The sequence below is a fragment of the Zea mays genome, chromosome 4, assembly GCF_902167145.1.
Source record: "Zea mays cultivar B73 chromosome 4, Zm-B73-REFERENCE-NAM-5.0, whole genome shotgun sequence".
Lineage (NCBI taxonomy): Eukaryota > Viridiplantae > Streptophyta > Magnoliopsida > Poales > Poaceae > Zea > Zea mays.
The window spans coordinates 33,714,933-33,859,111 of NC_050099.1; the positions used below are offsets into that span (position 1 = coordinate 33,714,933).

Below are 144,179 nucleotides of genomic sequence, written 5' to 3' on the forward strand. Positions count from 1 at the left end.
TGTGGCTCAATAGAGGAAACAAAAGAGTAATGTTCACAAAAATGAGCAACCCGAGATCTAGTAGTTACCCCCTTATGAATGTCGCCGAGGATGGTGTCGACGGGGTGATCTCGTTGGATTGCTTGGTGGACTCTTGGGTGTGGCGGCCTTTGCTCTTCATCTTCATTATCTTCCTTATTTGCATCTCCCCCTTGATCATGGCCATCATCTTGAGGTGGCTCATTTGATTGATCTTCTTCTTCATCAACTTGAGCTTCATCCTCATTTTGAGTTGGTGGAGATGCTTGCATGGAGGAGGATGGTTGATCTTGTGCAATTGGAGGCTCTTCGGATTCCTTAGGACACACATCCCCAATGGACATGTTTCTTAGCGCGATGCATGGAGCCTCTTCTTCACCTATCTCATCAAGATCAACTTGCTCTATTTGAGAGCCATTAGTCTCATCAAACACAACGTCACATGAGACTTCAACTAGTCCAGTGGACTTGTTAAAGACCCTATATGCCCTTGTGTTTGAGTCATAACCAAGTAAAAAGCCTTCTACAGTCTTAGGAGCAAATTTAGATTTTCTACCTCTTTTAACAAGTATAAAGCATTTGCTACCAAAGACTCTAAAATATGAAATGTTGGGCTTTTTACCGGTTAGGAGTTCATATGATGTCTTCTTGAGGATTCGGTGAAGATATAACCGGTTGATGGCGTAGCAAGCGGTGTTGACCGCCTCCGCCCAAAACCGATCCGAAGTCTTGTATTCATCAAGCATGGTTCTCGCCATGTCCAAAAGAGTTCTATTCTTCCTCTCCACTACACCATTTTGTTGAGGTGTGTAGGGAGAAGAGAACTCATGCTTGATGCCCTCCTCCTCAAGAAGGCCTTCAATTTGAGAGTTCTTGAACTCCGTCCCGTTGTCGCTTCTTATTTTCTTGATCCTTAAGCCGAACTCATTTTGAGCCCGTCTCAGGAATCCCTTTAAGGTCTCTTGGGTTTGAGATTTTTCCTGTAAAAAGAATACCCAAGTGAAGCGAGAATAATCATCCACAATAACAAGACAGTACTTACTCCCGCCGATGCTTATGTAAGCGATCGGGCCGAATAGATCCATGTGCAGGAGCTCTAGTGGCCTGTCGGTCGTCATTATGTTCTTATGCGGATGATGAGAGCCAACTTGCTTTCCTGCTTGGCATGCGCTACAAATCCTGTCTTTCTCAAAATGAACATTGGTTAGTCCTAAAATGTGCTCTCCCTTTAGAAGCTTATGAAGATTCTTCATTCCAACATGGGCTAGTCGGCGGTGCCAGAGCCAACCCATGTTAGTCTTAGCAATTAAGCAAGTGTCGAGTTCAGCTCTATCAAAATCTACCAAGTATAGCTGACCCTCTAACACTCCCTTAAATGCTATTGAATCATCACTTCTTCTAAAGACAGTGACACCTATATCAGTGAATAGACAGTTGTAGCCCATTTGACATAATTGAGAAACAGAAAGCAAGTTGTAATCTAAAGAATCAACACGAAAAACATTTGAAATAGAGTGGTCAGGAGATATAGTAATTTTACCCAAACCTTTGACCAAACCTTGATTTCCATCCCCGAATGTGATCGCTCTTTGGGGATCTTGGTTTTTCTCATATGAGGAGAACATCTTCTTCTCCCCTGTCATGTGGTTTGTGCACCCGCTGTCGAGTATCCAACTTGAGCCCCCGGATGCATAAGCCTACAAAACAAGTTTAGTTCTTGATTTTAGGTACCCAAATGGTTTTGGGTCCTTTGGCATTAGACACAAGAACTTTGGGTACCCAAACACAAGTCTTGGAGCCCTTGTGCTTGCCCCCAACATATTTGGCAACTACCTTGCCGGATTTGTTAGTCAAAACATAAGATGCATCAAAAGTTTTGAATGAAATGTTATGATCATTTGATGCATTAGGAGTTCTCTTTCTAGGCAACTTAGCATGGGTTGGTTGCCTAGAGCTAGATGTCTCACCCTTATACATAAAAGCATGATTAGGGCCAGAGTGAGACTTCCTAGAATAAATTCTCCTAATTTTGCTCTCAGGATAACCGGCAGGGTACAAAATGTAACCCTCGTTATCCTGAGGCATGGGAGCCTTGCCCTTAACAAAGTTGGACAATCTCTTAGGAGGGGCACTAATTTTGACATTGTCTCCCCTTTGGAAGCCAATGCCATCCTTAATGCCCGGGCGTCTCCCATTATAAAGCATGCTACGAGCAAATTTAAATTTTTCATTTTCCAAGTTGTGCTCGGCAATTTTAGCATCTAGTTTTGCTATATGATCATTTTGTTGTTTAATTAAAGCCATATGATCATGAATAGCATTAATATCAATATTTCTACATCTAGTACAAATAGTGACATGCTCAATGGTAGATGTAGATGGTTTGCAAGAATTAAGTTCTACAATCTTAGCACGAAGTATATCATTCTTATCTCTAAGATCGGCAATTGTAACTTTGCAAACATCAAAATCTTTAGCCTTAGCAATCAAATTTTCATTCTCTAATCTAAGGCTAGCAAGAGATACATTCAATTCATCAATCTTAGCAGGCAAATCAACATTATCATTTCTAAGATTGGGAATTGAAACATCACAAACATGTGAATCAACCTTAGCATTCAAACTAGCATTTTCATTCCTAAGGTTGTCAATAATCTCATGGCAAGTGCTTAGCTCACTAGACAATTTTTCACATTTTTCAACTTGTAGAGCGTAAGCATTTTTAACCTTAACATGTTTTTTATTTTCCTTGATTAGGAAGTCCTCTTGGGAGTCCAAGAGTTCATCCTTCTCATGGATGGCACTAATTAGTTCATTTAATTTCTCCTTTTGTTCCATGTTAAGGTTGGCAAAAAGAGTACGCAAATTATCTTCCTCACCACTAGCATTATCATCACTAGAAGACTCATATTTAGTGGAGGAGTTGGATTTAACCTTTTTCTTTTTGCCGTCCTTTGCCATGAGGCACTTGTGGCCGACGTTGGGGAAGAGGAGTCCCTTGGTGACGGCGATGTTGGCGGCGTCCTCGTCGTCGGAGGAGTCGCTAGAGCTTTCGTCGGAGTCCCACTCCCGACAAACATGGGCATCGCCGCCCTTCTTCTTGTAGTATCTCTTCTTTTCTCTCTTCTTGCCCTTCTTGTCGTTATCCCTGTCACTGTCACTTGATAATGGACATTTAGCAATAAAGTGACCGGGCTTACCACACTTGTAGCAAACCTTCTTGGAGCGGAACTTGTAGTCCTTCCCCCTCCTTTGCTTGAGGATTTGGCGGAAGCTCTTGATGACGAGCGCCATTTCCTCATTGTCGAGCTTGGAGGCGTCTATTGGTTGTCTACTTGGTGTAGACTCCTCCTTCTTCTCCTCCGTTGCCTTGAATGCAACGGGTTGGGCTTCGGATGGGTCGCCAAGCTCGTTGATTTTCCTCGAGCCTTCTATCATGCACTCAAAACTTATAAAATGCCCGATAACTTCCTCGGGGGTCATTTTAGTATATCTAGGATTACCACGAATCAATTGAACTTGAGTGGGATTAAGAAAAATGAGAGATCTTAAAATAACATTTACCACTTCGTGGTCATCCCACTTCTTGCTCCCGAGGTTGCGCACTTGGTTCACCAAAGTCTTGAGCCGGTTGTACATGTGTTGTGGCTCCTCCCCTTTGCGAAGCCGGAACCGACCGAGCTCCCCCTCGATCGTTTCCCGCTTGGTGATCTTGGTGAGCTCATCTCCTTCGTGCGCGGTTTTGAGCACATCCCAAATCTCCTTAGCGCTCTTCAACCCTTGTACTTTGTTATACTCCTCTCTACTTAGAGAGGCGAGGAGTATTGTCGTTGCTTGTGAGTTGAAGTGCTCGATTTGGGCCACCTCATCCTCATCATAGTTCTCATCCCCTCCCGACGGTACCTGTGCACCAAACTCAACAACATCCCATATACTTTTGTGGAGCGAGGTTAGATGAAATCGCATTAAATCGCTCCACCTAGCATAATCTTCACCATCAAAAGTTGGTGGTTTGCCTAATGGGACGGAAAGTAAAGGTGTATGCTTTGAAATGCGAGAGTAGCGTAGGGGGATCTTACTATACTTCTTGCGCTCTTGGCGCTTAGAAGTGACGGATGCCGCGTCGGAGCCGGAGGTGGATGGTGATGAAGTGTCGGTCTCGTAGTAGACCACCTTCCTCATCCTCTTGTGCTTGTCGCCTTTCCGATGCGACTTGTGAGAAGAAGATTTTTCCTTCTTCTCTTTGTGATGTGAGGAAGAAGATCTTTTCTCCTTCCGTTTGGAGGAGTCCTTCTTCTTCTCCTTCCTCTTGGTGCGGGACTCTTCCGATGAAGTGCTCCCTTGGCTTGTAGTGGGCTTGTCGCCGGTCTCCATCTCCCTCTTGGCGTGATCTCCCGACATCACTTCGAGCGGTTAGGCTCTAATGAAGCACCGGGCTTTGATACCAATTGAAAGTCGCCTAGAGGGGGGGTGAATAGGGCGAAACTGAAATTTACAAATATAAACACAACTACAAGCCGGGTTAGCGTTAGTAATAAAGAAATGAGTCCGCGAGAGAGGGTGGAAAACAAATCGCAACCAAATGGAGAGTGTGACACGCGGATTTGTTTTACCGAGGTTCGGTTCTTGCAAACCTACTCCCCGTTGAGGAGGCCACAAAGGCCGGGTCTCTTTCAACCCTTCCCTCTCTCAAACGATCCACGGATCGAGTGAGCTTTCTTTTCTCAATCACTTGGAACACAAAGTTCCTACAAGGATCACCACAAGATTGGTGTCTCTTGCCTCAATTACAAGTGAGTTTGATTGCGATGAAAGAATCAAGAAAGCACGATTGAAAAAGGCCAAGCGACAAGAGCGACAAATAACACACGGATCACTTTCTCTCTCAAGCCACTAATCACTAATGATCTCTTTTCTCAATTGTGAAACTTGGAGAGATGGAGGCTTTGAATGTGTCTTGGAATGGATTGCTAGCTCTTGTATTGAATGTTGAAGGTTGGAATGCTTGGATGAAGTGAATGGAGGTGGTTGGGGTTGTATTTATAGCCACCAACCACTTCCTAGCCGTTGGGCCATTCTGCTGAGCGCGGACGGTCCGCGAGCCAGGTCCGGACGGTCCGCCCCTGTAGATCAACGGCTGAAAATGCAACGGTCAGCAGTAACGGCTATATCAACGGCTATATTGCATTTAATGCGTCGTCAGATGTCAGACAGAGCCAGTCGCGGACGGTCCGGTCGTGCACCCCGGACGGTCCGCGAGGCCCCCTATAATTCATTTCTCCGAACCCGTCACCTTCGGGTTTTTCGGTTTCTTACCGACCGGACGGTCCGCGCCTGAGGCCGGACAGTCCGCGCGAGGGCTCGGACGGTCTTTGCTTTTCCTTCGGACAGTCCGTAGTGGAAACTTGTGTTTTTGCATTGGTTCTGTCCGAGGGTCATTCTTGTGTCGCGGACGGTCCGCCGCAAGGGCCCAGACGGTCCGCGCTTGGCCTGTTTTTCCAAAAAGCTTCTCCTGTCCGGAATAATCTAGAGCAAACTAGTTAGTTTATCAATTTGTGTTGGGCAATTCAACCACCAAAATAATTTAGGAACTAGGTGTAAGCCTAATTCCCTTTCACAATTCACGTACACAACAGTTACATAACTGGACATCATCACACAGTGCTCAAATAATAACATAAAAGAAGGTATAATAGTCGATTACATCATGATGTCCGGGACATCCACATAGTTTTTAACAATTATCAAAGTGCGGAAAAGAAACGTAGATACACATGGCCTACACAGGCAGCCGACTGGGGGCTTGCCACTAACCCACGCCTAGAACTCATCGTACTCTTGGAACTCCTGGCAGTCCTCCTCCACGGCTTCATCCTCTCCTGAGCAGTGGTTGCAATGTGGACAACCTGTGGGGTTGGTGTGTAAAGCAAGAGTGAGTACACATCAACATACTTAGCAATATGTCCCGTTTGGCTGTAGTGGACTAGCTTTATGTGTAGTTAAGTCAAGCAATTGCTTTTAGTTGGTCAGATTATTATTACTAGTAGAAAGCCAGATTTTAACATTAACCCAAATTATTAACCCAAAGTACCCTTTCCAAACGGAAAGAATACCACTTACCATTACCATAAGCATAATCATAACCATCATCTTCATCACCACCTGTAAACCAAACATCTCTGATCAAGTATCTCTAATCAATGGAGCTCCCTTGGCCGCTCATAACCGCGAGCACGGCTGATATATCAGTTTCATAACACTCTGCAGAGGTTGCGCACTTTACCCACGACTGAATTAAAAAGATTGTCGCGCGGCGAAACGTGTGACACAACACTTAAATTGAATTAAGACATAAACGACTCGTCGCGCGACGGAGCGCGCAACGGGACATTTACATTAATTATAAAAATAACATCAAGCGTCGCGCGACGGCATACGTCATCTAATCTGAATTCAGAACGAAACGTCGTGCAACTAGACGCGCGATGCCACACATTAAATAATCTAAAATTAAGACGAATCGTCGCGCGAAGAAGCGCGCGACACAGCTCATTAATAAAGATGAATTTTAAAATGAATCGTCGCGCGACGAAGCGCGCGACGCAGTACATCGACTAAACTAAATTTAAAATGGATTAACTGAAAGTTGGACGTCGCGCAACTACGGTCGCGCGCGCGGGGGGCACGCGAGGCCGCACGGGGACGAGCAGCCACGCCGGGGGAAAGGGCACGGGGAGCGGGCGTGGGGCCGCGGGGCGCGGGCGAGGCCGTGGGGCACGAGCGTGCCACCTGGGGCGCGGGTCGCAGCCGCCAGGGGCGCGCGCGGGGGGGGGGGGGGGGGGGGGGGGGGGGGGGGAAGGGCCGAGCCGCCGGGGACGTGGGGCGCGCGGAGCCGCTGGCCACGAGGGTGAGCAGGGGCCGTTGGGGGGCACGCGACGGGGAAACAGGGGGCACGCAGGGAAGAAGAAAGGGGAGGGGGAGGAGAAGAGAGAGAGAGGGAGAGGGGAGCTCACCTCGGGGTCCAAATCCAGCGATCACTGTCTCCAAAACCTAGGGCACCACGGGGGGGAGAGAGAGAGAGGTGGAGGAGAGGAAGTTGGGAAGAAGGAGCGAAACGGGAAGAGAAAAGAGAGTAACGCCTGAATTTGGTGAGTAAGAAGAAGAAAATTTTCTACCCCCAAATTCAGGGCGTTACAAACCTATTCCCCTTAAAAGAATCTCGCTCCCGAGATTCAAGGTTGGCCAGCAAAGAGTTCTGGATATTTAGCCATCAGATCATCCTCACGCTCCCAGGTTGCTTCTTCCTCAGAGTGGTGACTCTATCTGACTTTGCACATTCTGATAGTTTTCCTCCGAGTGACTCTATCTGCAGTCTCAAGAATCTACGCTGGCTTCTCTATGTAGGTTAAGTCTTCTTGGACTTCAAGATCTTCCACTGGCAACTGCTCCTCTAGCACACGCAGACACTTCTTCAACTGAGACACATGAAAGACATCATGCACCGCTGACAAACCTTCTGGCAGACTGAGCTGATAGGCCACTTCTCCACGCTTTTTGCGAGAATCTGATACGGACCAACATAGCGGGGTGCTAGCTTGCCTTTGACTCCGAATCTTCTGACTCCTCTGATAGGCGATACTTTCAAGTAGACAAAATCTCCGACTTCAAAACTAAGCTCTCTTCTTCTTGTGTCTGCATAGCTTCGCTGCCTGGATTGTGCTATCTTTAGATTCTCCCGAACCATCTTGATGTTCTCTTCAGCTTCGAGCAGAATGTCTGGCCCAAACACTTGCTTTTCTCCAGGCTGATCCCATTGCAATGGAGTTCTACAACTCCTTCCATAAAGCGCCTGAAATGGTAACATCTTCAAGCTAGCCTGGTAACTGTTGTTATAGGAGAATTCTGCATATGGTAATCTCTTGTCCCATCCGGACTGATCTTGCAACGCACAGGCTCTCAACATGACTTCGAGGATTTGATTGGTTCTTTCAGTCTGACCGTCTGTCTGCGGATGATAAGCTGAACTGAAATTCAGATGTGTACCCAAGGCTTCATACAACTGCTACCAGAAATGAGAGGTGAACTGCGTTCCTTTGTCTGACACTATCTTCTTTGGCACACCGTGAAGACAAACGATCTAGGACATGTACAACTCCGCCAACACTTTACTGCTGTAGTTAGTCTTGATAGGTATGAAGTGGGCTGACTTGGTTAAGCGGTCCACCACTACCCAAATGGAATTATAGCCGGCTCAAGTGCGAGGCAATCCAACTATGAAGTCCATCCCGATTTCATCCCATTTCCACTGAGGAATTCACAATGGTTGCAACAATCCAGCTGGCTTCTGATGCTCTGCCTTGATCCATCGACAACTATCACACATAGCCACGTGCTCTGCGATCTCCCTTTTCATTCCGTACCACCAGAACTTTTTATTCAGATCCTGATACATCTTCTCACTTCCAGGGTGTATAGAATAAGCTGACTCATGAGCTTCCTTGAGGATCAACTCCAGAATGGACTGGACATTGGGAACACACAAACGGTCCTTGAACCATACCACACCTTCTGCATCCTCCCGAAAATCTTTGCCTCTTCCTTCTAGAATCAGCTGTCGGATTTCACTGATCTTCTCATCGTTCTTCTGTGCTTCTTTGATTTCCCGCTCTAAAGTGGGCTCTAACTCAACTGTTACTCCTCGCATGCTGTTCAGGAATCCGAGGCTCAACCTATCAAACTCTTTGGCCAACTCATAAGGCATCGGATGAGCGACCATCATATTGACTTGACTTTTCCTGCTCAAAGCATCTGCTAATATGTTCGCTTTGCCTGGATGGTAGTGAATCTCCAATTCATAGTCCTTGATCAACTCTAACCATCTTCGTTGCCTCATATTCAACTTCGACTGAGTGAATATGTACTTCAGACTCTTGTGGTATGTGTAAACATCGCACTTCTGCCCATACAGATAGTGTCTCCATGTCTTCAGTGCATGAACCACTGCTGCCAACTCTAGGTCATGGATTGGGTAATTCTTCTCATGAACCTTCAGCTGTCGGGACGAGTAGGCCACAACTCTTCCCTCTTGCATCAACACGCATCCCAAACCAGTGTAACAAGCATCGGAATACACTGAGAAGGGCTTGTGCACATTAGGCAAGACTAAGACAGGCGCTGTAGTCAGCTTCTCTTTCAGCGCTTCAAAGGCTTCTTGACATTTCTGGGTCCACTTAAACTCCACTTTGTTGCCTTGCAAAGCTATCACCGGTTTCGCAATCTTTGAAAACCCTTCAATGAATCGCCGATAATATCCGGCCATTCCAATGAAGCTCTTGATTCCTCGGGCATCTGTTGGCGCTTTACAGTTCAGAATATCTGCCACTTTCTTCGGATCCACAGCCAATCCGTCTTTGTTGATTATGTGACCCAAGAATAGGACTTCATTGATCCAGAACTCGCACTTACTCAACTTTGCATACAACTAGTGCTTTCGCAATCTCTGCAATACCATCTTCAAATGATTCACAGGTTCTTCCTCACTTTGAGAATATATAAGAATATCATCAATAAATACCACCACAAACTTGTCAAGATAATCCATAAATACATTGTTCATTAGATTCATGAAGAAGGCTGGTGCATTCATTAGGCCAAAGGACATAACAGTGAACTCATACAACCCATACTTGGTAATGAATGCCGTTTTCGGAATGTCCGAGGGTCGGATCCTGAGCTGGTGATAACCTAACCTCAGATCTATCTTTGAAAACACGCCGGCTCCTCTCAACTGGTCGAACAAATATTCTATTCTGGGCAAGGGGTACTTGTTCTTGATTGTGACCTCATTCAGAGCTCAATAATCGATGCACATCCTTCTAGTGCCATCTTTCTTCTCCACGAATAGGACAGGGGCGGCCCAAGGCGAGGTGCTTGGCCTTATATAACCTTTCTCTGACAGCTCATCGATCTGCTTCTTGAGTTCAACCAACTCTGGTCTAGATACTCTGTAAGCTCTTTTAGAAATGGGGGCGGTGCCAGGAAGAAGCTCTATGGCAAACTCGACTTTTCGCTCAGGTGGCATGCCTGGTAAGTCTTTCGGAAACACATCTGGGAATTCGGACACAACCTTGATAATCTCGAGTGAATCTGGCTCCTTGCTATTGATAGCCATCTAATAACCACTCACTTTCCTTGGCTCAGGTGAGACTAACTCAGCTACTACTTCTTCTCCTAGTGGGGACACCAACTTAATTGTCCTCTTATCACAACTGATAATTGCTTGATACTTATCTAGCCAATTCATCCCTAGGATGACATCTATTCCCTGAGTACCCATTACTATGAGATTAGCGGGAAATACTATCCCCCTTATTTCCACACTTACATTGAAGCAAATGCTATCGGCTCGAATTCTACCACCGGCTGAGTCAATTTGAATGGGTGTTGACATGGTAGTTATTGGAAGATTATGTGCTTCTACCCATGATGCAGTAATAAATGAATGCATTGCTCTAGTATAAAATAACACTTCTGCAATATGGGAGTCGACTGGAAACATACCTACTATCATGCCGGGTGTTTCCTGAACTGCTTCAGCCTCCAAATGATTCAGTCTCCCATAGTTGTAGCGTGGCTGGGGGCGGTTGCCTGCTCCAAGCTGAGACACATTCTGCTTTGCTGGGGCACTAGGGTCTGACTGCTGCTGGGCTGCCTTCTTCGGACATTGCATCACCCAATGGCCTTGCTCTCCACAATGGAAACATGCTCTGCTTCCACCTTGAACTGGGGCTGCTTGACTATTCTGTTGGGTTGCTAGGGCAGGGAGATGAGGTGCCTGCTGATTCTGCCTCTGGAACTGACCTCTTGAAAGGGAAATGTGTCCTTGGGCAATTTCTATAATGTTTTGGTGATTAAGTGCCCAACATGTTTAATTAAGTTCTTATGTGCCAAATAAAGCGAGAAGTGCAAATCAATGCAAAAGGTATGTTTCTAGAATTGGTGATTTGGTTTTATGTACTAACATGATTATCCAAGTGCTAGAAACAGTGACCAAAGAAGAAAAGGAAAAGACTTGGCTCTATGAAGCCAACTCCAGCTCGGCTTGACACACCGGACAGTGTCCGGTGCGCCAGGCTGGTCCGCGGCAAACTCGTCGCTCTTGGGAAACAGAAAAGGAGACATGGCTATAATTCACCGGACTGTCCGGTGGTGCACCGGACTATCCGGTGAGCCAACGGTCGGCCGCGCAATCCGCGGGCGACACGTGGCAGCTCCAACGGTCGACAGGGGCACCGGACTGTCCGGTGCGCCAATGGGCCCGGAGCTGCAACAGCCGTCTGTGCCCGATTTGGAAGGCAATCGTGCACCGGACAGCTACAGTGACTGTTCGGTGGTGCACCGGACTGTCCGGTGCGCCACCCGACAGAAGGCAAGTTTGGCCTTCCAAGTTGGCCTCCAATGGCTCCTAGCTGCCTTGGGGCTATAAAAGGGACCCCTAGGCGCATGGAGGAGTCACCCAAGCATTCACTAAGCATCCTAAGACTCCAATTCCACGCATTCGATTCTTTGTGTTAGCGATTTGAGCTCCATTTAAGTTGTGAACTCCATGTGTTGTGTTTCGAGCTCAAGTCGTGACTTGTGTGCGTGGTTGTGCTGCGTATTTGAGTCTTGTGTGTGTTGCTCTTCCCAACCTTACTTTTGTGCGTTCTTTGTGATCAATATTGTAAGGGCGAGAGGCTCCAAGTTGTGGAGATTCCTCGCAAACGGGAAAATACTCTAAGGAAAATACCGTGGTATTCAAGCTGATCATCGGATCACTTGAAAGGGGTTGAGTGCAACCCTCATCCATTGGGACGCCACAACGTGGAAGTAGGCAAGTGTTACTTGGTTGAACCACGGGATAAAATCGCGTGTCTCTTGTGATTGCTTTCTCTATGATTGTTTTGTCTACAAGAACTCGCTTCTAAACTACTTAGTCGCACTAACACTTCTATAACTAAGTTTTGTGGCTATTTAGTGTTGAATTTTACAGGATCACCTATTCACCCCCCTAGGTGCTCTCAATTGGTATCATAGCCATACTCTTCACGTAAGGGACTAACCGCCCGAAGAGATGGATCCTAAGGGAAAGGGGATGGTGGTCAACGACAAGGAGAAGGAGTCCATCTTCAACGAGCCAAGAGATGACAAGCCCACTGACTCTAGCTCGAGTCACAAGAAGAAGGACGGGAAGAAGAAGAGGCGCATCAATAAGATCATCTACTATGACAGCGATGCATCTTCTTCTTCACCAAGAGACGACGATGACGATTCTTTGTCAAAGAAAAAGACGGTTAATCAAAACTATTCCTTTGATTATTCCCGCATGCCGTACAATTCGAATGCACATTTACTTTCTATTCCTCTAGGAAAAACTCCACACTTTGATGGAGAGGACTACTCATTTTGGAGTCATAAAATGCGTAGTCTTCTATTTTCTCTCCATCCTAGCATTTGGGAAATAGTGGAAAATGGAATGCATTTCGATAGTACGGATAACCCTGTGATTATTAATGAGCAAATCCATAAGAATGCCCAAGCTACTACTGTGTTGTTAGCATCTCTTTGCAGGGACGAGTATAATAAAGTAAGTGGCTTGGACAACGCCAAGCAAATCTGGGACACCCTCAAGATCTCACATGAGGGAAATGATGCTACAATGATCACCAAAATGGAACTGGTGGAAGGCGAGCTAGGGAGATTCGCCATGATCAGGGGAGAAGAGCCAACACAAACCTACAACAGGCTCAAGACCCTGGTCAACAAGATTAGAAGCTATGGAAGCACAAGATGGACGGACCACGATGTCGTCCGACTCATGCTCAGGTCCTTTACAGTTATTGACCCCCATCTTGTGAATCTTATCCGTGAAAATCCTAGGTACACAAAGATGATGCCCGAGGAGATACTCAGAAAATTTGTAAGCGGGCGCATGATGGTTAAGGAGGCAAGGTATGTAGATGACGCCTTAAATGGCCCTCTGCCCGTCTATGAGCCGCAGCCCGTTGTGCTCAAGGCAACTAGCAGCAAGGAGGCACTACCAAGCAAGGTAGCTCAAGTGGAGGTTGCCGGCCTCAACGAAGATGAGATGGCGCTTATCATCAAGCGCTTCAAGACCGCACTTAAAGGACGCAAGGAGTACCCCAACAAGAACAAAACAAGGGGAAAGCGCTCCTGCTTCAAATGCGGTAAGACTGGTCATTTTATTGCTCAATGTCCCGATAATTGAAATGACCAGGGACAAGAAAGACATGAGAAAAGGGAGAAGAAGGTCTACAAGAAGGCGAAAGGCGAGGCACATCTTGGAAAGGAATGGGACTCAGACTGCTCTTCTTCCGACTCCGACGACGAAGGACTCGCTGCCTCGGCCTTCAACAAATCCTCACTCTTCCCCAATGAACACCATACATGTCTTATGGCCAAGGAGATAAAAAGGTACGTGTTCGGGACACACCCAAGTACACTTCATCTAGTGATGAAGAATCCTCCGATGATGAAGTAGATTACTCTAGTTTATTCAAAGGTTTAGATAGAGCCAAAGTAGAGAAAATTAATGAATTGATTGATGCTCTAAATGAAAAGGATAGATTGCTAGAGAAGCAAGAAGATATTTTGTATGAAGAGCATGACAAATTTATTAGTGTTCAAAAATCTCTTGCTCTAGAAATTAAGAGAAATGAAATGCTATCATCTGAGTTGTCTGCTTGCCATGAATCTGTCTCTAGTTTAAAGAATTTAAATGATGATTTAAATGCTAAACTAGAGGAAGCTAGTAAAACAAGTTCATGTGTAGAGCATGTAAGAATTTGTAATAGATGTAAAGACTTTGATGTTGACGCATGTGATAAACACCTTATTTCTTTTGCTAAATTAAATGATGAGGTGGCAAGTCTTAATGCTCAACTTAAGACTTGCAAAATTGATTTTGAAAAATTAAAGTTTGCTAGGGATGCCTACACTGTTGGTAGACACCTCTCTATTAAGGATGGACTTGGTTTTCGAAGGGAAACCAAGAACTTAACAAGCCAAAAGGCTCCCATTCTCAACAAGGAGAAAGGGAAGGCCCCTATGGCTAGTAGTCCTCAAATAAACCATGCTTTTATTTATGATATTAAAATTGCTAATCGTGCTCATTATAATAGGAGTTATGATCATGATGCTTTTAATTCACATGCTATGTTTGCCTCTAGTTCTACTTTTGTTCATGGTAGAAGTAGGCCTAGGAGAAATCATGTTGTGCATCATGTGCCTAGGAAAGTGTGCAATGAATCTACTACTGTTTTCCATGCTTGCAACACTTCTTTTGTTCTTTCATGTAAGAATGCAAAAGTAGTGGCTAGGAAATTGGGATCCAAATGCAAGGGAGACAAAACTTGCATATGGGTTCCAAAAACTATTGTGACTAACCTTGTAGGACCCAACAAGAGTTAGGTACCTAAAACCCAAGCTTAAATTCCTTGCAGGTTTATGCATCCGGGGGCTCAAGCTGGATTATCGACAGCGGATGCACAAACCACATGACAGGGGAGAAGAAGATGTTCACCTCCTACGTCAAGAACAAGGATTCCTAGGATACGATTATCTTTGGAGATGGGAATCAAGGCAATGTCAAGGGTTTGGGAAAGATTGCCATCACCAACGAGCACTCCATATCAAATGTATTCCTAGTAGAGTCGCTTGGTTACAACCTTCTGTCTGTAAGTCAATTGTGTCACATGGGTTACAATTGTCTTTTTACAAATGTTGATGTATCTGTCTTTAGAAGGAGTGATGGTTCATTAGCCTTTAAGTGTGTATTAGACGACAAACTCTACTTAGTTGATTTTTCAAAAGAGGAGGCCGATCTTGATGCGTGCTTAATAGCTAAGACTAGTATGGGCTGGCTGTGGCATCGCCGTCTAGCACATGTTGGGATGAAGAACCTTCATAAACTTCTAAAGGGAGAACATGTGTTAGGACTAACCAATGTTTGTTTCGAGAAAGATAGACCTTATGTAGCTTGTCAGGCAGGGAAACAGGTGGGAAGCACTCATCACAGCAAGAATGTGATGACAACATCAAGACTACTGGAGCTTCTTCACATGGACCTCTTTGGACCCGTTGCCTACCTTAGCATCGGGGGAACTAAGTATGGTCTTGTAATTGTTGATGATTTTTCCCGCTTCACTTGGGTGTTTTTTTGCAGGATAAATCAGAAACCCAAGGGATCCTAAAGCGCTTTCTAAGGAGGGCTCAAAACGAATTTGAGCTCAAGGTGAAAAAGATAAGAAGCGACAACGGGTCCGAGTTCAAGAATATGGAAGTGGATGAGTATCTTGAGGAAGAAGGCGTCAAGCACGAGTTCTCTGCTCCCTACACACCACAACAAAACGGTGTGGTAGAGAGGAAGAACAGGACGCTCATCGACATGGCGAGAACGATGCTTGGAGAATTCAAGACACTCGAGCGGTTTTGGTCGGAAGCTGTGAACACAGCTTGCCACGCCATTAATCGGCTCTACCTACATCGCCTTCTCAAGAAGACCTCGTATGAACTCCTTACCGGTAACAAACCCAACCTTTCTTACTTTCGTGTATTTGGGAGCAAATGTTATATTCTGGTGAAGAAAGGTAGACATTCTAAATTTGCTCCCAAGGTAGTAGAAGGGTTTTTACTAGGGTATGACTCAAATACAAAGGCGTATAGAGTCTTCAACAAATCATCGGGTTTGGTTGAAGTCTCTAGCGACATTGTATTTGATGAGACTAATGGCTCTCCAAGAGAGCAAGTTGATCTTGATGATATAGATGAAGATGAAGTTCCAACGGCCGCAATGCGCACTATGGCGATAGGTGATGTGCAACCACAGGAACTACAGGAACAAGATCAGCCTTCTTCCTCGACGCAGGTGCATCCCCCAACCCAAGATGATGGACAGGTACCTCAAGAAGAGGAGCATGATCAAGGGGGAGCACAAGAAGAACAAGTTATGGAGGAAGAAGCACCACGGGTCCCTCCAACTCAAGTCCGAGCAACGATCCAAAGAAATCACCCTGTCGATCAGATTCTGGGTGACATAAGTAAGGGAGTAACAACTCACTCACGTTTAGCTAATTTTTGTGAGCATTACTCGTTTTTCTCTTCTATTGAGCCTTTTAGGGTAGAAGAGGCCTTACAGGATCCGGACTGGGTGTTGGCCATGCAGGAAGAGCTCAACAACTTCAAGAGGAATGAAGTTTTGAGCCTGGTGCCACGTCCAAAGCAAAATGTTGTGGGAACCAAGTGGGTGTTCCACAACAAGCAAGACGAGCATGGGGTGGTGACAAGAAACAAGGCTCGACTTATGGCAAAAGGTTATGCCCAAGTCAAATGTTTGGATTTCGAGGAAACTTTTGCTCCTGTGGCTAGGCTAGAGTCTATTCGAATTTTATTAGCCTATGCCGCTCACCACTCTTTTATGTTGTTTCAAATGGATGTGAAGAGCGCTTTCCTCAATGGGCCAATAAAGGAGGAGGTATACGTGGAACAACCCCCTGGCTTTGAGGATGACAGGTATCCCGACCATGTGTTCAAACTCTCTAAGGCACTCTATGGACTTAAGCAATCCCCAAGAGCATGGTATGAATGCCTTAGAGATTTTTTAATTGCTAATGCTTTCAAGGTTGGGAAAGCCGATCCCACTCTTTTTACTAAGACTTGTGATGGTGATTTTTTTGTGTGCCAAATTTATGCCGATGACATAATATTTGGTTCTACTAATCAAAAGTCTTGTGAGGAGTTTAGCAGGGTGATGACACAAAAGTTCGAGATGTCGATGATGGGTGAGTTGACCTACTTTCTTGGATTCCAAGTGAAGCAACTCAAAGACGACACCTTCATCTCCAAGGAATGTTAAGATCTTCTCAAACGGTTTGGGATGAAGGACGCCAAGCCCACGAAGACACCAATGGGAACCGAGGGCATGTCGACCTCAACAAAGGAGGTAAGTCTTTTGATAAAAAAGCATACCGGTCTATGATAGGTTCCTTGCTTTATTTATGTGCTAGTAGACCGGACATTATGCTTAGTGTATGCATGTGTGCTAGATATCAATCCAACCCCAAGGAATGTCACCTTGTGGTCGTTAAGCGAATTCTAAGGTATTTAGTTGCTACGCCTTACTTCAGGATCTGGTATCCAAAGGGGTCTACCTTTGACTTAATTGGATACTTAGACTCCGATTATGCTGGATGCAAGGTTGATAGGAAGAGTACATCAGGGACGTGCCAATTCCTAGGAAGGTCCCTGGTGTCTGGGAGTTCCAAGAAACATACATCCGTTGCCCTATCCACCGCTGAGGCCGAGTATGTTGCCGCAGGACAGTGTTGCGCGCAACTACTTTGGATGAGGCAAACCCTCCAGGACTTTGGCTACAATCTGAGCAAAGTCCCACTCCTATGTGACAATGAGAGTGCAATCCGTATGGCGGATAATCCTGTTGAACACAGCCACACTAAGCACATAGACATCCGGCATCACTTTCTGAGGGACCACTAGCAAAAGGGAGATATCGAGGTGTACCATATTAGCACCGAGAACCAGCTAGCCGATATCTTTACCAAGCCGTTAGATGAGAAAACCTTTTGCATGTTGCGTAGTGAGCTAAATGTCTTAGATTCGCGTAACTGGGATTGATCTATAACACACATGTGTTCTATGCCTTTGATCATATTACTTCATGCATTTACATGATTTATTGCTTATTTATGGTGCTCAAGTTGTGCAAGGGATCCCCGGACCTCACAAGTCCATGTGTGAATGATGCACATATTTAGGGGGAGATGTGCTACAACTTGACCCTTTGAGACTAATCTGTTTGTTTGAGTATACTTGATGTAGTCTCAAAGGTACATTGAAAGGGAAGGTGAACTTGGATAATGCAAAGACTTCCACTGCACTCCGGTATTAGTGTACTCACTTCCAAGTTCATATGTATGCTCTCATTGCCTATTGCTCTTAATTGACATTTTTGGTGAGGCAATGGGGTTCAAGGGCCAAGAATGATCCTGTTTTGGTGCTTAATGCCAAAGGGGAGAAATTAAGGCCAAAGCAAATGGATCAGCTACCACTTGTGAATTTAAAAAATAATAGAGTTAGAATTTTTGATTTGTCCAAAATGCCTTTATTGCAAAATTTGGTCTCTTGTGGGGGAGAATTTTGATTATGGGAAAAGGGGGAGTTTTTGGCACTTGATCAATTTTACTCTTGGAATAACTCTCTATGTGCCCAAACAAGTGTGTTTGACTTAGAGATAGGAAACTGAATTTGATTTGCAAAAACAAACCAAGTGGTGGCAAAGAGTGATCCAAATATGCCAAATTATAGTCAAAAACAATTTGGTCCTCAATTACATTGATGTTGCACTTCTTTTGGTTGCTTTTGGATGTTTGGCATAAATCACCAAAAAGGGGGAGATTGAAAGGGAAATGTGCCCTTGGGCAATTTCTATAATGTTTTGGTGATTAAGTGCCCAACATGTTTAATTAAGTTCTTATGTGCCAAATAAAGCGAGAATTGCAAATCAAGGCAAAAGGTATGTTTCTAGAATCGGTGATTTGGTTTTATGTACTAACATGATTATCCAAGTGCTAGAAACAGTGACCAAAGAAGAAAAGGAAAAGACTTGGCTCTGTGCAGCCAACTCCAGCTCGGCTTGGCACACCGGACTGTCCGGTGGTGCACCGGACAGTGTCCGGTGCGCTAGGCTGGTCCGCGGCGAACTCGTCGCTCTCGGGAAACGGAAAAGGAGACGTGGCTATAATTCACCGGACTGTTCGGTGGTGCACCGGACTGTCCGGTGAGCGAACGGTCGCCAGCGCCAACGGTCGGCCGCGCAATCCGCGGGCGACGCGTGGCAGCTCCAACGGTCGGCAGGAGCACCGGACTGTCCGGTGTGCACCAGACAGTGTCCGGTGCGCCAACGGGCCCGGAGCTGCAACATTTGTCTGTGCTCGATTTGGAAGGCAATCGCGCACCGGATAGCTACAGTGACTGTCCGGTGGTGCACCAGACTGTCCGGTGCGCCACCCGACAGAAGGCAAGTTTGGCCTTCCAAGTTGGCCTCCAACGGCTCCTAGCTGCCTTGGGGCTATAAAAGGGACCCCTAGGCGCATGGAGGAGTCACCCAAGCATTCACTAAGCATCCTAAGACTCCAAGACTCCAACTCCACGCATTCGATTCTTTGTGTTAGCGATTTGAGCTCCATTTAAGTTGTGAACTCCGTGTGTTGTGTTTCGAGCTCAAGTCATGACTTGTGTGCGTGGTTGTGCTGCGTATTTGAGTCTTGTGTGTGTTGCTCTTCCCAACCTTGCTCTTGTGCGTTCTTTGTGATCAATATTGTAAGGGCGAGAGACTCCAAGTTGTGGAGATTCCTCGCAAACGGGAAAATACTCTAAGGAAAATATCGTGGTATTCAAGCTAATCATCGGATCATTTGAAAGGGGTTGAGTGCAACCCTCGTCCATTGGGACGCCACAACGTGGAAGTAGGCAAGTGTTACTTGGCCAAACCACGGGATAAAATCGTGTGTCTCTTGTGATTGCTTTCTCTGTGATTGTTTTGTCCACAAGAACTCGCTTCTAAACTACTTAGTCGCACTAACACTTCTATAACTAAGTTTGTGGCTATTTAGTGTTGAATTTTACAGGATCACCTATTCACCCCCCTCTAGGTGCTCTCACCTCCTCCTGACTGGTTGTTCTGGCGATTCTGCTGCTGGTGCTGAGGGTACTGCTTCTAAAACTGCGCTGTTGAGGTGGGCGCTGGTTCTGTCTGAACTGTTGAGGTGGGTTGCCCGAGAAACGAAGGCGATTGCTGCTTCCAGGTTGAGGTCCACTGATCTTGCGCTTGCGATCCTCCATCTCTTTGCGCTTCCTCTCTGTCATGATCGCTCTGTCGATCAGGTGCTGAAATGTGGGGAAGGTGTGGTTCATCAGCTGATACTGCAGAGGATCAACTAAGCCTCTCAAGAAGCGATACTGCCTCTTGGCGTCTGTGTTGATATCTTCAGGAGCATAGCGGGACAGCTGCAGAAACCTGTCTCGGTACTCACTGACAGACATAGGCCCTTGCTTGAGCGCCAGGAACTCCTCCTTCTTCACTGTCATCAGACCTGCTGGAACATGATACTGGCAGAAATTGTCTCTGAATTCCTCCCAAGTGATGGTGTCGGGGTTGGCGTGGGTGGCGAGATAGGACTCCCACCAAGACTGAGCTGCTCCTCTCAACAAACGGGGACCATACAGAACTTTCTCCCTGTCATCACACTGAGCGGTGTGCAACTCCCGCTCCACGGTACGTAGCCAATCTTAAGCTTCCATGGGGTTAGAAGAGTGAGCGAACACTGGGGGATGACCTCTCATGAATTCAGCACACTTGTCCTTGGGCATCTGAGGCATCTAAGGCTGAGGTGGGGGCTGATGTTGTTGCTGCTGAATGGTGGCTAGAGTCTGACCGATGGCTTGAACTGCCTAAGTCTGCATTAGGAACATCTGCTCGATGGTCATCGGGGGCGGTGGTGGCAGCTGCTGCCGGGGTGCCTCATCTTGTGGTGCTGCCTGCTCCTGCTGAGCACGCCTTCCCCCTCTGCGCCTGTTGTCTGACATCTGCAGAATATAATCACACATCAGAACTGATCTTGCAAACTTTGCAGCATACGAAAAGAGTATAGAATCCTTCCACAATACTGAACAGATGAACATCTTCACTGATTTCCAACACCGGCAAACACAGCTTCTTAGATAAAGGGGAGAGTGGAATAAAAGGGCTTCCCAACTAGATAACTAATTTTATTAACATTTAACAGGTAAACCAAAGTGCAGTGGATACCCACACCCTGGCGACAGTCATTACAAAGATCCAAATCCATCATAGTTCATCATGACAAACATAAAAGGCACAGGATAAGCAAACTACCCTGTCTAACTAAGACTAACTAAGAGTGAGACTAAAACTAAGACTATAACTTCATATTTTTTAAGCATTAATTACAAGATCTGACGCTGACGATCTATGGTTCTAAATTTATCCAGGTCCTGCAGTCGGGGTTACCATAAGCATGGTGTCCACGCTGAGGTGAGCGGTACGGGTGCTGAGTCCCGACTGGAGTGGGAGAGCCATCCTCCAGGTGACGATGCTCCGCACGCTCAGCCCGCAGCTGGGCAATCTCAGCACGAGCCCTACTCAGCTCATCTAATGCATGGTCCAGCTCCGTGTTTAGCACGGCGGCTAGGTTGACTGTGCTGCTCAATCTAGGATTGTCCTCACCGACAGGTGAGACAACCACGCCTCCTGTGCTACCAGATGGGCGACGGAGGTAATACCTCAGGTTGAGACCATCGGCTACCCCACCAAACACTAAGCAGTAGTGCGGAAGCGCACGCCGTGCGACATCTTGCATGGCCGCCTCAGCTGAGTCCCGCTCAGAGATAGAATAGTGCTCTGAGCAGATCTCCGCACCCCGGAGACTGTTCTCCGGACGGCGCACCAAGAAGGTCGCCTCCCAGCGGTCCGGGTAAACCCCACGACTGTGCTGGAAGACAACACAGCGATACTCGATGGACCAAGTGCACTGGTCGAGTGCCTGGCGCAGCAGGGTGTCGAGCGCGTCGTGAAAGTGACACCCGCGAGCGGCGTCACGAGTGATGGGTCGAGCAACCCATCCCTCCAGCTCCTGCTCCTCTGAAAGGTCGGTGATGTGGCTCGAGCTACTATCGTCACCTCCGTCGTCTAGGTCTCCTCCAGCAGCTACTCCAGCGGATGGGGCGCTTAGTGGTGGTGCATGGGCGCCTCCAGCAGGAGCACAGGGGAGCAGCTCCTCACAGACTCCACTACCTGCTGAGGCGAGGAAGAAGAGCCTTACTGCTCCAGCTCCTGTCGCCGACGCTCCTGCTCCTCGTGCAGGCGGTGGTGCAGCCTCTCTAAATGGCTAGACTGACCAGTCACCTGACGACAAAGCGGACGCTCAGCGAGACGAGAAGGCAAGAAGGGGATGACGGACTTCCGTGCGGTGTGTCTAATACGAGCCATCTACAAAAGACACCATAAGCATAAGAGTGAGAACAGAGCTAATATGACCAGCAAGTAAACCATAAAAAGGATTAGGGATTAGAATAAAACAAAAAAATTGTCAGCAAGGTATAATATATATAGAAGAACATAGGTTTGGTCGATATGACCAACTTTTGAAGGGATACCAAAGTCAAGGTAATAATAGGGGTCTATAGTCCTTAGAACGACCATTCTACTCTAGGTTAGTGATCCTACATTCAGCACGACTTTGATACCACCTATGTCACACCCGGTTTTAGAAGGCAAACCAAATGCGAACCATGTACGTGCCAGGATCAGCAATTCACGTACACAACAGTTACATAACTGGACATCATCACACAGTGCTCAAATAATAACATAAAAGAAGGTATAATAGTCGATTACATCATGATGTCTAGGACATCCACATAGTCTTTAACAATTATCAAAGTGCAGAAAAGAAACATAGATACACATGGCCTACATAGGCAGCCGACTGGAGGTTTGCCGCTAACCCACGCCTATAACTCATCGTACTCTTGGAACTCCTGGCAGTCCTCCTCCACGGCTTCATCCTCTACTAAGCAGTGGTTGCAATGTGGACAACCTGGGGGGGGGGTTGGTGTGTAAATCAAGGGTGAGTACACATCAACATACTCAACAATATGTTCTGTTTGGCTATAGTGGACTAGCTTAATGTGGAGTTAAGTCAAGCAGTTGCTTTTAGTTGGTCAGGTTATTATTACTAGTAGAAAGCCAGGTTTTAGCATTAACCCAAATTATTAACCCAAAGTACCCTTTCCAAACGGAAAGAATACCACTTACCATTACCATAAGCATAATCATAACCATCATCTTCATCACCACCTGTAAACCAAACATCTCTGATCAAGTATCTCTAATCAATGGAGCTCCCTTGGCCGCTCATAACCGCAAGCACAACTGATATATCAGTTTCATAACACTCTGCAGAGGTTGCGCACTTTACCCACAAGCTGTGATTCCCTCTTGCCTCGGGCCGATCAAACCCTTAAACACTACCAAGGTGAATAGGCAGAGTTTCACTATGTAGCCTTTACAAAGATTCCCTGGGGCTGTAGCCGCCCGTTAGGTTTCCTAAATGCACCGCACTCCTCCCAAGGGGCGAACCAACCTTGGTAGAGCGAGCCGCATACATCGAGCCCCATTAACGGCACGACGGCGAAGCGAACTACACCCCAATTCCTCTAATTACTCAGCTAAGGGCGTCCCACTCTACCCTCATGGTTGCATTGTTTTCCCGGGTGGTCATCCAACGAACCAGTCCTTACGGAGAGGCACTCGAGAATTAGCTCGAGTCCCCTTAAATGTCACAGAACCATCATCATTATCAGAAGGGAAAACAACGTATCCTAGATAATCTCATCATGTTCATTGATTAATGTGAAGCGCTAGCATAAAGCTAAACCATAATAACCCAACCAGAATAGGTAAACAAGGACAAGATAAACAAAAGCTAGTCAATCCTTAGGTACAAATTGTGTAAATGCGGGGAGTGAATTATAAGAATGAGTAGGACATAGATGGGTTAAGGGACACTTGCCTTCACCAACCGACTGCTGCTCAGGGTCTTCACCTGCAACTCCTTCGGACTCCACCAACTGACCGTTATCTATGCGAGTTTAAACATACATTCCACAAATTTAATACAAAAGAACAGTGCACCATACAATAGAATATAATAAATAAATAGACGTTCGACGCCGGGCTCACACCTACGACTAAGCGAGAAAGAGAAAGTAACGGTCGAGACTACGGTCGAAGAGCGATCACGTCACACGATTATAAATTAAAATACTCGTCTAAACAGAACAATATTAATTTGGCAACTGAGCTAAGCATAGGATAAAGTCATGTTCCGTATTTAATCATCATAAGCATATCAAAGTAGAATTAAAAAGATTGTCGCGCGGCGAAACACGCGATACAACACTTAAATTGAATTAAGACATAAACGACTTGTCGCGCGACGTAGTGTGCAACAGGACATTTGCATTAATTATAAAAATAACGTCAAGCGTCGCGCAACGAAACGCACGACGACATACATCATCTAAACTGAATTCAGAACGAAACATCGCGCCACTGGACGCGCGACGCAACACATTAAATAATCTGAAATTAAGACGAATCGTAGTGCGACGAAGCGCGCGACACAACTCATTAATAAAGATGAATTTTAAAATGAATCGTTCCACGACGAAGCGCGCGACGCAACACATCGACTAAACTAAATTTAAAATGGATTAACTGAAAGTTGGACGTCGCGCAACTACAATCGCGCGTGAGGGAACGCGCTGCGTGCGCCGGGGACACGCGAGGTCGCTCGGGGACGCGCAACCGCGCCGGGGGAAAGGGCACGGCCGCCGGGGGGCGCGGGGCAGGGCCACCAGCACTACCGGAATCTGGGCCTTTGCCGAGTGCTGGTGGCTTTGCTGAGTGCTTTTTATCGGGCACTCGGCAAAGAGGACTTTGCCGAGCGCCGCACTCGGCAAAGTCCTACGCTCGGTAAAGAGCTTGTTTACCGAGTGCAGGACACTCGGCACAGCAAAGCACTCGACAAAGACTGTTTTGCCAAGCGACAAACACTCGGCAAAGAAGGCGCTCGACAAAGGGCCGTCAGTGGCCGTCTACAGCTGATGTCCGTCAGACTTTGCCGAGGGCCAAAGTCCGACACTCGGCAAAGCAGATTCTTTGTCGAGTGTCAAATATCTGACACTCGACAAAGAAAGTCTTTACCGAGTGTCTTCAGTGGACACTTGGCAAAGCATATTTTAATTTTTTTATTTTGGCCACCAAACTTTTTGTGGTATGTTCCTACACTATGTAGACCTACATGTACCATTTTGGGACAATTATAACTGTGTTTTCAATAGCTAGTAGATTTAGTTCGTTTATTTGAATTTCTTCGGAAAATTCAGATTTGAATTGCAGGTCACTCGAAACTTGGAAAACCATCCATGCAAAAATGATATCCATGCTACTTAGCACAAGTTACGACCGATTTTAGGAGCGGACCGGAAACTTCGAGCACCATGCTCACTCAACATGGCCGTGAACTTGCCATCCCGTTGTTTAAAAATTGTATAAAACACAAACAAAGTCAGAAAATCATGAAACCTGTCCATGTGTCATGATATCATATGTAGAGGCTGTGATAAAAATTTGAAAAAGTTTCGAGAAAGCTGTGACGCACTATGTGTACAAACCTAAGAGATCCACATTGAAACTATATGATTTCGTGTGTAGTTCTCTTAGGTTTCTACACATAGTACGTCTCAACTTTCTCGAAACTTTCTCAAATTTTTATCGCAGCATCTATATATGATATCATGACACGTGGACAAGTTTCATGATTTTCTCACTTTGTTTGTATTTTATACAATTTTTAAACATGTGGATGACAAGTTCACGGCCATGTTTAGTGAGCATGTTGCTCGAAGCTTCCGGTCCGCTCCTGAAATCGGTCGTAACTTGTGCTAAGTAGCATGGATATCATTTTTGCATTCACGATTTTTCAAGTTTCGAGTGACCTACAGTTCAAATCTGAATTTTCTGAAGAAATTCAAATAAACGAACTAAATCTACTAGCTATTGAAAACACTGTTATAATTGTCCCAAAATGGTACATGTAGGTCTACATAGTGTAGGAACATGTCACAAAAAGTTTGGTTGGAAAAATAAAAAAAATTAAAATATGCTTTGCCGAGTGTCAAAAGAAGACACTCGGCAAACAAGGCTTTTTGCCGAGTGCCAGCCGTGTGACACTCGGCATAGGTTTTCTAAAAAACCCTAAATAAAGACTTTGCCGAGTGCCTGTCTGTTGGCACTCGGCAAAGTAAATATTTTAATTTTAAAAAAATCTTTGCCGAGTGCCACATCACGGGAACTCAGCAAAGAAGTGAAAATAACGTACCAGAGACTTCTCCTTCTCCACTCACTCTCTCACACCGAACCGCTCCGCGCCTTCGCTCGCCGCGCCGCCCGCGCCGCCACCACCCGCGAGCGCCCCCGGCCCCGCGCCCTGCCACCCCGGAGCACCACCGCGCCGCCGCCGCCCGCGCCCTGCCACCCGGGGCGCTGCCGCCGCAACCCACGAGTCTCCCTCAGTTGACATGTAATGCTATATGACTTTTTATTTCGCACCTGTTTTTAAATACATCTTTTTATATGTGCTTATTTGTTTACTCTTAATTGCAGGTTTTTGGACAAATATGGTCGACGGTAATTGGCTGAGGAGGATGAGGGGGAGGAGGAGTAGGACGGCGGACGAGGCAGAGCAGGCGGCGCAGCAGGACGACCTTGTCTAGCAGCAGGCGACGCCTCAGGACGACGACGACCAGCAGTAGGACGACGACGACCAGCAGCAGGACGCCTTAGGTTCTGGCGGCTCAAGTTTGAGGTGCATCTACCTGCGAGGTCCCGCGAGTCTCCCTCAGCGCCCCATACTTCGGGACATGCGACCGCTGATTCGGCCGGATGGGGAGAGGTATGTAACTTTATGTTCTTCATTCTTGTTCATATTATGTGTTCAAAATCATAATATAAACTAATACTTTTTATTTATCACTTGGACAGGTCTTGGACGGTTGTGGATTATGCTGGGGGTCATCGTCGCCCCCCCAATGGCATCCTCGGCCTGCTGTGCAGGGAACACTTCCCTTGACTGGTGGAGTACGCCGGAGTGACGGGCCCAGCCTACACCTTCGACCACTACGCCGTCGCCCCCGATGCAGTAGACCGGGACGGCCGGGAATTCAATAACAAGGCGGAGCGGGTGAAGCAATAGCTATGGGTAAGACTTAGTATAATGTAAAATATGTCACATTCGTAGCAAATTCTTGAAATAATATATGGATACATCGTTTTTGTATGCAGGATTTCTTCAGATGCGAGGCTGGATACGAGGCTAGGGCGGATGTGGTGGCCACCACGAGCTGTAAGAAGCTCGTCGTGGACATGCACTATGAGGCCCGAATCCAGGCCATCGTCAGCTACCATGGCTCTGTCCTTGGGGAGAGGGTGTCCAAGTAGCAAGCCCGAACCATGTCGTTGACCAGGGACCAGTACCTGCAGGTAAAGTCATGCATGTTTGGTACCAGTACTCCATGCATGAATTTTATTTTATCTTATGATATGCACTTTACGTGTTTACTTTGTAGATGATTCCACATTGGTGCGCCGCACATCCTCTGTGCTGGGAGCAGATGGTGGATAGGTGGTGTTCGGCTGTGTGGGACGAGGCGCACAACGCTAGCCGGGAACGGCGTATGATGCAAGGTCCCTCCCACCACCAAGGCAGCCGGAGCCTGGGCCAATATGCAGAAGCATGGGTACGCCTTCTTTTTTATTTAGGTATGTAGCACTGGATTAGATATTATTTCTAACTATCTCGTTGATTTTCTTGCAGTCGGCGTCACATGGTGGCCGGTCTTGCTCCACCTTCTCGGCCTATGCTATGGCCCATAAGGGCAAGGCGACGTCCGACGTCACCTACAACCCGGATAACGGGCCCGAGGCCTACACCAACCCCGCCGTCTACAACCGCCTTCATGACTACACTGCCGTGGCGCAGGAGGTCCATGGCCTAGAATATGATCCGAGCACCGAGCCGATCGACCCCGATGTGCTCATGAGGGTCGGAGGAGGCAAGAGACATGGGCGGTACTGGATTGCCAACGGCGCAATCGACTCGTCCTCCACTCCCACTCTGTCTCAGGTGAGAGCAAGGAGCACGGGCTCGAGTCCAGCCATACGACCTCGGCACGACAGCTCACAGCATCGCATACAACAACTCGAGGTTAGTGCTTCTGTAACTCGTCCTTCCTTGAGTTATATACCTTCTCTTTGAGTTACCATAACATTGGCTTGTAATATTACAAACCCAACTAGAAGAAGAGAGGAGGGAACGTCACGAGATGGAGGCGAGGATGATGGCAGAGCGGGAGGCTCGCCTGGCAGATCATCAGAGGATGGCAGAGATGTTCCAGTACATGCAGAGCCTTGGCGCCGCACAGGGCTTCGCTCCGCCACCTCCATTGTTCCCTGCAGTTGACCCTGCTCTCTTCCATACTCCTGTGAGTATCAAAATTGTAGTTAGATGTTGGTAATGCATCAGGTATAACACATGCAATCTCTTCTCTATGCAGGGCCAATCTGGGGCGGCATCCAACAACCCTCCGGAAGGGTTCAGCCCAACACAGCACCAGTCGCACCGCCCACCTCCATGAGAGTTATGTTTTCAGTGTTTAGACTTCAGAACTTGTGTTGAATACTTATGTTTGTGTTGGATACTTATGTCAGAGCTTGAGACTTATGAGACTTATGTTCTTGATACTTATGTTTGCGTTGAGAACTTGGATATTTATGTTTGTGTTGGATATTTATGTTTGTGATGATATCTGTGATGTATATATGTGATATATGTGATGTGTATGTGGTATCTTTTGTTTGTTTGGATGGAATATAAAAAACAAATAAAAAAGGTGCCTACTGGTCACTTTACCGACTGTAACACTCGACAAAGAGGTGCTTTGCCGAGTGTCAGGGCCATAGCACTCAGCAAAGAACCAAGACCTGGGCACCGGTATAGGTTCTTTGCCGAGTGTAATGTCTCTGGCACTTGGCAAAGAAACACGCTTTGCCGAGTGCCATACCAAGCACTCGGCAAAGAACCTGACATGGGGATCCTCTCTGGCGGGTTCTTTGCCGAGTGTCCTAGGTGGCACTCGGCAAAGGTGGATTCTTTGCCGAGTGCTGTCGGGCAGACACTCGGCAAAGGTAACTCCTTTGCCGAGTGTCAACCGAGGCACTCGGCAAAGACACCGTCTCCACCACCCGGCGCCGTAACGACTGATTTTCTTTGCCGAGTGCCCGAGAAAAAGTACTCGGCAAAGAAGGCTTCGCCGATGCACTGTGTGTCGAGCCCTTTATGCCGAGTGCGACACTCGACAAAGCCTTTGCCGAGTGCTTCAGGCACTCGGCAAAGGCGGCGATTTCGGTAGTGCAGAGCGCCCGGCCGCCAGGGCGCACGGCCGCGGGACACGGGGCACGGGCGAGCCGCCGGGGGTGCGGGGCACGAGGCCGCCGGGGCGCGGTCGCTAGGGGCATGGGGGCGCGGCACTGGGAGGGGTTGAGCCGCCGGGGACGCAAGGCGCGCGGGGCCGCCGGCCGCGGGGCCGAGCAGGGGCCGCCGGGGGCGCGCGACGGGGAGCAGGGGGCGCACGACGGGGAAATAGGGGGCGCGCAGGGAAGAAGAAAGGGGAGGGGAGGAGAGGAGAGAGGGGAGGGGAGCTCACCTCGGGGTCCAAATCTGGCGATCACCGTCTCCAAAACCTAGGGCACCACAGGGGAGAGAGAGAGAGGTGGAGGAGAGGAAGTTGCTGCACGGGAAAATCAAATGAAATAAAGGGAGAGAAGGGAGGGGGCGCGCGTGGGGGAGGGGCAGGGCACCGGGGGCGCGCGGGCTAAAGCGGGCCAGGCTGGGTCGAACTGGGCTGGGCCGCACCGCGGGTCAAAATCCCACAGCACGCACAACCACAGATTGGAATCCAATTCGCGAAATGAAAACCGAAACGAGACTAGGCAAACACGCGATTAAGCACGACATCAGACAAAAGAAATATGATTCGGCATGATGCAACACCCATGTCAACTTAGGTTTTGTTTACACACGATACGGACGCCTGTCGCTATACTGCTTTGAAATTGGGAAGAAGGAGCGAAGCAGGAAGAGAAAAGAGAGTAACGCCTAAATTTGGTGAGTAAGAAGAAGAAAAATTTCTACCCCCAAATTCAGGGCGTTATAGTTGGCTTGAGCTTGACTCGAGCTAGCTCGTTAACAAACCAAGCTGAGCGGCTAGCTCAGCTCATAACAAAATTGAAACGAACCGAGCCGAGTCGAGCCGAGCGAGCCGACGAGCCACAAATATTTTGTATTGTGTTAGTCAATTACAACCTACATCTACGCATTCAATGTGCATCAGGTATGCCTGAGCCTAGTGAGTTTAATACAACCTACATATATTGCACCAAGCAGTATGGGTACGGCCAACTATCTCCTTCGTCACCACCATACATATATTTGCATCCAGCAGTATCTGAGGCACCATCTTTTATATTTTACAGTCTCACACAGATGTATAGATATAATTATACGGGCTACAAGGTGTGTTACTTTTGTTTCGTTGTTTACTACTTGTTTTCCGTTCATATTATCTAGCAATATTTAGATGCTTTCTTTACTGCTTTAAGGCATAATGATGCTTGGAATCACTGTTCTATCTACTTTAATCGTGAATGCTGGCTCATGTTGCTTGGATTTCCGCTAGATTACCACTCATCAGATTAACTGCAGTCTGCCATTGGTTCTTTTGGTAGACTTATTTTGTGGGAGGAAGATAGACATAATATCACTAGAATTTTACTGAGAGTGCGTGTCACTTCCCTTGAAGAGGTGCCATAATTCATCATTTTCTCAGAAGTTGAAGGGTTCCTAGGTTCTTCTTGGACAACCCAATGTGAAATTCTTCAACATGATTTGCTTGGTGGTCAATCTCAAGATGAGGACCCTGTTCCGGAGGCTCCAGTGGATGGTCAACAACCCCCTTTTGCCTTTTTTGGCTTAGATCAGCCAGTGCGTGATGTTGGGTTTGATCTTAACTTTCCACCAATTCTGGAAGATGGGGAGCTCATTTACAGCCTGACAACAATGCAAAGGGTGATTGGGGTCAATGGATTATTAATGTTCAACCGGTCCAGCATCATGATGTTAATATCCAGCCTGATGAACAACAACTCAGTAATTAGCATTCTGCCCTATCTTCGAACAGTTTGATGGGTTTTAACTTGGGAGCTCCTGTTCCGAATGATCAGGATTTGGGTGCTCAAGGCATGGATGGTCTACTCTTTGAAGAGGAGGACAATAATCTGGAGCTTGACCCCATCCCTGTTGTCTTAGCTCTATGGGGCCATGCAGCCAGCTCCAATTCAGTAGCATATAGATGTTGCTGATTTAGCTGTGGATATCAATCAAGAGCAACTACCTATCAATGTGCAGGGGGCTATTGGCGGGCTAGATTTTCAGGTAGTTCCCCAAGGGGAAGATCAGATAATGGAAGAGGCTCAGCAACATGGCAATCAGGTGGGAGCAGACATTGACCCATTTCACAATAATTTGGAGATCAACTACATGTTTGCACCTAAAAGACAGCCTGACCCAGTATTCCAAAGTCATGTTTCGAGAATGAAAAATGCTCAATTCTATAGGCTTTGGGCTAAATATTTTTCTCCTACTTGCTCTCGTAAGCTAATTGTGAAGATTCCTAAGTCATGGTGTCACACCCGGGTTTCAGGGGTCCAAAGCCCGGGCGCGAACATAATCACCAGGTATGCTGGGACCAAGTCTCACACATATGATGAATCATGGAACAGGATCGAATGTCACATCTTTACTATATAATAGGAGTTCTATACAAAATAAATAAATAATTACATTATAAGGTGACAACGGTCCAGCAACCCAAAGTTGACGGGGAGACGACGGCCTAGACCTCTCACGAACTCGCCACAACATCCTCCATGCGCCTCATCCTGCGGTACCTGTTCTTGACCTGTGGGGGGGTGTGAGACAACAAGAGTGAGCTCACATACGTTTATCGCTCAACAAGTTGTGGGGAATAATGTGCATGAACTCACCAAAGGTGGGAGCTCACGTGAAGTGTAAGGCTTACCAAAGAGGATGGTTAGAGCTGAGCATTGCTTTTAAAGTTGGTCAAAAATTTATTAGCAGTTACGAAGTATAAGTAAATACCAACCCAATTAAGAAAAGTAATAACATCACCTACGATGCAATGCATATGACAAATTGAATTTAGTTCCATAAATTAATCATGTGAGGGTCCGAGCTGCTCATGACCGTGAGCACGGCTAGTATACCAGTTTTACACTCTGCAGAGGTTGCGCATCTTTACCCACAAGTCATGTTACCCATCTGCCAAGGGGTTGTACGGGCCCCATACACCTCTACCAAGGAAGCGAGGCAGGGTAACACTACGAGGCCTTTACAAAGTTCCACTAGCTTCAGAAAACCCGCTACAGTTTATAGGAAGCTCCAATGCAGGGATCCCTCGACTGACCGCCATCGCAGCAAAATCAACCAAGGACCTCCCTACACTAACCACTCCCCTACTGTCCTTGCCCCTTTTGGGTAAGGTAGTCCTCCACTAGCTTTCCTAATTAATCAGCCAAGGGCGTCCATAAACCCTTGTGGTAGCACTGTTTTCTCGGGTGGTCGCTCCATGTTCCAATTAACATAATGATCTTCTCATGAACAGTAAATAACAACTGATAACAAAAGTATAATCATGAATAATGTTTATCTCAATGCCCAAAACCACATATAGCACTAGCAAGTACTACCCAAAAAGTTCAGTGGTAAACAAGGCATAAAGATAGACAAACTAGGGTAACCTATTAGGTCCCATCAAAATTAACCTATGCAGATCATTATGATTAATTAGAACATGAGTGGGTAAAAGAAGTGATCAAGGGCACAACTTGCCTGAGACTTGAGATTCTAGGTACCAGGATGATCTTCAGATGACTCGTGACCTCACTGCTAGTCGTAGCAATACAGACAAACATTGTATAGGCAAAATTAATGTCACACCAAACATGAGAACAAACTGCGTAATAATAATCTACGCGTTGCTACGAGATCGTGGAAACAAGAACCACTAAATTCGGAGCTACGACTATTAAGTTATGAATTTCCGGAATTATTTAGTGCTTAGAATAGATTAATCCAAATGAACAATTTTAATTCAAGTTTCATGGCTAAACAGTGTAACTAGTTGATAGACAATATTAAAACAAAATTATTGCAACTAAAACGGATTAAAAAGGAGTTAAAATGGAATTTCTATGAATTAAATAAGTTCTGGATATATTTTTATACACAAAAACCATTTCCTAAATCATTTTCCTGAATTTCCTAAGCTTCTAGACTGGGTGCCAATAACAGAAAAACATAGGGTCCTAAATCACAATTACCCTAAGACTCAGGCTAACCCACGGTGGACGGCGGGTTGAATAAATAAAAAGGCAGGGGCTCTTTAAGAAAAGAGGCGCAGCGAAGGGGTATGCTCATATCTCCACCGTGCGATCACACTTGGATGGACCAGATCACATCGCATGCTTATGAACCAGTATCCACCCACAGCCATCCGATGACATCTCAACGGCCTAGATCTAACTGAGTGAAAGGGTACCTTGCATCAAATCCGAGCCCTCAAACTGACGATCGATGGCTCACCTTGGGTTAACCCAGGATCTATTCCCATCCGCACGATCCGGATCGGACATTCACGAGATCGTCTTCTTCCCCAGGCTCTGAGAATAGCAGTACCGTGCAGCCGCCAAGATGAGCACGCCGGCGCGAGCACTGCGGCAGAACTGGGTGCACGGCGAGGGATTCCTGAGTACCCCGGGCCGCTCCCATCCCGCAGCGACGTCCGCCGAACAGGAGTCCGAGCAACACCGGAGATCCCCACCCTGCCAGATCCGCAGCCGTTCCTTGGCTCCACGGCAAAATCTCCAATCGATGGTGGCGGCTTCAACTTCCCTGCCAATCCGGCCACGGGCGTTCTACCCGCAACCGCACGAAGCTTCCAGGAACGTCACAGACCCCCGACCACCAGGCGCGGACGAGGGCGATCCTGGCAGCACACCCTGCTCTTGGTTCTCTCTCCTTCCTGGCGTCCATGGTTTGGTTCGGCGAGATGGATGGGGGAGCGGGAGCGGCAGGGCTATATAGGGGCAGACACAGTTACCGTCAATCCCGATCATGGCGGAGGTCGTCGCGCCCAGAAATCCGGCGAAGGTTGTTGCGCGAACAGCGAGAATCGCGGCGGACTGGAGCTTCCGGCAAAACGGTCCCACCCATCATTGAGCGAATAGAGAGGGTATGGGGGTCAAGGCGCGGCTGGGGGTGCGAGTCCCACGGAGGATTCAGTTGACGGGCAGCGCGGGATTTGTTACGATGTTTTATTGCACGCGCGAGCCGACCCCGAGAAGAACTGGCGGAGGTAGCTGCTGACCGAACGGGCCCGCTTGGAAGTGGCTGGCGCGAGTCAAGCAGCGGCTGGCCAACGGGCCCGGCTTGACAGGGGCAGCGAGGGCAAGGCCGCGCATGCGAAATGAAGTTGGGCCAGATGAAGTTAGTGGGCCGAATCAGGGAACTCAGCCCAAACGCAGGGATTTATTCTTATTCTTTTTTTTCTATTTCTATTCTCTTCTCTAGTTCAAGTTTACAATATTCAATTCAAATTCAAATTTCCTTTCTCATTTCAATCCTAAGTTTTATTCTAAATTTCAAGCATATATTTGATGCATCAAACAGAAATCACAGCATGACGATGCAAGTATAAATTATATATTTATTTATATTGGTTACTTTGTCCATGCCAAAAAAAATACAATTCAATAAGGCATGATTTATGTAAAATATCTCACCATATTATTTAGTTGGGAAAATAGTTCAAATACATAGACAAAATTTATATTAACTTTTTTATTTCACTTTAGGAAAATATTTCAATTGATAAACTTATTAGAAATACACTTTTAAATTGTAAATCTTTAGTAAATTTTTCTCAAATACCAAAATAGCATTTTAGGGTGTTACAAATTCTACCCCCTTAACAGAAATCTCATCCTCGAGATTTGTAAGAAAAGGGATATAGAAAGTCAATTGTTTGGTTGCAATTTAGCTTCAAGTTTTTTTTCAAATGGTTTTAAGCACAAATGATTTCTATATACTTTTTTAAGTCATTTAAATAAGGAAATGATTAGGAACACATGGGTATACTATGTTTAGCTATTAGGCAGAAGTAGAGAAGGTTGTGTTAATAAGGATTAGGGCAAAGAAAGATTCCATTATGGATGGTAGATCTTGACTCATCTGGTGATTCCATTTTGCCCTTCGAAGACTTGAGTTGGTGCTTATCCTCTCTTGACGAGGTTGGTCTTCTTTGGCCTTTGTTCTTGGAGTTGCCATCCGAGTTAAGGACATATAGTTAGGATAGCCGGGGTACACGAGGTAGGTAAGTTTGAACAGAGTTTTACTTTGCTTTTGGAACAAATGGACTAGGCAGGCTATGGTGTAGGTTATGTTGTTGTTCACGGACGAGTGGGTATAATACATTAATTTAGGTTAAGTTATGTTTGTAGAAGCAGTGTCTAACCCATATCACCAGATTAACTAACTTGTTAATAACTCACTTTAGATTAGATAATATTAGATTAGATGGGATCTAGATTAGATCGGTTAAGATATGAGGTCAGTTAGATCTATTAGGATAAGATAACATCTTTTCAAGATAAGATGGATCTATTTGATATATTCTAGTGGGGGTACTCTTAGTTGGTCTAATATATCTAATTTAATAGATCCATTTTAATAGGGATTATTCTATGTGGTCTATTTTGTAAATATTTTCCCTTATGTCTAGGTGTATATGCAGATGTAATTATGGACATTACTTCACAACTCATCACACTCAATCAAAGATTCAAATCAAACAAGTATCATAAGAACAAGCACTCAAGCGTATAGATACCTATAAAAATAGTTTTTTTTGTTTTTGTTCCTTATAGTAGGTCTCCTATTCCTAAAGTCACTTTAGGCACAGGATTTCAAAGTGTCAAATCCACATTTGTCTTTAGAAGGAAAAGATAAGAATAATCAGAGTAAAGCAGAAATAGATGAGAAAAGATTAGGATAAGTTTAGAAAGAAATTAGAGTAAGGTAAGTAGGTAAGGGTTTATCCATTTCTATCTAGGTTTCGTCCTACAGTCAACATTCCTCTGATACCACTTCTGTCACACCCGGGTTTCAGGGGTCCAAAGCCCGGGCGCGAACATAATCACCAGGTGTGCTGGGACCAAGTCTCACACATATGATGAATCATGGCACATGATCGAATGTCACATCTTTACTATATAATAGGAGCTCTATACAAAATAAATAAATAATTACATTATAAGGAGACAACGGTCCAGCAACCCAAAGTTGACTTGGAGACGACAGCCTAGACCTCTCACGAACTCGCCACAACATCCTCCATGCGCCTCATCCTGCGGTACATGTTCTTGACCTGTGGGGGTGTGAGACAGCAAGAGTGAGCTCACATACGTTCATCGCTCAACAAGTTGTGGGGAATAATGTGCATGAACTCGCCCAAGGTGGGAGCTCACGTGAAGTGTAAGGCTTACCAAAGAGGATGGTTAGAGCTGAGGAATGCTTTTAAAGTTGGTCAAAATTTTATTAGCAGTTACTAAGTATAAGTAAATACCAACCCAATTAAGAAAAGTAATAACATCACCTGCGATGCAATGCATATGACAAATTGAATTTAGTTCCATAAATTAATCATGTGAGGGTCCGAGCTGCTCATGACCATGAGCACGGCTAGTATACTAGTTTTACACTCTGCAGAGCGCATCTTTACCCACAAGTCATGTTACCCATCTGCCACAGGGTTGTACAGGCCCCATACACCTCTACCAAGGAAGCGAGGCAGGGTAACACTACGAGGCCTTTACAAAGTTCCACTAGCTTCAGAAAACCCGCTACAGTTTATAGGAAGCTCCAATGCAGGGATCCCTCGACTGACCGCCATCGCAACAAAATCAACCAAGGACCTCCCTACACTGACCACTCCCCTACTGCCCTTGCCCCTTTCGGGTAAGGTAGTCCTCCACTAGCTTTCCTAATTAATCAGCCAAGGGCGTCCATAAACCCTTGTGGTAGCACTGTTTTCCCGGGTGGTCGCTCCATGTTCCAATTAACATAATGATCTTATCATGAATAGTAAATAACAACTGATAACAAAAGTATAATCATGAATAATGTTTATCTCAATGCCCAAAACCACATATAGCACTAGCAAGTACTACCCAAAAAGTTCAGTGGTAAACAAGGCATAAAGATAGACAAACTAGGGTAACGTATTAGGTCCCATCAAAATTAGCCTATGCAGATCATTATGATTAATTAGAACATGAGTGGGTAAAAGAAGTGATCAAGGGCACAACTTGCCTGGGACTTGAGATTCCAGGTACCAGGATGATCTTCAGATGACTCATGACCTCACTGCTAGTCGTAGCAATACAGACAAACATTATATAGGCAAAATTAACATCACACCAAACATGAGAACAAACTGCATAATAATAATCTACGCGTTGCTACGAGATCGTGGAAACAAGAACCACTAAATTCGGAGCTACGATTATTAAGTTATGAATTTCCGGAATTATTTAGTGCTTAGAATAGATTAATCCAAATGAACAATTTTAATTCAAGTTTCATGGCTAAACAATGTTACTAGTTGATAGACAATATTAAAACAAAATTATTGCAACTAAAACGGATTAAAAAGGAGTTAAAATGGAATTTCTATGAATTAAATAAGTTCTGGATATATTTTTATACACAAAAACCATTTCCTAAATCATTTTCCTGAATTTCCTAAGCTTCTAGACTGGGTGCCAATAACAGAAAAACACAGGGTCCTAAATCACAATTACCCTAAGACTCAGGCTAACCCACGGTGGACGGCGGGTTGAATAAATAAAAAGGCAGGGGCTCTTTAAGAAAAGAGGCGCAGCGAAGGGGTATGCTCATATCTCCACCGTGCGATCACACTTGGATGGACCAGATCACATCGCATGCTTATGAACCAGTATCCACCCACAGGCATCCGATGACATCTCAACGGCCTGGATCTAACTGAGTGAAAGGGTACCTTGCATCAAATCCGAGCCCTCAAACTGACGATTGATGGCTCACCTTGGGTTAACCCAGGATCTATTCCCATCTGCACGATCCGGATCGGACGTTCATGAGATTGTCTTCTTCCCCAGGCTCTGAGAATAGCAGCACCGTGCAGCCGCCAAGATGAGCACGCCGGCGTGAGCACTGCGGCAGAACTGGGTGCACGACGAGGGATTCCTGAGTACCCCGGGCCGCTCCCATCCCGCAGCGACATCCGCCGAACAGGAGTCCGAGCAACACCGGAGTTCCCCACCCTGCCAGATCCGCAGCCGTTCCTTGGCTCCACGTCGAAATCTCCAATCAATGGTGGCGGCTTCAACTTCCCTCCCAATCCGACCACGGGCGTTCTACCCGCAACCACACGAAGCTTCCAGGAACGTCACAGACCCCCGACCACCAGGCGCAGACGAGGGCGACCCTGGCAGCACACCCTGCTCTCGGTTCTCTCTCCTTCCTGGCGTCCATGGTTCGGTTCGGTGAGATGGATGGGGGAGCGGGAGCGGCAGGGCTATATAGGGGCAGACGCAGTTACCGTCAATCCTGATCATGGCGGAGGTCGTCGCGCCCAGAAATTCGGCAAAGGTTGTTGCGCGAACAACGAGAATCGCGGCGGACTGGAGCTTCCGGCAAAACGGTCCCACCCATCATTGAGCGAACAGAGAGGGTATGGGGGTCAAGGCACGGCTGGGGGTGCGAGTCCCACGGAGGATTCAGTTGATGGGCAGCACGGGATTTGTTACGATGTTTTATCGCACGCGCGAGCCAACCTCGAGAAGAACTGGCGGAGGTAGATGCTGACCGAACGGGCCCGCTTGAAAGTGGCTGGCGCGAGTCAAGCAGCGGCTGGTCAACAGGCCTGTCTTGACAAGGGCAGCGAGGGCAAGCGCGCGGGTCGCGCATGCGAAATGAAGTTGGGCCAGATGAAGTTAGTGGGCCGAATCAGGGAACTCAGCCCAAACGCAGGGATTTATTCTTTTTCTTTTGTTTTCTATTTCTATTCTCTTCTCTAGTTCAAGTTTACAATATTCAATTCAAATTCAAATTTCCTTTCTCATTTCAATCCTAAGTTTTATTCTAAATTTCAAGCATATATTTGATGCATCAAACAGAAATCACAGCATGATGATGCAAGTATAAATTATATATTTATTTGTATTGGTTACTTTGTCCATGCCAAAAAACATACAATTCAATAAGGCATGATTTATGTAAAATATCTCACCATATTATTTAGTTGGGAAAATAGTTCAAATACATAGACAAAATTTATATTAACTTTTTTATTTCACTTTAGGAAAATATTTCAATTGATAAACTTATTAGAAATACACTTTTAAATTGTAAATCTTTAGTAAATTTTTCTCAAATACCAAAATAGGATTTTAGGGTGTTACACATGGTCCCCGTTCTTCTTGTCCGGTTTGTTGCAACTGGAATCCTTCAACTGGTCTAAATCATTTATGTTTTCAGATATTTCGTCTGCTTTGCTTGAGCCTGAAATGGATTCGTTATCCTTTGCTATACCAAACACCTGCCCTAAGGATAAGTTTATGGATAAAGTGTTTTTGGACGATAACCCTCACAAGATCTCAGATTCTACTGATGAGGCTCCTTCGATAGAAATTAATAAGCACCTCTCCTCTCCGCCTATTTTAGTGGATTCTGATTTGAGGAGAAGTAAGAGACTAAAGGACTCTAGGGCTGGCTTCAAGCTTGGATCATGTTCAAAAAGGAAGTGTCTGATGTGTCAACATAAGTTTGATGGTCCACCCACTCTATCGTCAGAGGTGATTAAAACTCTCGGTTCCAAGTTTTGCAAGATGACAAAAACTTGAAGAAAAAGAAAGCCTCTTCTTGGTCATCTCATTCTTCTCATTCTGAAGACAAGCAAGGAAAGGAAGGACAATGATAATGATGATCCAAAGCAGTAAAAATGGGGGCGGTTGGTGTTTTGGTGAAGGTTTTCTTTTGGAATGCTGGAACTTCTAGTTGGGTTTTATTTTGATGCATTATGAAACTGGCCCAGCCTTGGCTATGTATCTCGTTTGGTTATGGTACTTGTTAATTGGATGGCACCATCCAGCATGTTCACCCAATCCTAGGGATTGGGTTTATTTTCTGTTGGTTTATTCCCAGATTATCTAATGAATAACCCTCATTAAATGAACTGTTCAGAATGGTCAGACTTAAGCCACAATATTAGAGGGTTAAACTCCAATACCAAATGGAATGCCATTAGATGTGCAATTCGAGAATCTTGTTGTGATGTGGTATGTTTGCAGGAAACCGAAAGGGAATTCTTTGATGGGGCCTATTTGAAAATTTTCTGCCCGAATTGCCTTGATACTTTTGCTTACGTACCTTCCATTAGGAATTCTTGAGTGTGACGGAACCTCCCAAGTAATTAGGCCCACCTACAGTTGTCCTTGTCCAACGGACCTCAGACAACCCTGTAGGTGCCCCTGAACTACTTGACAAGCTCGATATCTTTCCTTACCTTACCAGGAATGTCTCACCCGTCTTGCAGACATTACAGAACATCGGAGATAAAGAAATGCGGAAGCGAATTACATAAACTTACATTTATTTCAAAAGCAAGCTTGAGTTATTTGATTACAGACCAGACTAAAAGTGAGTGCAGAGTAGTAATATTATACAAACCAAGGGAGGCACAAACTCCTCCCGAGAAGCTATAAGCAAAAGATCCTATGTGGAGGACCGAGTCCTCCCGCACTTCAGTCTTGTTTTTCTTCTTTTGGAACCACCTTGGCACAGAAGCAGCAAAAGTCTGCTACTTCCTCACCTAAAAACAACGAAGGGATAAACCCTGAGTATGGAATTACTCAGCAAGTCTTACCCGACTAAAGAAAAGACTCTCAAGGGTATGCTGGTTATATGGGAGTCAAGGTAAGGCTTTTCAATATTCAAAGACTCTATTTTGCAGAAATGCTTACTAAAGTGGATCCTTAAAAATCCAATTTTATTTGTCAAGTTAAGTAGAGTTACCTGTAACTAGAGTTCTTTCTACCCTAGTTCAATCACTGGTCCTGTACTAGCCAATTTCTCAACAAAAACCCTTTATCTTTAGTGGAATGCTACGTGTAAGTCAGTGGCCAAGTCTCCATAACCGCGGAGGTACGGCGATCCGAATCGATTATACTCAGCTGAGGATCTCCAATCACACGACATATGTAGCACTTAACCCTTGCATATGTCAACCCGCCACCGGGGTTCTTAAGACCGGATCAGGTTCACGCAAACCGAGAGCACAGCTACACCACCGTCCAGCCTCTTGCCACGGAGGGTACACGCTACTCTCGCCACCGCTCCACGCCCATTTCGTGTTATCTTATTCCGGCCTTAGTCTACCCGAGGCAAGGCTTACCCATGACGAGGCATGTGACCAGTTAAAGGGTCCTCGGTCATCAGGCCTACATCGACAAGGTCCTTAATCGACTCAGACGGAGACACTACACCGAGACTCTCTTCTCGTGCAAGTCACCCGCCCGGTCTCAGCTTAATCATTTAACCCAAAACTTGGTACCTGGCAGAGGTACATCTTTTCCGATGTTGAATCCATCACGGCCATGATGGATCCACCATCAAGTTTTATTTTTGAAAACATCCCACCCACTTTTGCCACAACATCTTTTGTAAAAAACAAAACCTTTTGTTTTTCTAAAGCAAAGCTAAGCATCAAAAAGCTTTTGTAAAACAGGTGATCAGATTCAAGGAAGGTAATGCAGGAATTGTTTTAGCAATCAACTCCTATCACCTAATGCATCAAGCAAGTGAGAAAGATTTTAAAATAGCAAGGAAGGTGGCAAATGCACCGGGGCTTGCCTTCGTTTACATGTGATTCGGGTTCGGATCCACAGATATCGAAGTAGAAACTATTCCCGGCCTGGGATTCCGAAGGTGGTGGTGTCCTGTCTTCGGTGACTTCTATCTCTTCTTCACGTTCTAATCATAAACATACATAAGTATAAGAATGGATGCCATGGGATGCTCATGAGGATGCAAAGATAATATAAACTTATTATTTATGTCTTGAATACAACTTTCCTTCACGGAGTTCCGGGAACTTAGGGTTTCCGGAGTCGGTAAAGGAGTTCATAGGGCAAGGGGGGGTGTTTTGGGGTTTGGTGATCAAACAAGGTCCAAATCAATTCAAATCCTACCCAAGGCTTCTAAATGTTATGAGGAACTCATATAAAAATTTTGAGCATTTTTGGAATTACTATTTGTTTTCTAAAAATCCATAACCAACATTTCTAACCACTTTAAATACTCTAAAATTTCTTACTTCCACTAAAAATCACAAACTTATTTTTATTAAATACTATGGAAAATAACAAGCCTAGGAAAATTAGTTTCACAATTTTATCATTTTTCTACATTTTTCTACATTTTTCTACATATTTCTAAAGTTCTTTTGAAAAAGAAAAGGGAAAAGGATTGAACAGTGTTGGGCTGGTTTCAGCCCAGCGGCCCAGTCCAGAGAGGAAAGGCGCCCGCGCGCACCCGCGCCCTGGCGGCTTTGCAGAAGAGACCCCGAGTTTTTGACTAAATGAAAATGAGTTTCTTCACTGTTCCTGTGTGTCGCTGACCGATCACAAAAAGGCCCCTGCACTTCTACTAATTCACGATTGGAAGTCCACGACGCCGTTCAAGCGCAGCCGTGCTCCGGCGAGCATCTACGCCGGCCGATTAGGGCAACGGCAGGGTTCTCCGAGCAGCGGACATGAAATTAGCACTACCCCGACCATTTCCCCCAACTTAATTTCGGAATTGGAGCTCTACAACCCTCTGTCCACGAGGACAGCGAAGGCTATGGGAGTTCATTCGTGTTCCCAATGATTGGTGGACTTCTAGTTTAATTAGAGAGTTTGGAGAACATCACTAGCATATAGGGACATAAGAACAACGCGCAATTTGGATGGTGCCTTACCAGAACGGAGAGTCCACGGGGAGGTGGTGTTTTACGGTGGCGGAAACCAATTTGGGGGCAAACCCGAATTGCGGAGCTACGGTGAGCGAGAGGAGATGAGAGTGGGTGCTATAGCTTGGCGATTATATGGCGCAACTACCCCCGCCCTCAATTTATAGGCTTCAAGGGCGGTGGCCGGTGAATTTTGAGGACGCACGGCGGCCGGAAAGGGAGAAGAAGGCGCTGGCAAGCTTTCCGCGCGGCGGCTTCCGGTGAGGGCACGGGGTCGCCGCTTAACCTGAGTTCGCCACCTCGGTAACTTTTGCCACGACACCAAGGAACTTTACCGCGACCACCGACGACCGGTCACGCCGTGGTGGCGTTCTTATCGCCGGCGGGGGTGATCCACAGCGCGATATTTCTGAAGATGATGAACAGTGCTCTGAATTCAAGAAAGAGCTTGACTGACAGAGCAAGTTCAGGTCACATTTTCTCTAAATTTTCCTTAGCAACTCATCCAAGGCTCTGCATCAAAGTTGTAGTGCTACATACCAGCTACAACTCGGCTATAGGGATGAAACTTATTGGAGCACTGGATCAAGGTTTAATTCACACTCAAAGTTGACCCTGTTACACTGAAAAGCTGAGTTTCAGAATGAATCCAGCCTGACAGTCCAACTTAGGTTGAGATTTTCTTCAGTTTTTCCTTAACAACAATGCCCACACCTTTAAGCAAAGTTGTTCTCCTATAATTGGGCTACAATTTTGATGTGGTGACCTAGGGCACAAACCCCATAATTTGAAAGTTACAAGGGTTTCAAGTTGAGGCAATCACACTGAAATGCAGACTTAACCAAAAAGGGTTAAGTATGGCTCTTTTGCACTTAAGTCCAAATCTCAAGTTTTGGATTGCAAATTCACATATGATTGACCCAAATGACCTAATATACTTATTTAACTTGATTTTTGCACTTTAGCCCAAAAGTGGACTAATTTTGCACATAAGCCCCTAGGGTTTGGTTTTAGGGTTTTCCAGGGTTCCAATTAGGGTTTCTGGTATCCCAGGGGTATAAAAGTGATTCAAGTTTATCCTTGGGGTCATTTTATGATTTTTACCCTAAAGTCTTTAGGTTTCCTTAACTTAGGTTAAGTTTTACCCCTTTAATCCCTGTTTAGGGTTAAGGCTTCCTATCCAGGGTCCTATTTGCAAAACACTTAAACAATACAATATGTTTGAAATTTTTGCCTAGTGAATGCATTCTAGGTGTATCAAACATATGCAATGCCAATGCTATGATGCCATGCTCAAGTTTTAGTTACAGTAACACTGGGGTGTTACATTGAGGGTCCATTATCATTTGGAAAAGTACCAAACTAGTGGGTAATATAATTTTTCAGAATGAATATGCGCAGTCAGTGGAATGTTTCTCCAAGTTGTCAAACTATTACTGGATTATCACAAACAATTACGCCTCGTGCTCCCCGCAAGGAAAACTGGACTTCCTAAATTGGTTCTCCAATATCAATATGCCTTCTAATAAACTTTGGTTAATTGTGGGGGATTTTAACCTTATTTGTCATCAAGAAGATAGAAATTAACCTTGTGGGGATATCAATTTAATGATGAAGTTCAATGAGGCACTCAGTAATCTAGACCTCTTAGAAGTCCCTCTTCATGGCCTTACTTACACATGGTCTAATAAGCAGTGAGAGCCCTTTCTCCAAAGAATTGATTGGTTCTTCATTTCACAAGAATGGTCGGTAGTTCTCCTGGATACCCAAGCAAAAACGCTACCAATAAATATTTCTGACCATGTGCATTGCCTTGTTTTCATCAAATCCAAGATTCCAAAACCTAAGATATTTAGATTTGAGAACTTCTAGTTGGAATTCGAAGGTTTTGGAAGTGTTTTTCAAAATATTTCGCTCAGTCAATCGACACAAGCAGATAAAGCAATGAACTTGACGCCAAGTTTAAGGCCACAAGAAAGTCACTCAAAGATTGGCAGCGATCTATACTAAGGCTTGATAAAACAATTGGGGACATCAAATTATTAATAGAGTTTCTAGATAATATTGAAGAGCATCGTGACCTTTCACTTGAAGAATGGAATTTTAGAGAGCTCATGCATATCAAAGTCGCTGATCTTTTACACATACAAAAAATTTATTGGAAACAACGAGCGTTTATTAAGTGGATTACTTCAGGGGATATCTGTTCAAGATTTTTTCATGCCCACACTACGATAAAGCATAGAAAAAGCACAATAGTCTCGCTGACAGATGAGTCTGGGACCATCCATTCGGACCATGAGCAGAAGGCTGAGGTCCTTTGGACTGCTTTTAAAAATCGTCTAGGATCCTCTGACTTCAATGGTATTGATTTTGATCTTCAGGGTCTCTTAAATCACCATGATAACTTAGCTTGGATGGATACACCATTCACTAAGCAGGAAATTTAAAGTATTATAAAGTCCCTCCCCTCGGACAGATCGCCAGGACTGGATGGCTTAAATACAAACTTCGTAAAAAAATGCTGGCACGTAATTGCTCAAGAATTCTATGACCTTTGCGAGGGTTTTTATCAAGGAGATATCTGTCTGAGAAGTATCAATGGTTCTTACATCATTTTAGTGCCAAAAAAAGAAAATCCGCAAAAGGTGGGTGATTATAGGTCGATTTCTCTCCTAAACAATAGTATGAAAATTTTAACCAAGCTTCTGGCGAATCGGCTTCAGTCGAGCATGAGTAAGTTAGTCCATAAGAACTAGTATGGATTCATTAAAGGAAGAACAATTCAAGATTGTCTAGCATGGGCGTTCAAATATATCTACTTATGTCACTGCTCTAAAAAAAGGAGATTATCATTCTAAAGCTAGACTTTTAGAAGGCCTTTGACACATTAGAGCATGAGATGATTATTCAAGTTTTAAAACACAAGGGCTTTGGTCCAAAATGGATCTCTTGGGTTCAGAACATTCTTCATTCTGGAACCTCTTCGGTTCTTCTAAATGGGGTTCTCGTGAAAACATTTCATTGCAAAAGGGAGGTCACGCAAGGAGACCCACTTTCCCCTTTGTTGTTTGTATTGGCAGGTGACCTAATTCAGAGTATTATCAATAAAGCAAAACAGATGAACTTGCTGAAGTTGCCTCTACCTGATAGATGTGGGCAAGATTTCCCTGTTGTCCAATACGTAGATGACACCCTCTTGATCATGGAAGCATGTCCCAAACATTTATTTTTCTAAAAGGCATCCTTAATACTTTTGCAGAATCAACGAGTATTAGAGTGAATGACAACAAATCAAGCATCTACCCAATTAATGTTAATTCCAAAAAATGGAGATCCTCTCAAGAACTTTCAACTATTAAATTGGCTCAATGCCTTTCACTTACCTTGGTCTACCACTGGGGGCTTCAAAACCTAGAATACAACATTTTCTCCCTCTTGTCCATAGAATTGAAAGGAGATTAGCTTGCTCTCCAAAGTTTTTATCCCAAGCTGGAAGACTAGAGCTTGTTAACTTAGTTTTCACCGCGCTGCCAACTTTCTACATGTGTACTCTCAAGATCCCATCAATTATAGTCAAACAGATTGACATTTACAGAAAACATTGTCTTTGGAGAGGGAATGACATCAACTCAAAAAAAGCTCCTCTAACTGGATGGTCCATGATTGTCAAGCCGAAATCCAATGGAGGATTAGGGGTTCTAAAGCTAGAAACCTAGAATGAAGCCCTTCTTCTAAAATACCTACACAAGTTCTTTAACAAACATGATCTGCCGTGGGTTAGCCTCATTTGGAATAACTACTATAAATCTGGTCGGCTACCTGATCACCGAAGAATAGGGTCTTTCTGGTGGAAAAGTCTGTTACTTTATTGGATAATTACAAGGGCTTAGCTTCTCCAACAATTGGAGATGGGTGTTCTATTCACTTCTGGGATGACCTGTGGAATAATGGAATACCTAGGCAGCAATACCCACAATTATTCTCATTTGCAAATGACACAAAACTTTCTATAGCTGAGGTTAAACAAAAAAACCATTTATTTCAAATATTCGAGTTACCTCTCTCAGAGCAAGCTTATGAGCAATATTTGGACCTTAGTGAAATTTGGGCCAACGTTAACCTTTCTAACACAAAAGATAGCTAGACTTATATCTGGGGATCAGTGATCTACTCAACGTAGAAGGCTTATAGGAAATTAATTGTCCACTCCAATGTTCACATTGTTTATAAGTGGTTTTGGAAAAACAAATGTCAACCCAAGCATAAAGTTTTTTTCTGGTTGTGGCTCAAAGATATACTTAACACCAGGAGTAAGCTTCGAAGAAAAAATATGACATTGGAATCCTACACATGTGAGAACTGCATCTGGCAGAAGGAGGAAACCCTCTATCATCTATTTCTCAGATGCAACTTTGCAAAAGCCTGCTAGAACTCCATTGGAATCAATCCTCCCAGAATTGCTCAGCCAAAGGAAGCGTTCGCTAATCTAAAACAACAACTAAATGTGCCTTTCTTCATGGAAGTAATCATCCTAATGACATAGAGCATTTCGAAATGTCGAAACAGTTGGATCTTTGAAAATCAGGATCCAACAGTTCAACATTGCAAAAATGAGTTCAGAAAAGAACTGCTTTTGGTTATCCATAGAGCAAGAGGAAATATGACATCTCAATTCCAGATTGGCTTCATCAGAGACATATTTAATTTTTTTTAGATTGCCTTAGATTCTCCCCCCTATTCTGATACGCTTGTAACTAGATGTACATTTGGCTCTCGACACTATTGTAATTAATCATCCTAATACAAAATTTATAGTAGGGGTTCACCCCTCCTAGATTTCAAAAAAAATGAATATGGAATTAGCTCATACCCAGAAGGTTCAAACATGCCTGAATACTATGACTCCAGTTGAATATATGGTCCATACATAATTTGTGTGAAGAATTGTGTTATGGAAAACTTTATATGTACTTGTATCATTGTATGACATGATTGTAACCTTCTATTGCTTTGTGTTGTACTTAAATTATGGATTTCTATTTGCGTAAATAAGGTTTATGTGATTATGGGCATGAAATTATTTGTGAATATATTGTTATTCATTGTGCAACATTATTTGAATAAAACAAAGATAAACCCTACCATTTTAATTTTTTAACTAAAGTACGTTTCATGGTAAAAAACACTGAAATTCAACCGGGAAATGACAAAATTCGGTCAGAAAATGCGAAATTTGGTTTTTGAATTTGAAACATAAACCATTTGGTAAATGCGAAATTCAAACAAAATTCGGTTATTTCCCGTTTTCGGAAATGAGCGAAATTCAGTTCAAAAATGGGATGGGTAACCCTGGGCGCCACGCGGTTGGGATTTCAAACCGGAAGCATATTCTATGCATCCCATATATTCGTGCACATATGTAGCATAAACTAAATATAAACCTTTCATTAAAGAATCTATTGGGAACTAAAACAGATGGTCGGACGGTCCGCACTGGTGGTCCGAACGGTCCGCGTGCGCAGGGCCAATTAGGGTTCCGAGTTTCTTGCTATGGTTGTTAGCTAAATTCACGGAATTAGCCCGGGAGATTGGTTTGTAACGGATCCAGCCCCCCTCCTCTATAAATATAGAGGAATACAGCTGATTAATGATCAACAATCAAATCAATAATTAGTTTATCTCTCGTTTTTACTTTAGGCATTAGGAGTAGTTCTAGTTTAGCTTCTCAATCCCCAAATTCTTCGCATCTCTTCGGCTCTACGTCGATTAGAGGTGTCTGGGGTGGCCTGCCAACCCTAGACAACACCTAGGAACTCTCCTCCACGATGGGGTCCCTCCCGGGAGTGAGATTTAGGCGCCGTCGGTGAACTCCGTCGCCCCTGCGCACGCGCGGACTGTCCGGCCCATCAGACAGGGAACCCTAGCCCTGCTCCAGGTCGCGGACCGTCCGGCCCCTGGCCGCGGACCGTCCGCACATGTGTAGAGAGCACCGTCGCCGGTTCTCAACACAGTGATTGGCACCCGGATCAGCGTCAACACACTTTTTGGTGACTCCGCTGGGGACAACACATATAGACCCATCAGATCGGCCCTCAATGGTTGGTTCAAGGGATAACTCTAACGTCTCCCCTAGCAATATCATAGAGCCTACTTGGGAGACCTTGCCGGCTGACGAACAGCTCTAGTTCGAGGAGCACAAGGAGCAGTTGATCCAAGAAGCAAAGGTGAAGTTCCTAGCCAACTTCAAGGTGGACAGGAACAACAAGGTCGTTCGGCAACGGGCGACAGATCTAGCTGTGCTCCGACCTACCACAAATACCCCCAAGGTAAGCGACACGAATGAGCTCCAATCACTTAAAAATTATATAGATGAGCAGCGAGACCAAATGCAAAATATCATAGGGGTATGTAAAAAGATTATAGGAGGCTAGTACGTGCGTTCGATAAATCTACTGTCGCAAATTTTCCTTCGCACGAGGTTGAATTGGGGGAAAACACACGTAATTCATCGGCTACAGGTTGTTACGACCAGTTACAAACCTCTTATGGGATGACGATAGACACATACCCTGAGCAACCACAACCTCCTCCGGACGTGAGCACGGACTGTCCGGGCCAGCAACCGCCGGTCCCATTTTTAATGAGTTACCGAGATATGTGTCCGTGTCGACACATGCTACACAAGCCCTAAACCACCCAAACAGATCGTCTGCATATGATCATGGACAGTCCACATATTCGACCGGACGGTCCGCGTATCCGACCGGACGGTCCGACATAGGGTTGTTTGAGGAGGATTGTTACCTAAATCTTCACCTGTCCTAGCAACACTTCCCATCACACTATACAATGCACCAGCCCATTAATACAGAATCCCAAGCCCATGGGGGCGAGTACTTTCTGGCTCCATCTAGAAGGTCAGAAAGGAATGGTCAATCCTATGAACCATATCGGGCAAATGGTAATGCACCACATAACTCAAACCAATGGGGGGAAGACAACAAACTAATGTCCAAACAACCTCACCTATGATAGGACAAAGAGATGGTGGTCTCCCATCGGCTGCTATTGATATAGTAAGGGAAGAAATAGCCGGGGTGTTTTGAGATAAGCTTGGAGTAAGCATGGTCCCTGGGGGACAGTCATATCGGAGGCCTTATGACAGCCGATTTGACCACCACCCATACCCACAGGAAACCAGGATACCCGAATTCCCAAAATTTTTGGGTGACCAAGGAAAGAGCACACATGAACACATAGGCCAGTTTTTAGCGCAATTAGGAGATATAGCCGGGGCGTTCCGTGTGCGTTTATTTTCATTATCTTTAATAGGAACCGCATTCGCATGGTACACCACATTACCCCCTAATTCTACTTTGTCATGGGGAGATTTAGAATAAAAATTCCACGATCACTTCTTTTCCGATGACTATGAGTTAGATTTAGTACACCTAGTGGCCCTGCGACAAGGAAAAGACGAATCGGTTAAGGAATACATCCGGAGGTTCCGGGATACAAGAAACCGATGCTTTAAAATTCATTTGGCAGAAAAATAACTAGCGGGATTAGCCTTTAATGGATTGCGATATTATTTAAAGGAAAGATTAGAAGGTATCCAGTTTTTCACGCTAGCACAATTACATCAGAGAGATTTGGCTTGTGAAAGCCGAAGTAAAGAAACTGCTAAAATGATTCGTCACAACGTCCATATAGTAGAGTGTGACTAGAGTAGCTCGGATGACGAATTAAAAGAAGTATATGCGGCTGAGATGGTTTGGCCAAAGCAGGCCAAATCTTCGGCTTTTTCCTCCTTACAGCCAGTTCAAAAGAAACATCAAGAGGAGATTAAATTTATATTTAATGTTGGTAAATGTGACAAAATATTTGAAAAAATACTCAAAAATGGCAACATAAAAATAAATCATATTGTTCCATCCGCCGATGAACTAAAACGTTGTGCATACTGCAAGTGGCACAACTCGTTTTCTCATGCCACTAATGATTGTAGTGTATTTTGACGACAGATCCAATCAGCCATTAACAAGGGACGATTGAAATTTCAGGAAATGCAGGTGGACACGGAACCCTTCCCAGTGAATGTGATCGACTTCGAGGGCAAAAGACCCTAATTCGGCCCGACATGGCCAATAAGGGCAAAGGCAAAGAACTAATCATCGGCGATGCACAAGAGGCCGATGAGAATAATAAAATCTCTTGCAGGAAAGTGGTGGCGGAAAAGACTCCTAATGGAGGGGAGACTTTGAAAGTGACCATCACCACCTCCAACGCCGGGGGACAGGCGCAAGCAAGGAACTAGGTGCATGCACCTATTCTGCGTAGCGTGGACGGGCCGACGCATAGACGCGGACGGTCCGGGACACCACCGGACTGTCCGGACCATTCAGTGGACGGTCCGGCAACGCCCAGGAACCACGACGACCACGTACCTTCAAACTCCATAAATAGGTACGTGGAAAACTAACACGGTAAAGGCAGTTGGCCGACTGGTTAGATCCGACCCGACCTTTGACCAATTATTGTCTAAATATGTAAAAAAGAAGGTCGACCCAAGTGACTGGCCAGCAAAGCGACCTCGCTCACCCACTCAAGAGAGACAGCAGGTAAGACCGATTGGACCACCTCACCAATCAGAAAGAATGACAGGTCATAATGTCCAATTACGACCCAATATACCTGCATGGACACCTCCACCCCCATATCCACCTATGCCATATCAATATACATACATGCCACTGTCATATGTCTCCAATCAAATGTGGGCATGCCACCATACTCATTTGGGATGCCCCAATACCCCGCTTGAGGGGCACCCCAAACATCTATATTCAACAGGGTGGCACCTCCAGTACAAGACCGATTGGGCACCACTCAATCCAGTCATCAGGCATAGACCCAGCGAGATTGCCGGACCACTCGGCCACAAAGGCCGACCAATCCGATAGGGGGCATATAGCTACAACCTCCAAGAGCACGACAAAAGGAGACGTCATCAAAATAGGAACAACAAATGTTGTCATACAAGAAAATAACAAAGGGCTGATGATTTTTGGTGAATCGGTCGACACAAGCAAAAAAAGAAGATGCAACTGTCAACAAAACATCCGATCCAAAATACTCCATGTCTCGATGGTGCCCATCGGGATTGACACGATCGCAAAAGCAAAAATTACAGCGCCTAAGAGCGAAGGAAAACCAGGAAAAGGAGGCAGAAAAGATATTCAATGACACACATCCACAGTACCCGCCACCACAAAAGAGATGGAGACCAAAGGCCATTGAGGAAAAGCAAACGGCCACAAAAACAGGAAATAAAACAATAATTGTGTAGCCCTCTGCAGGTGTGGCGGACAGTCTGGCTATAAAGGCCGGACCCTCTGCACAGGGCACAGATAGTCCGACCCCTGAGTCCAGACCGTCCGCACTGTACCAAGACACCTCCAACGACGCACCGACACCCATGGAGGAGGACGACCTACTGGGGGAAGACCTGGTCGACTACGAAGCTTCTCCAGAGCACCCAGGTATGGACGTAAATGTTATTACATTCTCCACCGATTGTACTATTGTCGGCGACGATGAACCTGTTGTTGCTCAGTTCGACTTTGGTCCTAAAGAGGTCGCCTTCACTAAACCAAAGGAATCAATAAATCATTTAAAGCCGCTCTTCGTGCGCGTTCACATTGATGGGATATCGATTGCTAAAATGTTGGTAGACGGGGGGGGGCATAAATCTAATGTCTTATTCATTGTATAGAAAATTAGGTAAATAGGACGACGAACTTGTCAAGACCAACATGACCCTCAGCGGCGTTGGAACTGATAGTTCAATCAAAGCCAAGGGAGTCACGTCCGTTGAGTTAACCATCGGGACTAAGACCCTTGCTGCTGCATTCTTCGTTGCTAATGTAGAAGGAAATTTTAGTCTAATCTTAGGAAGTGATTGGATTCATGCTAATCAATGTGTACCTTCTATGTAGCATCAGATGTTACTACAATGGGTAGGCGACGATATAGAACAAGTACATGCTGATGCATCGACCTGTATTGCCATGGCCGATGCACCTGTACTTTGGACCTATGAGATTGCTATGTGTCTCATAGGAGTAGATTTTTCTGATTACCAATTCATAAGTATAGATAAGAAGGGTTTCATTCCTGTAATGCTAGAGCCGATGGAGAATCGGCTAAATCCTAAATAAAGTTTGAACGATGAGTACACACATGGCAAACATGTCCCTCGTCGCGGACGGTTTGCCTCTGAGGCCAGACGATCCAGTTTATCATAGAACAGTTCAGCTTTTAAGGCCGAGCACTACCACAACATAAAACCAGTATCGCGCACGGTCCAACTCTCGAGACCGGACGGTCTCCCGTTACATAGAGATCATCTAATTCCTCTGTGGGAGACATAATAGAGGAATCCAGAGATCTCGACAAATTAGGACAGGGGTTTACATCGACCGATCCTTTGGAGGAGATCGATATAGGAGATGGTAAAACTCCAAGGCCGACTTTTATGAACAAAACCCTGGAGACCGATCCTAGAGATGAAATGATCGGTCTATTGAAAGAATATTCTGCTTGCTTTACTTAGAATTATACTAAGATGCCAGGATTAAGCCGAGATATAGTAGAGCATCGACTGCCTATTAAGTCCGGTTTCAGACCTTTCAAGCAGAAATCTAGAACATTTCGTCCAGACGTACTGATGAGGACATGGATGTGTTTCCCTCTGAGATACCCCCTGGATTACCACCTGAGTTGCCTCCAGATTTTCGGGTTAGTCCCACCTTTAACATTTCAGATTTGAAGCCATATATGGGTGACAAAGATGAGATCGAGTCGAGGACGACTCCAATTCAAGAGGAGGAGGATGATGAGGACATCACTTCTATACATACAATGAATGGACCGATAACACGATCGCGTGCACGACAGCTAAATCTCCAGGTACGTTCTACCCTAGTCAATTGTGTTTCAGAGCTTACGCTTGGGGCCATGGATGTTTTGATGATTAGGAACCTTGGAGAGGACCAGCAAGGACTTGGAAAAGGCCTAGGTGTTGAGGAGGAGCAGCAAGGGCACCCACAACAGGAAGGAGATCAAGTCCGACTCGGCTGCGACTCCATCTCGGGTTCCAGGACCAGTCTGCACTAAAATGGACGCCCAAGATGCATCCGGACTCCGATTGCGACGAACTTGATATGGTTGGAAAGATAAGGAGATTATCTAACCAACCCAACTGGTTCCACCCTAAAATTCAGCCGGAGTCAACAGAAATCGTCGAAACAATTCAGCATTCAGATTCTGTTTTGGTGATGCACTACACCAAAATCATACACTTCCTACAGTTTTTTAACTTCCTACAACTTTTATAACAAACCGTAGGAAATAAATAACTTCCGAGAGGCAACTGGTAGCTCTAGGAAATAAACATAACTTCCTACGGTATTTTATAAAAGTCGTCGGAAGTTAAAAAACCTTAGGAAGTTAGATAACTTCCTACGGCCTCCTCTAGAAAGTTAGGTTTCAGCTGTTTACCAATCAAACGAAAAGCTAACTTCCTACGACCTCCTCTAGGAAGTTAGGTTTCAGCTGTTTACCAGCCAAACGAAAATCTAACTTCCTACGGCCTCCTCTAGAAAGTTAGGTTTCAGCTGTTGACCAGTCAAACAAAAATCTAACTTCCTACGACAGACTCTAGGAAGTTAGCTGCCCAGCTAACTTCCTACGACCTCCTCTAGGAAGTTAGGTTTCAGCTGTTGACCAGTCAAACAAAAATCTAACTTTCTACGGCCGGCTCTAGGAAGTTAGCTGCCCAGCTAACTTCCTACGACCTCCTCTAGGAAGTTAGGTTTCAGCTATTGACCAGTAAAACGAAAATCTAACTTCCTACGGCCGGCTCTAGGAAGTTACATAACTTCCTAGAGTAAATGTACAAACTCTAGGAAGTTACGTAACTTCCTACGACTTTACTCTAGGAAATTATGTTTTTTTATTTTAAACCTCTCCTCAACCTTATCTTTTCTCTCACCTTTCTCAACCGGTCTCTCTCTATCTCTTGTAGCCGCCCCCGTCGCTCACTCCACACCGCGGCCGCCCCCGCCATGCCCTCGGCCCCGGCCGCCCCCGCCCCCTGCCCCGGCCGCAGATGCCCCTGCCGCGCCCGGCCACAACTGCGGACGCCCCCACCACGGACGCCCCCGCCCTCGGCCCCGGTCGCCCCTACCGCATCCGGCCGCCCCCGCCGCGGACACCCCCGCCAACAAGTACGCCAGGTACCATTTCCCGGCGCATGATTGCCCTGCACTAGCTGTGGCCTGTGGGGGAGTGGGCACGCGAACGCGCAACGCATGAAGGCTGGAGATGTGAGCCTGTAATAAAGCGGTCTCTGTGTACGTGCCTATCGCTGGGGCCTGGGGAGCTGGATCGGCATGCAGGCGAAGTCGTTCTCACGCTAGTGGCGTTGCTGGTTGCGGTGGGGTGGATAACGTGAGCGTATATATCAGTTGGGCTCGACTACGACAACAAGATTTCTGTCACCTTTTCTGCCTGTCGCAACGAGCTAAGCTAATCATCCCTCCCTGCCGTGCCGCGCATTGTGTTTTTGCCTTTCAATAAAGAACATCATACTTGGTCTAGTAGCATATGTGTGGGACAAAATTTATTTAACGTTTAAATTTAAATCGCTCGGTTATAGTAATAATCAAGAGATATGTTTTTTTGTGTAATTAATTTCATAATAGTTTACAGGCCGTTTAGGTAAACGTGAACTTATTTTTGACACTTTCTGTGTAACATCTCCGGCCTTCATGATGAACGTGAACTTATTTTTAGGTAAACGTGAACTTATTTTTAACTTATTCATGTTGTCCGCCTTGAAGGACAACCTCTTACTCATGATGAAGCCCTTCTTTCAAGGGACATCCACCTTCTCCAGGTAAATATTTGAGCCCCATCTATTCTTTTGATTCGAAATTCTGCATCGCCTCTTACTGAACCAAAAGGTAGCAAGGCTGATGTTTTTTAATTAACAGAATTGTTATTATATAGCTCTTATGATGTAGTGGCTTCATAAAGTTACGCTTATAGGCTCTTTGACATATAAATTGTCCTGTAAGCTCAGAAATGAGGCTTGTTGATATTTAGTTAAGTTTTCTCTTTTACTGTGCACGAAATGAGATCTGGCTACTGATTTTGGTTTCACAACAGGCACATGTTTGTTTAGCGATCCTAATTGGGTCTTGAATAAAGAAATAGATCAAGGTTCTAAAAGAGATTATCTTTAGCAATTTGTACCAAGACCATGATTTGCTAACCAGTCACTTGTTTTAATTTTCAGCTTTGCACTGGGATATATGAGAAATCTGTGGGTTCCTCCTTCCAGCTTGTGTTTGCATCGATTGATGAGCATTTTTCGGATGATGCTCCATTGATTTCCTCTAGCTTTCGTGTCATACCACTTGATATGAAAACAGTTAAGCATCACTAACAACATTTCCTTTTCTTTTTCGTTGCTTGGGCGGTCGCTTCATTTCCTTGTCTATTATGTTTACGATTATCCTTAGGACTATCTCCAGTAGTTTACTCGTCTTATCTCCTATTTTAAACTTCACTCTGTAAACAGTGCAGTCTATATTGGACAACAGTGTTTTGCACGGCCATATATGCACGATTTTCTAGCAAAGCCTAACATGTCACTTGGTTTGGAATTTGGATCAAGAGTATAAGTGTTCATCTGACACTTTGCATTATGTTAGAATGATTGTTTGTTAGCCATATTATCATACATTCAAGACTTCTGTTTGCTTCGTTTTTCAGCATGATATTATTTTTCCCTTCTGAAATAACGCTCACATTTCCACCATGGCCTAATGTATGGAGGATTGTAATATTTTTAACGAACATATGGCGTTATGTTCTAGCTAGCTATGATTTGTTACCTAGTCATTTAGCTGTCTGGTGCTAAAATATGTATTCTTGAATGCAATTTTTGACCATTATATCTCATGCAGGATGGTGTATCCTCTGGTAGGACACTAGATTTGGCATCTAGTCTTGATGTGGGTTCTGCTGCACCCCAAGCCTCAGGGGATGCACCTCCAGATGACTATAATTTGAGATATGTGCTGACAATCACCTTTCAATTCCCTTATGAGACGCACCTTCAGGACAGTGTTGCTACTATGGCCCATCAATATGTGTGTAGTGTTGTTTCTACTGTGCAAAGGGTGTCAATGGCTATATCTCCCTCCGAATCTGGTCTAAATGCTGGGCAAAGGATGCTTTCCGGCTTCCCTGAAGCTGCCACACTTGCTAGATGGGTTTGCCAGAGTTATCAGTAAGTAAAGTTGTAATTTTCTTCCCATGTTGTTTCTGATATCTCACATAAATGGTTTGATTCTTATTTACTTATTTATTGTAATCTCATGGCTATTCTTTTGGGGCCCAATACAGCTACCATCTAGGTGTGGAAACCCTCTTCGCTAGTGGAGGTATCGACCATCACTCGTCACTGTAACACGATAGTGATCGACGATCGTGAGCTTCCATGTTATGTGTTCTGATACTTGAGACTTTTATTATGACTATGTATGAGATATTGTCTCTTATTAGTACTGGATGAGATGTGTCTTATTATGACTATGGATGAGACTTTTGTGATGTAATTGATGAGACTATGGATTTAAATATTGTTATGTGATTGTGTGTGAGATGTTTTATGTGAAAATATGTTATGCTATATAGTTGTTGATATATTTGTTATGTTGTGGAATGTGGTGTAAAATAAAAATAAACAGCATCTGTAATGCTGGTCAAATTAACTTCCTAGAGGCTTATTAAGCCGTAGGAAGTTAGCCAGCTAACTTCCTAGGGGCTACAGTAAGCTGTAGGAAGTTATCTAGCTAACTTTCTAGGGGCTACAATAAGTCGTAGGAAGTAGGGTCTACAGTCAGCCGTAGGAAGTTAGTCGTAGGAAGTTAGTCAGCTGACGGCGCTGACGGCGTGAAGCTACTAACTTCCAAGAATCTACTAACTTCCGAGAGGCTTTTTTGGCTGTAGGAAGTTAAGCTAACTTCCGACAAAAAATTTCTGAGAGCCAAACTTCTGACGGGATGGCTTAACTTCCGAGAGTTTAGCTAACTTCCTAGAGTTTAGGCCTAACTTTCTAGGGTTTAGGCTCTAGGAAGTTTACTATTTTGGTGTAGTGATGCGACACCGTCTGTTGGGTCGTGTATCGCGTCGGAGCCCATTAGGGGCGCGTCCAGGGGTCATGCAGGCCCTAATACTCTATTTATTTAGCAGCCGCCGCCACATTAGGGTTGGGTTTTGCTTAAGTTTAGATCTGTCGAGAACAGCCGCCGTCGATCGGTTTGTGAGACCCCAACTTGTGAGCTTAATCATTCATCTGCAATATTCTAGATTGTGTTCTTTCTTGTTCTTGCTTGTGTCTTCGATTCTCAGGCAGGAATTAGCCCTCGTGGCGAGGTCAATCGCGCAGTGCATGGTTGATAACCAGAGGAGAAGTGGTGCTGCGATTGCAAGGTTCTAGTCGTGTTGATTGGAACCCGGATCGTCTGTGTGACATCTCCACCAAATCGATAGTTATCTTCACTTGACGAAAGATTGGGCAAATTTTAGGGTGGAACCAGTTGGGTTGGTTAGATAATCTCCTTATCTTTCCAACCATATCAAGTCCGTCGCAATCGGAGTCCGGATGCATCTTGGGCATCCATTTTAGTGCAAACTGGTCCTGGAACCCGAGATGGAGTCGCAGCCGAGTCGGACTTGATCTCCTTCCTGTTGTGGGCGCCCTTGCTGCTCCTCTTCAACACCTAGGCCTTTTCCAAGTCCTTGCTGGTCCTCTCCAAGGTTCCTAATCATCAAAACATCCATGGCCCCAAGCGTAAGCTCTGAAACACAATTGACTAGGGTAGAACGTACCTGGAGATTTAGCTGTCGTGCACGCGGTCGTGTTATCGGTCCATTCATTGTATGTATAGAAGTGATGTCCTCATCACGTACTCCCACAAATAAAGGACAAAATTCACCGGCTGCTAGAAGCTAATTTTATTAGACCTTGCAAGTACATAGAGTGGATCTCCAATATTGTGCTGGTGGACAAGAAAGAATCAGGTAAGCTCAGAGTATGCATTGATTTTCGCAATTTGAATAGATAAATATCCCATGCCCATAGCCGACACGTTGATCAATAATGCGTCAGGAAATAGAATTATCAGCTTTCTTGATAGTAATGCCGGATATAATCAGATTTTCATGGTCGAAGAAGATGCGTCTAAAACGGGCTTTATATGTTCAGGCTTCATTGGTTTATTTAAGTGGGTTGTCATGACATTTGGTCTGAAAAATGCTGATGCTACTTATCAGAGGGCTATGAGTTTGATCTTTCACGAGCTGTTGGGAAACACTGTAGAAGTCTACATTGATGATATTGTAGTCAAATCGGCTGAGTTTAGTTCTCATATAGCTGATTTGTGTAAAGCCTTTGATAAAATGTGTCAGTATGGTCTAAAAATGAACCCACGTAAATGCGCTTTTGGAGTGTTGGCTGGTAAGTTCTTAGGATATCATTCATGAACATGGTATAGAGATAGACCCTGACCGAATTAAATCCATTCAGAATGTGAGACCTCCAACCTGTAAGCTTGAAGTGCAGAAGTTCCTCGACAAGATAAATTATTTATGGAGGTTTATTTCTAACCTAGCCAGAAAAATTGATGCCTTCACTCCTATCCTTCGGCTTAAAATGATGTTGAATTTACCTAGGGGACAGAACATCAAGAAGCGTTTGATCTCATCATAAAGTATTTGTCTTCGGCTCCCGTGTTGAAAGCGCCACAGGTAGGAGTACCGTTCAGATTATACATTACAGCTGAAGATAAGGTTATTGGAGCTGTTCTGACGCAAGAGACCGGAGGAAAGGAGCATGTGGTAACCTACCTAAGTCGTAGGCTGGTGGATGCTGAAACGAGGTACACTTTTATCGAAAAGTTATGTTTATGCTTGTTTTATGCATGCACCAAGTGTAGATGTTATTTACTGTCTAGTCATTGCACCATTGCTGGTCAAATCGATGTGATCAAATACATGTTGCAAAACCCAATTATTAGTGGTAGAATTGGTAAATGGGCTTATGCACTCATAGAATATGACTTGGCCTATGAACCATTGAAATCTATGAAAGGCCAGGTCGTAGCAGATTTTATTGTAGAACATCAGATTGATGATACTCATAAACTAGACATATCATATCTCACTGTTACTCCCTGGACTTTATATTTTGATGGATCGGTTTGCAATGAAAGACAAGGAATTGGCATCGTGCTTGTTTCACCAAGTAATGTCTCCTTCAACTTCTCTAGCCGATTGAAAACTTATTGCACTAACAATCATGCCGAATATGAGGCCCTTTTGTTCAGCTTGAATTTTTAAATTGTATGGGAGTAAAACATGTGAAGGCATTTGGTGATGCTCAGCTGGTTTGTAATACCCAGTTTGTAAGGAGATATAAAAAGTGGAAATTACTTGTATTCCCTTTTCTATATGTGTGTGTTACTTCTATTTTACCATCACATGTGAACATCTCACTTAAACAATAAACAACAAAAGACACCCAAAATGACACATGCATCATGCTGGGATTTTATTGTGTGTGCATTACTTGTGACAATATAAAAATAATAATAATATAAAAATGAATATGTTAAATCTAGAATGGAAATTGAGACCTAAAAGAAATTCTTGAATCTAAAAAAGAGAAGGAAATAAATATGGTGAGGATAAAAATAAGTAAATAAATATATATATATATATATATAAAAATAAAAATATTATTTACTGATACATTGTTTATTTTGGGCACTCAACCTTTATGATGGATCCACAACTCAAGTTTGAAATTCAAATAGTAGAATTTGAATACATAGAAAGGAAATTGAAAAAAAAAAAGAAAAACTCACCTGTGCACTTGGGCCGTTTCTTCCCTCGGTCGGCCCAATTGGGCATTTCACACCCCGCGCTGGCCCATAGCCGCGCCAGCCCTTTCATCACCCGCCTGTGAATGACACATGGCCCCCACGGGTCAGACTCTTCAGTTCCTGGTCGTCTTCGCCAGGCCGCCAAATCCGCGCGTCGCGGTGACCGACCCCACCACCATAGCCGGCGCAACGGCTTGGGCGAGATTTACTCGCGCACAGACCTCGCCCGCTGGATATATGGCTTACCCCCCCTTCCTCTGCGCTACCCTTTTTTCCGTGAACCGAGGAAGAGAAAGGGAGAGCCGCCACGGGGGAAAACTGGGAGCCCTCCGCCATTACCACCGCGAGGGAGTCGTTCGCGCCGCCACCATCGATTGCGCCCATACACCATCGGAAGGTCCGTGGGCCATGTCTGGGAGCTTCGTTGGGTCGCCGTGGGGGTTCTCGTCTAGCATCTCGGGTGTGTGCGACGATCGGCGAGCCGCAATTTCTCGCCGAACTTCGACAACGCCGCACAACTACGTATCACCGCGAATTGGCCTCGTGACAGCACCGGAGGGGGCGCCTGGGCGGAAGGAGTCTGGTCCTAACCTTGGCAAGGGTGCGAGTACCACCAGCTAACACCTGGAGCAACCGCGACGGGCGGAATTCATCGTCGGTTTCTTTACGCCACCGCCGTGCCGCGGCTCTGCGTGAACCATGTTGATTGCGCCCAGATTCACGGTAAAATTCTTCCCATTGAGTTCATTGTCAGCTAGTATACGTAAATTCCCTATCAGTGTAGAAATCCAATCACCTGTATGGTGCCTCCTCGTGCTCCGGCGAACTGCGCCGCCGCGAGGTTTCTGTTTCGCCGCCGTGTCCAGGGTTGGGTTGGGGGCGATGATCGCCGACCGTTGGATGACCAGCGTGTGGCATTGATCACATATGGATGTTCGGCTTGGAGGCGATTTAGTCCAAGCCGTAGATCCTTAATCGAGCGGTCACCGTGCGATCCACGCGACTTAGGAGCCATAGCTGTTCGATCCATATCCGAGGGCCTGTGTGGCGCCACGTTTCAGATGGTTGTAGATGTAATCCAGACCTTGGATTGCCAGTTGTGCGGCCAAGATCGATCTGTACCCCTTCGGCCCTGCACATTTCCTTAAGAGCCCCCTGGTAAACAGAAAATCAACCCGCCGTCCATTTTTACTATGCACTGAGTCTAGGATATCTTGCGCAGAGCCCCCTAACGTTTCTGGTAATTGAGGCCCAGTTCAGAGTTAGTTTAAATCGAATAAATGAATAGAAAATGGATTTCTAACATGAAAATAATTACTAGAACTTTGTAAATTCATAGAAAATTCATACTAACTCCAAATTAATCCATTCCAGTTCCTAAAATTTTATAATTTTATTGTCTATCTCTTAGAGCCTCTGTTTTATCATGACAACAGTAGGAAAATTAATCTCACACTTAATCTTATTTAAAGCACATAAAACCTTTGAAAAGGCATAACTTAAATTCTATAACTCCAAAAATTATGGTTCCTGTTCCTAGAATTTTATTTTAATATGTAGAATATTTCTGTGAATTTTGTTCACATGCTTGGTGTGATGTTAATTTTTCCCTGCATATTGTGCTTGTTTGTATTGTGGCGAGTAGAAGAGCCCGTTGCCGAGGATCCTGGTGAGCAGCAGGTTGAAGTAGCTGAGTAGGAGCTCATTGAAGGCAAGTTGTGCCCTTGACCACTTTTTACCCAATAATGTTCGTTAATATCACTTATCCATGCATAGGTTAATTTTGATGGGACCCAATAGGTCACCCTAGATTGTTTATCTCATTACCTTGTTTACCCCTGAATCACTTGGGTAGTTTGCTATTGCTTTATATGGTTTTGGGATAATCATTTATCACCTCTATGTTCCAATTCTTGTTGTTATTCTGTTTATGTTCATGTTGTTATCATTAATGTTAATTGGAACATAGAGCTTAACTTGAGAACCACGTGCCACCACAAGGGTTTAATGGGACGCCCTTGGCTGATTAACTAGGAAAGCTAGTGGAAGACTACCTTACCCGAAAGGGGCAAGGGCAGTAGGGGAGAGGTCAGTGCGGGGAGGTCCCTGGTTGATTTTGCTGCGATGGCGGTCAGCCAGGAACCCTGTACTGGATCTTCCCATAAACTGTAGCGGGTTTTCGGAAGCTAGTGGAACTTTGTAAAGGCCTCGTAGTGTTGCCCTGCCGCGCTTCCTAGGTAGAGGTGTATGGGATTCATGACCCCTTGGCAGATGGGTAACATGACTTGTGGGTAAAGGGTACAACCTCTGCAGAGTGTAAAACTGGTATACTAGCCGAGCTCACGGTCATGAGCAGCTCAGGACTCTCTGATGTTTAAATTATGGAACTTAAATTCAATTTTGTCATTTGCATTGCATGGGTTTATTATTAATTTTGTTCTATTACTTTACTTATGGTTTGGTATTTACTTACACTTAGTAACTGCTAATAAAATTTTGACCAACTACTTAAAAGCAATGCTCAGCTTTAACCCCTATCATTGATCAGCCTTACACTTCACATGAGCTCCCACCTTTGGTGAGTTCGTGTCACATTATTCCCCACAACTTGTTGAGCGATGATCATGTGTGAGCTCACCCTTGCTGTCTCACACTCCCCCCACAGGAGATGATCAGGTGGTTCAGGAGGAGCCGCCTAACACTGAGGAGTTCGATTTGATCTAGGTGGCGTTTCCCAGTCGACATTGGCGCCGACGATCCTTAGTTCGTTTTATATTTATCTCTTATTTTGTAATAAGTCTTCCGCTATGTAATAAATACTCTGATGATTTATGACATTTATCTCTATACACTCTGTTATTATATATGTTGTCTTCTTGGCGCATGTATGAGATGCACCCGGCTTTGTCCTTTAAAACCGGGTGTTACAGAAGTGGTATCAGAGGAAATGTTGACTGTAGGACGAAACCTAGATAGAAATGGACAAAACCCTTACCTACTTACCTTACTCTGACTCATTCTATACTTATCTCATCTTGATCTTGTCTCACCTTCTGCTACTCTACTCTGATTAATCTTATCTTTTCTACTCTGAGACAAGATGGATTTCACACCTGGGAATCCTACATTTGTGATCTTTTTAAGAGATAGGAGACCTACGACAAAAACTAAAACTATTTTCTCTATTTTTTAAAAAAATGTTGGTTGATTGTTCTGATGATAAATGCTTGATTTGCTTCTTTGATTGATTGAAACATTATAGTTGGGCATCTTAGCATGTACCACTATAAGGTAATGAATTAGCCTTAGTAGGCAACACACTTAGCTAATGAATCCCCCAAAGTAACATAATTCATAATCACCTGCCTTGTCTACAATCCTTCCTTTCTTACCCTATGTTTCTAATCTAGATGGCTACCCCTATACTGTTAGAAGAGAGCAGTATAGACGTGATCCTTGGTATATCGTGGTTAAGAAAGGCAAAGGCAGTATATAAACTGTGCTAAGGGAACCATAGAACTCACCAATTCCAAAGGACAAAGATTTGAAGTTGAAGTTGCAGTAACTACCACCATTAGACTAGTGGCATTCTTAGTAGGTTAGAAGTTTGTGGGTGACAACATCCATGTGGTTAGAGATTTTCCGGATGTCTTTCCAGAGGAGTTACCAGGGATGCCACCATATAGTGAAGTTGAGTTTGTCATTGATCCCTTACCTGGGACTGCCCCTATTTCCAAACGACCATACGAGATGTCCGTAGAAGAGTTACAAGAACTTAAGAAGCAGTTAACTGAGCTACAAGAGGCTGGGTACATTCGTCCGAGTTCCTCACCTTGGGGAGCACCGGTTTTGTTTGTACAGAAGAAGGATGGATCACAAAGAATGTGTGTGGATTATAGATCTCTCAACGATGTTACTGTGAAGAACAAGTATCCGTTACCCTGTATTGAGGATTTATTTGATCAGATGAGGGGTGCAAGAGTATTCTCGAAGATTGATCTCCGATCCGGTTATCATCAGATGAGGATTAGACCATCGGATATTCCCAAGACGGCTTTCTCGACTAGATATGGATTATATGAGTTCACAGTTATGTCGTTTGGATTGACTAACGCACCAGCCTATTTTATGAACTTAATGAACAAGGTGTTTATGGAGTATTTGGACAGATTCGTCGTGGTATTCATCGACGATATTCTTATTTATTCTCAGAGTGATAGCGATCATGAGGAACATCTGAGATTGGTGCTACAGAAGCTACGAATTAATCAACTCTACACCAAGTACGATAAGTGCGAGTTTTGGATTGGCGAGGTGCCATTTCTTGGTCATATTATTTCTAATGGAGGAATATCAGTGGATCCTGCTAAGGTTAAGGAGATAATGGAATGGAGGGTACCCACTACAGTTACTGAGATTCAGAGTTTCTTGGGATTAGCAGGATATTATCGGAGATTTATTGAAGGATTTTCTAAGATTGCTAAGCCTATGACTTCACTTTTGGAGAAAGGAAGAGAATTTAAGTGGGACGAGAAGTGCCAAGATAGCTTTGACCAACTAAAGAAGAGGTTGATGTCGCCACCAGTATTGGTTATGCCAGACCTACAGAAAGGATTTGATATCTATTGCGATGCATGTGGCCAAGGCTTAGGATGTGTGCTCATGCAGGAAGGACATGTGATTGCCTATGCTTCTCGTCAGTTACGCAAACATGAATTGAACTACCCCACTCATGACTTGGAATTGGCAGCCGTTGTGCATGCGCTTAAGATTTGGAGACATTATATTATAGGAAACAAGTGTCAAGTATACACGGATCATAAGAGTTTGAAGTATATATTCACTCAGAAGGATCTCAACCTTAGGCAACGCCGTTGGATGGAGCTTATTAAGGATTGTAATTTGGAGATTCACTATCACCCGGGCAAGGCAAATTTGGTTGCAGATGCCTTGAGTCGAAAGGAGCATGTCCATTCAGCTGTTGTTGCCCAGCTACCCGATGAGATTGTTGAGGATTTCAGGAGACTTAACCTGGGGATAGTTGCTCACACTGAAGGAGTTATTATTGATGTGGAACCTACCTTGGAGCAAGAAACCCGCAGAAGGACAGATTGGTGATTAAGGATCTGATTACTGTGGGTCGAGGTCCGGAATTCACGGAAGATGAGCAAGGCACCGTATGGTTCAAGGATAGGATATGTGTTCCTGAGATTGAAAGCCTTCATGAGACTATTCTAAAGGAAGCCCATGACTTGGATTATTCTATTCATCCTGGTAGTACCAAGATGTATTAGGATTTGAAGCAGAAATACTTGTGATATGGATTGAAGAGAGATGTGGCTACACATGTGGCTATGTGCAATGCGTGTCAAAGAGTTAAGGCTGAACACCAGAGACCAGCTGGACTACTATACCCATTAAATATACCCGAATGGAAGTGGGAAAAGATTGTTATGGACTTCATTGTTGGATTGCCTCGCACCTTGAAAGGATACGATTCTATATGGGTTATTGTGGATAGACTGACCCAAGTGGCTCATTTCATTCCGGTCAAGACTATTTATAAGGTATCACAATTGGCTAAGTTATACATGTCTCGGATTGTGTCTCTACACGGTGTACCAAAGAAGATCGTGTCTGATCGAGGTTCTCAGTTTACCTCAAGATTTTGGAGAAGCTTTCATGAGAATATGAGTACGAAGTTGAATTTTAGTACAGCTTATCACCCTCAGACTGATGGACAGACTGAAAGGACTAATCAAGTATTGGAAGATATGTTGAGAGCTTGTGCACTTCAGCATGGAGGAAGTTGGGATAAAAGTCTACCGTATGCTGAGTTCTCATATAATAATAGTTATCAGGCCAGTCTGAAGATGTCACCTTTTGAAGCTTTATATGGGAGAAAGTGCAGGACTCCTTTGTATTGGGATCAGACTGGAGAAAGACAATTCTTTGGGCCTGAACTGATTCAAGAAGCAGAAGAACAAGTCCGTATAATTCGAGAGAATTTGAGGGTGGCTCAAACCAGGCAAAAGAGCTATGCTGATAATAGAAGGAGGCCACTGGAATTTAAAGAAGGAGATTATGTGTACCTCAAGGTGTCACCACTTCGTGGAATGAGGAGATTCCAAGTTAAGGGCAAATTGTCCCCTCGCTACATTGGACCATTCCTGATCTTTAGAAGAGTTGGGGAGATGACATACCAACTCGAGTTACCTGCTAGTCTATCGGATGTGCATAATGTGTTCCACGTGTCTCAGCTCAAGAAGTGTCTCCGTGTCCCTGAGGAACAGTTACCAATGGAAGAGCTTAGTGTTCAGGGTGATTTGACTTACACGGAGTACCCGATCAAGATTTTGGATACTTTGACTCGAGTTACAAGAAATAAGGTGATAAAGATGTGCAAAGTTCAATGGAGTCACCACGGTGAAGATGAAGCAACGTGGGAGAGAGAAGAAGAGCTTCGCATAGATTTCCCCCATCTTTTCTCTAGTTCTTCTTAAATCTCGAGGACGAGATTATTTTTAAGAGGGGTAGGATTTGTAATACCCAGTTTGTAAGGAGATATAAAAAGTGGAAATTACTTGTATTCCCTTTTCTATATGTGTGTGTTACTTCTATTTTACCATCACATGTGAACATCTCACTTAAACAATAAACAACAAAAGACACCCAAAATGACACATGCATCATGCTGGGATTTTATTGTGTGTGCATTACTTGTGACAATATAAAAATAATAATAATATAAAAATGAATATGTTAAATCTAGAATGGAAATTGAGACCTAAAAGAAATTCTTGAATCTAAAAAAGAGAAGGAAATAAATATGGTGAGGATAAAAATAAGTAAATAAATATATATATATATATATATATATAAAAATATTATTTACTGATACATTGTTTATTTTGGGCACTCAACCTTTATGATGGATCCACAACTCAAGTTTGAAATTCAAATAGTAGAATTTGAATACATAGAAAGGAAATTGAAAAAAAAAAGAAAAACTCACCTGTGCACTTGGGCCGTTTCTTCCCTCGGTCGGCCCAATCGGGCATTTCACACCCCGCGCTGGCCCATAGCCGCGCCAGCCCTTTCATCACCCGCCTGTGAATGACACATGGCCCCCACGGGTCAGACTCTTCAGTTCCTGGCCGTCTTCGCCAGGCCGCCAAATCCGCGCGTCGCGGTGACCGACCCCACCACCATAGCCGGCGCAACGGCTTGGGCGAGATTTACTCGCGCACAGACCTCGCCCGCTGGATATATGGCTTACCCCCCCTTCCTCTGCGCTACCCTTTTTTCCGTGAACCGAGGAAGAGAAAGGGAGAGCCGCCACGGGGGAAAACTGGGAGCCCTCCGCCATTACCACCGCGAGGGAGTCGTTCGCGCCGCCACCATCGATTGCGCCCATACACCATCGGAAGGTCCGTGGGCCGTGTCTGGGAGCTTCGTTGGGTCGCCGTGGGGGTTCTCGTCTAGCATCTCGGGTGTGTGCGACGATCGGCGAGCCGCAATTTCTCGCCGAACTTCGACAACGCCGCACAACTACGTATCACCGCGAATTGGCCTCGTGACAGCACCGGAGGGGGCGCCTGGGCGGAAGGAGTCTGGTCCTAACCTTGGCAAGGGTGCGAGTACCACCAGCTAACACCTGGAGCAACCGCGACGGGCGGAATTCATCGTCGGTTTCTTTACGCCACCGCCGTGCCGCGGCTCTGCGTGAACCATGTTGATTGCGCCCAGATTCACGGTAAAATTCTTCCCATTGAGTTCGTTGTCAGCTAGTATACGTAAATTCCCTATCAGTGTAGAAATCCAATCACCTGTATGGTGCCTCCTCGTGCTCCGGCGAACTGCGCCGCCGCGAGGTTTCTGTTTCGCCGCCGTGTCCAGGGTTGGGTTGGGGGCGATGATCGCCGACCGTTGGATGACCAGCGTGTGGCATTGATCACATATGGATGTTCGGCTTGGAGGCGATTTAGTCCAAGCCGTAGATCCTTAATCGAGCGGTCACCGTGCGATCCACGCGACTTAGGAGCCATAGCTGTTCGATCCATATCCGAGGGCCTGTGTGGCGCCACGTTTCAGATGGTTGTAGATGTAATCCAGACCTTGGATTGCCAGTTGTGCGGCCAAGATCGATCTGTACCCCTTCGGCCCTGCACATTTCCTTAAGAGCCCCCTGGTAAACAGAAAATCAACCCGCCGTCCATTTTTACTATGCACTGAGTCTAGGATATCTTGCGCAGAGCCCCCTAACGTTTCTGGTAATTGAGGCCCAGTTCAGAGTTAGTTTAAATCGAATAAATGAATAGAAAATGGATTTCTAACATGAAAATAATTACTAGAACTTTGTAAATTCATAGAAAATTCATACTAACTCCAAATTAATCCATTCCAGTTCCTAAAATTTTATAATTTTATTGTCTATCTCTTAGAGCCTCTGTTTTATCATGACAACATTAGGAAAATTAATCTCACACTTAATCTTATTTAAAGCACATAAAACCTTTGAAAAGGCATAACTTAAATTCTATAACTCCAAAAATTATGGTTCCTGTTCCTAGAATTTTATTTTAATATGTAGAATATTTCTGTGAATTTTGTTCACATGCTTGGTGTGATGTTAATTTTTCCCTGCATATTGTGCTTGTTTGTATTGTGGCGAGTAGAAGAGCCCGTTGCCGAGGATCCTGGTGAGCAGCAGGTTGAAGTAGCTGAGCAGGAGCTCATTGAAGGCAAGTTGTGCCCTTGACCACTTTTTACCCAATAATGTTCGTTAATATCACTTATCCATGCATAGGTTAATTTTGATGGGACCCAATAGGTCACCCTAGATTGTTTATCTCATTACCTTGTTTACCCCTGAATCACTTGGGTAGTTTGCTATTGCTTTATATGGTTTTGGGATAATCATTTATCACCTCTATGTTCCAATTCTTGTTGTTATTCTGTTTATGTTCATGTTGTTATCATTAATGTTAATTGGAACATAGAGCTTAACTTGAGAACCACGTGCCACCACAAGGGTTTAATGGGACGCCCTTGGCTGATTAACTAGGAAAGCTAGTGGAAGACTACCTTACCCGAAAGGGGCAAGGGCAGTAGGGGAGAGGTCAGTGCGGGGAGGTCCCTGGTTGATTTTGCTGCGATGGCGGTCAGCCAGGAACCCTGTACTGGATCTTCCCATAAACTGTAGCGGGTTTTCGGAAGCTAGTGGAACTTTGTAAAGGCCTCGTAGTGTTGCCCTGCCGCGCTTCCTAGGTAGAGGTGTATGGGATTCATGACCCCTTGTCAGATGGGTAACATGACTTGTGGGTAAAGGGTACAACCTCTGCAGAGTGTAAAACTGGTATACTAGCCGAGCTCACGGTCATGAGCAGCTCAGGACTCTCTGATGTTTAAATTATGGAACTTAAATTCAATTTTGTCATTTGCATTGCATGGGTTTATTATTAATTTTGTTCTATTACTTTACTTATGGTTTGGTATTTACTTACACTTAGTAACTGCTAATAAAATTTTGACCAACTACTTAAAAGCAATGCTCAGCTTTAACCCCTATCATTGATCAGCCTTACACTTCACATGAGCTCCCACCTTTGGTGAGTTCGTGTCACATTATTCCCCACAACTTGTTGAGCGATGATCATGTGTGAGCTCACCCTTGCTGTCTCACACCCCCCCACAGGAGATGATCAGGTGGTTCAGGAGGAGCCGCCTAACACTGAGGAGTTCGATTTGATCTAGGTGGCGTTTCCCAGTCGACATTGGCGCCGACGATCCTTAGTTCGTTTTATATTTATCTCTTATTTTGTAATAAGTCTTCCGCTATGTAATAAATACTCTGATGATTTATGACATTTATCTCTATACACTCTGTTATTATATATGTTGTCTTCTTGGCGCATGTATGAGATGCACCCGGCTTTGTCCTTTAAAACCGGGTGTTACATGGTTGTCCAATAGGTATTAGAAGAGTATCAATGTTTTGATGGTACTCTAAACAATTACCTTGAAAAATGTTGGGGCATAATTTATTCTTTTGACGAATTCAGCATTCGACACATCTCTAGAGTTGAGAATCATAGAGCTAACAATTTGCCATAAGATGCATCAGGTTGTCGGATAAAGCGAGGGAAATTTCACAACTCTAAGAATCTGATAACCGTTACAGGGCCAATTCCCCAGGTAACGGACCGTCCGGGTGAGGACTCCAGACCGTTCGGGGTTGCCAGGAAAGTTCTCCTCATTGATGCGGCTGGTAATGAAGCCGATGCAAGCGATTGGAGGACACCCATAATTAATTATCTACAAAATCCCAGTGTTAGGACAGATAGGAACGTTCGGCGTACAACTTTCAAGTATGTTTTAATGAGTGATGAACTCTACCGCCGAACAGTCAATGGTGTCCTGCTTATATGCTTGGGCACAGGTGATGCTATATTAGCCATGGCCGAAGTACATGAAGGGATTTGTGGTACCCATCAATTGGCTCCAATGATGAAGTGGTTGTTGCGAAGATCTGGCTTCTATTGGCCTAACATGATACCTGATTGTTTCAAGTACTACAAAGGATGCCAAGTATGTCAAAAATTTGACGACTTAGACTTGGTCCCTGCCGCCGAATTACATCCTATCATCAAGCCTTGGCCTTTCAGAGGATGGGGATTGGACTTTATAGGAGAGATTCATCCTTCATCATGAAAAGGGCATCGGTTCGTGTTAGTTGCCACTGACTACTTTACCAAATGGACTAAAGTCGTTGCTCTGAAGAACATGACACACATGGAGGTAATTGAGTTCATAACTGAGCATATTATTCATAGATTCGGTATTCCCCAGACTTTGACTACAGACCAAGGGGCTTCTTTTATGTCAAAGGAGGTACGTGAGTTTGCTGAATTATATAGAATTAAGTTACTCAATTCATCTCCGTATTATGCTCAGGCCAATGGACAGGCCGAGTCTAGTAATAGGACATTGATTAACATGATAAAAAAGAAGATATCTGATCATCCTAAGCATTGTCATAGGATTTTGTCTAAAGCTTTATGGGCTCATAGAATATCTAAACACCGTGCTACTAAAGTATCTCCGTTTGAGCTTGTCTATGGGCAGGAAGCGGTGTTACATGTAGAGATAAGTTTAAATGTTGTCAGGTTCGCCAAACAAAATGATCTGAATGTCTGTGATTATTATAATTCAATGACGGACAATATTGATGAAGTGACCGACAAGAGAGTGATAGCCTTAGGAGAAATAGAAAAGGACAAGATCATGGTCGCCAAAGCTTACAACAAGAAGGTCAAGGCTAAATTGTTCCAGGTGGGGGACCTGCTATGGAAGACTGTCTTGCCTTTGAGGAGCAAAGACCGAAAGTTTGGGAAGTGATCGCCAAGCTAGGAAGGCCCTTACTGAGTCATGCAGGTGATGTCCGGTAACACCTACTTATTGCAAACATTACAAGGCAAAGACTTGCCCAAGGCGTTAAACGGGCGTTTCCTCAAGCATTATCATCCTAGTATGTGGCAAGATGCCTAAGGAAACTGATGTGATCACATCGTGTTAGTTGCTTTTTGTTCGCTCAGCTCTGCCAAAAGGCAGGGGGCATATGTTGGGAACCAAAACAGACGGTCGGACAGTCCATGGTCTGGACGGTCCGCACTAGTGGTCCGGACGGTCTGCACGCGCAGAGCCAATTAGGGTTCTGAGTTTCTTGCTATAGTTGTTAGCTAAATTCACGGAATTAGCCCAGGACATTGGTTTGTAACGAGTCCAACCCCCCTCCTCTATAAATATAGAAGAATACGGCTGATTAATGATCAACAATCGAATAAAAAATCACTTTATCTCTCGTTTTTATCTTAGGCATTAGGAGTAGTTTTAGTTTAGTTCTAGTTTAGCTTCTCAATCCCCAAATTCTTCGCTTCTCTTCGGCTCTACGTCGATTAGAGGTGTCTAGGGTGGCCTGCCGACCCTAGACAACACCTAGGATCTCTCCTCCCCGATGGGGTCCCTCCCGGGAGCGAGATTCAGGCGCCGTCGGCGAACTCCGTCGCCCCTGCGCACACGCGGACTGTCAGGCAGGGAACCCTAGCCCTGCTCCAGGTCGTGGACCGTCCGGCTCCTGGCCGCGGACCGTCCACACCTGTGCAGAGAGCACCACCGTCGGTTCTCAATGCAGTGATTGGCGCCCGGATCGGCGTCAACAAAATCAACGACTGATATATTTAAAAAATCCTTTAACACTCCTCTTCTACGTGTCTAACTGTATACTTAAATAAAACTAATGTATCCAATCCTTGACTATTAAATAAAGGATCTAAATTTAATTTGTGCATATGTACACCAATGAGTCATGTGTATAGAATACGTTCCCTTTAAAGCCATTTATACTTCTAGACTCGCAACGCGAGCGCGGGGGTGGTTGCGCTCAGCCTCCTTCCACTGACATACATGTCCATTTCTTTTCGGTGTGGAGACGAGGTGGCCAGCGCAGCTTCGTACTGCCAACTTCAACACTATTCATTTTAATCTCAATCCATATGAATTAGAGGAAATCGAGTGAGTTTAAATGCCTAACAAGTCAAAATCCCTTCCAACCCTACGGATGACAATGGGGCGGGTGGGGTCGGGGGAGTGCTCCTAGTCCTCACTTGGATCTCCAAAACCTAGGTTTCCTGCCCCAGCCTCGAAATGCTTAATAGGGAAACTTTCTTCCCCATCCATGTCGGGGACCCAATTCTCGTGAGGAACTCGTGGAGATCATTTATTGAGTTTATATATTACGATATAAATACATAAATCAGGTTTGTCATGTGAGCGAGCAACAACCATGTGAAGAAAATGAGGGTTAGAGTTAGCGAGCGAGGATTTTGTTTTATAAATGTGTTGGCACCAAATCCTAGTTGGGTCTAGGATACTGTTCTGAGCGAAGGAGCTCCACAAACGAAGTATTCAACCATAAGAAAAATAAACATGTATATAGAAATATATTTTTTTAGTATTCCCTTCGTCCCAAAATATAATTTGTTTTAGACTAATACATACATTCATTAATTACCCTATGAATGTAGTTTGTATGTATGTCTATATTCATTATCATTCATTTGAATGTGGACGGAAGAAAAAGGGTATTTTGGGATGGAGGGAGTATCAGATTAGATGCATTTGGGAGTGCTTATAACTTTGGCACGTGAGGCTATATATCATAAAGGATAAGGTCATGAATAAACAAAGAGTCACTAGTTCACCAACAATGGGTGCTTCCCATCGTTTCAGCACATCGCCACCCCTTTCCAATGGTTTTCCAAAGTAAGCGCCACATTGCCTTGATGTGGTCTTTGATCATGTTAGGGCGGCATGGTGCCACCTCTTTATCTTGGTAGATCTTGTGCTAAGTGTTGTTTATTAGTAAGATCTGCTAGTTATCATGTGTATTTTTAATCTATCCAAGTCTTTACGCTTCATGCCATTAGATTGATTTTATATAGCCACATGTGTATTTCTTGATCAGTTGCTACATTCCTCGACATGCTAGCTGCACATGTGCATGCGACAACTCAGAAGTCCGATACACATCTAGCACCCTACTTACATGCTTAGTCTCATTGTTTACTTTAGTTGGACTTATTTGGAGGTCTTGATCCATGTTCACATGCATGGTCAGTAGTTCTAAGTGATAGATGTTCCTAGGTTTATTAGCATGATACAAGTAGTAAATTGGGTCTAAGATGTTCCTATAGATGGTTTACTATCTATCTGGTACTAGATTTGGTTAACAACATGGGTAATGCCGGAACTCCTCTAGACTGCCACTTCCACATTGGTTATGCATGTAGCCTACATCGCTCCAGAGTAAATAATTGACTCAAGGATGCTTTAGGCAAGTTTATTATATTTGTTGGTCGCTTTCAATGCATGATTACATTTATTGTTATGATAATAGCCCAGAGATGCGAGACTTTTCTGACAAGGCTCTCAAAGACCTGTTTGACAAGATCCTCCCCTGTTTCACCTGAACTCGCTCCAGGAACGTCCGGTTCATCGCCTAGATAGAGTCACTGCTAGAGGAGATCGATCTATTGACACCATCGTCAGAACACATTGTTGTCTTATACCAAGAGGTGAACTACATCATACACCATGCTCTGGCGTGACAGTTCAAGGTGTTATCCAACTCCCTAGAGAAAGTTATTGCAAAGGTGGCCAAGTAGATTATAGTCGGTAACTACACCATCCCATGCCCCATTTACAGGTCTTACCAGGAAGAGAAATAGTTATACACTCGGCTAATGGGGCCAACACAGATCACTACTCTCGAAGACACCAAGGTGGAGTACCTTGTCTACGTCCCTGAGATGCCACATGAGCCCCCCTCCATATACGATCATCCTACAACATGCATTTTAGAGGGATTTGTGTGTAGCATACGATACAAGCCACTCTAGGCCTCGTTTGGCAACTAAGGTAAGGCCATGGATTGAGGCCCAATACACGCATCACGTGTAACTAGGCCCACAACGGGATCATGTTCCCTGCGCAACCTAAATACGTATTTAGCGAATCTGGTGTGGGCGTGGATGTTGGGCCGATACACGCTAATACCCGGGGGACAGAAAAATCGCCACCCGAGGCGTGGAAGACACACTGTCGCTCTCCTCACGTGCGAGCGCCGCCACCTCATCTTCCCATCGAACTCCGCCGACCCCGCATCTTCCCATACGAGCTGTGTTTCTCCAAGTTCGCTGTTGGCCATATCGACGTCGTCATCCTCGATCCAGACGAGTGTGTGTGCCATCTCCACGGGTCTTCGACGGATTTAGGTAAGCATATTCATTCTTCCAGATTCCACGGGTCTTCGATCCAGAACCAGAGCGCTGTCCGGAACGCGGTCTAGGAGCAGTTGGCCACCAGCTCCGGGTTGCGCAGGTCGTCGAAGCCCAGCGCCTAGCTCGTCGGCCCGTAGTTGAAGCCCCGACCGTGGTAGGACTTGCTCGGGTAGCACGGCCACTGCTCGTCCGTCGCGTCGCAGTAGTTGCTCGCCGGCCTGATCTCCTCCTTGTAGCACAGGCACCACGCGTACTGGTCGTCCGGCGCCGTCGCCCACCCGCCTGTGGTCTCGTGAGAGATTTGCGCGAGGGCCGCCGTGACCTCGCGTTTGCGGGTGCTGGGGTCACCAGGGGCAGGCCTCCTCCACTGCCCAGGGCCGCCGTACCTCGCCTCTGCTACGCGGATGACAAGGAAAGCGACCACGGAAGCAACAGTCCACAAGGCGCAAGAATACGCCATTGTGTCTGACGACCAGCTTTGTGTGTACTTTCATTGTTCTGCCTCACCTCCGCTTAGATCTTGGCTAGCTTCTTAGGCTTCTCTTCCTCCTGGCCGTAAAAGAGAGGGACTGAGGGAAGAGATCTTAGCTAGCTTCTTATGCTTCTATTTCGCTTAGATCCTTCCTGTTCGTCTTCGTTGTGGGCTACTCGCTCGGCCTCCTGTCGTTGTCCAGTAGCGCGTGAAAAAGCATATATGCGCAGGGAGAGAAAGATGCGGAGAAATTACACACGTCAAATTTCCCTTGCTCGACACAACACGATCCTTAAATCTGTCCCTGTTTATTATATTCTAGTCCAGGATCAAAACTCACAGCCTCTTCCGTTTTTCTTTTTTTAAATACAGCCTCTTATTTTCTGCTGCTTTTTTAAAAAAAATATTCATGATTTTCCATAATAAAGCTATTTGGGATCGATCCTCTGTTGCTTCAGCGTCAAGAGAGAAACACCACACGAGTCCTCGGCCAAATGTGTTGTTCATACGCTAAACTGCACACATCACACTACTCTCCTACATACTTTTATTTTTTGTTAGCAAGCTAGCTAGGATATTAATATTGACGTTGCTACTGAAACCTTTAGAAATAATTCATGATCGATCTCGTTTTCATGCCTATTTATAAATTCCTTGTCTTCCTCTTCACTCGGTATAAATTTTATATACCTCTTCCTCTTCTTCTTCTTTTTTGTTACCATGAACTTGACTTATTAGCTTGTTATTGATGACTATATTATGGTATTATATTGTGCACTAGTACTCCAGTAGCGCAACTTACTATGAATTGACTATATTATGGTATTACATTGCTAAGAATTGCTAAGATCCTCTTCCAAAAAGCAGCATGTTTAATCATTGTTTCTGCTCTAGCTAGCAGCTACTGTGTAATAATATATAGGTTTGATTAAGTTTTGCATATACAATGGCTCTTAACCTTTGATTTGTTATATTATGAAATTTATTAGCCCAATTCTTTTTCTGTATGCTATGATATCAGATTGCATTGTACCAAGGATAAGAAAAATGGATAAGCGAACTAGGAATAGGAGAGAAGAGGAGGATGAGGAGTTAATGCTCTTTCTTTTCCCTGATCTTTATCTAATTACTAATGGAGGGAGAGAGAAAAGAGCAAGGCATGCTTCTATTCTACCTGGCAAGGAGAGACTTAAAGAGATTCTTGAAGGGCATGAGAAGAACTGTCTTGTCGCATTCCGTATGGAGCCTCGTATATTCAAAGATATAGCAACATTTCTTAGAGAAGAACACATCCTACGTGACACAAGGGGTGTTACCGTGGAAGAAAAACTAGGAATGTTCCTTTTCATGTTGTCCCATAATGCTAGTTATGAGGATTTACAACATGAATTCAAACATAACGGTGAAACTATCCATCGACACATCCAATCAGTTTTCCATGTAATCCCAACTCTCATGTATAGATTTGTGAAGCCCACCACTGGAATTTCAATTCATTGGAAGATTAGCACGGATGAACGGTTCTTTCCTTACTTCCAAAATTGCATTGGAGCTATTGATGGAACACATGTTCCAATTACCATTTCGGCAGAAAAGCAAGCCCCCTATAGGAATCGAAAAGGCACACTAAGTCAAAATGTAATGTTGGTTTGTGATTTTGACTTGAACTTCACTTTTATATCATCTAGTTGGGAGGGGTCAGCTACAGATGCTAGGGTTCTAAGGTCTGCACTACTTGCAGGATTCCATGTTCCCGAGGGAAACTATTATCTTGTCGATGGAGGATATACTAACACACCATCATTCCTTGCACTGTATCGTGGTGTTCGATATCACTTGAAAGAATTTGGCCATGGTCACCAACGGCCAAGAAACTATAAGGAATTGTTTAATCACCGACATGCTTTATTGCGGAACCACATAGAGAGAGCAATAGGAGTTTTGAAGAAGCGTTTTCCCATTCTAAAAGTTGGAACACACCACCCAATTAGGAACCAAGTGAAAATAGCAGCTGCGGCAATGTTGTTTCATAATATTATACGGATGCACAACGGGGATGAAGGTTGGTTGAATAGCCAAACAAGTAACATATCGCCAGAAACTTTTGTTGATCTTCCTGGAGGAGACAATTACTATAGCAATGATGTTGTGTCACTTAATAGCCAAGTGGATAATGGGAACTCTGTTAGAGATATGATTGCATTGAATATGTGGAATGATTATAGTCAACATCGTTCATGATATATGTAAGTCTCAATTGTTTGGATGTTTAAACTCATATATTTCGATATGTGTAAGTCTCAATTGAAGGATGTTTATATTTGCAGCAAGAATGTTTGGAAGAGGATCTCCTAGGATGAACTTGATCCAAGCTGCAACTATGAAAAAAATATCCCCCAGATCTACTGCTAACAAGCGCAAGAAGAGAACATCACCAAAAGGTATTTTGTTACATATTCTTGCTTATTTTCTTGTAATAGTTGTTTGTCACATGCTTTATTTTCAAGAAGAGAACATCACATGCTTTATTTTCTTGTAATAGTTCGTCGTCTTAGAGCAAACTGGAATAGTGGACTAGAAAAGGGTTTAGTTGAAATTCTTCAAGACCACAACAATGACTGTTATAAGGGCCAAAATGGGTGGTCATTGGAAGCATGGAATAGAATTGTCAAGTTATTCCATGAAAAATTCTCTTATGTCACATTTACAAAATGCCAAATCCAAGATAAAGAGAAAGAGTTAAAGAGAGACTACAAGGCTCTTAAAGAGGCAAGACAACAAAGCGGGGTATCATGGGATGAGAGGTTGTGTAGAATAGAAGCAGAAGAACCCATTTGGAATAACCTCACCACTATAAGTTAATTGTTTCTGTTATAATTTTTATTTTGATTATTTTTGTTATAATTTATTAACTTAAGTGAATCACTTTCTTGATTTGTATAGAGTAACGAGAGACTTAAGAAGTTTCGGACTAAATCTTTCCCACTATTTGAGGCTTTAGGAGAGCTATATGATGGTATGTTATCTATGTTTTTCTTTATCTTAGTATTCAGCCTCATATTTTTATCCTAGTATTGAAGTCTTAAAAACTTACGATGCTTCTTGGTTTAGGAAATATTGCTGAGGGAACCATGAATTTTACTTCTATTGAGCCTTCTCGACCTCCTGTCACACAACCTTGTCAAGGTGCTGCTACACATCCTTCTCAAGCTGCTTTCACACTTACACAACCTTCTCAAATCGCTTTCACACAACCTTCTCTAGCTGCTTTCGCACGACTTCTCGAACCGCTTTTAGACATCCTTCTCTAGCCGCTTTCCCACAGCCTTCTCAAGCCGCTTTTGCATAGCCTTCTCAAACCATTTTCACATAGCCTTCTGAAGCCACTTTCACACAGCCTTCTGAAGCCACTTTCACACAGCCTTCTGAAGCCACTTTCACACAGCCTTCTCAAGCCGCTTTCACACAACCTTCTCAAGCTAATATCTCACAAGCCATTTGTGATGAAGATGACGAGCTCAGAGTATTTGATCCACCAGCCCCTGCATCATTGAGCAAAAGGGCAAAAAATGTTGGTACTGGTAATTCAAGAACAAGAATTAACAAGCGTACACAAGATGGGAATGTGGTTGAGATGATGGGAGGGTTTCTAGAAATGAAAGAAAAACAAGCTGAGGCGGATGAAAGGGCCACAACTAATGCAAATGAGGATGATTTCCCTATTCAAACATGCATTGCTATTATGGATGGAATGGAAGAGTTTTCTGATGATGAGAAGGTTGATGCTTATGATGTGTTTAAGGATGCCCAAAACCGGGCCATTTTCATGACTGCCAAAGATGCTACGCGCATAAAATGGTTGAGGAAGAAGATTGCAAGAACATGATATGGTATTGATCCTCTTCTCATCCCTTTTAACTTGTTTTTAATTTAGTTATATGGATGTCTTAAGTAGCATTACTTATGAAAATCAGTAGAAACTGCAATCTTTGTCTGTTTGTTTAGAAATTTCACAGTTATTTTGAGCACTGACGGTGACCTAACGCCTAGTGGCAGCTAGGCTGTGTGTGTGTGTTTTTTCTTTCTTTCCTCCTGAACTTGCAAAGGGCGCTATGCCACCTGTGTTCAAATGATACACAGCATCCAAAGAGAAAGCATGAGGAGGAAACATGATGCACTCCTGCCTGGCAACAGATCCTCCACATGTCTGCACTCTCTACATCACTAGACACACTTTATTCTTGGCAAATAGTAGTGTCGGGGACCATAATTAGGGGTACCCCCAAGACTCCTAAATCTCAGCTGGTAACCCCCATCAGCACAAAGCTGCAAAGGCCTGATGGGTGTGATTAAGGTCAAGGCTCAGTCCACCCAAGGGACACGATCTCGCCTCGCCCGAGCCCAGCCTCGGGCAAAGGCAGCTGACCCCGGAGGATTCACGTCTCACCCGAGGGCCCCCTCAAGCAACGGACACACCTCCGGCTCGCCCGAGGCCCAGTCTTCGCCAAGAAGCAACCTTGACCAGATCGCCATGCCAACCGACCATATCGCGGGAGCATTTAATGCAAGGATGGCCTGACACCTCATCCTGACGCGCGCTCTTCAGTCGATAGAGCCGAAGTGACCGCAGTCACTTCGCCGCTCCACTGACCGCCTGCGCCGCTCCGACTGCTGTGCCACTCGACAGAGTGAGGCTGACAGCAGCCAAGTCTGGCCTCGGGCGACATAGGAAGTTCCGCCTCGCCCGACCCCAGGGCTCGGACTCAGCCTCGGCTCCGTAAGACGACGAACTCCGCCTCGCCCGACCCCAGGGCTTGGACTCAGCCTCGGCTCCGGAAGACGACGAACTCCGCCTCGCCTGACCCTAGGGCTCGAACTCAGCCTTGGCCTCGGACGACGGTCTCCGCCTCACTCGACCCAGGGCTCGGACTCGACCTCGACCTCGGAGGAGCCTCCGCCTCGCCCGACCTAGGGCTCGGGCCGACCACGTCGCAGGGGGGCCATCATTACCCTACCCCTAGCTAGCTCAGGCTACGGGGAACAAGACCGGCATCCCATCTGGCTCGCCCCGGTAAAGAAATAATGATGGTGCCCCGCGTGCTCCATGACGACGGCGGCTCTCAGCCCCTTACGGAAGCAAGGAGACGTCAGCAAGGACTCGACAGCCCCGACAGCTGTCCTTCCGCAAGGCTCCAGCGCTCCTCTGACGGCCACGACATCACATGAACAGGGTGCAAAAACCTCTCCGGCTGCCATGACGGCATGTACTTAGGGCTCTAGCTCCTCTCTGCTAGACACGTTAGCACACTGCTACATCCCCCATTGTACACCTGGGCCCCCTCCTTACGCCTATAAAAGGAAGGTACAGGGCTCTCGTACGAGAAGGTTGGCCACGCGGGAGGATGGGACAACGCGTAAAGTCCCTCGCTCTCTCCCACGCGGACGCTTGTAACCCCCTACTGCAAGCGCACCCGACCTGGGTGCAGGACAACACGAAGGCCGCGAGTTTCCCCTTTTGCCTGTCTCCCTTTTCCCCCCTTCGTGCTCCATCTCGCGTCGACCCATCTGGGCTGGGACACGCGATGACAATTTACTCGTCGGTCCAGGGACCCCCCGGGGTCGAAACGCCGACAGTTGGCGTGCCAGGTAGGGGCCTGCTGCGTGTTGACGAACAGCTTCCCGTCAAGCTCCAGATGGGTAGTCTCCAGCAACCTCTCCAACCCGGGACGATTCTCCGTTTCGGGAGTCTTGAGTTCATGTCCCGCGACGGCGGCTACGACATGATACTCCTTCCTCCGCCGCGCAGCAGTGACAATGGCGGCCGTCAGCCCGCCCGCCGGCGGCGGAATCGACGACGTCTTCCCCACGTGGCGGAAGAACAACATTCCGGTTTGTCCCGTCACCTCCCCCGCCGACGAAGGAGGAGGCAGGGCAACCATGGCCAAGCAGGAGATGGCACCTCGTCGGCTGTCAAGCGAGTCGACGGTGCCGACGCCCCAATGGGGGACACGTCGGGCGTCCACCTCGCGTCTGAGACAAAGACGAGCGTCGTTTCCCCGCAACATGCCAACTCCAAGCGAACGAATGACGCCAGCACGCTCGCGAAGGACTTGCTGGGCATCACCCTCGTACCTGAGACGACGGTGCAGTCTGCCCCTGACGCGACTTTGTCACCGCCCGTCGTCCAAGAGGTACCGACCGATTCCCATCTCGTGCCTTTTATATCCAGATGTGACCCACCGAGCGACCCCGCTTTGGTGGACGCTTTCACAAAGGCATGTCCAAACCCTCCGGGGTACCGTATGTGGTCACCCTGGGACCGGCTGACGGCCGTCTCGACCTACGGACCCTCGGGTTCCGAGGAAGATGACGAGCCCGACTTTTGTTGGGATTTCTCCAGGCTCGGCAACCCCAGTGCCATGCGGGACTTCATGACCGTATGCGACTACTGCCTTTCCGATGGTTCCGACGGTAGCCGCAGCTTCGGCGATGAGGACTGTGGCCCAAGTCGTGAATGTTTCCACGTCGATCTAGGGGGTCCCGGCGAAGGCAACCGTCTTGGTATACCGGAAAACGGCGATCCCTCTAGGCCTACGCCTCGCGTTGACATCCTTCGGGAGCTAGCTGTGGTCCCAGTCCCTGCGGGGGGTCAGGACGCACAGCTCGAGCAAATCTGCGAGAGGCAGGCCAGGCTTGACGAGGGAACATGAACACTTGAGCCGTTCCGGCGGAACATCGGGCAGGAATGGGCAGACCAAGCTCCGGTCGGAGAAGCGTGTCATCTGCCCCAGGGCATCCAGCTCCGCATTGCCGACGACGTCAGGGCAAGGCCGCCACCGGCTTCCAGTGGGGTCGGCCAGAACCTGGCTGCAGCAGCAATACTTCTCCGCGAGATGCCGGAACCATCGACCACAGGACGACGTATCCAGGGAGAGCTCAAGAATCTATTGGAGGATGCTGCGGTCCGACGGGCCAAAAGCTCTGCCTCCCGAAGGCAGGGGTACCCCTCGGAGCATCGTGTCGCGACTCCCCGATTCATGCGGGAAGCCTTGGTCCACACCGGGCGCACGAGCAACACAGCGCCTGTGGCCCCGGGTCGCCTCGGCAAAGAGCACCACCACTGCAACCGTCGAGCCCACATCGACGAGAAGGTGCGCCGAGGCTACCACCCCAGGCGTGGGGGACGCTACAACAGCGGGGAGGACCAGAGTCCCTCGCCCGAACCACCCGGTCCGCAGGCTTTCAGTCGGACCATACGACGGGCGCCGTTCCCGACCCGGTTCCGAACCCCGACTACTATCACAAAGTACTCGGGGGAGACGAGGCCGGAACTGTGGCTCGCGGACTACCGGCTGGCCTACCAACTGGGTGGAACAGACGATGACAACCTCATCATCCGCAACCTCCCCCTGTTCCTCTCCGACATCGCTCGAGCCTGGCTGGAGCGCCTGCCTCCGGGGCAGATCTCCAACTGGGACGACCTGGTCCAAGCCTTCGCCTGCAACTTCCAGGGCACGTACGTGCGCCCTGGGAACTCCTGGGATCTCCGAAGCTGCCGCCAGCAGCCGGGAGAGTCTCTCCAGGACTACATCCGGCGATTCTCGAAGCAGCACACCGAGCTGCCCAACGTCACCGATTTGGATGTCATCGGCGCGTTCCTCGCCGGCACCACCTGCCGCGACCTGGTGAGCAAGCTGGGTCGCAAGACCCCCACCAGGGCGAGCGAGCTGATGGACATCGCCACCAAATTCGCCTCTGGCCAGGAGGCGGTTGAGGCCATCTTCTGGAAGGACAAGCAGCCCCAGGGCCGCCAGCCGGAAGATGTCCCCAAGGCGTCCACTCAGCGCGGCACCAAGAAGAAAGGCAAGAAGAAGTCGCAAGCGAAATGCGACGCCGCCGACGCGGACCTTGTCGCCGCCGCTGAGTACAAGAACCCTCGGAAACCTCTCGGAGGTGCCAATCTCTTCAACAAGATGCTCAAGGAGCCATGCCCCTATCATCAGGGGCCCGTCAAGCACACCCTTGAGGAGTGCGCCATGCTTCGGCGCCACTTTCACAAGGCCGGGCCACCTGCGGAAGGTGGCAGGGCCCACATCAACGACAAGAAGGAGGATCACGAGGCAGAGGGGTTCCACAAGGTCCACGACTGCTTCATGATATACGGTGGGCAAGTGGCGAACGCCTCGGCTCGGCACCACAAGCAAGAGCGTCGGGAGGTCTGCTCGGTAAAGGTGGCAGCGCCAGTCTACCTAGACTGGTCCGACAAGACCATCACCTTCGACCAGGGCGACCACCCCGACCGCGTGCTGAGCCCGGGGAAATATCCGCTCGTTGTCGACCCCGTCATCGGCAACGTCAGGCTCACCAAGGTCCTCATGGACGGAGGCAGCAGCCTCAACATCATCTACGCCGAGACCCTCGGGCTCTTGCGGATCGATCTATCTTCGGTCCGGGTAGGCGCGGCGCCTTTTCACGGGATCATCCCCGGAAAACGCATCCAGCCCCTCGGACAACTCGATCTACCCGTCTGCTTCGGGACTCCCTCCAACTTCAGAAGGGAAACCCTCACGTTCGAGGTGGTCGGGTTCTGAGGAACCTACCACGCGGTGCTGGGAAGGCCGTGCTACGCCAAGTTCATGGTCGTCCCCAACTACACCTACCTCAAGCTCAAGATGTCGGGCCCCAACGAGGTCATCACCGTCGGCCCCACGTACCGACACGCGTACGAATGCGACGTGGAGTGCGTGGAGTACGCTGAGGCCCTCGCCGAATCCGAGGCCCTCATCACCGACCTGGAGAGCCTCTCCAAGGAGGCGCCAGACGTGAAGCGCCATGCCGGCAACTTCGAGCCAGCAAAGACGGTCAAATCCGTCCCTCTTGACCCCAGCAACAACACCTCCAAGCAGATCCGGATCGGCTCTGAGCTCGACCCCAAATAGGAAGCAGTGCTCATCGACTTTCTCCGCGCAAACGCCGACGTCTTCGCGTGGAGTCCCTCGGACATGCCCGGCATACCGAGGGAAGTCGCCGAGCACTCGCTAGACATCCGAGCTGGAGCCCGGCCCGTGAAGCAGCCTCTGCGCCGATTCGACGAAGAAAAGCGCAGAGCCATAGGCGAGGAGATCCACAAGCTGATGGTTGCAGGGTTCATCAAAGAGGTATTCCATCCCGAATGGCTTGCCAACCCTGTGCTTGTGAGAAAGAAAGGAGGGAAATGGCGGATGTGTGTAGACTACACTAGTCTAAACAAAGCATGTCCGAAAGTTCTCTATCCTCTGCCTCGCATCGATCAAATCATGGATTCCACTGCTGGGTGCGAAACCCTGTCTTTCCTCGATGCCTACTCAGGGTATCACCAAATCAGGATGAAAGAGTCCGACCAGCTTGCGACTTCTTTCATCACACCTTTTGTCATGTACTGCTACGTTACTATGCCATTTGGTTTGAGGAATGCGGGTGCGACGTACCAAAGGTGCATGAACCACGTGTTCGGCGAACACATTGGTCGAACGGTCGAGGCTTACGTCGATGACATCGTAGTCAAGACGAGGAAAGCCTCTGACCTCCTTTCCGACCTTGAAATGACATTCCGGTGTCTCAAGGCGAAAGGCGTAAAACTCAATCCCGAGAAGTGCGTCTTCGGAGTCCCCTGAGGCATGCTCTTGGGGTTCATCGTCTCCGAGCGGGGCATCGAGGCCAACCCGGAGAAAATCGCGGCCATCATCAACATGGGGCCCATCAAAGACTCGAAAAGCGTACAGAGGGTCATGGGATGCCTTACGGCTCTGAGCCGCTTCATCTCGCGCCTCGGTGAAAGAGGCCTACCTCTGTACCGCCTCTTAAGAAAGGCTGAGTGCTTCACTTGGACCCCAGAGGCCGAGGAAGCCCTCGGAAACCTGAAGGCGCTCCTTACGAACGCGCCCATCTTGGTGCCCCCCGCCGCCGGAGAAGCCCTCTTGATCTACGTCGCCGCTACCACTCAGGTGGTCGGCGCCGCGATCGTGGTTGAGAGACGAGAAGAATGGCATGCATTGCCCGTCCAGAGGCCGGTCTACTTCATCAGTGAAGTACTGTCCGAGACCAAGATCCGCTACCCACAAATTCAGAAGCTGTTGTACGCGGTGATTCTGACGCGGCGGAAGTTGCGACACTACTTCGAGTCTCATCCAGTGACTGTGGTGTCATCCTTCCCCCTAGGGGAGATCATCCAGTGCCGACAGGCCTCGGGTAGGATTGCAAAGTGGGCGGTGGAGATCATGGGCGAGACAATCTCGTTCGCCCCTCGGAAGGCCATCAAGTCCCAAGTCTTGGCAGACTTCGTGGCTGAATGGGTCGACACCCAGCTCCCGGCAGCTACGATCCAACCGGAACTCTGGACCATGTTTTTCGACGGGTCGCTGATGAAAACAGGGGCAGGCGCGGGCCTGCTCTTCATCTCGCCCCTCGGGAAGCACCTCCGCTACGTGCTGCGCCTCCATTTCCCGGCGTCCAACAACGTGGCTGAGTACGAGGCTTTGGTCAACGGGTTGCGCATCGCCATCGAGCTAGGGGTCCGACGCCTCGACGCTCGCGGTGACTCGCAGCTCATCATCGACCAAGTCATGAAGAACTCCCACTGCCATGACCCGAAGATGGAAGCCTACTGCGACGAGGTTCGGCGCCTGGAAGACAAGTTCTACGGGCTCGAGCTCAACCACGTCGCCCGACGATACAACGAGACTGCGGACGAGCTGGCTAAGATAGCCTCGGCGCGGACAACGGTTCCCCCGGACGTCTTCTCCCGAGACCTACATCAACCCTCAGTCAAGACCGACGACACGCCCGAGCCCGAGAAGGCCTCGGCCCAGCCCGAGGTGCCCTCGGCTCAGCCCGAGGCACCCTCGGTCCTCGAGGGTGAGGCACTGCGCGTCGAGGAAGAGCGGATTGGGGTCCCGCCTAATCGAGACTGGCAGACCCCGTACCTGCAATATCTCCACCGAGGAGAGCTGCCCCTCGATCGAGCCGAAGCTCGGCGACTGGCGCGGCGCGCCAAGTCGTTTGTCTTGCTGGGGGACGGAAAGGAGCTCTACCACCGTAGCCCCTCAGGCATCCTCCAACAATGCATATCCATCGCCGAAGGTCAGGAGTTATTACAAGAAATACACTCGGGGGCTTGCGGTCATCACGCAGCGCCTCGAGCTCTTGTTGGAAACGCTTTCCGACAAGGTTTCTACTGGCCGACCGCGGTGGCCGACGCCACTAGAATTATCCGCACCTGCCAAGGGTGTCAATTCTACGCAAGGCAGACCCACCTGCCCGCTCAGGCTCTGCAAACAATACCCATCACCTGGTCGTTTGCTATGTGGGGTTTGGACCTTGTCGGTCCCTTGCATAAGACACCCGGGGGCTACACGCACCTGCTGGTCGCCATCAACAAATTCTCCAAGTGGATCGAAGTCTGACCCCTAAACAGCATCAGGTCCGAACAGGCGGTGGCGTTCTTCACCAACATCATCCATCGCTTTGGGGTACCGAACTCCATCATCACCGACAACGGCACCCAGTTCACCGGCAGAAAGTTACTGGACTTCTGCGAGGATCACCACATCTGGGTGGACTGGGCTGCCGTGGCTCACCCCATGACGAATGGGCAGGTAGAACGTGCCAACGACATGATTCTGCAAGGACTCAAGCCGAGGATCTACAACGACCTCAACAAGTTCGGCAGGTGATGGATGAAGAAACTCCCCTCGGTGGTCTGGAGTCTGAGGACAACGCCGAGCCAAGCCACGGGCTTCACACCGTTCTTTCTAGTCTATGGGGTCGAGGCCATCTTGCCCACGGACTTAGAATACGGTTCCCCGAGGACGAGGGCATACGACGACCGAAGCAACCAGACCGACCGAGAAGATTCACTGGACCAGCTGGAAGAGGCTCGGGACATGGCCTTACTACACTCAGCGCGGTATCAGCAGTCCCTGCGACGCTACCACGCCCGAGGGGTTCGGTCCCGAGATCTCTAGGTGGGCGACTTGGTGCTTCGGCTGCGACAAGACGCCCGAGGGTGGCACAAGCTCACGCCTCCCTGGGAAGGGCCGTTCGTCATCGCCAAGGTTCTAAAGCCCGGGACATACAAGATGGCCAACAGTCAAGGCGAGGTCTACAGCAACGCTTGGAACATCCGACAGCTACGTCACTTCTACCCTTAAGATGTTTTCAAGCCATTCATATACCTCGTTTACATACAAAGTCTAACCATCAAGGAAGGGTCAGCCTTGCCTCGGCAAAGCCCGACCCTCCCTCGGGGGCTAGAAGGGGGGACCCCCCCTCTGCGTCAAAATTTTCCTCGGAAAAGGTCTTTCTGCCAGAACGTCTGTCGTGCTTTTTGACTACTTAGAAAGTGGGATCCTGAAAACGACGGAGTACACGTAAGCAGCCAAGGCCGACCGAACCGAGGGACTCCTACGCCTCCAGGATACAGATACCTCACTCATCACCTTCTGCGATAAGTAACTCACGCTCGGATAGGCGATTCCGCTGACCGAACAAGTCTTAATGCTTGGAAACTCTTCTACCGAAACGATTTTTCGGGCCTTCTCGACTATATCGATAACAGAATCCTACGGATGAGTAAGAGTACACATAAACGGCAAGGCCGATCAAGCCGAGGGACTCCTACGCCTCCGGGATACGGATACCTCACTCATCACCTTTCGTGAAAAGTAACTCTCGCTCGGACAAACAATTATGTTACCGACAGATAAGTCTTGATATTCGAAACAAGAGGAAAAGAAACGCAGCTTTACAACACAACGACAGTATGTTTGGGCCTCGGCGGCCGCAGAAAACATACGCACACTACAAGATAAACCGATCCTGCAGGCTCGGACCTTAACGGAGGGGGAGCACCAGTACCCTCGGCGTCAGCTACACCTTCGGCGAAGTCCGACCGAGCCTCGGACGGCAACGCGGTCGGAGGATCTCCACTCCGAAGGACGACATCAGCACCGCGCCCGGGCCATCGCCGCCAGGGTCTCCTCCAGGAACCCGGCCCGAGCAGACGGCTCGGTCAGCCACCCCGAAGCCTCAGCCAGCTGTCCTCCGAGGACACCAGCCCGGCTCATGGCCTCGGCAACTCGACTCCGGCGCTGGTCCCGCCAGGCGACGGCCCGGCCAGGCTCCGGCCGACGAGGTTTTCTTTTTGAGCCAACTCTGCCTCTGTCCACACTGACACCGCTGCCTCCGGCTCTGGCTCGTCGAAGAGCGACCAAGGGTTTCCTTTAACTGAGCAAGAGAAGCCTCGAGGGGCAAGGCCGACCGAGCCAAGGGACTCCTACGCCTCCGGGATACGGATACCTCACTCGTCACCTTCGCACGAGGCGACTCACACTTGGTTAAGCGGTTCAGTTAGCCGACAGGCGAGTCCTAGTGCTCGAAATAAGGAAAAAACACGGCTTCATGCCAAAAATACATACATGTTCAGGCTCCGACAGCCACAATGAACAGACACCGGCATTCAAGGTGCCATTACAAACGGCACTCCGGTTCCGCCCCCGCGGGTACGAACAACCCCCCACATTGGAGGGCCCGCGGGGCAACAAGGCTCCAGGTAGCTCACCGCCGCCCGCTCCGGCAGCAGCGACAACGACCTCCACTCTAGGTGGCCAAACTGCAGCAGCGATGGCCTCAGGGCGGACGCCGCTGCAACAATGCCCTCGCCCACGTCCCCACTCGAGGGGCGAGGACAAGCTATCAAAGCCAAAGAGCCGGAGGCCCGGAGCGCGGATGGTGGCGGTGATCTCGTCGGCGACGAGGACTTCTTCAGCCGCCACCACCTCAGCGCCGACGATGGAAGCCATCTGCCCACCGGCAGATCCCCACTCGGATCCTCCTGGACGAGCGAAGCACCGACCTCCGCGTGGAGGCGCCGTACCGGGGCAAAGGCAGGACAGCCCCAGAACATGAACGCCGCCCTAGCAGCATGCGACGTCTTGGGCGGTCCTCCGGTGCGTGCGGCGCGACAACCACTCTCGCGGCGGGAGGGGGCACCGGGAGCCGAGCCAGAGCCAGCTGAGCCAGCGAGCCCAACGCGCTGAAGCTGACGACGCTCGCCGCCGACCAGCCCCGCGTTGTCGAAGTCTGACCCTCTCGCTAGGCCGGTGAGCGCCCTCTCCCTTGAATGCTGAGGGAGAAGGTGACCCACGAACCCGCGCGGGAGGTAGAGCTCCGGCTCAGCCCGGCCTCCCCCCCAGCCAGGATGATGAAGATCCTTGAAGCTGAGGGCGGGACCAAGATCGCAGCCCGGCTTGCTTCTCCCCACCATCGAACTGGTGGTCACCGTCTTGGGTGACCACCGGCGAGGGGATGCGGCCGGGCTTCCTGATGAAAATCCTTGAAGCCGAACGATGGCTGAAAGGTACCAACTTCCGCGAAGTTGCGTTCCTCCAACGACGACAAGGCAGAAAGACCGCGGGCGCTCCCCATCCGGGGGCTCGGAAGGTGGAAGGACGTGATGCATGAGGGGAGTGCGAAGACATGGTTGCCTTTCAAGGGGGTCACCCTCCTTTTAAAGGCAACTCTCCCCACTTGCGTCCTCAGCCGTCGCGGACTGAGTCTTCTCCAACACGCTCCAAGGTCTTCCCCCTACGATACGGGGGCTGGGTCCCACGCGTCATGCAAGCTAGCCCAGGACAGAAGGAGCCAAAACCGCCGCGCGCGGTGCACGCAACCGCCCAGCGGTTACGAGCATTCCTCCACTTTCGCCCAGACCAGCGGGTGAAAGGGCGGACCACCATGCAGGCGGCATGCAACCGCACCAAGGGGGCGCACCCTTTCGACTTCGACGCGTCCAGCATGGAGACCCAGGCCCACACGTCATGTAACCGGCGCGCCGGTTACTACGTACAAGAAACTGCACCGACACTCACGCCACTACCGCGCCTCCTCGACTGCGGAACCGGTGCCGCGACTCGAGGCAACCCAGCGCATGAACCAACAGTGCCAACCGAGCACATCGGTCACGGGTCAGTCAGCCGCGGGAGAAGGCGCGACGGTCGATACGGCCAGAAATGGGCCGGTAGTAATGGAGGTGGCAGGCGGGCGGAAGCAGCGGTCAAGTCGTCAGCAAGCTCACGTCCCCTCCTGGGACAGCGAGAGAACCCTCTCCCACAGCGTGAAGACGACGCGCCCGTGTTCCGTTCCTCGAACGGCTCGCGCACGCACAACGGCCGCCCCGCGAGCCACTCGTCCCGTCGCATTAACTCTGCGGCAGGACAGGCAGCACCTTTGGCAGGCAAAGCAGGCGACGCTTCACTTCCGCCATAATGACCGCGTCAAAAAAGGTGTGCCACGTCACTCGATTTCGTATCCTTTTCCGCTTCCTCTTTCTCTCTCTTGCCATAGGGACTGGGAAAGGGGATACTCCGAAAGGGATCCTTCTCCGCGAAGGAAGCGGGCCCCGAGCCCCCCTACTGATCAGAGGTTCGAAGGCTGGCCCCTCGGAAGGGTTCAACAGCCGCCTCAGAGCACTCGAGCTCCGCGCCCACTACTGGTCAGAGGTTCGAAGGCTGGCCCCTCGGAAGGGTTCAACGGCCGCCTCAGGCCACTCGGGCTCCGCGCACACTACTGATCAGGGGTTCGTAGGCTGGCCCCCGAAGGGTTCGACAGCCGCCCCAGACGCAGAGCGAGGGATGACCCTGGGTACGTTCGATACATAACCAAGGCTCGGGCTACGCTCCCGAGGTACCCTAGGACATTTCCGAGACCAACGGGAACGATTTTGTAATGGAATCCCACAAGAGGGAGGCATCGAGCCCTCGGACCCCGTCAAAAGGGGATCGGGTCCGGCAAATCACCCGCAGGTACTTTTGGAGCGCGCCTCCGGGCCACTAGCCGACCCCTAACGAATGGGGCACGGGCGTCCACTCGGATTACCCGTTAGCAACTCACTGGAGACACCATGTTCGGCGCCCTCCGAGGGCAACATGGCGCTTCCCCCCCTCCTCCTTGCGGAAAGGCGACGCAGGGGCGTATGAAAAAAAGCCGAGTCTGTCCCTGACCGTCCTCTCGCTCTGTGCGGAGGCTCGGGGGCTGCTCTCGCAAAACCGGCTCCGGCCAAACCGTTGACAGCGTCAACATACCAGCCCGAGAACTTGGGACTCGACTGTGCACCCGGGCTACAGCCAGTTCGCATGAGGGAACAACTAGACCGGCCGAAGCATCACGAAACGCACTAAGACCTCGAAGGAGTCAAACCACTCCTCCGAGGCCTCGGGGGCTACACCCAGCGGGTGCGCTCGCGCGCATCCACCGGAACGAAACGCAACCGAGAAAGGCCGGTCCCCTTGCAAAAAAGTGCGACAAAAGCCTCCAAGCGAGTATCAACACTCCCTTTGAGGCTCGGGGGCTACTGTCGGGGACCATAATTAGGGGTACCCCCAAGACTCCTAAATCTCAGCTGGTAACCCCCATCAGTACAAAGTAGCAAAGGCCTGATGGGTGCGATTAAGGTCAAGGCTCAGTCCACCCAAGGAACACGATCTCGCCTCGCCCGAGCCCAGCCTCGGGCAAAGGCAGTCGACCCCGGAGGATTCACGTCTCGCTCGAGGGCCCCCTCAAGCAACGGACACACCTCCGGCTCGCCCGAGGCCCAGTCTTCGCCAAGAAGCAACCTTGGCCAGATCGCCACACCAACCGACCAAATCGTGGGAGCATATAATGCAAGGATGGCCTGACACCTCATCCTGACGCGCGCTCTTCAGTCGACAGAGCCGAAGTGACCGCAGGCACTTCGCCGCTCCACTGACCGACCTGACAAGAAGACAGCGTCGCCTGCGCCGCTCCGACTGCTGTGCCACTCGACAGAGTGAGGCTAACAGCAGCCAAGTCCGGCCTCGGGCGACATAGGAAGTTCCGCCTCGCCCAACCCCAGGGCTCGGACTCAGCCTCGGCTCCGGAAGATGAAGAACTCCGCCTCGCCCGACCCTAGGGCTCGGACTCAGCCTCGGCTCCGGAAGACGACGAACTCCGCCTCGCCCGACCCCAGGGCTCGGACTCAGCCTCGGCTCCGGAAGACGACGAACTCCGCCTTGCCTGACCCCAGGGCTCGGACTCAGCCTCGGCTCCGGAAGACGACGAACTCCGCCTCGCCCGACCCCAGGGCTCGGACTCAGCCTTAGCCTCGGACGACGGTCTCCGCCTCGCCCGACCCGGGGCTCGGACTCGACCTCGACCTCGGAGGAGCCTCCGCCTCGCCCGACCTAGGGCTCGGGCCGACCACGTCGCAGAGGGGCCATCATTACCCTACCCCTAGCTAGCTCAGGCTACAGGGAACAAGACCAGCGTCCCATCTGGCTCGCCCCGGTAAACAAATAATGATGGCGCCCCGTGTGCTCCATGACGACGGCGGCTCTCAGCCCCTTACGGAAGCAAGGATACGTCAGCAAGGACTCGACAGCCCCGACAGTTGTCCTTCCGCAAGGCTCCAGCGCTCCTCCGACGACCACGACATCACATTAACAGGGTGCCAAAACCTCTCCGGCTGCCACGACGGCATGTACTTAGGGCTCTAGCTCCTCTCTGCTAGACACGTTAGCACACTGCTACATCCCCCATTGTACACCTGGGCCCCCTCCTTACACCTATAAAAGGAAGGTCCAGGGCTCTCGTACGAGAAGGTTGGCCGCGCGGGAGGACGGGACGACGCGTAAAGTCCCTCGCTCTCTCCCACGTGGACGCTTGTAACCCCCTACTGCAAGCGCACCCGACCTGGGCGCAGGACAACACGAAGGCCGCGGGTTTCCCCTTTTGCCTGTCTCCATTTTTCCCCCTTCGTGCTCTGTCTCGCGCCGACCCATCAGGGCTGGGACACGCGGCGACAATTTACTCGTCGGTCCAAGGACCCCCGGGGTCGAAACGCCGACAAGTAGTTAAGTTTAATTTATGTTTTCTTTCCAATAGATACCTGTGTTCAATTAAGAGTTAAGTTTAATTTATGTTTTCTTTCCAACAGATATATGAAGCTAAAGTAATGAAGGATGATTTTGTAGTATCGTCCAGCATAAGAAAAGAAAGCTGCAATTTGTGCTATTGTTAGAGATGGATATTTAACTTTAGCAATTTGCAACTTTTAAGTAATCTGTTAAATTAAAGATGAGATCTTGCAGATTTTTCTTATTACCTAATGGATTCTCTTATTAGCTGATTCAAATCTAATCATGCATATTGCAGTAAGGACTATGTATGTTGAATCAATGACTCTGGTTCAATTTTAAATATCACATGTGTTTTAAGTTTCTTAATTTTATGGCTTATCTTCTGATTTTATTTTCTTTTATTTTTATCTAGCGGATTTTTTAGTAATATGATCATTGTTGTTAAGTGTTTATTATTTTATTTGTAATCTTCATTCACATGTACTTATTTATGAAAATCTACAAATAAGATAAAAAATAGAGTTGAGTATAAGTACCAGCATTTATCTCAATCTGAGGCTGGGAGCTGGCGGAGTGGAGTCGTGGGTCTAAACAAAAGGCCAGACTTGGACGGTGACGGCTGGGATTGGGTGATTGCCAGGTATTAACCCAAACCACGTGTGGGTTGAGTTACCGGTGGGCCGTAACCACATATATCCAAACGAAGCCCTAAGAGGGAGAATTTCATCCCCAACGGCCAACATATTTCCTAAATAAGGGAAAAGCCAACGAGCAGCTAATGGGGCCATAGAGAAAGTTATTGCGAAGGTGGCCAAGTAGATCCTAGTCTCGGTAACTACACCATCCCATGCCCCATTTACAGGTCTTACCAGGAAGATAAATAGTTATACACTCGGCTAATGGGGCCAACACAGATCACTACTCTCGAAGACACCAAGGTGGAGTACCTTGTCTACGTCCCTGAGATGCCACATGAGCCCCCCTCCATATATGATCATCCTACAACATGCATTCTAGAGGGATTTGTGTGTAGCATACGATACAAGCCACTCTAAGAGGGAGAATTCCATCCCCAACGACCAACATATTCCCTAAATAAGGGAAAAGCCAACGAGCAGGAGATTCTCGAGTGGCAAGCAAGATATGGTGATGGGCTAGCTCACAGCAGCTAGGCCCCATTTTTTGTAGGAACAAGTGCCACTAGCGCCCAAGAGCAGCTGACAGACTTCATGAAGGACTACTTTGGCATCCTCCCAAGTAGAAGACGATCTCCTATGCCAAACTATACCCTAAAGAGTTTGATCGAATGCCTCCACTGCCTAAGTTCAAGGTACTAGTGGTTTCCAAATTCACTGGTAATGACGACATGAGCATCGTCAAACATGTGAGCCGATACACGGCTTATCTCGAAGTTGTAGCATCATCGACCGAGCACATGAAAGTTTGGCTTTTCTATTTATCATTGTATGGACCCGCTTTCGGCTGGCATACACCTCTCTAGCCTAGGTCCATAACCTCTTGGAAGCAGATGGAGGGCCACTTCCACGTACACTTCTACTCTGGCACTAGCGAGATGACCATATCAGATCTTATCATGCTCCTCTAGCAACAGGGTGAATTGGCAAGATATTTCATCCAAAATTTCTTCCACGTACCCTATAAATGTAGTTTGTATGTATGTCTATATTCATTATCATTCATTTGAATGTGGACGGAAGAAAAAGGGCTATAAAGAACTATATTTTGGGATGGAGGGAGTATCAGATTAGATGCATTTGGGAGTGCTTATAACTTTGGCACGTGAGGCTATATATCATAAAGAATAAGATCATGAATAAATAGAGAGTCATTAGTTACCAACAGTGGGTGCTTCCCATCCTCTCAGCACATCGCCACCCCTTTCCAATGGTTTTCCAAAGTAAGCGCCACATTACCTTGATGTGGTCTTTGATCATGTTAGGGCGGCATGGTGCCACCTCTTTATCTTGGTAGATCTTGTGCTAAGTGTTGTTTATTAGTAAGATCTGCTAGTTATCATGTGTATTTTTAATGTATCCAAGTCTTTACGCTTCATGCCATTAGATTGATTTTATGTAGCCACATGTGTATTTCTTGATCAGTTGCTACATTCCACGACATGCTAGCTGCACATGTGCATGCGACAACTCAGAAGTCTGATACACATCTAGCACCCTACTTACATGCTTAGTATCATTGTTTACTTTAGTTGGACTTATTTGTAGCCTTGTAGGTCTTGATCCATGTTCACATGCATGGTCAGTAGTTCTTAGTGACAGATGTTCCTAGGTTTATCAGCATGATATAAGTAGTAGATTGGATCTAAGATGTTCCTATAGATGGTTTACTATCTATCTGGTACTAGATTTGGTTAACAGCATGGGTAATGCCAGTCCTCCTCTAGAGTAAGTAATCGACTCAAGGATGCTTTAGGCAAGTTTATTATATTTGTTGGTCGCTTTCAATGCATGATTACATTTATTGTTATGATAATAGCACTGAGATGTGAAACTTTTCTGACAAGGCTCTCAAAGACCTGTTTGACAAGATCCTCCTCTGTTTCACCTGAACTCGCTCCAGGAACGTCCGGTTCATCGGCTAGATAGAGTCACTGCTAGAGCAGATCGATCTATTGACACCATCGCTAGAACACACTGCTTTCTTATACCAAGAGGTGAACTACATCATACACCATGCTCTGGCGTGACAGTTCAAGGTGTTGTCCAACTCCATAGAGAAAGTTATTGCGAAGGTGGCCAAGTAGATCCTAGTCTCGGTAACTACACCATCCCATGCCCCATTTACAGGTCTTACCAGGAAGATAAATAGTTATACACTCGGCTAATGGGGCCAACACAGATCACTACTCTCGAAGACACCAAGGTGGAGTACCTTGTCTACGTCCCTGAGATGCCACATGAGCCCCCCTCCATATACGATCATCCTACAACATGCATTCTAGAGGGATTTGTGTGTAGCATACGATACAAGCCACTCTAAGAGGGAGAATTCCATCCCCAACGGCCAACATATTCCCTAAATAAGGGAAAAGCCAACGAGCAGGAGATTCTCGAGTGGCAAGCAAGATATGGTGATGGGCTAGCTCACAGCAGCTAGGCCCCATTTTTTGTAGGAACAAGTGCCACTAGCGCCCAAGAGCAGCTGATAGACTTCATGAAGGACTACTTTGGCATCCTCCCAAGTAGAAGACGATCTCCTATGCCAAACTATACCCTAAAGAGTTTGATCGAATGCCTCCACTGCCTAAGTTCAAGGTACTAGTGGTTTCCAAATTCACTGGTAATGACGACATGAGCATCGTCAAACATGTGAGCCGATACACGACTTATCTCGAAGTTGTAGCATCGACCGAGCACATGAAAGTTTGGCTTTTCTATTTATCATTGTATGGATCCGCTGTCGGCTGGCATACACCTCTCTAGCCTAGGTCCATAACCTCTTGGAAGCAGATGGAGGGCCACTTCCACGTACACTTCTACTCTGGCACTAGCGATATGCATGACCATATTAGATCTTATCATGCTCCTCTAGCAACAGGGTGAATTAGCAAGATATTTCATCCAAAATTTCTGAGATATTTAGAACAATGCTACTCATGATGCTTGCATTGCATCATGGTAGACTTCGAGTTTGTTGGTGAGTTGCTGGTGTGGGCATCGACGTTCGAGAGGCACCACAGGAGGCCTTTCAGGATCGATACAAAAAGTTGATCGCTTATGCCCAAACTCAAGAGGAGGATGGTGACTCAGCCAATGAGACTGAGGTTGCAGCTGTCAACTAGGCCTAGGGGCACAACCCATCCTTTGCCCCTAGGTCACCGCTACCAAAGCACTAGTTGGCTTCAACTTTGACACGTGCAAGACAAAACAGATATTTGAGGTTCTCCTAAAAGAGAAGCAACTAAAGGTGATGGTGGATCATCAGATTTCGTCGACTAATGAACTAAAAGGAAAGCACTATTGCAAGTGGCATAATGCCTTCATGCACAACACCACAGAGTGCAAAGTGTTACAACAAGAGATACAGTTGGCCATAAAACAAGGCCAACTTATCTTCAGCAGGAAAAAGATGGGGATGTACAGGAACATGTTCCCCATCAACATGGACATTGTGTTTAGAAATGATGCTCTATGTTATAGATGGTCTGTGTCTATCTAGAAGCTCACCTTGCAAGTGGTACATCAATCCTGATGTTCCTAAAGCAAAGACCCCTCATGGCTAGGTAATACTCTCCTTTAGCAGTCAGATAAGTGCAACTGCTAGTTATCTTTGCTTTGTTCTAAAAAGAGGCTTTTCCAAACTCTGTACAAACTAGTGCAAGGAGTGTGCATAAGACAAACAAGTGGAACAAGGTACTAACTTCAAGTTAGCATATAACTTCTATTGCTAAAGAACAAAAGGTCTCTTATACCAAGTATCTCCATCCCTTTGAGAACAAGATTGGCTACAAAGTTTCCACATCGACTATATGTTGGGATATTCACAGTGGTTAATATTTGTATGTCATGATAGTATATCATGCACTCTAATGTGAAACATTTATGTCTGAAACTCCGATCTATTGTTATCCATGAAAACATACTCATTTGAACAATTTGTTATGAAGTTAAGCTACATTTACATAACATTGCCTTGCCTCACTTGTTCTGTAGAAAATAAAGTTCCTGGTTACTTTCACTATAAAGAAAATTGGCAGCAAGTGGTGGTACGACCCATGCAGAAAATGCACCCACACATCTTTAACTCATGGAGACTCCTACAAGTGCATTGATTGTAATTGTGCTACCATTGGCATGCCCACCCAAAGGTTAGGTGGCATATTCTCCCTTTACTTGTCTCCATCCTATCTTACATGCTATCTCAGCTGGCTATGTGGCTCTCAATTGTGGATGATGTAGAGCTACCTATATAACCTACACATTAACTAAAATTTTCCACTTTATATACTCATAAACCTACTATGTTGATCGTGCTAATTCATTCTCGTCCTATGTTTCAGGTATAAGTTGCTTCTCAATACGGGGACGAGATGGGTGACACAGATTTCATCCTCTTTGGTTGCATGGCTCGGCACATTGTTAAAAGGCCATGCAATATGCTCAAAGCTAATACTCTAACCAATTTCATTCCACATTTAGTCACAAAGCTCCTTGAATGGCATTTATATGGAACATTAGCTTCTTGGAGAACACAACTAGAAGTGTTTGCTTATAGGTCAGTGCAGTTGTAGGAGAGAGATTTATTAGAAATGCTCATTCCAATGTCAACTCGTGGTCACAACAATTATCACTCATGCTCTCACAAGGTGCAATCAACAACCTGCAAAACACTTCTAAGGAAGATGCCACCTTGGTTTTGCCTCCAACAGCCCTCACACATCAAGGTGTTGGAGCCAATTATGAGGATAAGGTATGTCTCCCACTCGTGTTAGAAACTCACAAGTTCATAAATTTTGTTCGATGTTTGTGTGACCTCCCACTCCCGTACGTTGCCTCTCCCCTCGCTCTTAAGTCTCTTGCAGGTGGGCCCGTGTTGTGAGTTTCTTCCCCACCGTTTCAGCTTTCACTCTCCCCTGCTCGATGCCGTGGTCGCGTCTACGTGTGTCCGCCGCTGCACTGCACGCGTCTCGCTGCTCGTCTGCCCACCTTCGCCAAGGAGCAGTCCGCCCGTCCTCTCGCCTCCTGCGTGTGGAGAACACGTCACCGCCATGACCCTTCCTCTCCAGTATCATAGCCATCTGTTAATTTCCCACCTCCACTACCTAGCAGTTTCCCATCTTCATTGATGCTGCGTCGATTCCTCTCTCCTCCCCAAGCCGGACCCCCGCTCCCTTCTCTTCCTGACCTCCTCCTTCTGCTACTGCGGAGAACAGCCGTGCTGCCACTCATCGTCGACGCCGGCGTCCGCCCCTCGTCTGAGATTCTGTGGCCGCGTCGTCGCTGGTGCCCTGCGCTGCTTGTCCTACCGTTGTCGCACCATGCCCTGATCCCAACGCCTTTGCTCGCCATCGCCGTAACCTCGCCTTCGTGCCTAGCAACCGAGACCTCACAGGCTCGCAGCTGGAGATCCACGTCAGAAGCCACCGCCGGTGCCTGCTTCCCTGCACCGTCGAAGTCACGTCTAGTTCGTCGAAGACCTCGCCAATGTTCTCCTCTGCGTCCAGGTCCTTGTGTGCCTGCTCATCGACGTCTCCCTTCGCTCCGTCGTCTGTTCGTCACTGTTCGTTGCCATTCGACGACGCCCGACACCGAAGTCTGCCTCGGTGTCCCTTCCCTGCGCGTCGAAGTCAAGGTACAAGAAAACATTAAAATTACCAGTAGCCTAACAGCTATGTTTAATAACCTATACACTCCGCGATGAATTTTCTTATCATGAATACATATTTATGATCCAAATAAAATAGAATGTATTTTATTAGCCCATAATAATGTGCTAGATAATTTATAATTGTATTAGCAACAATTTGTATATTTTCGTAGATTAAGTTGAGTCATGATTGTTAGAATTGATCTATGGTAATTTTATAAATAAGAAAGGAAAGAAAGATTACATATTTTTACCAAAAAAAGAGAAAAACTATAAATTTATTAGTTACCCCTCCTAGTCTATCTTTACTTATGTAGATCTATGTTATAGTTTATTAAAAAATGTATATTTTGGAACCCAAATAAATTAGAAATAATTTTATTAGTGTCATAATTATATGATAAGCATTTTAATTAGTGTTGCCAATAGTTAACATATTTTTTTTGATTTACTGTTGTTATACATGAAATATTAAAATGGCCTTTTCAATACATATCATGTTTTCATAATTTAACAATGTTCATTATAATTGTTTAAGTATAGTCTTCTTAAATAGGAATTTAAAAAGAAAATGTAGAAAAAATGTTTTTTCAATAACTTTAAAAGTTAATTATATATCTTTTTCCATAAAAGTTGATTTAGATTATACTCAAGTATTTTATATTAAATATGTGTATGCTAGATAGGAATTTCTAACAATATTAATATAGCTTAATTCACCCACATAACTAAAATGATAAATTAAATATTGTTAAACATAGTTTCATTTTAATGATTAGATCGCTTGTTCCTAATTTAGAACTAAAGATAATTAATAGGTCAATTATCCTTTCTCATAATTTATTAATCAAACCTATAGTCAATTTGTTTATAACTACATATATGGCATGATTAATCATTTCATAGAATTTAGTCCACGTTATATATAAATCACTTAGTTTTTCCTAAGAACAAAATAAAGAAATTAGTGTTCATGTTCTTTTATAATTAAAATGTTAGTTTATATATTTACTTTAAATATAGTTTTCTTAATAATAATATAGGCTATGTGTTCTACTAAAAGTGAAGATAATTATCTTGTCACATAAAATCTATTAAGACTATTTATTAATGTTTAATAAAATCTATTTACTAGTCAAGGGTGTCCTGCCACTGCGTCGTGGGGCCACCAGCCATCAGTCGCCACAAGCATTCATGCCCTCGATGTCGCGCTCGCGTAGGGCCGCTGCGTCTGCGTGGACGCGCAAGAGAAAGCGACAAGCCGGCAACCGCCCACCACGATCACAGAGGTGCCGCATAACTCCCCCACATGGTCATTCCCTCATCTCGCATCACCTAGCCTTGCAGCACGCGGCAACTACCCCTCCCTGTCCAGCGTCGTGCGTGCTGCACAGCACGCACTCGCTCCGCTCCACCGCTGTGACCAGCCTACCGCTACCCTCATGCCGACGTTGGCTCCGCTCTGGCCATCTTCTCCGACCCAGCGAGCGCTCGATGCAGACCACCGCCCGGAGCCGCCTCCCTACTCATACGACTCACAGTCGTTTACCGGGCATCGCGCCCGCGCGGTCGCCTTGTCGACACGTTCTCGCGTGCCTGGTCGTTGCGTGGAGGAGCTGCGCAGCCTCGCCCTCGAGCAGCAGCCCTCGCAGAGCGCTGCACGACCATCGTCATCCTGCCACACCAAGCCATGTCTGTGCCTCGCCAAAGTCATCGCCTAGTCGCCGCCATCAAGCAGGGAGCCCCACCGTGCACATCGTCGTGCGTCCGCGCCTCGTCATCATCGAGCTCGTCGTGCACCGTTGGAAGGTGAGCCCATCTACCCCTTCGTCTACCCCTTGCGCGTAGCCCCGTCACAACCTCGCTATTGTGTGATTCGCGCCACGTTTAGCGCGTCTGTTTTGCACGCAATTTCACGCGTGTCGTCGCACGTCGTTCGCGCGTGCCGTGTGTGCTGTTTGTCCGCTTCGTCACGCATCATTTGCGCGTGTCGCGCGTGCTGTTCGCACGTGTTGTCGTGCATCGTTTGTGCGTGTGGCGCACGCTATTTCATGCGTTGTCGCACGCGTTATTAAATTGTTTCGTGTTAACTGCTCTAGTTAAATAAGTAATTCTTGTTCAATTGTCGACTAATAAAATAATTGTTCAATCGAAAACAAATTTGTAATCTTAGTCATACGCTTTGAATGAATGTATTGTGCTCATTCAAAGTATTTTGATTTATGTTCGACGGGATGTTGATTATTGCTTCTGCATATTGCGTTCATTCTGAATTAATTAGTTAGTCGCCACGGATTCTACGTAACAACCGATAGATATCGAGTTTATAATATGTTTTCCGTTCGAGTCACAATTTGGATTAAAATTGGATGGGATATTTCTTTAAAAAAACTCTCGTAGACAATTTACGCTAATTAATATTAACTTAGAAATATAGTTTTTCGCGTCTAATCACAATTTAGTAGTATTCGTATGTCGCGTCATTTGTTAGCCGCAAATGGTCATTTATTCAATATCTAATGCGTCGTAAACCCATTTCTACTCGTTTCAGCCGTGTCAACTTCGTAACAAAGTTGATTTTGTATTAGTAACGTATTTTATTATGTCACAAGTTTTAATTATTTAATTAGTTACTCATTCGATACTTATTTAAAATGAACTTCTGATTAAGACTAGTTTATAGTTTCTAACTTGCGCTTTTATAGATATAAATGTTGATTTGATGAATACCAACTTAAACACTTTTTATTTAATACTTGTTTAGTATAATCGTGTTATTTGTTAGTGAGTATCACGCGTCGTCGCACTGTCTACACGCTGTTCGCGCCTGATGTGCTCATGGTCACGTGTTGATTTGCGCGTCGTTCGCACTGGTCGCGCGCACTGTTTCATGTCTCGTCCGCGTGTTGTGTCGCGCGTGTCCGCGCGTCATTTGCACGCTATCGTGTTGTTTCGCACGTCGTAAATTCGACTCGATTAGAATCTCTCGTTTTAATTAAATTACTTATTTAAGTGTCAGCTGATAGTGTAGCAGATTAATCAAAACTAAATAGTAGATATAATTTATATTTGATAATGTCGAATTAAATGTTATAGTTAATACTTATTTAGTGTAAATGCAATAACTTCTCGACCGTGCTCCGACTATCACGTTTCTTTTTCTGGCGCGACCGTAGAAGCAAGCTTTATTCCGTGTTGCATGCTTTATATTGTTTTCCTTCGTATGGTGTAATGTTCTTATGCATGTATATGTTTGTTTGCTTGTGTCTGTTCGTATTCGCTGCATGTCGCTAATAGAACGCGATCCGTTTCCGAGCTTCGAGGAATCGACGGTCATGCTTCGACGACCAAGTGATCAAGCTCTACGAGTTCTACGTGACACAAGACCCTGAGCATCTGTTTAGTGAAGGCAAGTGTCCTCTGACCTACCTATGTCCTATTCACATTATAATTCCTCTGACCTAAGGATTGACTAGCTTTCTATTTACCTTGTCCTTGCTACCTTTTGGGTTATTTTGGTTAGCTTTATGCTATTGCTCTATTTTACTCAATGAACATGATGAGATACAATTATGATACGATGCTTTACATTTTGATTATGATTATGAGCTTGTGATACTAAAGGAGGTTCGGGTGGCTTCTCGAGTGCTTCTTCGTAAGAACCTGTTCATTGGATGACCACCCGGGAAAACAGTGCAGCCATGAGGGTGGTATGAGACGCCCTTAGCTAATTAATTAGAGGAACTGATGTGTAGTTTGCTTCGTCGTCGTGCCGTCAATGGGGCTCGGTGTATGTGGCTCGCTCTGCCGAGGGTGGTTTGCTCCTTGGGGAGGAGTGTAGTACATTTAGGAAACCTAACGGGCGGCTACATCTTAAGGGAATCTTTGTAAAGACTTCGTAGTGAGACCCTGCCAGTTCACCTTGGAAGTGATCAATGGAGAGTCATGATCCCCGGGCAGATTGAGAATCATGGCTCATGGGTGAAGTGTGCGACCTCTGCAGAGGAATGAAACTGATATATCAGCCGTGCTCACGGTTATGAGCGGCTTTGAGAGCTCCTTTGATTAGAGATACAGATGGTTCGAAATAATATGGTTCTATTTCTGTATTTGGTTCGATGATGATAATGATGTTCCTCGATGAGGAAATGATTCACGGGTTGATTATTGCTAAAACTTGGCTTCAACTAATAATAAATACTTGACCAACTAAAAGCAATTGCTTTGATTCTAACCCCACATAAAGCTAGTCCACCTCAGCCAAACGAGACATTTGCTGAGTACGTTGATGTGTACTCATCCTTGCTTTCACAAACACCATGTTGCCTTTGGTGCAACCTATGCTCAGGTAAAGAAGGAGAAGAAGATGTCGAGGCGGATCTCCAGGATTAGTGGAAGCATTGATTTATGTGGTGGGTTATGCTAGCGACCTCCCCCAGTCAGCTGCCTGTGGTGGGTTAATTCACGTTGGCTACATTTCTATTACGTGCACTTTGATTTATGTTATGTAAATGACTCTAGTCTTTAATATAATTACTTATTCTTTATTGTTATTTGAAGCATTGTGCTATGATGAGTCATTTATGTAATCATTGTGTACGTGAATTTCTGATCCTGGCACGTACATGGTTCACATTCGATTTACCTTTCAAAATTGGGTGTGACATATACTCACCTTACAAAAATTTTATCTTATTTTGCTTGTAGTTTTGAAAGGGAAATGTGCCCTTGGGCCATTTCCATATTGTTTTGGTGATTAAATGCACAACACACTATGTGAGAACTAACAAATATTGAGCAAAGGTATATCTAGATGGATCAAGTATGAAGGTAAGTTCTAGACGCTTAGTCAATTATTTTATGTGCTAAGCATACTTGTCTAAGTGCCATGGACTCAGCTAAGTGAAGACCAAAAGAATTAAAGGAAGACAAATGGAGCTTGATCCACAACCAATGATTATAATTCATCAAGATTTCCTGTTTCCTGTAGTCCAATCCTGCATTCTTATTTCTCCAAGAAATGTTAGTCCACAAGTAGTTGTCATTAATTACCAAAACACCACTAAGGGCCCTAGATGATTCATAGACGACTGTTACCTTTGCCGAGCGCCAGGCTTTGGCAGTTGGCAAAGAAGCTACTTTGCCGAGTGTCGCCCGCCCGACACTCGGCAAACTATGCTTTGCCAAGTGCCTACCTTGGACACTCGGCAAAGTATATTTTCCTTTTTTCTTTTTTCAACCAAACTTTTTGTTGTTTGTTCCTACACTATGTAGACTTACATGTTCCATTTTGGCACAATTATAAAAGTGTTTGCTATAACTATTAGATTTTGTTTGTTTAATTCAATTTCCTCGGATAATTCAGATTTGAACTACAAGTCACTCGAAAAATGGAAAACCGTGAATGCAAAAATGATATCCATGTTATTTAGCACAAGTTATGGTCGATTTAAGGAGCAGATCGGAATTTTCGAGCACCATGCTCACAAAACATGACCGTGAACTTGCCATCTAGTTGTTTAAAAATTGTATAAAACACAAACAAAGTCAGAAAATCATGAAACTTCTCTACATGTCATGATATCATATGTAGAGGCTGTGATAAAAAATCGAAAATGTTTCGTGAAAGTTATCACACACTATGTGTAGACCCGCAACGTCTATAGCCGACGGTCGTTACGACGACTGTTACCTTTGCCGAGCGCCAGACTTTGGCACTCGGCAAAGAAGCTACTTTGCCAAGTGTCGCACGCCCGACACTCAGCAAACTATGCTTTGTCGAGTGCCTACCTTGGACACTTGGCAAAGTATATTTTTATTTTTTTCTTTTTCCAACCAAAATTTGTGTGGTTTGTTCCTACACTATGTAGACTTATATGTTCTATTTTGGCACAATTATAAAAGTGTTTGCTATAACTATTAGATTTTGTTCGTTTAATTGAATTTCCTCGGATAATTTAGATTTAAACTGCAAGTCACTCGAAAAATGGAAAAATTGTGAATGCAAAAATGTTATCTATGTTATTTAACACGTACGACTAATTTAAGGAGCACTTTATGTGATATATCTTTTGTTTGTTTGGATGGAATAGCTAAAACAAATAAAAAGGGTATTCTTGTCACTTTGCTAAGTGTAACACTCATCAAGGAAGGCACACCTGGGCATCGGTAAAGCCACTTTGCCGAGTGTTGTGGCTTTGGCACTCGGCAAAGAAGCAAGCTTTGTCGAGTGCCTCCTAGTGCACTCGGCAAAGAAACTGACAAAAGGGCCCACGAGTGATCCCTCTGTCGAGTGCTAGTCAGTCGGGCACTCGGTAAAGAGGTAGTCTTTGTCGAGTGCCACCTAATACACTCGGCAACAGAACTGGTAAGGGGGCCCACGAGGAGCTTTTTTGTCGAGTGTCACTCGGTGGACGCTCAGTACATGCTCCGTCGCCATCACCTAGCGCCATAACGATGATTTTTATTTGCCGAGTACCGAGTGACATTCGGCATGCCCGATAAAAAGTACTCGGCAAAGAAGTAGTTGTCGATGTACAATTCACCGAGCTTTCTTTGTCGAGTGTCACACTCGGCAAAGCCTTCGCCGAGTGTTTTCTAGGCTTTGTCGAGTGCTTCAGACACTCGGCAAAGCAGTTGTTTCCGATAGTGCATGTTACCACTGGATCATGGTGCTCTATTTTTTAGAGGCGCCAGCAAGTTCCTATGCTTATCTGTTTTTGATCATGGATGAGGTCATTCCTCTCTTAATGGTTCAGCCTCCGCAACTTGGTTTGTTGATGTCAACAACTAGCTAGTGGGCATTCACGTGGACAGTAACTGACTAGACCACTCTTTTGTATGCATCTTTCATTTGCTGGTTAAGCATCTATCTTTAAGCTACATGTCTGCAAACTATATTGTTTAGGTATTGGTGTAATGAATTTAGTTTGATGACCTAGAATATAGATTAGATTTGAGCCAATGTTCTAATCTACCAGATTGACCATTTGGTAGTAACTAATTCTAGTCATGACATGTAACTAATGAATGAACAGGAGTCTATATAGACTACTAGACCATGTAACGTTGCTAGCAATATCTGTCATTTGTGAAATTCGTGTAGCAGTCAAGGCGAATATGTCATTTTTACGCGTTAGAACCTATATGGTCATGCTAGTTTTCTTGCTATCTAAATTTGGTGTTACATTAAAATTTTTGGCCTATTCATTATAAAGAGTAAAATACATTACCGACCCTTAAATTTGGCGTGTTGTGTTACTTAGGTCCCCAAACTTTTAAAAATAGGTCCTTAAACTTGGTCAGTCATCTAAAACCAAATTTGCTCAAACCAGATGCTAGCGTGACATGTCACGTCACATTGGAGTCAATTGGGTCCTCAAACATGGCATGTTGTGTCACTTGAGTCCTCGAATATAGCATTCTGTGTCACCAGAACCTCAAAATTTCATCAGTGTGCTTTGACATGGCACGCTATGTCAGTATTCAATTTGACAAAATCTTGTTTTGGATGATGGCCAAGTCCGAGGCCTGCTCGTATTGAGAGCTCGGAATCACACATGATGACATACAAGGGCTTTCTTATTAAAAAAATCTCTTCAATGCCATCCAAACTATTTCAATGTCTTCAGTGTCATCATAATTTATAGCTTCCCTTCAATGCCATTAATTTTAAATTTTAATCCCTTAAATGTCATCACCGTCAGTTTGAAACTAACTTCGTTAGTTCCATTTAAAGCAAAACCTCCAATGTCATCAAAATATATACCGATCCCTTCAATGCCACTAGAAATTGGTTTGATTTATTTGTATTTTAAAAATTTCAGAATAAAAAAAATATAGACCAAAGTTCACTCCATACTTTTTGAAACCCCAAAATTACTCCGATATATTAGTTCGATCTATTTGCTTCCTAATAATTTTGAAAAAATATAAAAAACTGAATAGATCGAATCGATATAAAACGAATAACCACATAGTTTTCTAGGTTTTAAAAATTTCGGACTGAAATTTTAAAAATTTGTGTAAATCTATGTTCATATCAATTATGAAGAATATAAAGAGTCTTTTGGAGTTGCTCTCCTCCAATGCATAAATTTGCATATGCATTATCTATTGGAGAAACAAAATTTTGTATGTCACGCGTATATGCTATTCATTATACAAATAGGTAAATGACTCTCAAAAATTTATTTGCTTGTTAGAGCTAGGGCTAGAGAAACACAAGTGCATGCTTTGTTTTGCTGACAAATGCTAGCTCATTCGAGCTAAGGAGCTGGCTCAAGCTCGGCTCAAGCTGGCTCGTTAACAAACCGAGCTAAGATGCAAGACTCGATATTTCGCGAAATAAATATTTCGAGTCCAAATAATATTTACTTGGGCCAAAATCGCAAGAGTGGGTCGGGATTCCAAATTCATGTTCTCTAAACCCATAAGTTTTAAACGGATACAAGACTCGATATTTCGCGAAATAAATACGCGAGATTGATACAACATCAAAATTGTGATCCTTTCGGAATCGACGTCACACAACGTTCACGTCGAAATAGATGTTTTGGGCGGTGACGGCTCGGGAAAGGAAGATAGGGTTTTGGTCGGCTGGTATTTGGGTCATCATTTTTGCGCGCCAACAGGCCCAATAAATTGCACACGTTTTTATGGCGAATGACAGCGCGATGCTATAGGTATGAATTGTCGACTAACAAAGCAACACTATTCACATATAAATATAACGACTAACACTCAGTTGGAATATAGACATATGCCGACTCACCATCTGTGGCCATGTATACCGACTAACAATTTGATGTTATTTCTCTATTTATAGCGACGGTCGTCAGACACTAATTTGGTGTTGTGGTATAGTGTCAGTTTGTGACAGAATTGAAACGAGCGGAGTCGAGTCGAGCCGAACTGACTACGAACTGAGTGAGCTGACGAGCCATGAGTATTTTGTCTAGCCCACAGGAGTAACCGAGCCGGTAAGCAGGCCCGTCATTTGCCCAGTGCATGTGGCACGACGGCACAGGGCCCCTAATTTTCTAATCAATAAAGAGATATGAGATGTCATGAGTCCAAGCGCTTTGCCCTTGACACCATCACCATTAGTGCGGCTACTTGCATAGGATACTTAGAGGAAACAAGCAATCCGTAAAAGAAGAGGGAGATGACCTTGCAAGGTAAGCGAGGACCCTTGTAGCAATGCTGCTCTTCTAGTCTTCTGATAGACATTTGATTGAAGCTAGGTCTGATTTTATCTGAATGAAAATGATAATCCAGAGAAGATTAGGTATGAAAATATAATTGAATAATTTATTTTAAAGAACACCATATGCAAGATCCTCCTTACTAGAAGTTAAATTAGTATGTGTAATATATTCTTTACTTTTTAACGTTAATGTTCACTGTTGTGTGTGCTTTCTTTTAAAGAACACCATATGCAAGATCCTCCTTACTAGAACACCATATGAGCTGTCTGTGCTTTCTTTTAGTGGACTCCTGACTAGGCTGGTTGATTATAGGGATTAGGACTTGGCTAATTGTTTTTGTTGTTTCAGAATCCTGAAGAATACCATGAGCCAACCAACACAGTAAGTCTGGCTGCTCGTTCATGTCATATTGAGAATTTCACCAGTTCAAGCAAACAAGAAATTCCCAATGTCAAGATCGACATGGAAGCCAAATTACGAGCATGGTTGGAATCAAAGGGGAAAACAAAGTGCATCCAAAAAAATGGATGGTCTTTTCTCCCCAATTGCCAGCAAGACTCTATTGTCTATGACCCATATATTACATGGAACCATACATAGTTCTTATTTCTTTATCTTCTCCTGCACAAGATACTTTTTGATCCAGTAGTCCTTGTTCCCACTGAAAATATACTACGAGAGCACATGCAGACAGAAGTAGATACACCAAAGAAAGGTACTTTAGGAAACTTCAGGGTATTATATTTGTGTGAAATAGTAGTTACAAAATATGAAAAGTTGGTTGAAATTTACTCAGAACAGCCTCTGAGATTTTTTACTTGTGCGTTCACGTGTGAATCTGATGTTTAAAGTCTTATGTAGTGGTGCTTCCTTTAGTTCTGGGGGTGGTGAAGTACCCTCAGTGTCACCACTACCACAATCACCTGTGACCCCTCAAAATTCAAGAACTCAAGCTATACTTTCAGGATCACAAGCACAAAATCCAGGCTCAGTTTCAGCTACTAGTTACAATTCACAGCCATCTAGTTCAGAAAGTTCAAAAATTGAAATGGATTTGACCTTCTCGTACCTGGGGTTTTTCTCTGGCGGCGCTCGCTCCACTACGCTGACCGCGCCCAGAAGCCCGACTCGCCGCCCAGGATCCAACACTCGGCCTAAACAGGGAGCAGGGGCGCACCTCAGCGCACGAACAAGAGCGGGGCAGAGGCGGGGGCGTGGCGGAGCTTGGGCGCTCGACCTAAACAGCGAGCAGGGGCGCACCTCGGCGCGGCGGCACAGACCGCTCGACGGACGTCTGAACGTGGTGCCGGGGAGGAGCTCGGCGATGCTGTAATGCTCCCGTGGTCACCGGCGATCACCGGCGGCGTGAGGTGCTGAGACGAGAGGGGGAGATATCGCCCGCCAGGAAAGGCTCCTGTGGCAGAATCGATTAGATGCACGAGTGAGCTGAGAGGGAGACTCGCGGCGCCGCGGGATAGGGAATTAGGTCTTTCTGGTTAAGTTCGACGGTGTCGAGTTGGCCGACGAACCTAATATAAGAACGTGGGTACCCACGTTCCTAATACGTTAAATTCGACGGTTTTGGCCAGAGCCCACGAACTTAATTTAAGAACGTGGGTACCCACGTTCTTAAAAACAACCCACGAACTTAACTACCATAAGAACGTCGGTACCCACGTTCTTAACAAAACCCACGAACATTTATCAGTTTCTTGTAGTGGTTATTCTAAATACTGAGATAAACACATTAGAGTTAAATTTTGATTATTCTTTATTCTTCATCACTATATATTATATGCTATAGGTCCCATTTTGTGTATTGCACTTGGGCCGAAAAATCTGGGAGACGACGCTACCGATAAGGAAATTGTCCTGTCCGAGAGCACATAGTAAGAGAGCAAAGTGTAGGGCACGAGCAAGAGGTACCGCGACCCCATACGTGAACAATCTACAACACTAGATACATGAACAATGTACATCTCTATTGGTCGTGACAATGATGGTCGTTCGTGAATCTGTGACGACACGGGCCCTGGTCTGTACAGCGGCTGCCCGTTGGCTATTGCCCAAGCTCTGTTTAGTATAGTTTCAAGCAAGCTGCCTTGCTTGTTCCTTTTCACGCATAAGATCAAGTTTAATAATACAACTGTATAGTTGTTAGGGCATGTAAACCTAGACCACTTGGATCGTTTTTTAGATATATCAGCGAGAAAATCCCTTCAATGCCATATTTTCAGTGAGAAAATTCCTTCAATTCTATATTTTTTATTCTGATTTAAAACCAAATAGATCGAACCAATTTCTAGTACCATTAAAGGGGTCGGTATAGATTTTGATGACATTAGGGAGATTCGTTTTAGATGGAACTAACGATGTTAACTTTAAAATAACAACGATATTTAAGGGATTAAAATTTAAATTTGATGATATTAAAGTGAAGCTATAAATTTTGATGTTATTTAAGAGATTGGTATAAATTTGGAGGTCGGTGAAGAGATTTTCTCCTTATTCTCGTCATCTCGTGGCTTTGAAATACCCCGCGGGCCGCGGCCCCGCCCAAATCCAACCGCCCTACCAACGACCATCTGCTCTGCTCTCGCCGCTCCTACCCTTCCAAATCCCCTCCTCGCAACAACCAGGCAGCCATCTTCCCCATCAGCAGGCGATGGAGCTCTTCCCCGACGGTGGCTTCGTGCGGCTGCAGAACCGCGCGAATAGAAGGTACGTCCACGCCGACGAGGACTGGGTGGGGGTCTCCCTTCGTCCGAACGGGCCCGTCCCATCCCTGAATGCGGTCTGGCGGGTGGAGCATTGGGTCTCCCCGTTGTGGCCGAACGACGGGGACACCTTCGTCCTCCTCCAGAACGCAGCCTACGGCCGCTACCTCTCCTCCTCGATGGACGAGGCGCCGCACGGCCACCTTGGCCAGCGCGCCACCCAGCACAATCGCGACGACCCCCAAGTGCTGGACATCCACCCCCCGTGGATATGGAGCGTCGAGAGGCTGCACGCCCCGGACGATGACTACGTCCGCCTGCGCCATTACGCCCACAACCTCCGTGCCAACGGCAGGTACAAAATCTGGAACATCGGCGTCACCGTCGACTACAACCTGCAATATCCCGCTTCCAGTACCATGATACAGTGGGCGGTCCACGCCGTCGAAGCGAGCCCGTCACCACAACCTCTTCCGCTTACACTTCAGCATCAGGTGCATGGCTTCACCCTTTATCCTTCCTTGCATTGCGTTGGAATGCAAAACTCTCCTCGATCCGCTACCTTTACTTGGGCCACCAATCATGGGTGCGTTGGTTTTGATTTTCGCCTTCACAAAATCCTGATTGCCGCATCGAAATCTTTGCGTTTATCCTTGCCCAAATCTGAAACTATCCGTTTCTTCCGATGCAAGACTACTGAGCCTGTTAATTCTTCCTGACAAGTTTTAAACGTTCTTGTGCCTCTGCATCTGGTTCGCTTTAGGGAGCAGTTCCTGAGGACATTAATCCACAAGGCATTTTCACTTCACTTTACGAATTTATCTGTCATTCGTTAAATCTGCGTTGAATCATAGTATGCGAAAAGCCCAAGCTCTTTGTTACGATGTATACTTGAATAATTTGGCCTTCATTTCATACCGGATCGATCGCAATTGTTTTTTCCTATTTCTGTGATAGATTCCGAAAGAATTTGGTTGTCTAGCCATTTGATTTCCTTTTTCCTAAACACAGGGAGCTCGCCGTGGCCTGTTCTTTTGGCGGCGCACCAGGATACGCGGCCCCGGGATAGTTCGACAGGCGGGGCGGAGGATCCGGCATGTACGGGCAAGCGATGAAGGGAACTTCGACCAGAACCAGTACAACTGGTCCTCGTTCTTTTTCTACGACAGCTCCTTGGTCAACCTGAGGTACGAGCTGGGGCGACGGCAGGATGACTGGAACGAGGACATGCTCGCCTTCACGCTGTGCATGCGGCCTGGCTCGCATGGCCGGTTAATGCCAATGGTCACCGACCTGCCTGGCAGCTTAGACCCCATGAGCATCGTCGTCTTGAGGACCGGATCACCAGGTGACTACTCTGCAATTTTCTCAACAATCTGTGCAGCTTGTGCTCTTACAGTTTCAGCATGTGAGATGTTCAATGTTCAGCGTGTAACGGCAAGGGCGACTTGAACACTAGCCCGTAGCTCTAGTTTGGTTCTGTAGTTCTGAATTTATTATGCAAAGGGGTCAGTAAAAGATAGTTGCCATACTGACAAACAGGTAATGCAACTTGCCTGTTGTTTTCCATAGCCTGATGTTCAGAAAATCTCTGTCGTTTAATTTTGAATAGTTGCCGGTAGTATCCTTTTTTTTCTTGGAATTTGGGGGGGGGGGGGGGGGGGGGGGTGTCGTCTTTTGTTTAGTAAACTTGTGTTTGAGGGAATGCTTTACTTCGTTTGGTTAGGGTAAATCTAAAACATGTTGTACATAGAAGTAGCATTCGAATGAAAAAAGTCTCATTCTCAGGTCTGCAGTGTTCATAGTGCCACATAGGATTTAGCAGTCCTTTGACAGATTGTCCGACTGCATTTCTTACCATGGTGGTCACTTCACAAATTCAGTTCTTCCGATAGTCTGATCACCATTCAGATAATTCAGTTTTCTTCTTGTTAGCCTGTAGTGTTAATCTTGTAGCTAGCTCTCTATTCTTATTTATTTTTGTCCACTGTTGATTAATACTTACTACTGTAATGCCCATGATATGATGCCTAATTATCTCATTCGTTTTTTTGTTCTCTTGTGAATTCAGCTGCTGCGGCATTAGTGTATCCGGACCAACACCGTAGATGAGTAGGAGAGCGGAACTTCTGACAAAGTTGAAATTCATCTCTTGGGCAACCAAAAGCATTTAAGAACGCTGCCCCTGATACTGTGACATGAGAATTGGCTCATAGTTTCTGAAAATTCTGCTACCCATCTGTAATGGTGGATAGATTTGATGTGGTCTACTGACCGGAATCGTTCTGAAATAACCATTCAGTTTCAGAACATAAAACTGCTGAAATCGTGATGCGGAAGTAACGGTGAATTCTTCTGCAAAGTAACACTGTTTGTAGTTGACTGATGGAAATAATAGATGTGGCTGATTTTGCGTGTACCTTGGTCCTCACACATCAAAACAATTGAAAAGCTCACAGGACATCCTTCTCTTCTTGATATTTCAGCAAATGGGTGAAAGTTTAGGTTTTATAGAACAGTAATTCCAGTTCCACCGTGCATCTTTGAAAAAATCTATCTTGCAACTCCACTCTTGAACCTTCCTGTTTTTTTTGAAAGAAACTGAACCTCCAAGTTTCAACTCGGGTTTTCATGTTTCTGTTGCCAAATTTCTGTCAAGGTTGTGACCTCCTTGTGGGAAATCCTAATCCTAACTCAGGGTTGGTAGTTGTATTAATAGACTTAGTTTGTTAGGCCTGGCCCATTACACAGGAGTAAAACTGTAATTACAAGGGGCTAACCCCAAAACCATAAACGAGTACTCTAACACCGCACACATAGGAGTGCTATGTTAAGGGCTTTGTCAGCTGATCTAGTGTGTCCTAGAGTCTCAACTCGTTCCTCTCTTTCACGTACGTCTTTACCTTTGAGACCTCATACTCGAGATCGGTGGGGTGCACCACCTCAGCTCCATAAGCCATGAAGTAAGGCGTGTACCCGATCGAACGGTTCGTGGTAGTCCTTAGGCTCCAAAGGACAGTGGTTAGCTCCTGGGCCATTGCCAAACGTGTCGCTTGAGGCGGGCGAAAACCAGGGCCGTTCCGAACTATTTGGGGGCCTGGGGCGAAATCCAATATGGAGGTCCCATCCACCCATATATATATATATAATATTATTAAATATTTGATAGACAATAGTTCTATTCCATGTTTTAAAGATTATAAGATGATAAATATAAAGTAGAGGTGTAAGCACTTACTTGTCAATAGCTTCTCTATGTGAGTCTATGAGATCATCCACATGTTTTTCCTTTTTCTTTTTTTACTACCAGATGGATATCTTCTGATTCTTCTCGATGACATGATTACACAAAGCACTAAAAATAAAAAAGATATATATCACAAATTGAATGATAATATAAGAGTGATCATTCATGTTCTAAATAGTCTGGTTATTATTAATCTCTTACCTTAAATTAGTCTAATTATCTATCAATTGAACTAGTGAAAAAACAAAGAAAGGTACAAGGAATATCTAATTATCTATTAGGCATTTAGTAGCAGCAATCTAGTAAATAGTAATCTACCTAGTACCTACTACCTGTTCGTTCGGTGCTTGTGCTTCCTATCCAGTGCAGCGCTTCGCAGCTTCGGTGCACGGAGCAAAGGACGGACCGCGGACGGATGGTCAGACGGTGCTGCGCGCTGCCGTGCTGGACTGCTGGGCGTCGGCCGTCGGGCGCCGGCAAGCGGGAGCGGCAAGCAGAAGCGGACTAGAGGCAGCGGCAGGAGCCCGTCAGTGCCTCAGCGGTCAGCCCGGCGATCAAGAGACCAGGCAGGAGGCAGGCGGACTGGAGGCGGCGCGACGACGCGTCGTTCCAACTTCTAGGAATAGGAGACTAGTAATTGGTTCTGTAGGGTGGAGTAGGGCCTCTGTATTTTGAGGGGATGGGGCCATGTCTTTGGGGGGTCCGGTGCGGTTGCACCCCGGCACCTCCCTAGGTCCGTGATGATTGAGTTTGGTACCTCAAATCGATGGTTGATGTTGGTGACTAATGATGTGTTTGGTTTGATGAATCACTCTATCAAAAATGAAGTGATGCATCATGGACTCATTCCTCAAATTTGGTGGGATGACTTCATTTCACATATTAGTACTAAACAACTAACTATGAGGAATGAGGTGGTGATGGATTAACTCACTCCATTCTACAAACCAAACAAAAAAGTGAGAAGTGAGAAGATGATGGACTATATCATTCATCAAACCAAACACTTCATAACTTGACGACTTGATCCGAGGTGATTCTCATGATAGGCCAAGCTTCGATCCACTTAGTGAATTTGTTGACCGTGACCAGGATGTGCGTGTAGCCCCCAGGCGCCTTTCTGAGGGGTTCGACCAGATCTAGCCCCTAGACCACGAATGGCCAGGTGACTGGGATCGTTTGGAGCGCTTGCGCTAACAAATGGGTTTGTCGTGCGTAGTATTGGCAACCTTCGCAGGTACGTACCACCTGGTGTGCGTTAGACACCGTGGTGGGCCAATAGAACCCTTGCCGGAAGGCGTTCCGTATAGGGCTGGAAACGAGCCGAGTCGAGCTCGGCTCGGTCATTCCACGAGCTAGGGAGGCAGGCGTGGCTCGGCTCGAAGGCGGCTCGCGAGCCACATCCTGATATATATAGTTCCATTATATAGTGAATTATTAGTATGTAAATATGAAATACATAGATATCATTCATCATTATGAGTAATCTAAATTATTAATTGTCATATATATATATCATGAAACGCTAAGGAATAAACTGGATATCTATAAAATTAGCTAATATTCATCATTATTCTACATATTAAATAATTTGGCATAGCTCGCGAGCCGGCTCGAGCCGGCTCGCGAGCCTTGAGCTTATTTTCCAGCCCTAGTTCCCTATGAGGCTTCGTGGAGTGGCATGGTGCCCGCAGGTCCCACTGTGAATATCCTCCAAAAGTCGTATCCCCTTCTTGATGGGGATGCACCATTGCTTTATCCCTATATGTCCCTTTTTGTATAGGTCCTCACCAATGAGAATGAAGGACTTGGCCCACCGATGAAGTCTTCGTGCCTTTGTCTCGTCCTCTGGGGTGTCTCGTTGGTCAGGTAATCACAGTATGGTGTCCTCCTGTAACCTGTGGGGTCTATCTGGTCGTCCCTGCCCTTGACGATGGAAACGAGCTCGTGGATCGATGGGTCAATGCCTGAAGACTACTCATCCTCAAGGCAGGTCTGATCGTAACGAGCAGTCGACTCAGAGAGGTCGGTAACGAAAACCCCTGGTGCAATAGTCGCTCGTCCGGAATCCATCTTTGTGAGGGCATCCGCCGCTTTGTTATCCTTCCGGAGAACGTGGTTTAGTTCGAGGCCATTCAATTTGTCTTCGAGCCATCACACCTCTCGGCAGTATGCCCCATCTTGGGGTCATGACATTCCGAGTTCTTAATCACTTGTCCCATGACCAGCTAGGAGTCTCCCCGGATATCAAGGCACTGAATGCCTAGATCTATGGTGATGTGTAGGCCATTTACGTGGGCTTCGTATTCCGCCATGTTGTTGGAGGCTTGGAAATGGAGTCGGACGGTGTACTGCAATTGTTCTCCTGAGGGAGAGACAAAGACTAGACCGACATCGTCCCCCACTTTCATTAGCGAGCCATCAAAGTACATGACCCATGATCTGTCGTTCACCGACGTCGCCTCCATCTAGGTCTCGATCCATTCCACGACGAAGTCGGCGAGGACTTGCGACTTGAACGTCGTTCACAGAGCATATGAAATCCTCTACCCCATTAGCTCGAGGGCCCATTTAGCGATTCTCTCAGCAGCCTCTGGGTTATGGATCACCTCCCCTAGGGGAAACGTTGTTACGATGGTGATGAGGTGCGATTAAAAGTAGTGTTTTAGCTTCCACTTATTGATGAGGATGGCTTACAAAAGCTTTTGCATCTGAGGGTATCAGACCTTTGAGGGTATCGGACCTTTGCGCGGGTCAAGACCTTGTTTATGAAGTAGATGGGGCACTGGAGCGGGCGTGCGCATCCTTCCCTGTCTTTTGATGACGAGTACCAAATTGACCACCTAGGCGGTGGTCGCTATGTAGAGCAAGAGCAGCTCTCCACCCTCCGGTGGGACGAGAACGGTACCTTTGATCAAGAGTTCCTTGAGACTGTCAAGGGTCGTCTATGCCTCCGCTGTCCACTCGAAGTAGTCGGTCTTTTGCAGCAACTTATAGAGTGGTAATACCCGCTCTCTGAGGCACGAAATGAAGCGGCTAAGGGAGGCTAAGCACCCTTTGACCCGTTGTACACCCTTAAGGTCTCCTATTGGTCCCATGTTTGATATGGCGATGACCTTCTCAGGGTTCGCCTCAATACCCTATTCAGAGACCAAGAAACTCAACAACATGCCCCTCGGAACACCAAAGACATACTTTTCGTGATTTAACTTGATGTTTTTCACCTTCAACCTGTCAAATGTCGACCTGAGGTCGAATATGAGGCCTTTGGACCACCCGGTCTTGACCATAATGTCGTTGACGTATACATCCACGATCCTTTCGATGTGGTCGCCAAAGCACTTAACCATACACCATTGTTATGTTGCTCACGCATTTTTAGACCGAACAACATGGTCACATAATAGTGAAAGTCGCCTAGAGGGGGTGAATAGGCAAATCTGAAATTTATAAAGTTTAAGCACAACTACAAGCCCAGGTTAGCATTAGAAATATAATAGGGTCCAAAAGAGAGGGTGAAAATAAATCACAAGCAAATAGGAGCAGATGACACAGTGATTTGTTTTACTGAGGTTCGGTTCTTGCAAACCTACTCCCCGTTGAGGTGGTCACAAAGACCGGGTCTCTTTCAACCCTTTCCCTCTCTCAAACGGTCACCTAGACCGAGTGAGCTTCCCTTCTCAATCAAACGGGACACGAAGTCCCCACAAGGACCACCACACAATTGGTGTCTCTTGCTTTGATTACAAGTGAGTTACACACAAGAATAGAGGAAGAAGAAAAGCGATCCAAGCGCAAGAGCTCAAAAGAACACAAAAGTCTCTCTCTCTAGTCACTAATTTGTTTGGAGTGATTCCGGACTTGGGAGATGATTTGATCTCTTTGTTTGTGTCTTGGAATGAAGTCTAGAGCTCTTGTATGAGGTGGGATGGCTGAAAACTTGGATGCATTGAAGTGTGGTGGTTGGGGGGTATTTATAGCCCCAACCACCAAAAGAACCGTTGGTGAGGGCTTCTGTCGTATGGCGCACCGGACAGTCCGGTGCGCCACCGGACACTGTCCAGTGCACTAGCCACGTCACCAGGCCATTGGGTTCCGACCGTTGGAGCTTCTGACAACCGGGCCACCGGACAGTCCGGTGGTGCACCGGACAGGTCCTGTTCACTGTCCAGTGCGCTATCTGACGCCTGATCTGACTTCTGCGCGCGCAGGCGCGCACTGTAGCGTTATACTGTTCCTCTATAGACGACCGTTGGCGCGGATGACCATTGCTCTGCTTGGCACACCGGACAGTCCGGTGAATTATAGCAGAGCGGCCTCCTCGAATTCCCGAAGGTGGCAAGTTCGGAGTGGAACTCCCTGGTGCACCGGACACTGTCCGGTGGCACACCGGATAGTCCGGTGCGCCAGACCAGGGCTGCCTTTGGGTTGTCTTTTGCTCTTTTTTATTTGAACCATTTCTTGGACTTTTTATTGGTTTGTGTTGAACCTTTGGCACCTGTAAAACTTGTAATCTAGAGCAAACTAGTTAGTTCAATTATTTGTGTTGGGCAATTCAACCACCAAAATTCATATAGGAAAAGGTTTGACCTATTTTCCTTTCAATCTCCCCCTTTTTGGTGATTGATGCCAACACAAACCAAAGCAAATATAAAAGTGCAGAATTGAACTAGTTTGCATAATGTAAGTGCAAAGGTTACTTGGAATTAAACCAATATTCATTTCATAAGATATGCATGGATGGTTTTCTTCTTATTTAAAATTTTGGACCACGCTTGCACCACTTGTTTTGTTTTGCAAATGTTTTGGAAATTATTTTCAAAGTCTTTTGCAAATAGTCAAAGGTATATGAATAAGATTTTGAGAAGCATTTTCAAGATATGAAATTTTCTCCCCCTGTTTCAAATGCTTTTCCTTTGACTAAACAAAACTCCCCCTCAAAGAAATTCTCCTCTTAGTGTTCAAGAGGGTTTTAGATATTAATTTTGAAGAGATTATACCAATTTGAAATTATATCAAAAATAAGATACCAATTTGAAAATCTTTAAAAAAACACTTCTTTAATACAAATTGAAAGACTACAAATTTTTGAAATTGGTGGTGGTGCGGTCCTTTTGCTTTGGGCTAATACTTTCTCCCCCTTTGGCATGAATCGCCAAAAACAGATACTTGTGAGTGAAATATAAGCCCTTTGTCAAACTTTCTCCCCCTTTGGTAAATGGAATATGAGTGAAGATTATACTAAATTGGAGAGCGGTGCGGAGTGACGGCGAAGGATGAATAAATCGATGGAGTGGAGTGGAAGCCTTTGTCTTCGCCGAAGACTCCATTTCCCTTTCAATCTATGACTTAGCATGTAATACACTTGAAAACCATATTAGTCATAGCACATGAAAGAGATATGATCAAAGGTATATAAATGAGCTAAGTGTGCAAGGAATCAAACAAAGTTCCTATAATCAAGAATATTTAGCTCATGCCTAAGTTTGGTAAAAGTTTTCTCATCTAGTGGCTTGGTAAAGATATCAGCTAATTGTTCTTTGGTGTTAATATAGTCAATCTCGATATCTCCCTGTTGTTGGTGATCCCTCAAAAAGTGATACCGAATGGCTACATGTTTAGTGCGGCTGTGCTCAACGGGATTATCCGCCATGCGGATTGCACTCTCATTATCACATAGGAGAGGAACTTTGGTTAATTTGTAACCATAGTCCCTAAGGGTTTGCCTCATCTAAAGCAATTGTGTGCAACAATGTCCTGCGGCAATATACTCGGCTTTGGCGGTAGAAAGAGCTACGGAATTTTGTTTCTTTGAAGCCCAAGACACCAGAGATCTTCTCAAGAATTGGCAAGTCCCTGATGTGCTCTTTCTATCAATCTTACACCCTGCCCAATCAGCATCTGAATATCCAATTAAATCAAATGTGGATCCCTTGGGGTACCAAAGGCCAAACTTAGGAGTATAAACTAAATATCTCAAGATTCGTTTCATGGCCCTAAGGTGAACTTCCTTAGGATTGGCTTGGAATCTTGCACACATGCATACGGAAAACATAATATCCGGTCGAGATGCACATAAATAAAGAAGAGATCATATCATCGACCTGTATACCTTTTGATCTACGGATTTACCTCCCGTGTCGAGGTTGAGATGCCCATTGGTTCCCATGGGTGTCTTGATGGGATTGGCATCCTTCATCCCAAACTTGGTGAGTATGTCTTGAATGTACTTGGTTTGGCTGATGAAGGTGCCCTCTTGGAGTTGCTTAACTTGAAATCCTAGAAAATACTTCAACTCCCCCATCATAGACATCTCAAATTTTTGAACCATTATCCTACTAAACTCTTCATAAGTAGATTTGTTAGTAGAACCAAATATGATATCATCAACATAAATCTGGCATACAAACAAATCATTTGCAATAGTTTTAGTAAAGAGAGTAGGATTGGCTTTTCCGACTTTGAAGCCATTAGCGGTCAGAAAATCTCTTAGGCATTCATACCATGCTCTTGGGGCTTGCTTGAGCCCATAAAGCGCCTTAGAGAGTTTATAGACATGGTTAGGGTACTTACTATCTTCAAAGCTAGGAGGTTGCTCAACATAGACCTCCTCCTTGATTGGTCCATTGAGGAAGGCACTTTTCACGTCCATTTGATAGAGCTTAAAGCCATGGTAAGTAGCATAGGCAAGTAATATGCGAATTGACTCAAGCCTAGCTACGGGTGCATAGGTTTCACCGAAATCCAAACCTTCGACTTGCGAATAACCCTTGGCTACAAGTCGGGCTTTGTTCCTTGTCACCACACCATGCTCATCTTGTTTGTTGCGGAAGACCCACTTGGTTCCTACAACATTTTGGTTAGGACGTGGAACAAGATGTCATACCTCATTCCTCATGAAGTTGTTGAGCTCCTCTTGCATCACCAACACCCAATTCGAATCCCTTAATGCATCTTCTACCCTGTATGGCTCAATAGAAGACACAAAGGAGTAATGTTCACAAAAATGAGCAACACGAGATCGAGTAGTTACCCCCTTATGAATATCGCCAAGGATGGAGTTCATGGGGTGATCTCTTTGTATTGCTTGATGGAATCTTGGGTGTGGCGGTCTTGGATCCTCATCATCTTCCTTGTCTTGATCATTGGTATCTCCCCCTTGATTATTGCCCTCCTCTTGAGGTGGCTCATCTTCTTGATCTTCATTTTCATCCTCTTGAGCTTGATCCTCATCTTGGGTTGGTGGAGATACTTGCATTGAGGAAGATGATGGTTGATCTTGTGCATGTGGAGGCTCTTCGGATTCCTTAGGACACACATCCCCAATGGACATGTTCCTTAGTGCGACGCATGGAGCCTCTTCATCATCTAGCTCATCAAGATCAACTTGCTCTACTTGAGAGCCGTTAGTCTCATCAAACACAATGTCACAAGAAACTTCAACTAGTCCAGTGGACTTGTTAAAGACTCTATATGCCTTTGTGTTTGAATCATAACCAAGTAAAAAGCCTTCTACAGCCTTAGGAGCAAATTTAGATTTTCTACCTCTTTTAACAAGAATAAAGCATTTGCTACCAAAGACTCTAAAATATGAAACATTGGGCTTTTTACTGGTTAGGAGTTTATATGATGTCTTCTTGAAGATTCAGTGAAGATAGAGACGGTTGATGGCGTAGCAAGCGGTGTTGATTGCTTCCGCCCAAAACCGGTCCGAAGTCTTATACTCATCAAGCATGGTCCTCGCCATGTCAAGTAGAGTCCTATTCTTCCTCTCCACTACACCATTTTGTTGTGGCGTGTAGGGAGAAGAGAACTCATGCTTGATGCCCTCATCCTCAAGGAAGCCTTCTATTTGTGAGTTCTTGAACTCCGTTCCGTTGTCGCTTCTAATCTTTTTTATCCTTAAGCCGAACTCATTTTGAGCCTGTCTCAAGAATCCCTTTAAGGTCTCTTGGGTTTGTGATTTTTACTGCAAAAAGAATACCCAAGTGAAGCGAGAATAATCATCCACAATTACAAGACAATACTTACTCCCGCTGATGCTTATGTAAGCAATCGGGTCGAATAGATCCATGTGGAGTAATTCAAGCGACCTATCGGTCGACATGATGTTCTTGTGTGGATGATGAACACCAACTTGCTTTCCTGCTTGACATGCGCTACAAACCCTGTCTTTCTCAAAATGAACCATTGGTTAGTCCCAAAATGTGCTCTCCCATTAGAAGCTTATGAAGATTCTTCATCCCAACATGGGCTAGTCGGGGGTGCCAAAGCCAACCCATGTTAGTCTTAGCAATTAAGTAAGTGTCGAGTTCAGCTCTATTAAAATTGACTAAGTATAGCTGACCCTCTAACACTCCCTTAAATGCTACTGAATCATCACTTCTTCTAAAGACAGTAACACCTAAATCTGTAAAAAGATAGTTGTAACCCATTTTACATAATTGAGAAACGGAAAGCAAATTGTAATCTAAAGAGTCTACAAGAAAAACATTGGAAATAGAATGGTCAGGAGATACAACAATTTTACCCAATCCTTTGACCAAACCTTGATTTCCATCCCCGAATGTGATAGCTCTTTGGGGATCATTGTTTTTCTCATAGGAGGAGAACATCCTTTTCTCCCCAGTCATGTGGTTTGTGCACCCACTATCAATTATCCAACTTGAGCCCCCGAATGCATAAATCTACAAAACAAATTTAGGCCTTGTTCTTAGGTACCCAAACGGTCTTGGGTCCTTTGACATTAGAAACAAGCACCTTGGGTACCCAAACACAAGTCTTTGACCCCTTGTGTTTGCCCCCAACATATTTGGCAACTACTTTGCCTGATTTGTTAGTGAGCACATATGATGCATCAAAAGTCTTAAATGAAATATTAGGTTCATATATTGCAATAGGAGTTTTCTTCTTAGGCAATATAACATGGGTTGATTGCCTAGAGCTAGATGCCTCACTCTTATACATAAAAGCATGATTAGGGCCAGAGTGAGACTTCCTATAGTGAATTCTCCTAATTTTGTGTTTGGGATAACCGGCAGGGTATAAAATGTAACCCTCGTTATCCTAAACCGTGGGAGCCTTGCCCTTAACAAAGTTGGACAATTTCTTAGGGGCATTGAGTTTGACATTGCCTCCCTGTTGGAAGCCAATGACATCCTTAATGTCAGAGCGTCTCCCACTATAAAGCATACTACTAGCAAATTTAAAATTTTCATTCTCTAATTCATGCTCGGCAATTTTAGCATCTAATTTTGCTATATGATCATTTTGTTGTTTAATCATAGCAATGTGATCATGAATAACATCAATATTAATATCTCTACATCTAGTGCAAATAGTAACATGCTCAACGGTAGATATAGAGGGTTTGCAAGTATTTAATTCAACAATCTTAGCATGTAAAATAGCATTCTCATCTCTAAGATTGGAAATGGAAACATTGCAAACATTTAAATCTTTAGCCTTAGCAATTAATTTTTCATTCTCAATTTTAAGGCTAGAGAGAGATGCATTCAATTTGCCAATCTTAGCAATTAAATTAGCATTATCATTTCTAAGACTAACAATTGAATCATCACAACTATCTAACTTCTCAACCTTAGCAATTAATTTAGCGTTCTCATTTCTAAGGTTGGAAATGATATCATGGCAAGTGCATAGCTCACTAGTTAATTTTTTACATTTTTCAACCTCTAGAGCATAAGCATTTTTAACCTTAACATGCTTTTTGTTTTCTTTAATTAGAAAGTCCTCTTGGCTATCCAAGAGTTCATCCTTATCATGAATAGCACTAATCAATTTATTTAATTTCTCCTTTTGTTGCATGTTTAGGTTGGCAAAAAGTATAAATAAATCATCCTCATCATCACTAGAGCTAGCCTCATCACTAGATGTTGCATACTTAGTGGGGGATCTAGATTTTACCTTCTTCTTCTTGTCGTCCTTTGCCATGAGACACTTGTGGCCGATGTTTGGGAAGAGGAGGCCTTTGTTGATGGCAATGTTGGCGGCGTCCTCGTCGTCGGAGGAGTCGGTGGAGCTCTCGTCGGAGTCCCACTCCCGGCAAACATGGGCATCACCGCCCTTCTTCTTGTAGAACTTCTTCTTTTCTCTCCTCTTTCCCTTCTTGTCGTCGCCCCTGTCACTATCACTAGATAATGGACATTTTGCAATGAAATGACCGGGCTTACCACATTTGTAGCAAACCTTCTTGGAGCGGGGCTTGTAATCTTTCCCCCTCCTTTGCTTGAGGATTTGGCGAAAGCTCTTGATGATGAGCGTCATTTCCTCGTTGTCGAGCTTAGAGGCATCGATGGGGGTCCTACTTGGTGTAGAGTCCTTCTTTTCTTCTTCCGTCGCATTGAATGCGACGGGTTGCACCTTGGGTGTTGAGGTGGCGCCTTGCTCGATGATTTTCTTGGAGCCTTTGATCATCAATTCAAAGCTCACAAATTTTCCTATTACTTCCTCGGAAGACATTAGTTTATACCTTGGATCACCACGAATTAATTGAACTTGTGTAGGGTTAAGAAAAACGAGTGATCTAAGAATAATCTTGACCATCTCATGGTCATCCCATTTGGTGCTCCCGAGGTTGCGCACTTGGTTCACCAAGGTCTTGAGCCGGTTGTACATCGCTTATGGCTCCTCCCCTTGGTGAAGCATGAATCGACCGAGCTCCCCCTCGATCGTTTCCCGCTTGGTGATCTTGGTCACCTCATCTCCTTCGTGCTCGGTCTTGAGCACGTCCCAAATCTCTTTGGCACTCTTCAACCCTTGCACCTTATTATACTCCTCTCGACTTAGAGAGGCGAGGAGAATAGTAGTGGCTTGGGAGTTGAAGTGTTGGATTTGTTCGACCTCCTCCGAATCATAATCCTTGTCCCCCTTCTTTGGTACCTGCGCTCCATACTCAACAATATCCCATATGATTTTGTGGAGTGAGGTTAGGTGATGCCTCATTTTATCACTCCACATAGAATAATCTTCACCATCAAACATAGGTGGTTTGCCTAATGGGACGGAAAGTAATGGAGTGCGTTTTGAAATACGAGGATAGCGAAGGGGCATCTTACTGTACTTCTTGCGCTCATGGCGCTTAGAAGTGGCGGATGTCGATTCCGAGCCGGAGGTGGAGGGTGACGAAGAGTCAGTCTCGTAGTAGACCACCTTCTTCATCTTCTTCTTCTTGTCACCCTTCCGTTGGGACTTGATGGAGGAAGAGGATTCCTCCTTGTGCTTGTGGGTGGACTCCCTTGAATGTGTTCTCCCCGAGCTTGCGGACTTGTCACCGGTCCCGATCTCCCTCATGGCGGATGCTCCCGACATCACTTCGAGCGGTTAGGCTCTAATAAAGTACCGGGCTTTGATACCAATTGAAAGTCGCCTAGAGGGGGGGGGTGAATAGGCAAATCTGAAATTTATAAAGTTTAAGCACAACTACAAGCTGGGGTTAGCGTTAGAAATATAATAGGGTCTGAAAGAGAGGGTGAAAACAAATCACAAGCAAATAAGAGCGGATGACACGGTGATTTGTTTTACCGAGGTTCGGTTCTTGCAAACCTACTCCCCGTTGAGGTGGTCACAAAGACCGTGTCTCTTTCAACCCTTTCCCTCTCTCAAACAGTCACCTAGACCGAGTGAGCTTCTCTTCTCAATCAAACGGGACACTAAGTCCCCACAAGGACCACCACACAATTGGTGTATCTTGCTTTGATTACAAGTGAGCTAAACACAAGAATAGAGGAAGAAGAAAAGTGATCCAAACGCAAGAGCTCAAAAGAACACAAAAGTCTCTCTCTCTAGTCACTAATTTGTTTGGAGTGATTCCGGACTTGGGAGAGGATTTGATCTCTTTGTTTGTGTCTTGGAATGAAGTCTAGAGCTCTTGTATGAGGTTTGAGGGCTGAAAACTTGTATGCATTGTAGTGTAGTGGTTGGGGTATTTATAGCCCCAACCACCAAAAGAACCGTTGGTGAGGGCTTTTGTCGTATGGCGCACCGGACAGTCCGGTGCGCCAGCCACATCACCAGGGCATTGAGTTCCGACCGTTGGAGCTTCTGACAACGGGGCCACCGGACAGTCCGATGGTGCACCGGACAGGTCCTGTTCACTGTCCGGTGCGCCATCTGACGCCTGCTCTGACTTCTACGCGCAGACGCGCACTGTAGCATTATACTGTTCCTCTGCAGACGACCGTTGGCGCGGATGACCGTTGCTCCACTTGGCACATCGAATAGTCCGGTGCTACACCGGACAGTCCGGTGAATTATAGCGGAGCGACCTCCCCGAATTCCCGAAGGTGGCAAGTTCGGGGTGGAACTCCCTGGTGCACCGGACACTGTCCGGTGCGCCAGACCAGGGCTGCCTTTGGGTTGTCTTTTGCTCTTTTTTATTTGAACCCTTTCTTGGACTTTTTATTGGTTTGTGTTGAACCTTTAGCACCTGTAAAACTTGTAATCTAGAGCAAACTAGTTAGTTCAATTATTTGTGTTGGGCAATTCAACAACCAAAATTCGTATAGGAAAAGGTTTGACCATATTTCCCTTTCAAATAGTATGAGCCAAAAGGGGTGATGAAAGAAGTGGCCAATTGATCGGATTCCTTCATCACAATCTAGTAGTAGCCTGAATAGGCATCTAGGAAGCTTAGCACCTCGCACCCCGAGGTAGAGTCAACCACCTAGTCAATGCGCAGGAGGGGAAATGGATCTTTCGACTAGACCTTGTTCAGGCTGGTGTCAGGGGCAGACCTAGGCCTATGGCTGCCTGGGCCACGGCCTGGGGCGTAGGCCCAAATTTTTTTAGAAGAGCTCGTGTCTGAGTCTGACTGAATTATGCTGAAGAGCTGCAAGCCTGTATTTGTCGCGCCGCCTTTGTCGGTCTACCCTCTAGCCTCTGCCGGTCTGCCCTCTATCCTCTGGTCTCACTGAGTCATAGTTATATGTATGTATATCCATCCGGCACAGTGCAAGCTTCGCAAGCACAAGATAACACACATGCAAGCAAGAGCAGGCTACGACCACCTACATGTGCCCTGTAGATTTACATACTAGGCTATAGCAAGGCCTCGGGCAACACATGATAGTTCAATTTTCTTTTATTTGACACATGATAGTTCAATTTTACACTAGCAAACGTCAAATAAAAAAGATCGGAGGGAGTACGGAACAAGATATTCCATACAACCATCTAATATCATAATCACCAAATAAAAGATCAAAAAGTTGCGACCAAATAAACAAGATCACATGGCTAGAAATTAAGTTTGAGCCTTTGTGGAGAGAGCTTTCTCATCTATTTACCAATTACTAATATTATTAAATTTATTCAACATTACCTTTCAAGTTGCGTTCTTAATATGATTTCCTTCAAGGTTCTCGAGCAAGAAGCAATGATGTTGATGTTGATATGATACATTTGGAAGGAGCTACATCATAACTTGTATGTCATCTTTAACATCTATGACAACGTTGTTTCGGCGTACAATTTTTCTTTATATGCTACTATTAGAGTTTATGGTCGCTTCGGCCCGGGGCTTGGCCAATTTTTGGGTCCGCCACTGGCTGGTGTAATCGACGCACATCCTCCATTCCTCACTCTTTTTCCAAACTAATACCAAATGGACAACCATTCGGGGTGGTGTATCTCTCTAATGAACCCGACCGTGAGGAGCTTGTCGACTTCTTCCCCGATGGCTTCACGCTTCTCTTCATCAAAATGACGCAACTATTGTTTAACGGGTTTGGATCTGGGCTTGACCTGCAAAGGGTGCTCGACGACTTCCCTCGGGATGCCCCTCACGTTGAAGGGCTTCACGCGAATATATCCTTCTCCGTGCGGAGGAAGTCGATGAGCGCATTTTCCTATTTAGTGGAGAGCTTGGTCCTGATTCGTATCATTCCCTTGTTGGTTCCCTTGGGATCTAAGAGCACCTCCTTCGTGTTGTCTGTCGGCTTGAAGGTCGTACCCACTCTTTTTGCATCAAGCGTCTACTCTTCAATGGTGGCGGCGCCTTCAGCCAAGTCGCAGCATTCGCCCTCGCATTCATATGTGTATTGTGTCATGGTGCCAACGGTGATTGTACCCACGAGACCCGGCATTTTGAGCTTCAGGTAGGTGTAGTTGGGGATGACCATAAATTTTGTGCAGCACAACTTTCCCAGGATGGCGTGGTAGGTTCCCTAGAACCCACTACTTCAAAAGTCAGTGTCTCTATTCTGAAGTTGGTCGGTGTTCCAAAAGTGACGGGTAAATCGACCCGTTCGAGCGATGTCTCGCTTGTCTTCCTAGTATGACACCATGAAAAGGTCCTCCCATCGGTCGGAGGTAGCCCCAGTCAAGGCCCATGGCGTCGAGCGTGGCAGAGTAAAGGATATTGAGTCTGCTTCCTCCGTCCATTAGTTTTTGATAGTCATACTAATCCAACAATGGGATTTATGATAAGCGGGTACCGCCCGGGCCACGGAACGTGCTCAGGGTGGTCGGAGCGATCGAAGGTGATGGCGTGGTCGAACCATTCAAGAGAGTTGGGACCGCCTATCGTACCTAGAATACCTCACGCCGTTCGAGCTTCTAGTGCCTTTTCGACGCATGGTAGTCAGACCCTTCAAAGATCATGAAACATTCAGTCTTGTCGGGGAAAATAGGGCCCTTTCTTTCTTGTTTTTCGCTCCTATGGGGCTCAGTGCCCTTCCCGGACGGTGCCTCCTTGCTTAGGAACTTTTTTGAGTAGCCTGCAATCTTTGTAGGCATGCCAGACAGGATAGTGGTGGTTTGGGCACGGGGCCTCGAGCAGTTTTTCGAAGTGGTCGATGGCCTCCTCGTTTGGAGGCTTCCTCCCCTTCTGACACGTTGTTGCAACTAGCATGTCCTTGCACCGCTGCCTGTCCATCCTTTTCCTCTTGTAGGGTCATCACCCGTCGGTGCCCCCATTGGGCTCTTTATCACGCTTATCCCTCTGCTTGTGATGGTCAAAAATTGCCCCCACCACGTCTTCCCCCAATGCGTGGCTATTTGCGATGTCGATGTAATACTCAATTTGTATGAGAGAATATAAAAGGAGAAGAAAATTTTATTTCCTCTACTTATATGTGTGGGATTGAACCTTTATGCATCATCACATGTGAACACCCTATGTAGAAACAAATAATCAATAAGATAAAAGCTACTGAATTGTGCATCATGCTGGGATTTTCTTTTGTGTGCATTTGGTGACAATATAAAAAAATAGTGTGCCAAGAAATATATTAAATTCCCTTTTTAGACTTTAATATATTTCTTGGCACACTATTTTTTTATATTGTCACCAAATGCACACAAAAGAAAATCCCAGCATGATGCACAATTCAATGATTTAGGAAATTCAATGATTTAGGAAAAGAGAAGAATAAAACAATAATATGTGAGTGAAATGAGTAATAAAAATATATTTATAATAAAATATATCATTTTTTACAATGGGATTTGAATATGTAAATTTTGCCCAAAGGTGAGACTCCTAAAAGAATTCAAAATTCAAATTTGGAAATTGAAAACAAGATGAAATAAAACAGAAAACAAAAGAAAAAGAGAAAGAGGCTTAACTGGGCCTCAGTACCCAATTTGGCCCACCTCCCCTTTACTCTGCGCAGCCCTGCCCGCTGGCCACTTACGTGTGCGCGCCATGGCTCTCTGGCTCCGACATGTGGGGGTGTGTTCTAGCGCGTGGGCCCTTGGCGTCAGTCTCACACTCGTGCTTCCACTGACTGCAGTACTCTCGCCGCCATATGGGCCCCACCTATTGGCCGAGTCTTCCCTCCCGCAACGGCCGTTGCCGAGAAGTTTGCCGCCGCGCGGAATCCTAGCTAGCTGACCCCATGCCGGCCTTCGGTCGATCATAAAAATGGAGCTTCGGGTCCCGCCTCCCCTTTTTCTCACACGTACACCAAAGGCCAGCACCAGAATCGCGAGGAGAAGGGCGAAGTCGTCAGTGCGCGGGGAGCGGCGCATTGCGCCACCGCGGATCCTCACCTCTGTGGGTGTTCTATGCCTGTGTTCGGACGAAAAGCCTGCGCAGAACCTGTGTAGAGTCGACCGAGGCAATTTCGGGCGAAATCGGCGGCTTATCTTCCACCAATTGCTCACCGGAGGTAGATCTCCGCCGTGGGGCAACCGGGCGCCGTGGACAGACGCGCCTACGCTGCAGGTGCTGGTGAGTGCTCCCTCTGCGAGTTAGGTTTCATCTTCTCTCCGCGTAGCACCTTTAGGGATGAAGTTTTGGGGCCGTGACTCGCCGGATTGCTTTTCCCGACCATGGCCGCCGCCGCGGGTCAGGGCGCCGCCGTGGGCACCCACGGTGTCTGTTGACGCGGCTGGGGGAGAATTAGGGTCGTCGGATCGTAATCGGCGGCTAAGATTAAACTGTAGTATACCCCTTCGCGCGTTTGATCCTGACCGTCGGACTTGATCGAATGGATCGGAGGAGATTTCGGAGTAATTAGATCTGCGCCGTTGATCGCAGAATGGATTGGCCGTGCGGCGTACCGCTTCGCGGGCGGCCATATCTAATCTGGTGCGCACGTCTCGGATCTGACGGCCGATATCGCGCCATACCCCTTCGTTGCGCATGTTTTGCAGAAGACCCCTTTTGGTTTTAGAGAATAAAACCCACCGTCCATAGCAGTGGCGCGCTGTGTCTTAGAGACGTTTGCACCAGACCCCCTGTGTTCTTGTTTAATTGGCACCCAGTCATAGCTCTGAAAATTCAATTATTTAATTTTAGAAATTGTTTATTCCATAGAAAATTCATATGAAGTCCAAATTTACCCATTCTAGTTTCTAAAATTCTGTAATATTATTCTCTATCACTTAGAATCTCTGATTTTACATGAAACAGTAAGAAAATTAATTTCCCACTTAATCTTATTTTAAGCACATAAAACCTTTGGAAATTCATAACTAAAAATCTATAACTCCAAAAATTATGATTCCTATTCCTAGGATTTTATTTTAATGTGTAGATTATTATTATGTATTTTGTTTATATGTTTGGTGTGATGTTAATTTTCTCTATATATTGTGCTTGTTTGTATTGTGGCGAGTAGAAGAGCCCGTGACTGAGGATCCTGGTGAGCAGCAGATAGAAGTAGCTGAGCAGGAGCTCATTGAAGGCAAGTTGTGCCCTTGACCACTTTTATACCCAATAATGTTCTTTAATGTCACTTATTCATGCATAGGTTTAATTTTGATGGGACCCAATAGGTCACCCTAGATTGTTTATCCATTTACCTTGTTATCCCTGAATCACTTGGGTAGTTTTGCTATTGCTTTACATGGTTTTGGGATAATGTTTCATTATATCCATGTTCCAATTATTGTGTTATTCTATTTATGTTCATGTCAAGATCATTAAATTTTAATTGTAACATGGAGCTTAACTTGAGAAACACGTGCCACCACAAGGGTTTAATGGGACGCCCTTGGCCAACTAACTAGGAAAGCTAGTGGAAGACTACCTTACCTGAAAGGGGCAAGGGCAGTAGGGGATTGCATGTAAGGAGGTTCTCGGGTTGATTTTGCTGCGATGGCGGTCAGACGGGGGATTCTTGCAAGTGCTCTTCCCATGAACTGTAGCGGGTTTTCGGAAGCTAGTGGAACTTTGTAAAGGCCTCGTACTGGATCCCTAGCCATTCACCTCGGTAGTGTCTAAGGGTCTAGCTAACCCTGGCGACATGGGATACACGACTTGTGGGTAAAGGGTACCACCTCTGCAGAGTGTAAAACTGGTATACTAGCCGAGCTCACGGTCATGAGCAGCTCAGGACTCTCTGATGATTAAATTATGGAACCTAAACTCAATTTGTCATTTGCATTTGCATGGAATTTATTATTAATTTTGTTCTATTACTTTTATTAAGGTTTGGTATTTACTTACATTTAGTAACTGCTAATAAAATTTTGACCAACTACTTAAAAGCAATGCTCAGCTTTAACCCCTATTGTTGATCAGCCTTACACATCACATGAACTCCCACCTTTGGTGAGTTCATGTCACATTATTCCCCACAACTTGTTGAGCGATGAACATGTGTGAGCTCACCCTTGCTGTCTCACACCCCCACAGGAGAAGAACAGGTGGTTCAGGAGGAGCCTCAAAGTGAGGAGTTTGATTTAATCTAGGTGGCGTTTCCCCCAGTCGACTTTTGTGCCAAGGACGATCCTTAGTTCGTTTTATATTTATAATTTATTTTGTAAGACTTCCGCTATGTAATAAGTACTCTAATATTATTGTGACATTTATCTCTATACACTCTGTTATTATATATGTTGTCTTCTTTGGCGCATGTATGAGATGCATCCGGCTTTGTCCCTTAAAGCGCGGGTGTGACAGTCGAGGAGCTCATTTGTGGTTCACGGGTCTTGCTTGTGACTCCAGAGATATGAAAGCGCTGATAACATAAGCATTAGTGAGGTTAGTAAGCTCATTGCACTATCGTGAGAAATGTCGGGTGTAGTCTCTCAAGGTTTTGTCCGGTTTGTTTCGGTAGTTCTTGAGGTACCACGGGTTGCCTAGGTGCACGTACGTGCCCTAGAAATTTCCAACAAAATTTTTCTCGTGGTCGGCCTAGCTCCGGATACATCTAGGCTTCAGGTTTTCTAGCCATGCTTACACCGAATCCGTCAAATACAGGGGGAGGTTCCAGATTATGAAATCACCGTGGTTCGTTCCTCTCGCCTTACACGCCAGTCGGTAGTCTCCTAGCCAAAGATTGGGGTTCAATTCCATTGAGTACTTAGCGATGTTGGTGGGCACCCTGTACCGCTGAGGTACTGACGCCCAGAGGATATGACGGCCAAAGGCTTGAGGTCCCCGTGGAGGGGGCTCTGACTTTGGTCTTCATCGAGAATAAAACATCCTCAGCGGCGCTGATTGTTCCAACAACTGATGCCTAGTTCCTCTTGCTCCTTTTTCCAGGGCTCAGGGTCAAGGGTGCTCCGCTCGTTCCCGCCTATCCTTGGGCACCAACGAGGTGGGACCCGTACCGTGTCTTCCTCCTTGTACTCAGTCATCTGCCCAGATGAAGCATGGGTTTCCGATGCCGCGGACACGATATGTTGGCTGTCTCCAAGATTCCAGCACCATGACATGGAACTCTTGGCTTACTGCTGCATGGCAAGGTCAAGAATACCCCAGATTTTGAGGTGCATCCTCCGTTCGCCCGGAGTGTGAGCCTCAAGGAGTTTATTAAGGAGCGCCGCAGGTCGCGATGCTCTAGCTCACTTGGGGGAATCGTGGGGGTGAAAGGGAAATGTGTCATTGGATCATTTCTACCTGTTTTGGTGATTAAGTGCTCAACACACCACATTGGACTAACCACTTTGATATTAGCAGGAGCATAGGTTCTAGCCAAAGCAAATTGAAGGCAGCAACTCCAAATGAGTGGAAATGAAGGCCAAAAGTGCAACTTTGGGTAAAACTACAAAAACATGAGGTTTAAGTATTTAATAAGTTGTACATACCTTATATTATGTTTCTTGCACCTTTCTTTGGCTACTAACCCTTTTATGCAAGAAAAGCGATATTTCGACTTAGTTTTGGGCATATTGCAAATCCTGGAGAAAATGAGTGAAAAAGGTTTGGTTCCTACACTTAGTCAATTGTTTTGAGCTAACTATGTTTATCTAAGTGGTATGAAACCCCTCAAAAGAAGCCAAAAGAACTTGAAGGAGTTAGGCTAAAAAAAGCCTAACTAGGTCTGGTCTGGGGAGCACCGGACCGGTTCCGTGGTGCACTGGACCGGTCCAGTGGTGCACCGAACAAGGCCCGTGTGACCTAGCCAAACTGTTCACTCTCAGGATTTTTCCTTAAAAATCATTGGACCGTGAATAGTGTCTGGTCCGATCCACCGGACCACCTCTACAACGGCTACTTCAACGGGCGCTAACTTCTACAACAGTAACATGACATCACCGGACGATCTGGTGGTGCACTAGATGGGTCCGATGCCGCCCCGATTTGGAAACTGTCCAATCAAATCCCCAAACTCGGGCTACAAGACAAGTTCCGGTGCCCCCGTCATGTGCAGAATTTTGGCAATTTTTACAAGGAAGGAGCAATAGCTCCGAGGCTCCTTGGGGCTATATATAAAAGAGACCCCTAGGCACCTTCAACCAGCACCCAAGCATACCAAGAGCACACTAACACTCCGATTCTTTGCATCCATGCATTTCTGTGATTCTAGTGAGATCCGAGCACCAGTTTCTGAGGTGTACTAGTGATATTGTGTTCTTGTGCTCATTTCTTTAGCTTTCTTGTGTGTGTTGTTGTGTTGTGCTTTTGTGTGTGTAGTCTATCTCCCTTCTTACTCTAAGTTTTGATTGTGATCATTATGTAAGGTCATGAGAGGTTCCACATTTGTGGAGATTCCTCACAACTGGGATATTGAGATATAAGGAAGAACTGTGGTACTCAAGTTTGATCTTTGGATTACTTGAGAGGGGTTGAGTGTAACCCTCATCCATTGGGACACCACAACATGGACTAGGCAAGCATATTACGCTTGATCAAACCACGGGAAAAGTCGTCGTGTCTCTTGTGCCATTAACTTTATTGCAATTTTCTTTATTCTAAGTTACCTCTTCTCACTTGTGGTATTACTCTAAGTCTAAATCATATCTTGATAGAGCAATAAAGTGAAAGGAACTTATCTCTCTTTCTCTTCACTCAAACTTGATTTAATTTGCATCAACTCTAATTTTTAGACCAAGTTTGTGTTGTTTTAAGCTATTTTTGCAGGATCACGTATTCAACCCCCCTCTGGGTGTTCTCAAGGGGTCTGCTTTCGTCGCGACATGGCAGACGTTCGATGATACGGCGCACATCCGTCCAACATCCCGTCGTGGCCATCACGATAGTTATCATGGTGTCGCTCGCCTTCTGGGGGGCACTGGCTGCTTTGGGAAGGACTTGATTCGAGCTTCAACTTCTGCCACGGTAGGTCGAGTTGTGGTGGAGCGGAGTCCACTGCGTGTACCGTTACGCTAGCAGGGGTTCCCTTAGGGCTTCTTGCAAGCGGAGAGCGATCTCCCGGGGTACCGGTTGTAAAGCACTCCTAAGTCGAGCCGCGACCTGCTCCTTAGGACAGAGAGCTATGTACGTGTTCTCACCCCAATAGTAGGAGGTCATGGAACAATACCTAATGGGGTCCGTCATTTCCAAGAACTTGACATGAGTAGATCCCAACGCGCACTGTCGTCCGTCGCTTCCGTGATGGGAGCCGAGCTTGAGGCCTCCGAGGCCCCTAGCAATGTTGTTCAAGACCTCCATCGAGGGTGATTAGGCTTTCGTGGCCCTGATCATTATTCCTTTTTTGTTGACAATGAATTCGATACTCCTGAAATGAATGGTCATTCTAGGGGCCCAAACTACACCATGGTCAGCCATCCAGAGTCTGCAAAGGTTGTCGAGAATGCGCAAGGCCCCTACCCGGCACACCATTTGTCGGTGTTACGAACCTAGCTCTGACAAGTAAATTTGTGTGTTTGTGTTCCGTGGTCTGAATGGTGTGCTCAATGGGCGCAAGATTTATACTGGTTCGTGCAGAACGTCCCTACATCTAGTCTTCGATGGCTTGCGCTACCGGTACCTTGTTGCTCAATGCTCGTAGTAGGGGTATAAGCAGGTGTGTGAGAGAGAGGAGCTCCCAGGTCTCTTATGTGTGGGAGGACCTAAATAGTATGGGATTGGAGTCGTAGCTAAGCCTTGGACGTTATGGTGGCTCTGACCTTGGCTCTGGCCTCTAGGTCTTCTGGTCTCGTCGAGTATGCATCTTCTATCTGGTCTAGCCTCCCAGTCTTGTGGCCGACCTCCTCCTTTTATGGCCAAGGCAGGGGTCGACCGCCAATAGCTTACTTGAGGAGCTACTACACTCGGGATAAACTGAACTTTTCACCCTGGTGAGGCTGTGTTGTCCGTATGCGTCTTGATTGTTCGGTCATTTCTGATCGTGCTCATTTATGACGAGCGGCGTGGGTGGAGAGGAGTCCTGGTGCCATCATTGTTGTCCTGGAACTGTGCTGCCCCTAGCTGTCATAGACTAGGCCTTGACACAGCTTGTAGTGTTGTGGAGATTGTAGGCGGACGGTATGCTAAGGCCTAGGTTCGATAGGCCATGAGTGGGCCATAGGCCTAGAATCTTGTAGGTCATGAGTGGAAGGTGGACCCACTCACCCTCTGCGGCTTTGGGGCCAGGCGTAGTTAATGTGGCACGGTGGGTCAGTCTCGGTCAAGCGTGGAATCCATTCGAGTCGCTTTCCTCGATGCGCTCGACCCCCTTGCGGCTCCACCTCGCCTAACACTTGGCTCGGTGCCTCCGGTTTATCCTGTGGCGGGTCCTTCCGGGGTGGACCATTTCTTCGTCCTCCTACTAACAAGTGGGCCCTAGGGGGGCCCAAGGATCATTTCCCCGACACTTATGTTTGTAACACCCCTGGTGTTACTATAACTAAAACTTGAGCATGGCATCATAAGCATTAGCATTGCATATGTTTGATACACCTAGAGTGCATTCACTAGGCAAAAATTTCAAACAAGTTGTATTGTTTTAGTGTTTTGCAAATAGAACCCTGGTTAGGGAACTTAACCCTAAATAGGGATTACAGGGGTAAGACCTAACCCAAATTGAGAAAACCTAAAGGCTTTAGGGGAATAGTCATAAAATGTTCCCAAACATAAACTTGAATCACATTTATACCCCTGGGATACCAAAAACCCTAATTGGAACCCTGGAAAACCCTAAAACCAAACCCTAGGGACCTATGTGCAAAATTAGTTCACTTTTGGACTAAAGTGCAAAAACTATCAAAGTAAGGTATCTTAAGTCATATGGTTCACAATCATGAAGATTTGCAATCTAAACCCTGAGATTTGGACTTAAGTGCAAAAGAGCCACACTTTTTCTCAAATGCTTAAGTCTGATTTTCAGTGATATGGGCTCAACTTTGGAGCCTTGTAACTTTCAAAGTATAGGGTGTTTGCCCAAGGTCACCACTTCAAAATTGTAGAGCAATCAGTGGATAACAAGTTTGCTTAAGAGTGCAAGCCATGTTCTTGTGAGAAATTTAGAGATAATCATGCCTAAAGTGAGGCTGTCAGGCTGAATAAGTCTGAAAATCAGACTGACAGATTGATGCCATCAACTTCAAGCTTAAATTCAAGCATGATCCAATGGGTTTTTGTGGCATCATCATATTACAAAGTTGTAGAGGGCATATTGCTCTACACTTTTGCTGCAGAGCTTGACTTGTGTTGACATTAGAAATTAAGAGAAAATGATGCTCCAAGTTTGGCTGACAGGCTGTCTGAATGGGGTTTGCCATTGTACAGTACTGTAGAAGATCAGAGCGCCAGCGCGGCAGTCTCTCACCGCCGACGGCTCTCTCCGCCGTGATTCGTGTCGCCGGCGTCGAGATTAGAGCCTGGGTGTTGGATAGCGTTGCGGGGTCGCGAAAATATCGTCGCCGTGGATAACTCCGGGCAGTAAACAATTCCGACCGCCGTACCGCACTCACCACGGCGGATTTGGATATGCTCGCCGGCGACAGCCGCCTCCCGGCCTTGCGCCGCGTGGCTCAGCCCCTCCACTGCTTAGCCGTGAACCCTTGTGCCTCTTCGTGGCTCGTCGGAGTAACTGCCACGGTAGATGCCACGAATTCACGTGCGCCAGTATCTTCTCTACCTCCGGCCGCCGCGCGTCCATCGTAAAATTCCCGGCCACCGCTTGCGACGCCTATAAATTGAGCCCTCCCCTAGCTGCGTTAGATTATCGCGAACCCAGACATGAAGAATCGTTAGCTATCATCCCCCAGTGAGTCCCAATTTCCAATTTCCCCCAATTCAAGCTTCCGCCACCGTGAAACGAGCTTCACCGTCGCCAGCCCTTTTCCGGTCAGTCCCCGTCCCCTGCTTCCTCGTTTAAGCTTTCTCACATGCCTACGATGCTTGCTGAACCACCAATTTGAACTGCGGGCTCACCAATCACTGGGAACACGATCAACTGTCCGCCACCCATTCGGTTCACGCGGACAGAGCTTGATAGCTCACCATTTGTGCAATTAGGTTAGGGGAAACACTCGGGGTAGGTCCGATGTGATGTCCGCCGCTCGGGAGCGCCGGTCGTCGCCTTAATCGGCCAGTGCAGATGCTCGCCGGAGCTCTGCCGTGCGGAGCACCGTCGTGGACCTCGGTCTGCGAAGGAATAGAAGCTTAAGGGCTTATCTGCAAACTGTCAGTGATACATAGAAACAGTGAAAGAACTCGTTCGCTGTTAGACAAAAACGCAAGGGCCGTTCTGTGGGGGATAGATATCCCCTGGGTCCACTAAAGAAGTAAAAGGCCTCACGAAAGGCCCAAGGGCCCAATAATTCGTAAGGTCATTCTTTCGTGGGCCTAGGGAAAGACAACCAACAAAGAAGAGAAGACGTGAGACTGGACTGGTGCAAACCCGGACGGCCCACAACGTCGAACGAATGAATCGCAAAAGAGACCCGACTTTCCCGCGCTGAAGCCCCCATGCAACGGAGCCATGCGAGGATAAGTCGGCGAAGGTTACGTAGGGATAAACTCAAGAGGTTCACTATCTTTTAGCTACTTGTTGTTATCATGTCACATGTACTGCCCCACGGTCGAGTATATAAGGCCTAGGGGGCACCCCTTCGGAATGATCGACCCTATTTTACCTAACCACCCACTTAAACTCTCTGCGCCCTCAATCCAGAGAGTCTTCTTGTAACCACGCTCATATACTCACCAGGACGTAGGGTGTTACGCACTTCTAAGCGGCCCGAACCTGCAAATCTTGTCCATTGTCCCTCGTGCGATCGGCACGAACCATTTTGCTACAGTCGTTGACACCGTCCTACTCCTAAAAACACCTTGAGGGGCAACCCCGGGTGTGCGGTCGGACCCGAAACACCGACAGCTGGCGCGCCAGGTAGGGGGGTGTGTCGACGATCCAAGCTAGCTCAATGGCCGTCACTTTCCACAGCAAGATCACCGTGCGTCCCGGATCTGTATTCTGCTTCGGGACAATCTCATCTGTAGCGGATGAAGAGGGAATTCTACACCGCCTCGCAGATCTGCCGGAAAAGAAATCTCCTCCAACAAACTCCGAAAATGCTGGAAAGACGCTACCTCCGGTTCTTCGGAAAAAGATTATCTCCGGGAAGGCTGGAGCTGGAAGCTCGCTGACCCGGAAGACTCCGCTGTCTACTTCCCCGACGAAAGAATGGACACGGATCGCGAGGAAGAAGGAGACCAGGGAAAGGCAAGTCGTTCTTTCCGTTCCTCTGGCCTCAAAGGAGAACGGAAAGAAAGTCGCCACGACAGCAGCACCATTCTACCCCGACGTCCTCTTCATCGGGAGAGTGGAGTCACCCGCCGTCTCTGACGACGAACCGACCGTATCTGGAGAAGAACCACCTCAACGAGAATCCCGCCGACGGAGGAACCGACGCAGGAACGTTCGACGACATCACGCGGCCGGAGAACGGGATCCGGAGCAGCCTGTCTCGCGAGACGAGGTCTCGGAGATAGGAGAAACCCCGGAAGAACGCGTCCTCAGGGAACGAAGGAACTCTCGACGACGTGATCGCCGACGGACTCAGGAGCAAGCCGAGCAAGACGCAAGGCAACGCCGGGAGAATCCGCTTTTCGGGCGCAACCTGAACCCCGACTTCGCCCGAGCTATGAACACGCCGAGCGAAGTCGGAGGCGTTCTAGCTCGGATAGCTGACGGACTTCCTCGGACTCCCGACGCCGAGGGATACCGACGCCTGTTCACTCAGGCAGCCAACCATCTTCTACCGCTCGCTCACCCGCCGAACGATTTGCGACATGCCATCAACAGTCGCCGAGACGCGCGAAGCTCTATCAATGCTTCGCGCGAACGGCGGCATGAAAACAAAATTCGCCGTTGGGAGGAGTACGACCGAGATCACGGTTACCCGACTCAAAGCCAGGCCACCAGGACTGAGTCGGCAACAGCTTCGACTGGCGGTACCACCCGGGGACGGTCGAGGAACCACCACCACCACTCCCCTCCCCGGGACAGACATCGTCCCCGACGACAGGAAGACACGTGCGGAGTATCCGCTCTTACTCCGCGCCTTAGGGCCATCCAATGGCCCCCCAACTTCAAGGTATCCAATGTCGACAAATATGAACCTAAGCAGGATCCAGGGGGTTGGCTAGCCGTCTACACCACCGCTGCTCGGGCTGCCGGGGCATCTGAAGACGTCATGACCGCGTATCTGCCCATCGTCCTTGGGCAAGACGCGCTGCAGTGGCTACGACATCTACCCCGACACTGCATCGACAACTGGGGAGACTTCAGTCGACGTTTCACCGCCAACTTCCAGTCCCTATCCGACAAACCAGCGCAACCATGGGACCTCAAATCCATCAAGCGCCGGGGGGACGAGACTCTCCGGTCGTACCTCAAAAGGTTCCAGACCATGAGAAACCGTATCCTCGAGGTCACGGAGGCGGCCGTGATCGAGGACTTCTACAGAGGATCCAATGACTCGGCTTTCGTCCGAGCCATACTACAAAAGGCACCGACTACCTCCGAGGAGCTGTTCCGGGAAGCCGACCTCTACATCACCGCCGACGAGCGGGCCCAGGATCTCATCGGAGGAGCAAAGCCTGCACCGGCAGCACCACGACGTGACGCGAACCAGCCATCCGACAAACGCTGGGAGAAGAGGCCTCGAGAAGAAGTACACGCCGCCGGACCACCCGCCTCTCGCGCCCGAGGAGGACCTCGTGGAGGCGAGCGCACGCTGGACGACATCCTCGACGCCCAGTGCCCGTACCACAAGGACATGCGCCACACTCTTCGAAACTGCCGGGACTTCAAGCACTCCGTCGGGCACGGCCGACCCTTCCAACCTCTACCGCCTCCTCCGCCGAGGGGAGGACCAGATGAACCACGACAGCCCCGTCAGCAGGAGGAGGGGGGAGGAGGAGCCTTCCCACGCGTTGACAGGGAGGTCAACGTCATCTTCGGCGGACATGGGTCGCAGGAGAACAAAAGACAGCAAAAGCTCAACGACCGCCAAATACTGGTGGCGACCACCAGTCCTCCCGCCCCATACCGGTGGTCGGAGCACCCGATCACTTTCACTCGGGAGGATCGATGGCTCAACTTCGACCATCCAGGCAAATACCCGCTCCTCGTCGATCCGGTGATCCGAGAGAGCCGGGTAAAGAAGGTGCTAGTGGACGGGGGGAGCAGCATCAATGTCACCTTCCCCCGTACGCTCCAAGGCTTGGGGGTTCACCTCAGATAGCTCCATGAGTCGGACACTCCTTTCTTTGGCATCGTGCCGACGGAAGGGGAATACCCGTTGGGCCACATTTACATGCCGGTCACCTTCGGGACTCCGGAGAACTACAGAACCAAATTCCTGAGGTTCGAGGTGGCGAACTTCGACTGCGGGTACAACGCCATCATCGGGAGGCCGGGACTGGCCAAATTCATGGCCATTCCGCACTATACATACATGATACTGAAGATGCCAGGACCGCAAGGAATCATAACTGTGCGCGCCGACTTCCAAGGCGCCGCAGAATGTTTCCGAGTGGCCATCCAAGCAGCCCTCACCACCAAGCCGTCAACGGTTCCTTCTACGCCGGCGAACTCTAAGCCTGAGGAAGACCTCGCCGTACCGGCAAACGAAGCTCAGGCCGTAACCTCTATGCGGCCGGTTGAAGAAACCAAGCGGATCAACCTGGGGTTCGCCGATGAGCGCAAGACGGCCATCATCAGCTCCAGTTTGAATGACAAATAGGAAAGCGCGCTCGTCCAGTTCCTGCAAGATAACCGAGACGTATTCGCGTGGCAACCTGCGGATATGCCGGGAGTCCCAAGAGAACTGGCCGAGCACAAATTGAAGGTCTATCCTCAGGCGAGGCCGATCCGGCAAAAGCTACGTCGTTTCACGCCCGACAAGAGAGAGGCCATTCGTGCCGAGTTAGCTCGCTTGGTCGCGGCTGGATTTATTAGAGAAGTATTACACCCCGAGTGGTTGGCCAACCCTGTTCTTGTACTCAAAAAGAATAAAGTGGATTGGCGCATGTGCGTCGACTATACTGATCTCAACAAACACTGTCCGAAGGATCCCTTCGGGCTCCCGAGGATAGATCAGGTGGTGGATTCCACCGTTGGATGTTCTGTGCTGTCTTTCTTAGATTGCTATTCCGGGTATCATCAGATTAGTTTGGCAAAAGAAGACGAGGAAAAAAACGGCGTTCATCACTCCGTTTGGTGCTTTCTGTTATACCTCCATGCCGTTCGGCCTCAAAAACGCTGGAGCGACTTATCAGAGAGCCATTCAAACATGCCTAGCCGATCACTGGGGCAAGCGTGTGGAAGCTTACGTAGATGACGTGGTGATCAAAACAGAGAATTCGGAAAACTTCATCGAGGATTTACAGCTGGTTTTCA

The 144,179-nt window shown here is 46.4% G+C and overlaps 3 protein-coding genes and 1 long non-coding RNA gene across 4 annotated transcripts; all 4 read left to right on the plus strand.

Annotated features, from left to right (window-relative positions):
- Positions 1-54,988: 54,988 nt before the first annotated feature.
- LOC103655205 (homeobox-leucine zipper protein HOX10) lies at positions 54,989-57,571 on the plus strand. The gene is made up of 5 exons (XM_008681992.2): positions 54,989-55,226; positions 55,833-55,888; positions 56,291-56,425; positions 56,964-57,289; positions 57,406-57,571. The coding sequence occupies exons 1-5, from the start codon at positions 55,100-55,102 to the stop codon at positions 57,467-57,469; spliced, it is 708 nt and encodes a 235-aa protein (XP_008680214.1). The 5' UTR covers positions 54,989-55,099; the 3' UTR covers positions 57,470-57,571.
- A 17,958-nt stretch (positions 57,572-75,529) lies between these two features.
- Positions 75,530-77,350, plus strand: LOC118476891 (uncharacterized). The gene is made up of 2 exons (XR_004857716.1): positions 75,530-75,781; positions 77,281-77,350. It is a non-coding gene; the product is annotated as an uncharacterized lncRNA (long non-coding RNA).
- A 919-nt stretch (positions 77,351-78,269) lies between these two features.
- Positions 78,270-94,542, plus strand: LOC103653064 (uncharacterized). Its single transcript, XM_020552513.2, has 6 exons — positions 78,270-78,505; positions 78,587-78,700; positions 78,802-79,112; positions 79,203-79,275; positions 79,371-80,149; positions 94,249-94,542. Exons 1-5 carry the CDS (start codon positions 78,475-78,477, stop codon positions 79,568-79,570), a joined length of 729 nt encoding a protein of 242 aa, XP_020408102.1. The 5' UTR covers positions 78,270-78,474; the 3' UTR covers positions 79,571-80,149; positions 94,249-94,542.
- Positions 94,543-112,197: 17,655 nt separating this feature from the next.
- Positions 112,198-114,861, plus strand: LOC100275999 (uncharacterized). Its single transcript, NM_001367383.1, has 3 exons — positions 112,198-112,936; positions 113,454-113,790; positions 114,514-114,861. Exons 1-3 carry the CDS (start codon positions 112,391-112,393, stop codon positions 114,552-114,554), a joined length of 924 nt encoding a protein of 307 aa, NP_001354312.1. The 5' UTR covers positions 112,198-112,390; the 3' UTR covers positions 114,555-114,861.
- The last annotated feature ends 29,318 nt before the right edge of the window (positions 114,862-144,179 follow it).

Coding starts and splice junctions, on each gene's coding strand:
- LOC103653064 (XM_020552513.2), top strand. CDS start 78,475: ATGATTATAGTCAACATCGTTCATGATATAT. Junction 78,506..78,586: donor CAACATCGTTCATGATATAT/GTAAGTCTCAAT, acceptor TTATATTTGCAG/CAAGAATGTTTGGAAGAGGA. Junction 78,701..78,801: donor GAAGAGAACATCACCAAAAG/GTATTTTGTTAC, acceptor TTCTTGTAATAG/TTCGTCGTCTTAGAGCAAAC.
- LOC100275999 (NM_001367383.1), top strand. CDS start 112,391: ATGGAGCTCTTCCCCGACGGTGGCTTCGTGCGGCTGCAGAACCGCGCG. Junction 112,937..113,453: donor CGCTTACACTTCAGCATCAG/GTGCATGGCTTC, acceptor TCCTAAACACAG/GGAGCTCGCCGTGGCCTGTT. Junction 113,791..114,513: donor CTTGAGGACCGGATCACCAG/GTGACTACTCTG, acceptor TTGTGAATTCAG/CTGCTGCGGCATTAGTGTAT.
- LOC103655205 (XM_008681992.2), top strand. CDS start 55,100: ATGCCCCTGCCGCGCCCGGCCACAACTGCGGACGCCCCCACCACGGAC. Junction 55,889..56,290: donor GGGACATCCACCTTCTCCAG/GTAAATATTTGA, acceptor TTTAATTTTCAG/CTTTGCACTGGGATATATGA. Junction 56,426..56,963: donor TACCACTTGATATGAAAACA/GTTAAGCATCAC, acceptor TATCTCATGCAG/GATGGTGTATCCTCTGGTAG.